We start from the raw sequence: 141,636 nt of genomic DNA, 5'->3' as shown, positions 1-141,636 counted from the left end.
TCTCTCTCTCTCTCTCTCAATGGTTACATCCTGAATCCGCGCCACTCTCGCAAGCATCGCGCCGGCAAAAGTTGTTAGCGACGGAGCTTTGTCGTGTTGACTTTCTGCCGCGCGCGACTTTCTGTTACGCTCGAAGTATCTTAACCGATATAAATTCCTCCTTTGATCGTCGCAGTCGTTGGCAAAATGGAAATCCCACGAATAAAACTTTGCATCGCGCTAAACGCGATTAAGTGCCATCCTCAGATTTATATATTTATTGCAAGCGATCCTCTCGGAGTTAGATAATCGGAAGATACGCATCGCAAAGGTTCACTCGCATCCCGCCGCGTCCTTATATATCCTCTCAATCCTTGCGGTCGCAACGTGATGCGCGAGCAATCGGTTCCAACTCCGAATTTAACACCTTCAGATTTGTTTTCCTTACGGCCCGGGTAGTATATTAAAGAAGAGTTGCCGCAGATGTACCGGATCCCCGAGGTGCTCGGACGGTCAGTTGTGGCAATAACTCTGCAGTCGTTGGCAGATGCGAAAGGCAGGGTGCCACTTAATCAATATTAGTAAATGGATCGTTAGGTACCGTGACATTCTCCTTCTATTTCCGAGATGCAGAATAATGTAGATTGTAGAATAATAATTATAATTGGTCTATCACGATATTAACATGCGGATAAGATCTTATCCGTCGCGTAATATACTTAGAAATGATTGAAATATTAACGGTAGGGAAAGATTGCGTGTCAAGGCATCGTCGAGCTTCTCTGCTTCCTGGGCCAAGGTCTCCTCGTGTATTTTTCCCGGATGACCGGCGTTTTCGAGAAGCAGTTTCTCCTCTGCGTATTTCGCAAGAGCACATGTGAGAGTTTCTTCCACAAACACTCGCGTGCGGGTTCGACAAATAACTCGCGCGCTGACTCACATCACGGTCGGATCCCCGAGCTTTAAACTGAATTTATCCGTCTAAAATTTCATTTCACGATCCAAACCGCAAAGATCCAATTGAGATGTGTATGTCATAACGAACTTTCAGTTGCAGTATCACGGAATGCGTTATTTTAAGATAGGACATGTTGCGGACAGTCCAGGATGAAACACAGATTTAGTAACTCCGTCGTGAATTATTCGAAGATCGGCCGTTCGCGATTTCTCTTTTTTACGCGTTAATCACTTTGTGTACATACTTATTATAAGAGGCATTTAAAGGTTTCGTAAAGCAGGCCGAAGACATATTATTAGTACTTTATACATCAGTTGGTATTTAACCTTTTGTTGCATATAAATTTTTCTGTTGAACATATTTTGTTGAATTTTAGTATATGGGGGTTTTTGAAATTGCTAATTGTAAATCTAGAATCGAAATTTAATAAATCAAAATAACGGATTCAATATGGCAGCCGAATTGAAAAAAAAATAACACATGGCTTATTTACATATAAATTTTATATGTAAGGGTTATTGAAGTTTTTCTGATTTTAGAAATACAAAATGAGGGATTCAATATCGAGAACATTTTTGTTACTTTTTAACGAAAAAGTCTCACTCTTTTCAAAAATTTCAAATATAAATATACCGCAAATATAAGTTAATTATAAAAAGTAATTTATCAAAATTCTTACAAGAGAATCTTACAAAGTGTCAAATTCCGATTGTAATAAAATTTTATTTTAGAAGTCATAGATGAATTTAATAATTATCAATGGTAGGGCCAAAAAACGAATAAATAATTACATATTTATGTTATTCATGTACACATACAGGTCTTAGGGCCGATATCACAGTCTCCGATTAACGTGATCCTCCGATTAAACTCACTCTTCGTCTCTTTCTAGGGGGACAGTTAGAAAGAGATGCAGAGTGAGTTTAATCGGAGGATCACGTTAATCGGAGACTGTGATATCGGCCCTTAGGAACATAACAATACCAAATATGTTACACAAATCAATTATAAAATACTAGAAATCATAGAAAAAATTGCGAAGAAGTAGGTGTTTCTATATAGGGATACTATGCAACAAGAAGTTAAATAGTTATTATATTAAACATTTATGTCTTCACGCATTTAACATTCGTCTGTAAAATGTATTAAACGAAATCCTGAAGAAACGTTCCGAGACAATCTCGCGCCGTTATTATCAGGTCGATGCGTGCCACGAAGAAATCGTGGCGATACGTCGATGCACCTTGGAGGAAGCGTGCCAAGGGCATCGATGGTCGGTGCACGTGGGAAATGCTTTCCGGAGTCGCGTATCGTTCGGCCGTTTCCACTGGAATCCCTTCGATCTACCGAATTGTTTCCTACAATGTACTGTGGAATTCCTTCTTCCCCCGACCAATTGGAAACTTGAGTGAAGTCCATTGAGTGCGACCGCTCGGGATAAACGACGTAAAAGGGTGGAAAAGAGCACGAAGGCGACGTATCCTTTACGGCTGACTTGACGAAACTAGGACATGCCGTGGAATCGATATGTCAGTTGTCCCGTCCAGTTTCAATTCGGTATTCCGGATCAATACCGTCGGTTAGGTTGCGCAAACCGAAGCTCATCGTCATTTAAAGAGACAGAATGAGAAAGTGCGAGAGGAGGAGAGGGAAGATGCGAAGAATTCCTAAAGAAATCAGAGATTGTGAATTACTAGAGGATCCAATCTTCGTGAATCACTAGAAAATCGCTTCTTGTATATCTTAAAACGCAACTGTCCCTTATCTGATTGTGAGACTTTCGCCCGACAAAGATCGACACGAGGAATGCTTCATAACAAAGTGCGTCAGGACTTTAATTTTGTCTTAGCAGTATACGTCATGTTGGAAAATTACAAAGTGAAATTACGAAGGAACGAGAGACGATTAAATTTCGATTAAATTTCGCTAAGGATACGTCCGGACATTTCGATTTCAATGCACTTTGTGAATGAATTGGTCAATGAATTGGTTGCCCAAAGTTAAATTGCCATTGCTAAGTCTATATAAAGACCGTCTGCTGCCACTAGAAACCGGCAAAAGTCATCGATGTTGTCTGTCTTACTTGGTTCAAAATGAAAGTATTTCGGGCGGACAGAAAGTACCGCCTAAATCTTAACGAATTTAATTCAATTTAACTTAATTGCCTATGACCGCATCATCATAATCCTCCTTAGACAAACACTTTTTTATTCCTCTTTCCGTTACTTACGCGTAATAGTATATCCGTTATAAAGCCGTGCAAAAGTTAAATAGTACGCGTCAATTTAATATATATCAGGACAAACACAATTATTGCAAATAGATGGAAACTGAAAATTGGAATTTCGAGAAGGTCCCCCTAATCCCTCGAGCACCTGCGATGCGGGAATCCGGCACCTGTGCAAACGGGTGGTAACGTTTTCGACTATACGAAATACGAAATGGAAACGGATATGCGGAGCATTACGCGAGCGGTACCTACTTTGTAATTGCGATATTTCTCCGACCCTTGCAAGGCACGAATGCCGCATTCACGTAGAACGAAATATACATTATCGATCGTCCGATAATCCGTCCAACCCGAATACATTAGGATGTTCGTGGATTGACACGAACACGTGGCGATTTTTTTTATTATTCAACGAAACATCTGATTTCTTCACGGAGAGAGAACCGCCATCAAATGACGAGCCAATATACGTAGCTGTCCGTATAATTCACGAGCGATTGCAATCTAATGATTACTTGAGACATATCCTGCAATTACAATAGCGAAATGATGATCGAAACGCATGAAGGCAATCATGTGAGGACGCAGCATTCGTAGAAAATAGCTCTCTCTCATATCCATTTCTACCAATATAAAATTAACTTAAAACTCACTTTACTTTTTATCTTTTTCTAATGGTTAGAATTAGAAAAAGATGAAAAGTGAGTTAAACTGATTGTGAGATTAAAGTTAATCTACATTGACAGAAATGGACATCAGTCGTAGAAAATAAGAACGTCGTTTCGTAATCGTCAGCCTAAATATTTGATTCTCCAACCTCCTTCTTATTTTTCGTATAAGCTTCAACGCGATTAACTGCGAGAAAAAATTTTGTGGGATTTTACAAATGCAAAAAAAAATGGAAATGCGAGTGAAATCCTTGAAATTTCATATGTTATTAAACTTTTGTGTTTTATTAGAACGCAGCCAGAGTTTGATGTCACGATGTCACTTGGTGGAAGGAGAATTCATGCGTTATTCCTCGGGTATCCCTCTGTATCTCGTTCATTTTATTCGCCACATTTCTATTCCCCTCGCTTGCTCGAGCACCGTGGCGTGGCTCATCCACGATGTCAGCTAGGAGCATTCGCTATCATTGCATAACATTACAAAAAACCAGACGGCGTTACGGGCAACAGTGGGTGGACGCGAAACCGCTTTTGCAACGAAAATATGATAAAAACTTGAGACGGATCCATTCGCAAGAAGGCGCGGAATCTCGGGATGACATTTCTGTCCTCTCCCCCTCTTTCATTTCTCTCCCGTTACTCCCCGGGGACTCGTCTCAAGGAAATTCTTCAAGCGATCATCCATCTCGCCTTTAACTGCCTCTGACATATCGTAAATTTTAATGATATTTCTTTCAGCGATATATGGGCTATAAATATACTATTAAATCCTTTTCTTCGAAAACGAGACCTTATTAAAGAAAAATGTATTCTATTATTTCGACTTAATTATTTTCAGCCGTATTATCTTAATTGTCCCCTTCCCGATTAGGCCATGTATTTCGGCCTATTCTGTATTTGTGTATATGTCGCACAGATTTCGTGTAATTTGTTCTTCTTTTTTTTTGCAAAAATTCCTAGAGAATCCGGGATAAACAAAAGTCCGAGATAATATAGAATGAATAAAAATTACAGTCTTACTAGTGACCTTGCAAAATCCTAGATTCTATCAGTAAAATTGTGAGTTGAAATTTTTATTAATTTATATTTATAAATATAAATATAATTATATAAAGGAGGCATTTTAGGCATTTTGGGGAGCACGCAGGGATTGTTGGATTCATTTTTTTTCATTCAGTATCACTTTGAATCCGAGAAAAATAGCCAAAAAAATCATAATAGGGTAACTGGGGGGGAATATGTCAGTGTGGAGAATATGCCACTCGTTATGTTTAACAAAGCTACGGCTAAAAACGCTCTTATAAATATTATGAAATTGTTCATAGTTCACTATTATATCTGATATTTTGCATAAGTTCTGTTCATTTCCTGGAGTATTATAGTTTTTATGAGGTAAGTACATTTGACCACGTGCTTTTTAGAACTTTCTTAATGCATCATGTAAGTTATTCTTCAACCGTTACACTATTTTTAACTCGATTAGCTTGTCGTTCTATTAGTATTATTGGTTAGGATGAAAGTATTCATCGCTGGTTCGTTTTACTGACAGTCGTATTGTACAGGCTCATTGCAATATAAAACTGCGTCTTGGGGAAATATGCAACTACATAATAGGGAGGGATAAAAATGCCAGTACTGTTTATAGTTTTCTAACGTAATACCAGTAGATTAGGAAGTTGTAAGCAGTATAAACAAATATTTTCCCGTATAAATTTTGAAAATGAATAAACCTAAATATTTATTTCATGCGCTATGAATAAGCTACGTACTTTAATATTTTACAAGATTGTATCCCGGACAATTTGGACTACTTGTTGCAGTACATAACACTATTGAAATAAAGGAATAAAAACCTTTTTTTGTATGTTTTAAGCAAGGATGCCTCAAATGTATTACGAAGAAGACTAAAAAGAAAAGAAATATAGCTGAAAAAAGTATGTATACTGACACAAAGTTATAAGGTTTAAAGTTTTAAGATTTAAGGTTCATAAGGTTTGAAAATTTACAAGGTTTATAAGGTTTTAAAGTTTTTAAGATTTATGAAAGTTGGTACGGATCACTCAAGTTTCGGAGTTCTTCATTGGAAAATCGAGGAAAAATAAGAATGTCCTCTTTTTTTTAATTTTTCAAACTGACATCTTTGTCAGTTTAAACCACATTTTTCTGCTAATAATTGCTTCATAATGATGATTTGTAGAGTAGCTGTAACATTGCTTGCTAAAATGAATTTACCGAATGTTCTGCAATTATTAGCAGAAAAATGTGATAAACCGACAAAGACGTCAGTTTGAAAAATTGAAAAAAGAAGACATTCTTATTTTTCCTCGATTTTCCAATGAAGAACTCCGAAACTTGAGTGGTCCGTACCAACTTTCATTGGCAAAATCCTACATAGGAGATCATTTGTTTGACGGTGATTACGAGTTCGAGATGATAAATAATTAAAGAATCTCACCCGGATTATCAAGATTATCAAAATATATTTATCCAGAAACCCTTAATCGTAAGAATGAGGTCTCGTCACATTGCTCGTAAACAATACATATATACATATATAGCCTAAGGTAACTTTACCATTGCAGGACCCAAGCTCTGATGAGAAAGGAAAAAAGCTTAGGTTATTTTAAAACATAAAAAAACATATAAAAGCATATAATTAGTTACAACTATATGACTTCAAAGTCAGATCCATAATCTCTGTACAGAACTACAAGAAACATTTATTTGTAGGCTCTATTATTCCGATCCATAATATTTCATTTTATAGGTACTCTACAATAATAGCCTTTCATCACAAAATCTTATCTCAGTACAATTAAAGTCACAATTTTAATAAAAATATAATAAGAGAAATTTGCTGAGATAGCTCGAGAAAGTGATAAAATCAACTGTTGCTTTCTTCGGTATAAAATGTGTTTAAAAACTTTTCCTGGATAGTATGATTTTTTTAGCCATTTTTCTCGGATTCAGCAAGTGATACTGATGATGAGTGAAAAAAAAATGAATCCAACGATCCCTGCGTGCTCCCTAAAATGCCTAAAATGTATACCGTCCTTTATATTTCTAATTTTTATTCATTCCACAATATCCCAGTTTTTTGTGGATTCCCTAGGAATTTTGCAAAAGAACGAATTACACGAAATCTCTGCGACATATAATACATGGAGCTTAGAAACTCCTCTCCGTTTTAAAGGCACGCCCGTTAAACACATTCTAAATTGTTTTATTTAAACGCGAAAACATTTTGAACGGAGAATATTTCACAGCGATTAGATGTTTCGCGAATCCGAGACTACCAACGTAAATCAGATATCGCTTGACAGAAACAAGCAGCGTATAACTCGCTTCTCCCTCGGATGAATCCGCACATGGGATACGATATATCGTGACGTTTACTCGCTCCGATACGAATTAAGGTGGTTCTTGCAGTACTTTGAAGTCACAAAAACAACTATTGTTACTAGTGACAAATATGAATGATTTAGTATGTAAAAATCAGCATACATTAAAATTAATTATTCCTTAAGGTTTTTTCTCATTTAACCGTTGCTATAAACTGAAAATATCAGAGCAAAGTCACAAATTTGACTAGAGTTGGTGATATAACCATAAATATGATCACGCCGGTAAAGAATAAAATATACTAAAATAGAAAAAATATACGTCACAATTTCTACAATTCCGCGATAGTGAATATATTCATACAACTGCCGAAAAAGATATGTTATCCTTATAACCTCCATTCAACGGTGGGAGAATGGTTAGGACACGCGTCTTGTACGTCAGCTGACGCGTGCGACGTTGCCAAGCAGCCACTCAAGACGGCCGCCATGACTCTCCTGTCGTGTCGAAACGTCGAAATTTGCCGAAAGTTTGTCGAAAGTTTAGCTTTATTTATATACGGTACGGTCAATCAGTTTGGTGTCGCGTCAGTATCTTTAGAAATGTTTATTGCATCGATTAAACAGTTTTTTATTCGTTTATCTATTCGAGAAGTATGAACGTATTCCATAAATGTGCGATTTGACTCTCCTTTCCCTATTATCACCATGTAAAATTGGCAAAGTTTACGGACATATATCTCCGGAACCAAGCGGTAAAAAAATTCGAAATTTTTCAGACACACTCTAGGAACGTTAACCTTTCATTTAATATCATATTTTCCGGGCTATCTAAATTTGACCTAAATGCAAGAACCACCTTAAGCTGCGAACGTTTCTGTCGACGCACGTAGAACCACAGTAGAACTTGTTAAAATAGACACGCGAACGAGACGAGGCTTTCCCCGTCCGGGGGTGGGAGGGGGAGCGCTCGCGGTCGCCATCCGTCTCCGTCGCAGTCTCGTTAAGGGTCGGTCGATCCGTCATTTTCAGATCGATCCAGCTGATAAAAAGAGCAGAGGTTAGAGGGATGGCGGAAAGCGCGAGAGGGAGAGGGTGCGCAAAACCGGGTGTGAGACAAACGCGTAATTTGTCGCCGGGGCTATCCCCGTTGCCGCTGGATCTCCGTTCGATTTTCTCATTATCACGCTCCGAAGGGGAGAATCCGGCGAGTGCGACAGCGAGCACGTCTCGCGTCTGCTGAAGATCTCGCCGACATCTAATAGCCTGAGATATAATAAACTGCATCGCAGTTACATCGCAGAATATTAAAGTGACACTGGCAAATAATGATTGTCCGCTCCAGATTAGAACGCACTGGTTGCAAAGAGCGTAATGCAACGAAAAACATTACTTTCTTTTCGCTAAATTACGCTCAATCGCGTGACGGAAGTATCCTCCCAATCGGTTTCTGTAGACGATACGAAGGCGAGCGATTAATTAACGCGCGGGGAACAATGCCCACAAGCGCCCATCAAACGAGCCGCCGTTTACCTAATCGCGTGTAAAATGCAGAATCCGCAAACTACAGCTGTCAATTAAAGCAGCGTTAACACCGTCGTTCGGTGAAATCACGACGGTAGAAATCGATTATCGACAGCCTCTTCGTCTCGCGGACAAAAAGGTATTTCAATATCCTGATGTCTCCCATTCAATACCCATCGGCTTTCGGCTTCGTAATAATGACAAAATTTCCCTATCGCTATTTGCGAGATCTGACGCGTTGAATTAATTTCTTATCACAGCCAAGCCATTCAGCAGCTTGCTAAGTGTCAGTAAAATTAAGATCACGGCCGATTAGGCTTAAGGTTTACGCTATATTTCGCGAGAATTAATTGCGCTTCATAAAGTCGAAGGCACGAAAGTGTGCTCGCATTAGCATTTTGAAGCGTTCGAGCCAATGGCGAGACGAGGAACAGATCGAAAACAGCGAGTCAATACGCGTGTACAAAGACAATAAACTATAAAGAATCGGATTTCGTATCGTTTGCGAACTGTGCTACGACTGCTCTTAAAAGCTAACGCCAATTTTTACGAGCGAACAAACGCGGGAAATTCTCGAACGATACAAAAGAAAAAGAAGAAACCGAACAAACCATCAGACTATTATCCTCGCCACTTTACAAACTGGCACTAGATCAGGAAGTTTTCTGGGTCGTAACGATCATTTTTAACAGGACGAAAGTTGTCCAAGTATCCGGACGATACTTCTACCTGCAATCTCTGAATTTATAACACATTATATCAGTATCTTCGATTCGTTACTAAAACAAGGACCTCAAGTGTCGTGCCGTCGATAGAGCGAAAATAACGACACAATTCCAATTTATGGTAACGAATCGGAGGATATCCATACCGAATGTCAGAAATTCAAGATAAGCATCTCTTGTACGCAATAATTAGAAATGATCACGCATTTCTCTCTCTCCAAAAATTTCTGGCATTTATGATCGTTCAGTTTAACATTTAGGCTCCTCCTCGTTGGCGAAGATATGGCGAAATGGCGAGCGAATCTTGTGGAAATTTCAAACAGTTTTAGCATTCATAATCCTCTGTGCGATCGTCCATCACGCCGAGAAGGTAGTAAAGGGATGATCGTGATAACGGTCTTCGTAGCGATTTAGTTTTTCAAGCTCTCGATGCAACACAAGCTTAAATCCACCCCCTTTAAAATTTTAATCTGGCTTAAACGCGAGCTTAATGAGGCATTATGCACAAAATTTGATATGTAAGACCTCGTAATACGTGGTGATACTAACCGCAAATGGCGGCTTCGGCTCGAGATTTCAGCTCTTCCAGATCATAATCCCTTTATCTCTTATCAAACTCCGGGCGGAATTTGCATAATTTTGAAATAATCCCTCGACATGGCGAGGTGAGCGAGTGGCCGCGCGCTTCGCAAACATAATGGTCCCACATTGACTCGGGATCTTCCTCGGTTATCCAAGCAAATCAGTGCGCTCGTTTGCACTGTTGAGCATTATCTGGACACGTACGCTTGCGAGCACGTGCGTACTCGAAACCGATAAGTGTGTGCGATAAGACGCGCCGGCCGCAGACGAAGAGACACCAATCTTCATAACCCTCCTCTCCGTGTCCTTCCTGCAAGGGCGTCTATTTTTACAAGGACCCACCCTACGTCCCCTCCTGTCTATTCAGCCGGGTTCTAAGGTGATTTCAGAAACTACTTACTCCGTCGGAAGTAGAGGCGATTTCCTGTCGCCGTTTCCGGCGGGCGATTCCGGAGATTTCTATTTTAAATTCAAATCTCGTCAATCTTTTGGATTGCTCCGGCGACCTGCGGAAACCTTTGCGGTCAACCTTTAACTGGGTTTTTCCATGCGAATCTGACACTCTTCTCGTCAATTGATCGCCTGATCCGAGTTTTATGGAATATTACTCTCGTTTTTCCCTCGCGATATCGTTTATCACCGAATTATCCTAAAGGGTCGATCGCTGCATTTAAAGCCCTGGACTGAGGAAACGAGAGGGTTTCTCTCTTTCTCTCTTTCTCTCTCAAGCAAAGTGCGTGGCCTTCTTTCAAGGACAAGCGTACGCTCCGTTCCATATATCGGTCGTGTGTTTCGCGGACGTAAATGTCGGACAACCGCAATTCCAATCTTCGCCAATCTTGAGGCTGAAATTACAATTCCTTTGAGAAACAGAAAAAATCCCATCCTTCCATAGAAACCAGCTATCACCTTCAAGGTTTCGATCGCTTTAATCTTTAATCTAAAAAGATTTCTTTTTCCTCGTCGAGTTTTTCTTCCTGCCGCACTTTCTTCACCGATTCCTTCCGACATATCGCTTTTATATAAAAGATTAGCGCCAACGATTGAACCGTTATGCCGTATTTATGGAGATTTATTTGTATCACGCTTTCTGAATAATTCCACGCGCTTTTGAAGGTCGATTGTCGATCGAGCGTTTTCGCGTCCAAGGACTCGTTTTATTATTTACGGAACACTCGTGGGGCCAGCAGGGCCAATGGAGCCTCTTGTTATTAGGCGCAGACAAGAGGAACGTTCGCGCAGCTGCTCGGCAAACGATATTAATTAAAATCCATTAACGAACCCGGCTGACGCTAACTGACGCGCGATATATTATGATGTCACTCGCGGCCGAGATATATGCCGAAACCGGAGAAGGTATAGCGATCCCGTCCTCTAATTTATCCCGTAGGACATGAAAGAGGCGAGAAATTAGTTCCGAGTGGCGGCTTATCGTTCTCTCTCTCTCTCTCTCTCTCTCTCTCTCTCTCTCTCTCTCTCTCTCTCTCTCTCTCTCTCTCTCTCTCTCTCTCTCTCTCTCTCTCTCTCTCTCTCTCTCTCTCTCTCTCTCTTTCAGCGCACGCTTCTTCCGTGACAAACTTGAATTTGCGAAGGCGTAGTACGTGATAGATCGTATAGTGTGTGTGGCTCATCCGTAAAAGGGGTACCGTGCCTACAGGATATTTACCCCAAGTTTCACGTGCTCCTCATTATCGTTCTTGGTCCGGCCGTTTCCCGATCCGCTATCTTGGGGACACGATAAGGAAAATGAAGAATCGACCTCGCTAAAATAATCATCGCGTAGGGTGAACGAGAACGTCCCCTTCGTGTTCGACGAACTCTCTTGCGATTATTTCAGTTATTCGACATGAAATAATAATGCAGCGAGATTTATATCCGGATAAGCATTTCACGGCGTTTCCGTGCTGTATAAAAAATAAAATATTAAACCACATCAGATGTGAGTTTCATTTACAGGGTCAATTTATATATATAAATATGTACTTATTTTATCATTATCAGGTCAAATCGACGTGTAACTTTTATGATAACACATGTCCGTCCACTGTGGTTTATTGGTGCGCGCCCTTCGGTATCTTAATCTCCATCTTTTCGCTATCACGCTCCTCGCGGAGCGTAAAATAGAACAAAATGAAGAACGCGCACACAACTGCGCCACAAAGTACTCCACTTCAGTGAAGTAATAGTTTGCCACAAAGGTCGGAAGGAAAAGCACTTCCAAAGAAGAAAAGAGGCACAAGGAGGCATAGATATATAGAAGATCGATTGACAAACGGTGAACGCCTATTTGCAGTAGGATAATACTGGCAGTCACTGAGGGATATATCATCCTTTATTTCCTCCTCGCTACCGCACTCGTATTTTGTAACCTGTTTGACTATTATCGGGATTTATTTTTGCTTCCACGCTTTAAGAGATTTCCACGTAATCCAAATCGCATGATACGTAATACAGAAGCTAACGCCCACATATCTTTAAATATTTGTTAGGAACGATTTATTCCCGAACACGAAGGGATGACGGTAGAATCGTGAGTCATATGTGCATCACGAAAGTCCTGTATAGCCTTATAGCCGTATAGTGAAAAAGTTGCGTATGTGCGCGGGTAAAAGGGGTCACCGCTTCTTTTCAAGTCATACCAATATAGCGCACCGAGTAAATTGCTCTCGCGAACAGCCACCGTCGGTGAACACAGGAAGATATGACCACTCTGGACAAAATTAAATATAAAGCAACAGTTGTCGCTGGATACGAAATAGAAAGTTTACAGCTTCATACAGAAACAGAAATATCATACGCTGCTATGCCAGAAACAAGTAAAAATAAGTTTAGATACCTCGAGAAAATCTCTACTAAAATAATATAAATATATATAAAAATCTTTTTACATAGAAACTTTCCACTTTATTTCGTCCCACATGCATTCGCTTAGAAATAATCGACGCATCTCGCGCTGAAGATAATTAATACCGCCCGTATAATTATAGCTCCTTCCTTTTAACAAGTTCAACTGAAATTTGATCTAAAGAGCGATAAACTATAATTTCCTGTTATCGTCACCGCTGAATTAGCAAAACTGGCAAGGTGTAAAAAAAAACGGCTAATTGTTCTCCTGGAGAATTCTGCTCGCGCGGCGAAACCGCATCTTTCACGAATGAGAAAAATTTCCGCGCACGTTTCACATTCGTCTAGAATTCTAAGATAACAAAATTCTTTCCGACGTCTAGCTGTTGCTCCTATTTTCGAGAATTCGAAAGAGACTCGGTCGATTGAAGTAACGAGCTTACGAATTAGGAGAAAGGTATTTTGCCATATTTTGTCATCCTTAGCACTCACACACTGAGAGAAAAATTTTTGGTATTTACGACTATAATTGCATAGTAAAATAATTATGGTAGGGATTACCATTTTATTATTATTATTGCTATAATATTAGTAAATATAACCTTACAATAGTTGCAGTTATCACAATTTCACTATAATTTTCAGTTGTCCCCACTATAATTTGTAGTTGCTCCCATTGGGGACAACTACAAATTATAGTAAGGACAACTGAAAATTCCCCCATTGGGGACAACTACAAATTATAGTGAAACTGTGATAACTGCAACTATTGTAAGGTTATATTTACTAATATTATAGCAATAATAACTATAAAATGGTAACCCCTACCATAATTATTTTACTATGCAATTATAGTCGCAAATACCAAAAATTTTTCTCTCAGCGCATGTACATCACTTCATTGAGCAATTAAACAGTAATTAATAACATTGGACACACTATTCGTGATATTTTTACGAAAAAATAAGTGCTCAAATAAACGAAATTCTTTATTCGTATGTGCCTTTTCATTGTAAGATTTCAATGTTAATAAAGCAACTTGTAATAATTTTACTACCAATAATTACAGCAATATGTATAAATTATGTACAAAGAATAACAAATATCAACCAGAGAAAATATTATTTTGACGTCAAATACATAAATTATTTTATTCGTTCGTTTTATCCCCAAAAAAGGAAGAAACAAGGAACTGTCTAATAACAAAGACTATGCTATTATCAGTAATAGTAGCAAACAAAGCTGCTGTTTGTAAGCCTATTTAGTAAACTAGAACTTGGCTCGTTTCTCTATCCTAATGAGGCTTCGCTTATGTCACAATATCGAGTCTGTACCCACTGTCTGTGTTACATCGATATCCCACCGACACTCTTGCCCGACAGAAGTTTCCGCTTTCGAGAGCGGGGTAGAACACAGTTTCTCGGATATAACGAACCCGATGCCGAGCCCCTGTCCGTGCATTGTGTGACACGTTCCTGTCGAGCGCGGCGGTTTACCATCTTCCACCGCGGGAAACACGTATCTATCAAGCCAAACGGTCGTCAACTGAATTGGGACACGCTCGGTACTCCGCACGTCCACACACGTGCTCGTTATCGGCGAATCATTAAGCCTCTGTAACTATGATTAAATTTGAATAACGTGAAACCGCTATAACGTGAAACCGCCCGGGCTTAATCCGATAAATAAATATCATGAATCGTGCCATGCGTTATATCGTCAGATTGGGCCAGGACGTTGATTCTATTTTCTGTTATTTGATAATGGAGGACAGATGGATATCGTCGCCACGCGTTTTCTTCCATGTTTCACGAAAATTGAACCGCGGACGACAAAACGAACCGTTTCGCCTACGGGGAATACCAGATGCGCGAGCGCTCTGGAGTTATCGATCGCGCGGTCGTGGGATCCTTCCGAGGACTCATTCCGTCGGCGCGACGTGCGAAACGTATCGTGCAACAAGTACCTAGCGATAAGTGATAGCTCCCTGAGAGCTCTGCAGTTCGGAGCCTCGCTAGAAACGGTCCCTCGAGACCATATCCGTGTCTCGTTTGTGCGAGCCACTAGCGCAACAAGTTACCCGAAACCACCACTCCATACAACTGACTTCACCAATCGGCAAACTTAATACTTACTCGGCGAAACCGATCCAGTCTTGAAATACGGGAGAACGGGGGAATTGGCACCAGTTAAGAATAAAATATAATAAATATATTATAATCACCGTATATTTATTTGAACTTTTAGTAATTAAATTCGAAAAACATTGAGCTTCAATTTGGTATAACATGAATATTTAAATTTCTAATAAAATCAACAAAAAAATAAACATTTTTTAAAAATAAATTTCGATTCCCCCGTCCTCCCCTAAATCAGGAAAGTCTTGCATGCGCATCGAACGGAAGACAAGTTCCGGCCTTCATAAAAGTCTCCGTAATCAAGTATAAGAAATGCAAATGAAGGTAAAAATGTTATCATCATTCCCCGCCGCATAAATACAACGACGGACGAAGTGGCGGGTTAATTTATCATGAAACGACAGGCTCAGGATTAATGGCAGTGTGGCGAATCCACGGCAGCGTCGCGTGCGCATGAATTATGGGAGATTCTCGTACAAAATTCGCGGTCAGTGGGGCACGAAAAAAAGAAATAGGAGGAAGGTCGAACGGTAATGTTGATGCACGTGTACCTGCGGCTATCGCGTGATAGCGGAGTACAGGTGGTTTCACAGGGGCAATCGAGCGAAAACCGACAAAAGAGACGGAGGGTCTCGATTTCTTCGGCATATCCATATCGTAAGGAGAAACGTTCTTCAATCCTATTCAAATCCTTTACAAATTTCCTGTGAAACGTGATTATCTGCTGCGATAGGTCTGTCGTTTCTGAATACGAATCACTGTCTCCATTTCGCAAAGTACCCTCGCGTTCATTTATCCGCATAAACAAACATGCGACGAATTGCGTTTTATATACCTAACCGAAAAACGCGGGGAAGAGCCGCACTCGGTAATAAAATTGCAAGAGACCAGAATCGATCACTAAACAACACACGCGATTATGCATTCGCGAAGATTTATTATTCCGTCGCGCATACCCTCGCCCTCACGTATTATCCTCCTCGCTCATCCGCGCCCATTAATCATCAAACGGGAGAAACTTCCGGATTGTTCCGCGTTAGATTGACCGACAAATTAAAACTCAGTCACTAGTTTAGAATTTAGGACGTGTATCGATACACGTGTATCGCTGCACGCGCACATTTATTAATAACATACATTTCAGTTTTTAACGATGTTCCTAAATTTTCAACTTTGTGGTTAATTACGTGCGGACTTAACGGTCTTGCGACAATGGGAGATTTCTTAATAAAATGGTCCTAAAACGATACTAAAAGAATCGTTTTATGCCATGTTACACGACGATAGTTCTTTTTTAGATGACACCTTAAACGTCTAAGAACATTATATAAACTAAAATTACTGATGGTAAATAAAGGCGTGGGGAAAAAAGTAGCACGGAACACGGATTAAAAATTGAAACAGGCTTCTCTATAAAGATATAAGATCTGCAATCTCAGCTTAGCAATTTATTAAAAAATCGATATAGAACTTTTTAAAGGTAAGAATCCTATATAATCTCGTCTCTTGACTCGGTATAATCTATTAAGAAGCCATCTAAAACGGGAGAAAATGTTCTCTTACCATCGCGTTTTCCGAATAAGATTATCATTTCGACTTTTATGCCTTATTGAAACGCCGCGCCTGCTCTGACTTACCTCGAACTTATTATCTCTATATTTAGCTCGAAGCATTTGTAATTTATATTAGAAACGTGAGGTAATAACGTACCGGAAATACAATCGCTAGCGAGTATCCAATAAATTCTTGTAAATACCTATGTAACGCGTGCAATCACGTATATGGGAGCGAGTGGAGGAATTCTGAATGAAATTCCCCGTTCACCATATTTGCGGAATCGATGTGTGTTGTGTTCGAAAGGACGGCGGTTTATGAAGACGAGATTTTATCGGAATTTAGGGTTTTAATGGGAATTACTTGCATTCCGCTGCAGCTAGTTATGCGGTAACCTACAAATTACTGCATAACTATTTCGAAACAAGTAGGACTATAATATCAGCAGTTGTCGAAAGGTGAAGTTTATAAATGTCAATTACTGAATTTTAATATTATCCGTAGCATAATATCAACGCAAGAGGCTTATTTGATTGGATCAACAGTCAAAATTATCGTTGTTAATTTTAGAGAGTTTAGAAATGTTTAAGAAAGTCTAAGCTGATTCAACGCTTAGCCTGGACAATTTCGTCAATGTGTACCATGATGTTTTATGGTTTGGATCCCGAATTTAAATTGTAGGCTAGCGACTATTAATAGTCGACGCTGTAAAATTCAACAACGGCGAACGAGGTCGCCTTTTCCCTTCGTCGCGAGACGAAGGCAGACTATGCTAGGCGATTGAAGCAGCCACGTCTCGGCAAATCGTATCGACGTAGTCATCTACTGGGAGATACGCTAATGGTCGATAATGGAACTGCCGTGGCACCGTCAAAATCAAATTATGCCACCCGGCAACTGCTTGTTGCTGGTGATCCACGAAACAATATGTGGCGGAAAATACGCGTTTTCCGGCGTCGCTGAATGCCAGATGGTGCGAGTCAACGAGAGCATTCCTTGTATTTTATATCAAAAAGAGTGTTATTATATTATATAAATACGCAATACCCCCTTCCCAAGCTTATAATTTTATCTATATTATCTATGCAGCTTATAATATTATCTATATTATCTATGCAGAAAAATAGTTCTCCAACTCGCTTAAAAGATCGTGCGACAGTGTGTAAGTTTCTTACATTGAAAGATTTAAGATTCAGATATTTGTTCAACCATTCACCCCGAAAATATCAAATTCCAAATGCATAAAATCGTAAGATTGTCCTTGCGCGTAAGAAATCCGGCCTATGTCTATTTCACTGAAGCTGAAAGATTACTATCAACGTCACCGCAACCGCATACGAGTCGTTCAACATTCAAGCAGGATATGTGACCTTTTGCGTGTTCACGATGTCCTTGACTATCTAATTTAACTTATGTTACATGTCGATATTTATATGATATTACAATGCTAATGCTAATGACAGGTGAGCTGAAGCGTACCGCTGAAGATAATATCGTTCACACTACGTGCTTGATGTAAATACGAGATTTGCTTGGTATCGTTTCACACGATATGCAAGTCATGTTTCCGATGGAACTGTAGAATAAAGTGACTAAAATAATGATCAAGCAGCATAAGCAACTTTACAGCAGGCAATTATGTTTGAAAAAGATTTAGATAAATTATATTTATTATCGAAAAGATTATGTTTATTAAATATATACAGCTATTCGCATTAAAATCCTAACATCATGATACTTTAAAAATTATTACTCTCTACACTTACTTTTTATTGGAATAAGTTCAGTTTTTTTTTTAACACTTATTAAATTGTCAGAAGCATAAAATAGAAATTTATGTAATTAATACAAGTGTTGAGTATATTATAGTAGATAAGATAATGCTTAACTCTTTGAAGCATATATTTTTTCTTTCAGCGGACTTTTATGAAACTTAATGCTCAAGGGTTTTTTGAATCGCTAATTACGAATCTGGAGTCAGAATTACAAAATTGAAAATGGCGGATAAAATTACAAAAGCAATCAATTTCTATGCGCCATTGGATCCGCCATTTTGAAGAATTTTGTAATTCTGCCCTCATATTTGTAATCAGCGACCTGAAAAACTCCTGAGTACCAAGTTTCTCGTAAATCGGATACATTTTTTGCAATTTGGATATTGATTCCGCCATTTTGGATTTCAAAATATTCAAATTTTGACTTTACATTCAAAATCAGCAATCTCAAAAACCCCCGAATACCTGGTTTCGGAATGTTATTTATAGGAAAAATTTTTTGACTGCAGAACATTTTTTACAGAAAGCAAACAAGTTTTTTATTAAAACTTTAGCATTGAGCTGCCATCCTAAGTTAACTGTCGTTTTGTACCCCAAGATATATGATGTCAAGGGAGTTGGGATTAAAGAAAATAAGAATAGGGTGGGGATAAGGGCTATGAGATATGAAGAAAAAATTAGAGCAGCTGATGATAATAGATGGATTAAAATGTGCTGGATAGATAAAAAAGGAAATGATTGGAAAGATAGATATGGTAGAGAAAGATCAAAATATTTTAGTAGGAATGGTTGGAGTATTGTGGCTGTAGATGCTTTAAGAAGGGAGGGAAGAGATTTAGTTGAGGAAATGAGTAAAGGAGATGAAGATGTACAAAGACAAATTGAGGAAAGTAGTATTTTAAATTCTAGGTATAATAAGAAATATAAGAATTTAAGTAGAGGAATAGTTGGCCCTAAATATTTAAGGAAGGAATATATGGATAAATATGATAAAGGTGAAATTATTAGAGCTCTGGTGAACTTAAGATGTGGTAATTTGGAGGGCGCGAATATGTATTGGTTAAAAGAGGAAAGCGGTATTTGTATGTTTTGTAAACAAGGTAGGGATAACACGAATCATTATGTGTCGGAATGCGAAGCGATAAAAAATTGGTTTATAGAATTAGGTAAGAATAATAAAGAAAGCTTAGAGAGGCTTTGGAATGATGACATGGACACCATCAAAGAGAAGATATTGTTAAGATTATAAAGAGAACGGTCAAAGTTAGAGAAAGAAGAGCGAAAAAGAAGGTTGGAATAAAAACATAGAAGGTCATTGTGTAACAATATGTGCAATAGTTAGTTGTAAATTAGGATAGTAGTGTATGAATGGTAGGATGAATGATTAAGGTTATTTGTAAACCAAGTCCACTTCTTGGCTATGTAGCTGAAGTTAATAAATATATAAGTTAACTGTTGAGAATTTTCGAATTTCGACTTCAGATTCAGAATTAGCGACCCAAAAGACTACTACTAGATATGGAGTAAAAACGGAGTGAAAGATCGGAGTGAAAGAAATGTTGTTTCTTTTAATTTTGAGACGTGTGACATATATGGCACGCTGTGCTTCAAAGGGTTTAATTCTGATATTGCAAAAATATTCAAATACTTAACAAGATATAATAATACATACCAATAATAATACATATATTTAGTAAAGAATGTAAGTTACAGAAGAAGATCTTAACTGGCCGACGGATGAACGAGAATAATTCTCTGGAGCCGTGCTCGGTTCGCCGATCTTATTTTGAATTTTCGCTATCATTTAGCACGTCTCTCAAATCGAGGGTCATCTGTTGTTTGCAATTGTGTGACCTGTCGTTAATGTTTCGAAACGTGACTAATGTTTTGAAACTCGATCCAACGTCCAAACGTGCACGATCTTGTAAATATCTCGCGCTTGTAATATTTCACTTCTACAATATATACATTATTAATAAAATGATAATATAAGCTTATTGTTAGTAATTTGTTGAGTAACCTTTTTGTTTAATAATATATATGCTGCAAACGTTTCGGCATGTTAGAGATAATTTTTGTTGAAACAATCCGGTGTAACACACCTTCACTTCTCTTTTAATCGTAATTTTAGTTTCTCTCGATCTTAGAGATGCAGTCCAAATGTTACGATCCAATAAATCTCATAAATTTTCTAGATTTAAATCTGGTGACTGTAGTAGATATGATACTTTTGAGCAATTATATAATAAATATTCTTACACTATTTGCGATTTATATTTTGGATCATTATCTTGATAAAGTTTGAAACTGTCTCGTATATTCTTACTATTAGCACTTTTTATTGTCTTTTAGAATAGTTAAATATTTAATTTTATCCAAAATTCCATTGCGATGAAAATTAATTTGTCTGCTCTTACAGTTGAAATACAACTCCAAGCCATTAAACTTCCGCCATCGTGTTTCATGGTTAGCCTCAAATTTTTTACGTTCTTTGTTTATTTTACGTCATGTTCATTTTCCGTCCATCCGAAAATGTTAAATTTACTCTCATCAGCGAATATAGTATCATTCTACTCTATGCTTGCTCTTCAGAAATAAATTTCTTAGCAAAAATTAATCTTTTTTCTTCCGATTCACCTTATTTACGAATGGCTTTTTACGAGCAATTCTATTGTTGTAACCAACTTTTTTCAACGCTCGGCGAACTGTATCAGTGTGTACCTTTTTGTCAGTCTCTTCATATAATTCTGTAGTCAACTTAATTCAGAATTTTCTCTTTTATTTTTCTAACAATTTTACTCCCATATAAGTCAAGCAATTTTAGACGTTCTTTCTGAGGTATCGATTCAATACGATTATTTTTTCATAATGTGATACTCTTATTCAAATTTAATAAATTTAATAATTTACCGATTTCTCGATACGATTTGTCTTTTTCGTAATGATAAATAACAAGGCGTTTATCAAATAAACGATTTTTGCCTTGCGTTCCATTCTCATCGTTAATTCGTGTGAATACTCAAGTAAAACGTAATAAGTTACACATCTTGTGTTTATAAACAAGTATATAAAAAATTATCTAATCGATTTCTCAAAATCACTAAACGAGTATGAGTGAATATTTTTGCGACCCCAGAATTAAGCATTATAGCTTATTTACTATTTTTTACATTAAAAACAACTATATTAGTTAAATAAATCAAATTAATGTTTTCAAAAAACTATAATATAGTAAACGTTTTCAGTTAGTAAAAAATTGTAAACTCCTTAATCCAACAAAAACTATTTAGAGGATGATGATTTAGATCACGATTTTTTTCATGATGTCCAAATATTAATGCAAATATATAACTGTATATGGCCTTTAGATTTTTCAGTCAGAACCACCATTATGACATTGCAAAAGGGAATCCGGAAACCCAACGAAGTCGACAAATTCACTTGAACTGGATTTTTCTCTTCGCCTAAGAAGAAATCCCGAACGAAAGAAAGAAAATAAAGCACACGGGAGGAAGAAGAGGAATGGGCCCTTGGCCCTTTGGCGTATTTCTCATCCTCGTATCAACTCTGGGTCTTCTCCTGAATGGCTACGTTCTCCTTGTCGTTCTCGGTCTTAATAAACAGGTGAATAATAACGACCAGATATCTATAACAACTACGAAATACTGTTTCTCCTACCTCTTTCTATTTTTCTACTATCATATGTTTTCTGATCGTGTCTTTGACGCTCTCTCCGTGAATCAGTCCATAGTTTACAATCAAATGCGACATGTTCTAAATATTTTCAAAAAAATCTGTCGCAAATTTGCACGATTTATTTGAGCAATTATCTCAATCACTCACGTCAGAGACTTCGACAGACCGCTTTTTCGAATGTAATAAAGCGTGAACTTTCCTGACATTTTTTTCGATTAAAGAGTTCGTGATGTTAACAGATATTCATTAAAAGCGTATCTGGGTTGTTTGCTACGAGTTGCAAAAAGAGAAAGAGAAGAAAAAAATAAACTCTTCGAAAAATACGTATACACGCATAGTATGCTCGATTATTTACTCAAATTTATTTATCAGGATAAAGATGCAAATTATGATCTCGTTTTACAACAAACAGTAGCGCGGATTTACTTATTTCCCTCTACTCGTTTCCAACTTTCCGAGATACCGTCGAATACTCTCTTTCGAGCGCATAAAAGAGAGAGAGAGAGAGAGAGAGAGAGAGAGAGAGAGAGAGAGAGAGAGGGGGGGGGAGAGAGGGGGGGGAGAGGAAGGCAGAGAGAACAAAACTCTTAAATAATTCAGAATCTTAAATAGTAAAGCCGAGGTATGCAATCCCTCGCAGACCTGTTAAAAGTTTAAATTACAAAATTCCGCCGAGTATTGAGACTCGTGCCGCGAAAAGTCATGATAACGCAGAGCCGAATTGGGCGAATCAACAAATCACACAATGCCCGCAGACGCAGCAGCAGCAGACGTCGAATACTTTACTGCTGATCCACTTGGGCGCCGTGGAAACAGCGGTGTGCCTGATACTGCTGATTTTCGCAACCGGCCCGTGGCCGGTCGCAGGTACGTGGTGCGTCCTTCACGGATTTCTACTGGCGTTGTTACACCCGGTTGCTCTGTGGACCGTCACCGGATTAAACTGCGACAGGTGAGTCTCACATACTGTCTTCTTAGGCTACTGCGTTCGCTTTGGACGCTTCTGTGCTAAGAGCATTATTTTATCTTTATTGCTCATTAAATGTTAAGGCTCCTGGGTACTCGTCGCGGCCATGTTGGAATGTGACGTCAGAAGCGAGAAATGACACGTTGAAAATTCTTGCATGGCATTTCTAAATAAAAAGATATTTTTTTTAAATAACACTACAGATTACTTCAGCACATTTCAAAAATACTCCGAGTTGCATCCCTTTCCCTTGACAGTTATTAAACATCCGTAAAACGAATGTGATACGATGCAGGCTTATGCGCAGGCGCATGACTAGGTTTCGTATTACATTCATTTTACGGCTGTTTAGGGACTGTGTTCATTAACTGTCAAGGGAAAGGGGTAGACTTAACTTAAACTCGGAGTATTTTCGAAGTGTGCTGAAGTGATCTGTAGTGTTATTTTAAGCAAATATCTTTTTATTTGGAAATAATATGCAAGAATTCTCAACGTGTCAATTCTCAACATTTCTCGCGTCTGACGTCTGACATCTCACGAGATGTCGGGAAAGAGCCCAGGAGCCTTAAAGAAAAATAGAATGATACTTTCAGCACGAAAGAGTCTAAAGTGAACGCAGTTCTAATATCGTTATTTAATATTCGGATACAAAGACGTATTGAGCACGATTTGAAGACTTCTGGACGAATGAAGATCAGTATCGGCTTTCCGTTTAATTCGTTGCTCACAGCGAAGCGTACAACACAGCTGACTATGCAATAAATGGTAATCGATACATCAGGACTTGTAAATGCATGAGATGCATGCAAAGGATGTCTGTTAATCATTATGCTCCGGTCAATCGCGCGTAATATCACGTTTTATACGATGCGCATTTGAAATACTTGCTTTCGAACGTGTTTCCGATCGAAATACTTAGCATCACGATTATTCTCGCGATACCACTTAGGTACTGGTAATTACTCCTAGAGAATTTTTTTATATTATTGAAAATATAGACAACATGCACATGTCCAATTACGGTGCGTCCAACATAAAATACCATTAAACAGAATTGCCGAGGAAAGGAAGAACGTCATTGTTGCTTGAGTAAACTGAGAATGAAGAGCCTGAGAGACTCGAAGGAGTTCCTCCTACGGAAAATCTTTCGATAAAAATCTCGATATATGGCGAGTAATATGAACGAGGCATCGGTTTCATCCGATACAAAAGACAACGAGATATCCAATGTAGGATGTCAAATAAGAATTTCACAGGCTCAAACAGTATCACCGTAGCTGTCAGATGATATGATACGCTCGTTCGATACAGTCTGTATTTCAGAATCGCCTAGTCGTTCCGTTTCTACTTGTTGCTTATCCTCTCGCCACAAACTCGTATTAACTGTCACGCGATTTTTTAAATACACGGCGAATCTATAGATTGCGTCGAATAATTTTACCCGATAATTTTATTTGATGTAATATTGTACTCGAGTACATCGTTTGAGAGGGCGGTTTTTGAAAATTCTGTTGAAATTTCGTATTCTTTCTTCTGTACGCGAATCTCCGTGAATTTCATCGCATTGCGCGAAACCTTTTAAGAAAATAGTGAAAATACGGAACACACACCCGAGAATGTAGAAAACTTCTTTCCTTCTTCTCCTCCACAAAAGGCACTGCCAGGCCCTGTGGATCGATCAACCACAGAATATTTTATTCAGCGATTTAAAGAGATTTAACTTCCTCGAGGCTCACATCTGGATTTCCTCGGCCCGGAAAGCGTTGCATTTTCGTCAGTTTTTTTCATCCAGCGATGACGTGATACACATCTCGCGTGTATCGCCGAGCATATCATTTAACCCGATTAAGTGACAAGCCGGGACTAATGAGTCCGTTCGTGGAATCGTTAGAGTTAAACGCTCGGCCGTGGGTGAAACTCATCCCGCGCCAGCATATTAAATTGTGTCTCGCAGATTTCCATCAACCATGCCTCGCTATTACTCTGTGCAGGTATTACGCGATCGCCGCACCGCTGCACTACGCCGCCTTGGTCTCTCCGCGCCGCGTGATCGTCGGGTTGGCTGCCTCTTGGACGGGCGCTCTACTCCTGTGCTTGCCGCCGTTCTCGGGCCTGGTGCCACCTTATAAGTTTGTATATACGTGTTACCATTAATGTACCATTAACCACCACACCAACACTGATGAATCGACCGTCGCATTCCGTAACTTTGCTCGCACGTTCTACAACATTGCCTCGCAATTGCTGCATTTCCTCGCACAATGAACGAGATTCGATTTACTCTGTGTTCTGTCTCTTTGTCAAAGTAAGTTGTTTCGCGTTGCATAAAGGCACGCGATCTGCGAGACAATTTCCGCGCTAGCTTCTCGCGACGCGCGCTTGAAAGAATTCTCATTCCGAGCGAAGCTTTTGTCGGCGGCAAGTTAGTTAAGTTAAACAGAACGAATTGTAACAATACGACCGCGAACTGTTTCAATGAACCCTTGTCTTGTTTTATTTACTTTCAATCGTGTGCTTGATACGAACGCAGCAAAAATCGCCGCGTGTCACGACGAGATCACGCTCATTAAATCGATTCTTTCTTTTTCTCTCTTTTCCAATATCCTATCTATATCGATCAGGTATAGCCCAGGGTTGGGTTGCTGCGCTCCGGATTTCGGGAACGGATCCGCCGCGGCGCTCTACGGTGCCGTTTACGCCATCCTGGGCCTGGGACTGCCGGCCGTTCTCGTGACGGTCTGCAATTTACGCGTGCTGGGTATAGCGCGGTACCATCGGCACCGTATCGCCAGCGCGATCTACGAGGTCACTCTGAGCGCCCAGGTGACCATCACCCATCAGCGAAATCCATTTTTCGTGCCAACTGTCACCGCACCCTCCGCCGGCGGGCCGCCGCGTTTTCACAGTGCCGCCAGCACGGTTCGTACAGACGTTTTTGTAGAATTTACAAAATCGCAACACTAAACACGGCAAACTGACCAACTCTTTCAGGACGGGTGACCCCTATAAGGACCAGACCTTTTATTTAAGAAACTATTAATCTGATTTTGGTAAATATTTAAGTATTAGGGAAATAATAAACAGCTATACGAGTCAGGCGCGGTACGTGGTGCGCAAGTAAAGAAATTAATAGTTACAGAAGTGTTACGTCCTGTTGACTCCACGATTTCTTTCTTTCGCGGAATCACTCATTTCATCACACGAAATAGACGGAAACCATAAAATAGCGGTTATCAATTGACGAAGCGGATGCACTCCAACTGTCATCGCTCATTAAAGAGTAAAATGACGAAACCTTCCAGAAGATTCGAGCCTAATAAAATAGGCAAATTATAGACTTGTTTGTCGCATTCCATGAAATTCCACGAAATAAAGCACGAAATTTCAATTATCTCGAAATTTCGTGGCATAGGTCGCAATAAATTAAAAACGCCATAAGGATCTAGGTGACCTCTCGGGTCACGGGCGAATTGATCTCACGCTTTTCCGTGAAACGCGGATTTGACCTAAGACCCACGCCTCGCGGCGATTGATAAAGTTAAGCTTCTGGAAGGGATTGTCAAAGGGCAAGGTGATAACGTACTCGCCAATGAATAACCGCTAATTAGAAATTGCTCATAGGCAATGACGATTTTTGGGGAAACTCGCCAGGGGATAGGCGGAAAATCGAAACCTACGTCGCGATCGGAAGAGAACTCCACCAATCAAATCAGAATAAAAAGTAATCCCGCCTCTTTAATTTTGTATAAAAATTGCGACTTTGCGCACTTAGAGTCACTTCTGATCCAGCTCGAAACAGTCTACCTTTGAAGCCGTATTTATCAATCAATTCATCAGTCAGCCGTACTCCTTACTTAAACTAAAAGAACAGATTTCTGTTGCGTCGCGGCTTAAGAATCGCGAGTCAATTCTGTGCGCGCTAAGTGCCACGAATCACCCCTCACTACCTCTCTAAATCGCACAAGGTCCGATTCCCGGTAATAGGGATATTATATCCTTGACCGAAAACAGGACCGCGAACGCACGAAACTCTCAGTAGGCGTAATAGCGTCCCTTCTGGACGTTGACCCACGACTGGAGTTTTCCCGAAAAGTGCATTCGACTCGAGGCACGCGCCCTTCTAGCGTGAACCCGAAATAACATAAGATCTCGTTACGTCTTCCCATACCCCCTCCCTTGGATGGCCTTTCGCTATCCTTCAAACCAATATTCGTAAATTCCGGGGTTCTGACGTAACGGAAGTAACGAATTACATTGTATATAATATTAAATTATTTGTCGGACTTGAAACACAGCTATCGTTGGAACATTAATACGCTTCCCTCCCCGGAATTAGATCAACGCAATTTAATTATTTTAAAAAACTGTAAAGAATTTATTGCGAAAAATATTACCTCAGCCAGGATTCGAACCTGGAACCTCCCTCATTCCGTGAAGGGCGTCGTACCAATTCGACTACCGAGGCATGTGGTAATATTTATCGCAATAACCGGTTAATAATAGTTAAAAACGCATGTTTCAGCCTACGTATAGCTGACCGCGCCTGACTCGTATAGCTGTTTATTAATTTGTAGACATTTTCACGAGTCTAATGACATATTTAAGTATTAGGGATTTTCGCAAACGGATTGGTCAACTGTAAGTGCTTCCTATTTAAAAATTATTATAGCCTCAACATTTTCGCATAAGAAGTTTCGTCTTAAAATGTTCTACAGAATCTATTAGTAAAACGATGTCTGGTTATTTTGGGATACCCTGTATATAAGCATCCTATTTAAATAATTTAATTTATTTATGCGAAAACATAATAATTAAATAATAATTTAATTTGTGCAAAAAATATTATCTCAGCCAGGGTTAATTTTTTTAAGCGGACTTAAATTTTTAAATAATGCAGTTTACATGAAACTCACTTTATATAGGTTAATTCTTTTAACGAGCCGAAGATCCGAGGTTAGAATCGAACTTAACGACCTCAAAAACCTATATAAAGTGAGTTTCATATAAATTACATTATTTAAAAATTCAAGCACGCCATATTGATTTTGTGGTGCAAAGGCACCACGATCGCCAGAATAGAAAAACCATTTTGCTATTAATTCATGTCATTAACTCGAATATACATATAACAAGTTAAACCTATTCCGTTCTGAATAGATCTGTTATTTCGAATTTTGTAATTTTAAGGTTATATTCGAATTTAACAAACTCAAAAATTTATATAAAGTGAGTTTCACGCAAATTGCGTCACTATTTGAATATTAATTAGGTCCGCCTTATTAGATGTTAAAAGTTTAGAATTGCGAGACCAGAATCGTAAAGACCTCGGTAATCTTTAAGAAAACTATAGTTTTGATATTTTATTCTCGTTAGAAAGCCCCTGTCCTGAAAGGATTAAAAAAATCACACTCTATTTTAGCGTACCAAAACGTCTTCACGATTCCGCGGTCAAAACCAATTCTTCCTTAAAAAGAATATAAGCAACTTAGCTTTTGTCGAGTCACTTAATTTAAGCTAATCAGGCTAATGAAAAGCACCTAGTTAAAGACTAATCTGTAATTTAATTTTCTTCCCCGGAGTTAGCAAGTCAAATCGATAGACGCCACGCTGGGAGGCATCGGCGAAGTGCATACATACCGAAACTTCCTCTCGCTCGCAGCGTCTCGTGATTATATGGACCACCGTTTAATTTCTATTCGAGGACCCGTTCCAGCAACTTTCGAATATAATTAGTTGAACTTTGATATATTGGCAGATGTATCCGTCCGCGCGCGTTTATCGCTAAATGGAGATAAATAGCCTCGCGTCATCAAACGGCTGCTGTCGATTCTCGTCTCAGTTTCGCAAACGAAACTTTTCAGGTGATGCAACTGGTCGGCTCTCTGTATCTGCTCTACTTTCCGTATTGCGGACTCATCCTCTGGGAAGCTTGCGGCGCCGGTAATCAGCACCGTCTTCACGCGTATCCTAAGCTCGTCTCTTTAGCATCGCTCCTCCTCGCGTGCTCGCCACCCATCAACGGCTTGCTCTACGGCCTGAAATCGCAGACCCTGCGACGATCCGTGCAGAACTACTGGCGGAAAAAGGCAACTAAGTCGGAATTGCAGCAGGTACGAAACGCGAGAAAAGTGAATGCTCGTGAAAAGACGCTCGAGCGCCGAGCGAAGGGCAATAGTAATTTTCGCAGTTTACGGTTATTATTGCTATGTCCAATTATGTTCGTATATGGTAGCGTATGGGAGCAACTGTGTAAATCGTGTTCCAGGAGATACAGGCGAGAACGCCGAGCGTCGCGGGCTCGAGAAGACCTTCCGGCAGCGGAAACGCTTCCTTCTTCCCATTCCCGCCTCTACAACGGAGGCTCAGCGAGGCGTTATTGGCCCTCGGCTCGTGCAGGACCGGGGCTGGTTTCGAAAGCAATAATCTGGGGTTCCAGCGTGGCAGATTGCAACCTGCCGCCTCGTGTAATACTCTCAGAGTGCCGACCGCTGAATCAGGTACGCGATCCGTGCCCGCTGATACCATTTTATCGAGATACAATCCGTGCTTCCGTCATATTCAAATAGTTCTTAATTCGTCATAATTCGCAACCGAGAACCGACAGTTCCCTTACACTTTAATGTAACACGCGAATATATCTTTATGAAAAAGAAAAAAGATCTCTAGTAAAATGAATCAAAAGATCCTTGACGGATAAACTCTTTGATCCTTAATGGATAAACGTTCCGACACTGATATGAGCGTCATGTCCTTTCATCATGGCGCGCGAAGGTGAGCCGAGCAAATTGGTGAGGGCGAGCGCGAGTGCCGCCAGTCTGATGGGTCCCCGTTATCGGAGCGACTTTATCGGGGCGGATTCGGGCGCGGAATGCTCCATAGCTATGTGCGAGACCCCGAGGAGAAGCCCGAGGATCCTCATAACGCGCGCGTACAGCGAGGAGAGCCAAGAAGGAGGCAGCCCCCTTCTGAGCAAACCCCTCAATTCCAATACTAATCCACCGCCGTGCGAAAGTACGTCGCATGCTAACATTTGTAGATAGTGTTTGCTTCAATCGCATTTGCAATTCTAAAATAAAATCGCGACTTATAAAAATTATCACGCCTCTTGTTCCAGTTTCTCCGACGCGGATATTTTTTCTTTTTTTTTTTCCTTCCATCGAAAATCTCGCAGTTTTGCATAATATTATTCTCTCTATAAGCAAGAAGGAATCAAGTAAGTTTTCAACGTAACGTCGCTGAACATGTTCGCCAGTAGTTTCATATGGAGATTTGCAAATGAATGGATCGTCCAAGTAACTGAGTTACTTCTAACTGGATTAGCGTCTGACCTTATTTAAGAGAGCTCTCGTTTTATCGCGCGTGCATAGAACGCCGATGGCGACACTGCAGCACCGGAAGTGAGAGCAGCACGGGAAGTAGCGACGCGAGCGTATGGACCACCGGCGTGACACCGAAGTACGGCAAGGGTAACGCGAAGAACTCGGACGGCTGGTCGTCACATACGCGTCACGTACGTGGCAAAAATCTAGAAGAAGGCGCCCTGTCAACCGCGATCAGGCCGAACAATAACAGCGAGAGCAGCGATACCACGGACACGACTACAGCCACGACAACAACTACTACGCTGCTTAAATCTCTCGCCATGATGGTAAGTGATAAAGTAAATTCGAAATTTTATACAGTTGCACAATTATCTTAAATAATTATATAATTATTAAAAATAATTTATATATTTTTTTTGACTCAACAAAGTCAAATAGTCTTTTAAGGATTATAAATTATCGACACGTAACGACAGTTTTAATGGCGATCGTAATGAAAGAGTCAAATAATTATCTTTTTGTATATAATCTCTTCAGTATATAATTCAATTCACAATTCAATTCTACTTTAAACACAATTAATTACTCGAATGTAGGAGACTGGCGAACAGAATGAAAAAGAGAAGGAAAGGGTGAATGGTAACATGAAGAAAAGAGAGTTCAGCGAGAGCGAGAGCAGTTGGAGTAGCGTCGAAGAAATCGAAACCAAGGCAGAGAGGAACGACGAAGACGACAATCTTGAGAGATCGAAGGAGGGTCCGCAAACGAGACCACCGAGGCGAAAGTTGAAAAGCAGCAATCGCGAACCCGAAGTTTCCGCGGAGGATCATGAAGAGGCTGCGCAGCTGAGGCCACTTCTAACTCCCTCCTCTTAAGCCTACCCTCTTAAATGTATTTTCCTTTGAATAATCCGTTCGTGTATGCGTGTGGTGTGCGCGTGTATGTGAATATATATGTGTGCGTGTGTGTTGCGAACAAAATAAAATTTCACCGCGTGTATTTAAGCGACACTGATTCACATGGCGTTCACAGGAAGTTTCTAAATAAATGAACATCCAATCGCGTGACACGTTTATTTCATGAATTTACAAAAATAAAGTTAGCCGGTGAAGAGTTGCGGTAAAGAGTTTTATAACTTGCATTTACAATATTCGTGTTTGCGACACGAGAGCGAGGAGGAGGTATTCGACAAATAATTTGTCCAAAAATGTACGTTTCGTAAGCTGATCTCTTACGTGTCTTAACGCACTGTAAAAAGTTTGAAGGAAATATGGATTTGTTCTTTGCAGATCCTTATATTCGACATTAATATATATACATCGACATATCCTGAAATTATATTTTTGTACTTTCACTCTGCAACGTTATGTGACGCGACAATGACGTGAGACCAATTTTTGCAACAAAAACCGAAGAACTGATTAATACACCGTTGGCAAACTCGTTTTCGAGAAATTTGTTCGCTCGTCCTGAAGAATTAATCAATGATCGTTTCCGATCAAATACCGATAAAAAGTTTGCGTCAGCGATGAATTCGCGAAAACTCGTTATCTACGAAAGTTCCGGTCCAATTTATCTTTAATTTTCCGAAGTAAGTCATACAGACTCGCAGTGGAGAGTGGAGAACAACGGATGGAAGTCGGACACCCGAGAAAGTTCTTTTGACAGAAAGTGGCAACAAAGTCAGAATCAAAGATGTGAATTCCGAGGAATGTTCGAACGGTAAGTTTATCGAGCGCCGAGTTACGCTATTTAAGAAAAAAAAAACAAATTAAAAAATGTGTGTGTCTTTTGTAAATGTCAAGTTTCGCTCGATAGTTACAATCGTAGACGTGAATTCCACAACTGTTTTGTGACTGACGTCTACGCGATAATTATTTTTATTAGCAACGTAGATAAAGCTAAAATTAGCCGATAGTGTAAGTAGCCATTGGAATTGATCCAAAAAAACTACTTAGAGCATATGTGTACGTACAATTCTATGTATACAAATATCTTCGACGTTCTCTCTGGACGTTTGATGACGTGACAAGAACATTTTCGTTCAGGCGAGAGATTGTTATAAACGTGCAAGAGTCGGTGCGTATTCGCGTATTATGTTTACAATTGATACCTACAAGCTAGATATCTCTCATTCCAATCGTATATATTTAATTTATACATGATTCCACCGATATACAATATAATATTTAGGGATAATATTAATATAATTTATATTACATCTATACTATTATCTATATCTATACTATTATATAAAATTCTTACGGGTGGTGTGTTTGAACGTTATTAACTTGAAAACTATTGGACCGAATTTTTACCACAAGTATATGAAATAGGGGTAGAATTTTCCGGGGAGTGCTATAGAGTGTGTAGTTTTTCGTTACCGATTTTCTGTAAACCGATTTTTTTAATTTTTATAATTCTTATGGGTAAAAAAATTTTAAAAATCAGTTTCCAGAAAATAGATAACGAAAAACTATACACTCTATAGCACTCCCCGGAAAATTCTACCCCTATTTTATATGGTTTTAATACAAATTCGGTCCAATAGTTTTTAAGTTAAAAACGTTCCAACATACACCACCCGTAAGAATTAGAAAAATTAAAAAAAAACGTTATTATAACTTAAAAACTATTGGACCGAATTTGTATTAGAACCATATAAAATAGGGGTAGAATTTTCCGGCGAGTGCTATAGAGTGTATAGTTTTTCGTTATCTATTTTCTGGAAACCGATTTTTTTAATTTTTTTAATTCTTACGGGTGGTGTATGTTTGTACGTTTTTAACTTAAAAACTATTGGACCGAATTTGTATTAGAACCATATAAAATAGGGGTAGAATTTTCCGGGGAGTGCTATAGAGTGTATAGTTTTTTGTTATCGATCTTTTTTGGAACCGGTATCCGAAATTTTTCCAATTTTTCGGGAAATAATTGACCGAATCTTAAAGAATTGTATATAAAACGGGTAGAATTTCCCGGGGAGTGCTATAAAGTGTATAATTTTTCGTTACCGATCTTTTTGGAAACCGATATTAGGAATTTTTCCAATTTTTCGGGAATTAATTGACCGAATCTTAAAGAATTATATACAAAGTAGGGGTAAAATTTTCTGGGGATTGTCATAATGTGTATAATTTTTCGTTTTTACTGATCTTTTTGGAAACCGGTTACGAAATTTTTCAAATTTCTCGGGAAATAATTGACCGAATCTCAAAGAATTGTATATGAAGTAGGGCTAGAATTTTCTGGGGATTGCCATGATATAAAGTGTACTATTTTTTGATACCGATCTTTTTGGAAACTGGTTCCGAATGACCGATATACTTTTGGTAAAAATTCGGTCCACTAACGAATGAGTAGTTCGTGGACAGACGGGCAGACAGACAGACAAACAGTCGGGTTTTATATAATAGTATGATTAGAAATAGATCGATATCTAAAAATTTGCGGAAGTTAGAGCAACCACAAACATTTCTACAAAAAGTACAAATTTTCTTAAAAAAGAACCGCTTTAACGAACATCGCCAAATTCAATCTCAACTTCATTTACATAATACTCGAAATAAATAGGTGTGTATGTATGTTTGCTTTTATATTTCGAAAAGTATTGGATCGATTTTGAAAAAACTTATACCAATATGTTCCTTGAAATCTTAAGAGTCTATTTGCGCGTCTTTTTACATATGTCCTCCGGGGCGAAGCCCGGGTAACCAGCTAGTTATATATACAGGGTGTCACCTAATTCGCGCCCACTATTTACACAGCGATATTTCTTATCAAAAATTGAGTTGAAAAGTCCTGAGCCATTTTTTTTCTATAATGCTCAGTAAAACAGTAATTATTAAGTAAAGTCAATCCAATCAGTACTGTCTTTTAGCCGGGTGTACATCAGTGAGCCGCGCGCCTGGTAGTGTGCGCTCACTCATACTATCTACTCAGGCGCGCGGGTCACTGACGTACGGCCGGCTAAAAGGCGGCACTGATTGTGAGTGGATTGACTTTACTCAATACTGTTTTACTATTAAGCATTATAGGAAAAAAATGGTTCAGGACTTTTCGACTAAATTTTTGATAAAAAATATCGCTGTGTAAATAGTGGGCGCGAATTAGGTGACACTCGGTATATATAAGTTGATGGCTGTAATGAAGAATTAATAAAGAGCGCACGCTTAACATGGCGTGAATACGGATCACCTTCTGATCGGTGTCTACTTAATTTACATAATATTGTTGCTAAATATATACAGTGTTATAGCAACACTTTATTACGTACGCACGAGGCTCGATCGTTTCCACGCGTATATGTTACGACGTCCATGCAATCTCGAATTTGCTAGAATTGCAAATCTTATCTATATACGAGCAGCCGAGCTGCTTGCTGATCCAAGATCCTCAGTTAAAATCGCGGCTTGGATAATTGCCGTTTTATCGTTGTCAATGATAAAATTTCAGGAACTTTGTCGGGTGTGAATGTTGTATCGATGTTAACATTACAAAAAGTTGCGACATAAACGATGTCTGAGTGTATAAAAAGTTAATGCAAATAAAAAGAATAATTGAAAGTTGTCGAATTCGTAATTTTACTGAATCTTATATAACGTTTGCTTCACCTTTGCAAAAGGATAAATGACATGATTATATTTTTTCCTAATACATGCGTTAGTAACAATGTACGACCCGTAACACGAAAAAAAATAATTTGTTTAATTCAGTAAATCTGTAGCTTATTGGAAAAAATTAAACGTTATAAATAATAAGCAGATTTGCTAATGTAGCAAAGAAGTTATGTATGAAAGCAATCGTCAACTTGTTCATAAAGCAAACCTACTTTTGTTGAAATTATCTTTGTTACTGCAAATTATTTTAGCTAAGTGCGGAGCGTAGCTAGTCATCACAATGCCTCACTTCCGCCCACAGTTAGGGTAATATTTCATTTGTCGTACGACAAATTTTTTAAGCGTTTTGATTGGCTACAAAATAAAAAATTTCTAGAAACTCGAAAACTTTTCTATTTCAACCAATCAACACGTTTGAGAAATTTGTCGACTTAGTGTGGAGCGTCGAAGGTTGAAGGCCTTTATAGGCACTATTCCTACGCAGTAACGCAGTAAGAGTGAGCAATAGACGTTTGACGATCGCGTTGATGCGGGACATCATTCCGTTTCTATTTAACACCCAGTGAGGAACAAGAACAGAATGACGTTCGCGGTCCACGCGATCGACAAGTGGAACTTGACTCTTGTGCACAGCACGCGGAGACGCTTACCACGCACCAAGAAGTGTCACGATAGCCAATCAACGTGCAGTTTCTCCGTAAGAGGGAAGTAAATAATTAGTAATACTAGTAAGTAATTAGTAATTTAAGTTTTTCTCATTATTAAGTACTCAGTAAAAAATTCAGTAAAAAATTTTGTATTAAATTTAACACATCTCACATGTCCCAATTTATCCACTCTAATTTTTATGTTAATTTAACAGAAGGCAAATATGTAAATAAATAACACAGGTAATACATGAAAAATCAACACAAAATTGTAATACATGGACGCTGTAATATCTGGAAGCAAAGTTTATGTTAAATTAACATATTAAGACCCGGTCCCACCAACATCGTTAAGGGGGACAGGTTATGGCCTTATAATGTTAAATGTAATTAAAATAAAATATTGTTCTCACATTAAATGTTATTTTTTCTTCTCTTTTTCTTGCAAAAAAACAGAAGACAGCGATATCTATTTATAATGAATAACATAAGAAAATGTTGATTTAACAGATAGTAACTCTTATAGAGAGGAAAGTAATTTAGGTGTTCATTTTAACATATAAAATATGTCACCAAGAATTCATGCATTTACATATAAATTGTGTTATTTTTACTCTTAGAAAACGTTGAATAATAACTTAACGCAGAAAAAAGTCAAAATAACACAATGACAATTATGTTACGTTAACACCAATGTATGTCAAAAATATAACACAAAAATTTCTACACGAATAGAAATATACTCAAATACAAAATGTTTTCTTATCGTGTACTTATATTAATATGTAAATATTTATGTATTTATATTTACATTAGTAATATTTTATCATACTATTTGAGTATATGGTTGCGAGTAAATATTCCAGATGTTTTAATGTGCATTGTTGCTTTACCTAACTTCTGTTGCTGGAGTAATTAATAATTTAGCTATAATGAAATCCGTTAATAAACCAAATTTCCTTTGCTGACACAGCAGCAAAAAGATTAGTTACATATTTTGCTACACATACGGACAAATTAGTAGATCAGACAAATATCACTCGAAAGCATGCGACTCTTGCGTTTATATTAGTTACCCTTAAATAAGGAATCTTATGAATATTGAGACTTGCAAACAATGTGCTGTTTGCAAAGCCAAGTTCTTGCGGACACAAATGGAACTTTCTTTTTTGTAGGAAGGAGAATACGACACAATAGTTGCTTTCCATTTACATCAAAACTCAGATAATTCTCACTTGTGACGTCATAACTCAGTTAAATGCACGTTCTTTTTGCATACTGGCAAGTGAGATTCAACTGAGTTTTTATCCACAATCGAGACCATGTGCTTTAATAAATCTAATAAACTCACATTAAAAGTAAGGCTATGGACCTCTGTATTATTATGCGATAGCTCTGTCACCAAAATAAGCAGGTAAATACAATAAATGACATATCTTACCTGAGTATAAAATACTCACATAACTGAGTGACTCAGATCACTTATTGAGTGTAAATGGAAAGCAACTAATATTCATAGAATACAACACTCGTTCACTTATAGACCACACGTGCTTATGGACACAGCGTGCACATATGCGGCCATAGAGCATGAATACAAGGAATCTGCGCGATAAATATTAATTATCTCATAAGGCCAGTCTACAATGAGTCGTTAGTCGTTAGTCAGATGTCGGAAGAGAGTCAGAAGAAATAGTCATAAGCGTATCGTAAGGCAATCGGAAGTCTGTATAATCGGTGATCGTAAGAGATGGCATTTGGCCAATCGCTTATGATCGCCGATTGTAGACTTCCGATCGCCTTACGATACGCTTATGACTTTTTCCGATTCTCTTCCGACATCTGACTAACGACTAACGACCATTGTAGACTGGCCAATAAGGAAACGTTTAAAACTGTCTCTCATCGATTTTGATGGGCTTTGGATATACATATTGTAAAGCAGAGAAAAATAACAAACGTATTTTTTTTTATCGGCTTCGAAGTATGTTCATATTTTACAAAAATAACATTAAAGAGTGGGGGCATGTTAAAAAATATGACATTAAAAAAATCTAAATACACAGTTACAGAGATCACTTAATACCGTACTTTTTGTCTAAAACATTTTTTCATATACGGTTTCAGAGATATTCACTCATAATCAAATATATGGAATTTCTTTCAAGGAGTTATTTCAAACCCCTAAACATGCTTCGAAGCCGATAAAAAAATACGTGTGTTATTTTTCGTTACTCTGCAACATATCCAAAGCCCATCAAAAATGTGAGGGACAGTTCCAAACATTTCCTTGTGTGTATCATCCTCTTTTGTTTTCTCTCTTTGATCAGTGAGGCGACAAAGGCTATTGAGTAGTGATTTTGCTCCGATAGCAAATGTATCTGCTAAGAATACATTATTTTGCTTCAATAGCAAATTAACAATAGCAAATTAACGTGATTCTAAAAACAAATGCACTCAGAAATTTTTTTCTCGCAATACAACAGATTTTGTCCTAATGACGAATAATTCGTAAAATTAGTTGTGTCAACTACATTGTTGTTGCTGTCGCTATAAATAACAATGCAGTAGCAATGACGATTTTGCTACAATAGCAGAATTATTTTTTTCCGTGTATATGAGCAGCCAAACTGCTTGCTGATCCAAGATCGTCAGTTAAAATCGCATAGTTTGGATAATTGCCGTTTTATCGTTATCAATGATAAAATTTTAGGAACTTTGTCAGGTGTGAATCATTGATGTTAACATTACAAAAAGTTGCGACATAAACGATGTCCAAATGCATAAAAAAATTAATGCAAATAAAAAAATAACTGGAAGTTATTGAATTCGTAATTTCACTGAATCTTATATGACGTTGGCTTTATCTTTGCAGAAAAATAAACAACGACATTTTGTTTCTTCCTAATGAACGCGTTCGTAACAATGTACACGTAAGAAATGCAAACCAGTTTGAATCTCATTTCAATGTTCGACCGCTCAACGTTTGGAATTCAGATAAAGATCAACTTCATCTCTGTCGATCCTGTTTCCAAAACGTGTTTCCACCACGGATCTTCTTATACAGTCATTCCGTTACCACATCGCGATGTGCGTTCACCGGTAGAGCACGTGTGCATCACCTCGTAACGAGTGATCTCCAACTTCGCCTTTCATCGTTCTTCATAAAATTCGTTCTTCATAAATAAATCGTGTCCATCGCGTTTCCCGCGCAACCTAGCATCGTCCGCGAATTTTTTCGCGCTTGACGGACTCATCAAAAAATTTCAGTGCGTTCGTCCGGAAGTGCAAAATAGCTCGTTGATTCAATTAAACTTAAGCGCCAGTGGGGAATTCGCTGGAACACGGCTGAGCGGAAAGTGCGGCCGTGCGTTAAGCGTGTAGAATATTCGCGTTCTGCATTTGAAGTCTCGTACACTTCATTCAGAAAAATGACAGAGAAAAACACTTTCATGTGTACATTCGAATCGCAGGAGGAACGGAGGTACGACATATTGCATGCTTATTGAAGATTTTCAAAGCTTCACATAAATTATTTGTGTCTTTGACATGAAAATCAATCCCATCGTTCGAAAACTTGAATCGCACAATACATTCGTTGGTTTATTCCGTAGCTACAGACCTGTCTCGTGTGGATACGCTTGTTGCGCAGGCTCGTATCGATTGCTTGCTCAGCTGATACATCTGCTGCTGCATTTCACAGTTCTGCTCCGCTTAAAGCGCGTTAGAAACACGTAACACAAGCATATTTTTTGACATCCAAGTGTAGCTATTTTTTTATGGCTCTGCAGTGTGCAAGCATTATCTCATTATCGGTGCGTACATTAGCTCGTTATCAGTGGACTCTGTACTTATATCGGTAATACCCGATAATTACATCCACGTGGAAAATTTTTTTTCACGCATGCGTTTTTCAACTTGTGTCAAGGAAACTGAAACAAGTACTCGACATCTCCTTTATAATTGCAACAGTGCTCCACATTGCACAGGATATAGCCAACGATGCCGATATGGCATGGAATTTCTCGACGCACGCAGGTCAAGAGGTATACGAAGAAGTGCAGTTGTAGATGGTGAGAAACGGACGGCATGTTTTCCAAGTGAGTCGATGTTCAATTAATCGAGCACGGAGTACAGATGCAACTCCATTTATTGTACTAATAAGTGAGGCTTTTCGCAGAGAAAAGTCATGAGAGCTTCCTCGCCCTCGTCGGACACGAGTTCCGTATACACCAGCGCCGACGATGCACGCCGGTGCACCGACTATGAGAGGAGCCAGTTCCTCGACTTAGAGGATATCGGGACTGCCTGGCTCCTCGGCTCGCATTCTTCGCACGATAGAACGAAACGAGTACTCGAGAGATTTAAAATAGACAAGTGAGTGACAGCATGCATCCGTTATCATAAACACGGAGCTCGTTCTTCCACAACACAGCCTTTCCATTCCTCCCACAGTGGAAGGAGTTTCCTTAGAGTTCAGATATTACATTTTAGTTTCAATTAGAAAGTATTTCATTCAATTAGAAAAGCGAAAGTAGCTACCGTTCATTATCCCGAAGTTCTTAAATCAGCAACGTCCATGATAGACCGACTTCTATCACATCATCTGCCACGTAACCGCATTGCCCTTTATTGCCCTTCGTACAATACGCGGCTATTGTACAAAGAAAAGCTTGAGAGCTACTTCAAATTGCCGAGGAATAATGCACATATTAAAATAAATAAAATTCTTATTCCCAGCATCATAAAGCAGTAACTTTGACCCTTTACTGGTGATACAATAAAGATCGACACAACTGACAACGAGGAGTCTCTCATAAAAGGAAACTTTATTACTAGACATCGAATTTTTTATATGCAGATTGGTGGACAAAAGCAATTAATAACTAAAATTATGTTATTTATAATATCCAACATATTCATACTGCAACATATGTTATATAGGTATAAATATAGGTATAAATATGGATATTATAAATAACATAATCTTAGTTATTAATTGCTTTTAATTGCCATAAAAAATCCGATGTCTATTTATTATATTTTTCTTAATATCTTATAGAATATAATTATTAATTTAATTGGTTATCTAAAACTAGATTCAAACCAAGCAGACAAAACTAATACAAATAAACAATTTTCTTCAATATAAGAAGATCAATGCGGTCACAATACGAACAATAAGGAAATTATGGAAATTATCTATCCAGTACCCCTATTCTGTAACGACAGTGTCGTTATCGTTATGATGCGCAGGTATATTATATGGAAAAAAAACTGCGCAACGACGATATAACGATACCGATACTGTCGTTAGAGTTACAGAATAGGGCTATAGAGGTATATATAGTGTCTCGCGCTAAGTGTACGCGCAGTGAGATAGATCGTGTATCTTAAAGCGAGCTACACACAGAGATATGTATCAATAAACGATATCGTATACCATTTCATGAGACATGTCTCATCGTGTGTAAGTACGTCTCCGAAAGTTTCATGCAGTGTCAATAAGTATCGATACATGAATCTAGTCTCCCGCTGTCGATGGAATACAAAAAGACCGAAATAATGATACTGAGATATGTTTTAGCTTGTTTTCGCGTGTGTAATAGACCGAGAGCTGGCTACGAAAATACCAACGTCATTTGTTTAAGGAAATTTTCAACCTCAAACGATTGTGGCAATGTTGCAAATCAAGAAAGCGCAAGTCTGGCTGCTGGCCGGTGGTGCGTTTAGCGGGGGCGTACGCCCTTAGCTGTAAAATATCGAGGATGAAAAACGTCATATGTGTACGGCTAAAAATTTTTTTGCGTGTACTATATAATATTGTAAAGTACTTGCAAATGTTGCCAGACCTGTAGGTGGGGTCTAAAGTATTGCCAGATCAGGGTATAACTGCTTAAGGGGGTATACCACCTTTGAGCATGAAATTTAACCTCTTTTTCACGATTTTTTTTAACATATAAGGAATAGAGCAATCGAAAATCGGCTTTAAGGGGTCTTTTTATTATACATTGAAGATGTAAAAAAAATTTTTTTGTATATAAAATTATTCGTATATAAAATATACACCCTGTCAAAAGAGGCCGTGTGCGTCCAGCTGGTGTACACGATTTCGGCTGACTGGTATGACCTAGAACAGAAATCTAAAAAAATTCTTAATCTGTGATAGATTGGCTATGGAGGTACGTAGCCGTTTTTAAATTGGATTGTTAGTTTTTTTTTGGGAACCTATTTTATACACGATTTTTCAGTGTAAATTTGGACACTTTTGTTCAAATTAGTGTCAATTTCGCAAAAATCAGTATTTTTCAAAAATCCTACGTACCTCCATAACCAATCTATCACAGATTAAGAATTTTTTTGGATTTCTGTTCTAGGTCATACCAGTCAGCCGAAATCGTGTACACCAGCTGGACGCACACGGCCTCTTTTGACAGGGTGTATATTTTATATACGAATAATTTTATATACAAAAAAATTTTTTTTTACATCTTCAATGTATAATAAAAAGACCCCTTAAAGCCGATTTTCGATTGCTCTATTCCTTATATGTAAAAAAAATCGTGAAAAAGAGGTTAAATTTCATGCTCAAAGGTGGTATACCCCCTTAAGCAGTTATACCCTGATCTGGCAATACTTTAGACCCCACCTACAGGTCTGGCAACATTTGCAAGTACTTTACAATATTATATAGTACACGCAAAAAAATTTTTAGCCGTACACATATGACGTTTTTCATCCTTGATATTTTACAGCTAAGGGCGTACGCCCCCGCTAAACGCACCACCGGCCAGCAGCCAGACTTGCGCTTTCTTGATTTGCAACATTGCCACAATCGTTTGAGGTTGAAAATTTCCTTAAACAAATGACGTTGGTATTTTCGTAGCCAGCTCTCGGTCTATAAGGTAATCTCGCGACAGATCCCCGCTAACCGCCACTATAAAAAGTTGGCACTTTACTTCCAAAAATCACGCACTCAGTACTAGAGACATGTGATATCTGTTATATATCGCAGTGTGTGTATAGTACACATGTCTTAGATCAGTGACGGTATCACGATACCGTTTCTTGATATATATCTCTGTGTGTAGCCCGCTTTATACGCAAACTGTCATGTTGAGAGACCCTTAGATTATCGGATCTCATAAATGGCTGAACCGACCAAGTTTTAGGCTTAATCGATAGCTTGTGTTTGAATTATATAATAAGTGTTTTTATTTTTCGTCTACGTGTCCTACGAACGGAGATATATTGCGATGCAAAGTCCGAAATGTAAATATTTCGCATTAAGGAGGTTGTAAGGAAAATGCAAAATGTTAAGAGAACGGCATGAATATAATTTTCTTTACAAATAATGGTTGCATGTAAATTTTTTTATATTTTTTCACCGGCCCATTTTTGCATAAATTAATTAATATCAAAATAATATCAAAATTCCATATTTTTATAATGAACTCTTATGAGAAACTCGATTCTCCATATCTATTTTCAACAAAAACAGATATTTAAAATATTAAGAAGCGAATAAAATTGTGTAATATGTAAAGTATAGCATATTGAAATTGTTTCAAAGTTCAAGCCATTTCACTGCATAGTTTATTTGCAATACTAAAAAATAAGTCAATATGTAATACTTCTGTCCAAGCTGTGTGATGAAGAAAACTTGACAACGCTGTTGAAAACGCAAAAAAGATTCTCACCCAGTGTAATTGGGTAGTAAAATGTAACCCAGTGCCGTAACTAAGACAGTGCCGTCGGTGCCCTCGCACCGGGTGCAAGCTTCAAGGAGGCGCAGGCAAAACTATAAAATAAAAAAGGTTGAAAAAAGGAGACATAAACAATTCTCCTTCCAGACTCAAAGGCTCGAACCCCTCGAGGGCGCACCACCAGGTGACCAGATCTTGACTTCTCGAAAGTCTACTGTATATAGGTTCGCCGGGCAGCAGAAACTGACAAAGGACATTTTGTCCATAAAGAACTCGATTGCAAGGCAACTTAATCATGAAAATATTATTCACGAGTTTGCATCACATGAGGCTCGTAAGTTGTCAGATAATTGATATTTTTTAAATATTTATTGTTCTTTTTTATTAAAAGTATTTGGAAGGGGGAGGGGGGCTCAAAATGTTGAGCTCGTACCGGATGCAGGCTAGTTACGGCACAGATGTGACCTAACACTTTTGTATTACTTGTGTTCATATCGTACTCGTCACACGACTCACACGTACTAATCTCCATGGTACTCATTCTCACGGATTAGACTTCTTGAACTTTTGGCACCCAAATCGAGAATCTATATTCTGCCAATCGATGGTAGTTCTAACAACTTCGATTTTTCATTTCTACTCTGTTGCCAAGTCATTATTTGTAGTAATAATAAAATTTGTTTAAAAAATATAAATTTATATGTGAGACTTTCACATAAATTAAACATTTATATTCTTTGCATTTTAACTGCATTACATCCTATATATTTTTCAAAATTTTAAATCGATATTATTTTAAATATCAATATTTCAGATTGGCAGCGCTCATCCATATTTCCTTTGTATGAAAACGCCCCCCACTGCACTTGAGCCTTACAACCTCCTTAAGATACGTCGTTATCGCCCAAGAAATTATTCTCCTTTTCATTTCTTTGATAATTTATTCTTCGGTAGTTAAAGAAACAATGTAAACATTTCGACTGTACTAAGTCTTCTGTAGCACAAAAATAAAGTTAATCACATAAAAATGAGTTAAAAGCAAAAAATAAAGAATAAAAAGCTATCAATTAAACTTTATTAAACGGAAAGGCGAGTTAGTAGTCAACTTGTTAGACGCTGGATTCACGTTCCAGAGATTCGGGTTCAATCCTAAGCAGGTATTCCAAATCCTGCAGGGGTTTTTCTCAGGAATTTGGAGCGGGGGTCTGACAAAAGACGACAGTAGCTACGGAGTGCGCGTGTCCCCGGAATTTTCGGGGGGCGTCACCCAGTCGCCCCACAGTCGAATCTTCTCCCTAACGGGGGATTCGCCCTCTACGACCACCATTTTTCTAGGTGGAAGCGTAGAGAAAGAGAGCGCCTACCGAGAATTTACATAATATACAGAAGAACAGAAAACATAAATTAAAAAACTGAAATAAACAAACGAATATAAGGTAATTGCCTCGATAAGAGGCAATGACAAAGGTCAGAAACATTATTGTCACGTGTACTTATAAAAAATATCAACAAATTAATAAACAGCTATACGAGTCAAGCGCGGTACGTGGTGTGCAAGTAAAGAAATTAATAGTTACAGAAGTAACGCGCAAATTACCTACAACGTATATAATATACATATACATATATTCTAACTTAATAAACTGCGCGCCGATTATTTGTCGGACTTGAAACACAGCTATCGTTGGAATACCCTTCCCCCCCCCGGAATTAAATCAACGCGATTTAATTATTTTAAAAAACTGTAAAGAATTTATTGCGAAAAATATTACCTCATCCAGGATTCGAACCTGGAACCTCCCTCATTCCGTGAAGGGTGTCGTACCAATTCGACTACCGAGGCATGTGGTAATATTTATCGCAAGAACCGCAATTTTCGCAATAAATTCTTTAGTTTTTTAAAATAATTAAATCGCGTTGATTTAATTCCGGGGAGGGAAGGGTATTAATGTTCCAACGATAGCTGTGTTTCAAGTCCGACAAATAATCGGCGCGCAGTTTATTAAGTTGGAATATATGTATATATGTATATTATATACATTGTAATTCGCGTTACTTCTGTAACTATTAATTTCTTTACTTGCGCACCACGTACCGCGCTTGACTCGTATAGCTGTTTATTAATTTGTTGACATTTTCACGAGTTTAATGACATACTTGAATTTACGCAGGCTGAAACATGCGTTTTAACTATTATTAACCGATTATTGCGATAAATATTACCACATGCCTCGGTAGTCGAATTGGTACGACGCCTTTCACGGAATGAGGGAGGTTCCAGGTTCGAATCCTGGCTGAGGTAATATTTTTTGCAATAAATTCTTTACAATTTTTTAAAATAATTAAATCGCGTTGATTTAATTCCGGGGAAGGAAGGGTATTAATATTCCAATGATAGCTGTGTTTCAAGTCCGACAAATAATCGGCGCGCAGTTTATTAAGTTGGAATATATGTAGGTATATGTATATTATATACATTGTAATTCGCGCGTTACTTCTGTAACTATTAATTTCTTTACTTGCGCACCACATACCGCGCTTGACTCGTATAGCTGTTTATTAATTTGTTGACATTTTCACGTGTCTAATGACATATATAAAAAATATTGAAATATTTAAACGTAGGACTTTAAGTCACAAATAGAAAAATGTAGTAAATTAAGTCGAATGGTTAAAAAAGATGTTTATAACTTATTTTTTCGTTTGAAGGCGAGAATACGTTGTAAAAACGTATAGTCCAGATCAATGTAAAGTCTAGTGTGTAGAAGACAGACTGGGAAATAAAGTGATTAGAAATATAGATGCAGGAATAAATTAAAATATATGTGTCTAGAATTTAACATCTTATTGTTAGATTCTTATTCATATCAAGTCGGTTTTATTACAGAACTTGTTTTCAAACATCAATAAGTACGGTCATAATCGCAAAATGATGTTTGCTCTCATTAAAGCAACTAAGCAAGTGATTCATTCGTATTTGTTCGGTAGCATATCTTGGTCGTAATCCGGTTCGAGACATCTATAAATATAGCGGAGAAAATTCGACTTACTAAATATTTATTATAAAACTTCAATATCTTCAATAACTTATTCTTTAGCTCTCACGTATAAAAAGCACAATTAAATATTTCTAATCTTTACGTATTCTTTGTCAAAGATTAAAGATTTCAAATCTCAAGCCTGGCGAACTCGAAGAAAACAATGACTTAGCATTTCAGCAATGATTTAACATCTTGAGAGATACTGTGGACTTGTCAATAAATATCGATAAGAGATAATGGTAATCTGCATAATGATAATTTTAATATTATACCGGTTTAACGTACATTTCAATGATTTAGCATCTTGAGAGATACTGTGGACTTGTCAATAAATATCGATAAGAGATAATGGTAATCTGCATAATGATAATTTTAATATTATACCGGTTTAACGTACATTTTAACAGCAAAATAAATAAAAATGCCAATTGTTCTGTGAATTACATTAAAATATATAGTTAAATCCTATATTTTTGTCGGACACTACACATCGGATAATCTATATATACAGAGTGAGTCATTTTAATTTACCACCCCCAAAAACTTTTTTATTTTTAATTTAAGAGAAAAAAAGCATTTTTTTTATAACGCAAGCTCAATTAACGACAAAAATCTTTTAAAAAATTTCTAAAAATCTGATAAACTATCTGAAAAATGCAGTGAACTATTTTATCGATAGAACAATACGTTCATCGCTTTCTCCTACCTTAACCTTTACAATGTTGCTTCAATCTTCAATGTAGCTGAAACACAGATTGCTCTGTCGACGAGTCTTAAAACCAATTTCACCTAATTGCTAATTTATTGCAATTCTGAAGAAAAGTTTTCCGAACGTGCCAGATGCAACCGACTCACGCGATGCACCGTAATCACTCGTTAGACAGCGTTAAGTAGTTGTTACTGTTACAATGAGTAAGACTTCCGTGCAAAGATCTGTCTGCTCGCGGTTGCACTCGTTGACTGACAGTCGGCAATCGTTAGATCCTCTAGAACTTATACTCGTTATCTAATATGGCCGCGCGTGTATAAGTGATATGACGCAGATATCAAGCGCGAAATTAATAAATCTTTGAACTTAATATTAAGATTGTCATGCCTTGAATTCATATCTCGAAAAACAATGAGTGTTTTACACACCTATAAATTACATTGTGTGCGTATGTTAATGTTTGAATAATTAAAACATTAAACTATTCTTGCGCGCGCGCGCACACACACACACACGCACACACATGCAAAAGCATTCCTAATATATATATCTCCAATAGATGATTCATGAGAATACATTCTCACTTAGAATTTTTGTAGAAACAGATTTGTCTAGAAACAGAACAAAATACGTTTTATTCCTCTGTACAAAATTAGAATGCAATAAAATGCACTTCTGACGTGACGTTATTTGTTCCTGATTCACACATATGGACAATTCTATGTCATTTCAGACAAAAAATTACCTCATATTTTTTTTAATCTATCAAAACTTTTTTTTACGTGAAATATAAATAAAAAAGAAAATCCTACGCATTTTTTTGTTTGTCCGATTTTTTTTGCAGAAGTTATAAGCAATACAATTTTCGTAAAAAATGAAAAAGCCATCAACTTTAATAGTATATTATGTCACACGTGCATGGAAAGTGACACATTCCGCACGCGACGCGTGCGGGATGGACCACTTTCCACGCACTTGCAACATAAAATAGGGTGTGCAACACGTGCGTGAAGTTGAAAATTCCCGGGTGCGGTGACCGCATTCGCCTTCGGCTCGTGCGTCAACTCCGCACCCGTGAATTTTCATCTTCCAGCACTTGTTGCACAAATAACTATTGTGCACCAAGGGGCGAAAGTAGCGTTTTTCAGACGAGTGTGAAGTTTGCCGCCCGAGCCTTCGGCTCGGGCGGCAAATCACACGAGTCTGAAAAAGCTTTCGCCCCGAGGTGCACACGATATTTTTCACAAAACCTTTACGGAAAGTTCGACTTCCATGCCTAGAGAGAGGCGAGAGTGGTCAATTTCACGCCAAGGCGGCAGAGCGGGCGGAAAGTAACCACTTTCCTCCCTGTTTAGCGGGTGGAAAGTGGTCACTTTCCGCCCTATGGAGGAAAGTGGTTACTTTCCGCCCGCTATGCCGCCTTGGCGTGAAATTGACCGCTTTCGCCCCTCTCTACAGGCATGGAAAGTCGAACTTTCCGTGGAGGTTTTGTGAAAAAATTAATATCTCTAGTTATATTTATCGTAGTTATATTTATCGTAGAGAAATCTCCAATAATGCATTTTAAAGCTAAGGAGACGATTTTTTTTAACAAAATTTTTTCACTAAAGTACACTTAAACATTTTTTAAATAATGCTTTTTTATTTTTTATTTTATTCTAAAAGTATATATATATTTTTTATTTTATAGAGAAACGATGGATTTTATTTTTTATATATTTTTAATGACTAAGACGCCGCTCCATGCTCGTGTCACTCTGGCTCGATCAAGTAGCGCAGCGCATCGATTTCTTCGGAAATCTTTTGTAGGAAGAATGTACAGTATGAATGACATAATTTATAATGTTGTTTATAATCAACATTATAAATTATGTCATTCATGTTGTTTATAATCAACATTATACAATCACATTTCCATTATAAATATTGCATTTTAAAAATTATGCAATATTTCTGATGAAGTAAATCGTTACTGTATAATTTGACCGTTAATTTTTCTTTCTATTCCGAATTGCTGCACTGAGAAAAAAATGTTCTGGATTTTAGTAAATATTAGTTTTGCGTACAACACCACAATTGTTAGCATACAATTGTGACTCCATTTACTCACGGAGAAAAAGTTACGGTTGCTACAACAGAATAATAATGTTAATTTTCGCCCATCCATACAAAAGGGTTATGGAAACCATAGTACTCTGGAAGTGACCTATATGGTTGCCCTAACCTTAGTGAGGGTAGCTACTATATGGATGTTGCAACCATAATATATGGATGTTACAACCATAATGAACAAATATTCACCCGACAAAAAAAATTATTTATTTCGAAATTTTATTACTATTTTTTAACTAAATTTGTTTCTTAAGATGCAGTCTATGATTATAAATATTTTCTCGTATTTGAAAAAAACACTTACCTTGGTGGGATTCGAACTCGGGACCTCTGGATCGTGAGCCAACTGCCTTACGTGGTAGACTACTTCTTAATTTAATGTGAGTGTTATATATAGTCTACATATGTCATAACCAGCGCAAATATATAATTTTTCAAAAATCATCTTAAGAAACAAATTCAGTTTAAAAAGAGTAATAAAATTTTGAATTGGATGATATATGATGTAATATTTCTTAATGTCGGGTGAATGTCAGAAACCAGTGTCGGCTCATTACGAACTTTTGTGTTCATAAATATATTTATGAAAAAAGTATATTTATAAAGTTAAAACATCCTTATCAAATCCACTTTATTCTATGCAGAAATTCTTTTGCGCGCGCAATGGAACTAAACTCTCAATCATGCAGTGATTCAGTGCTGTACCGTGCAGCTATATCTTATGGATCTCTCAACCATAATATTTGTGCTGTAGACCACATAAGAGAGATAGCAATAATTCTTTGGTTGAGGCAACCATATACGAGGGTATTGTAACCGAATGTCACGTATCGTAAGAACTACGGTTATGAAAACTGTATAAATGAGCATATCTTAACAGCTACATTCAATGTAATATCAATTTAACTTGAATTCACATACATTTCTTTTTCAATCATAGAGAATGTTGTTGTAACAACCGTAGCAATTTTCTCCGTGCTATATAAAATAAAGAAAATTTTCCTTTTATTAGTATATGCACAGTAAAAAATAAAATGTATTTATAACATTTTTTACATGTCCCAGAAAGTCCACTCTAAATTTTAAGTTAAAATGACTCATTCATCGTGTGTTACTTGTTGACAAATTAGAAATGTTAATTAATTGACACTATACTTTACATTTATATTTGTTCTTTTGACTTTAAGTATAATGTAATAATAACAGACAAGCTAAGTGCGAGGTTCACGCTCCTAGCGGTTTCTGCTGATTGGCTAGCATTCGAATAAACGATAGTTATTTCAATTTAAGAGAAATGTTGTTTTGAATATTTTACTTGTTAATATTATAGTTTCTTGTGTAATACATTTAGTGTAACTCTTACGAAGTGTATATTAATACATTTTATTTTGAGTTGTATCAAATTTCAATAATTAAAATAAACGCTTATTTTTCAAGTTATATTAACACATGATATTAATTATTTTAACTTGAATTATGTGTAATTGCAACATTTGATTTTAGTAAATTTAATTATTTTGTATGTCAAAGTTTACGATTATTTGAAGATTTACTTTCACTTTTGTTTATGTTAAAATAACTTTAAGACGTGTTGATTTTTTTAAATAATTGTATTAAAAGAACTCAAAATAATATTTAATTTTTAAATAACATACATAAAGTGTTAAGTTATCACGTTGACATAAATGTAACACATGAAAATGTTAAGAAAATAATAACATAGCTGTTGTATGTTAATTTTATATTAAAATAATAATCAAATCTCGGTAACACAAGAAAATTTTAACATATGGACCGCTATGTACACACGATTTTTTATTGTGTGTATTCACTGAGAAAAAATATACTAATAAAAAGAAAAATTTTTTTCATTTAAATAAATGGAGTCACAGTTGTATACAAACTAATATTTACTAAAATTCAGAACATTTTTTTCTCAACGTGGGATTTTCCATAACGGATATTATGATCTAATCTTTCTTATCGGGGAAATTCCTATAGGCCTAGATTGGCTCTACGGCAAGTATCTCGATCTTTAAGCCTGTAACTGACCTCATCTCTGTTTGTAAGATTGTGTCTTTCTCAGTATACTTTTGCACTTGAAGCAAGTAACACGTCTGTCACGTTATTGCCTTTTCATCTTCTGTGTGGAGTTCAACTTACAGGCTTAAAGATCGAGAGACTTGTCGTAAAGCACCAAAAGTCTGGGTCTGTAGGAATTTTCCGATAAGAAGGATTAGAGCATATAATATCCGTTACGGAAAATTCCAACAATTCAAAATGAAAAGGAAAATTAACGATCAAATTATACAGTACAGTAACGATTTACTTTACCAGAAATATTACACAATTATTAAAATGTAATATTTATAATAAATGTGATTGTATAATGTTGATTATATTCAACATTATAAATTATGTCATTCATACTGTACATTCTTCCTACAAAAAATTTCCAAAGAAATCGCTGCAGTATTTGATTAAGCCAGACAACGCGAGCATGGCGCGGCGCATCAGTCATTAAAAATAAGTATCAAAAATAGAATTCATCCATAATATAAAAAATATATGTACTTTCAGAATGAAGTAAAGAATAAAATAGCATTATTTTAAAATTTTTGAAAGTGAACTTTTTGATGAAAAAAATAATTAAACACTTCAATTGCTTGTAACAATTGGAATTTGCAATTTCTTGTAACTTAAACTATTTTTTTTAATCTCTCAGCTTTAAAATGCATTTTTCTACGACAAATATAACCGGAGATATTAATTTTTAAAGTTGACAACTTTTTCACAAAAATGTATAATACAATTATATTGCTTATAACTTCTGCACAAAAAATATTTCGAACAAACAAAAAAAATGCGTATTTTCTTATTTTATGTATATTTCACATAAAGAAATGAAGAGAAGCTGAAGAAATAAAGTTGGGTCAGAGATTCTTTTCAATTAAGGCTAGCACACTGTCAAGCGGTAGAAGGAAGGTAATTCGAATCAAGCTACCTCCATGCGGTACACCTTGGATAATCCTATAATGCCGGCGGTACTTGAAATTTGTCAACTCATATCTCGAAAAGTACTTAACTAAAAGGAGTTTCATTGTAGTGTTTTGAAAAGCGTTCGATGTCAGCCACAAGAATATTAAATAAAAAGTTAAATAAAAGATTTCTATTTAAAATTTTGAAGTTGACCTTGAGAGCTCCTCCATACTTACGCTCAAGGTCAAATAAGTATCGCCGTTTGATGCATTTGTTGAATACAAACTTTTGAGCGCAATCAACAATCTTGATTTTTAGTCATATTTGTAGTCAAATTATGAAGATTTGTTTGACAAACTTGCGGCCCAAGTTAACTCCAAAGCATCTGACGGGTATAATATTCGCGCGAGTATTCTCGTCCAAAGCAAAACGGATTAAACTAAATAATTTCTTTAATTAAAAGTTTTTTACTCTATTATTTAAAGAAATAACTGAGTGTATACACTTAAACTGAACACACCGTATATTTTTAGTTGCGCGTGAAAATTAATATTACAAATTTTAATACGAAAATATCAAAGTTCTAATAGTCTCATATAGTTCTAATCTAAGCGATTAATTAACGCTATTTTTAACGCATTAGCATTTGAAGTTACACAGAACAAAGTTTATATCCTTCAATATGTAAATGGTACGCGTGTATGCATACCGATCGTTCTATCGATCATTAATTTTTACAGCTCTTAGTATTAAGGCTGGAAATAGCTAAGAGAATAAATTAACATAAAATATTAATCTATATCTTGACAAATCATGCACTACTTAAAACATTGAAACCTGATTCTATTTGCAAGAAGAAAGGTAGTTAATCCAGTGCATGTACTGTTAAATCAATATCAATAACATCAAATTATCATAAAATTATTCACGTATACGTATATATTATTCACGTATACGAGAAAGGGGCAACGATAAAATCGATTTAACGTCGAAAAGCCTCTCTTAAGCTTTGATATATTAAAATCGCTACGCTGCGCGCTGGCAAAATAACAAAGTTGTTGTAAAAAACATTATCACGGCGATAACTCCGTGTTAAAAAAATAACCGCTTTGATATGTTTCAAGTATTGTCTTTATCAATGTGTTGTTATTCTTTTCCAGATCTCGATTTCGCGTACAACATGTAATCATAATTGGCGCCGTCGTAGCCGCGTTGATAATTGCCATAATCATCGGTCTGTGCGCATACGCACGTAACATTACGTCGGACCCGCGAAATGATGAATATCTAGTGCCGCCCGATCCAGAAAGCTTCCAGCCACCATCGTGGAGCAAGTTGAGAACTTTCAAACGCGGTGCCGTTTGCGCGGACGGAGCACCATGCGCCGTTATCGGCAAGTATGTGTGCCAATTTCACAAAAATGTAAAACTTTTTTTTTTAATTTGCAAGAATATTCGACATAGTCGATAAATACCCTTAATTGATTCGCCGGGTCTTTTCAGATCAATCCTGGAACGCAATGGATCGGCGGTGGATGCTGCGTTGGCCGCGCTAATATGCAACGGACTCGTGAACATGCAAAGTCTAGGTCTCGGCGGTGGATTTATAATGACGATTTATCAAAGATCCACGCGTCGGGCCTTCGTTCTCAATGCAAGAGACCGCGCACCTTTGGCCTCAAATTCTACGATGTACGATGGCAAATCCGCAAATGCATCTTCGCTCGGTAAATCTCGACAAATTTTATGATAAACAATGTTTCAATCGTCTTCTCCGATGAAAGACCTTGATGGAAAAATGTCGCGAAATTTTTCAAATTATTAATCAGAATTTCTACGAAAATTTTAAAACTTTCTCAGAATTTTAAGATTTTCTCAGATTTTGTAAATAAATTGGAACATCCTTCAGAAAAACTCAGACAAAATAATAATAAAATATTTCCAATTTTTCCCGTCAACATATCTTTGTAGAAATCTGAATAAATATGAGAAAATCTGCGCAAATTATCAAAAATTTTCATACTATCAAAAAATGTTCCGAAAATCCTCATTCAATTATTTCTGAAAGTATCTGAGAAATTTAACATATTTTTCAGAATTTTTCATAAATCTAAAATATGAGAAAATTTCTGAGAAAGTGAGAAATTTTTTCACCAGGGTAGCAATTATGTATAACTTTATCCCTAGAACGGAAAGGTGAAAAGTGACAATTTCCGCCATTAACTTCAATGGTGAAACTTTTCACTTTTCACGTTTTCGCCCTAGGGGGAAAGATACATGATCAATCCTCAGGGGAGTATTTAATGCCAACGGATTTTAATCGACAGGTGCACTGGCGGTTGCCGTGCCCGGCGAACTGGCCGGTTACTGGGAAGCTCATCAACAATTCGGTAGATTGCCATGGGTGGATTTGTTCAAACCGAGCATCGAGCTCTGCGAAAAGGGCTACGTCCTGACATTAGTGCAATATGACGGCCTTGCGTATAATAAGAAAAGCATTTATAATGATCCAACTTTAAGGTACGAATTTGTCAAATGTAAAAAGAACCACGCATAATGAATGATGAGATATTTACAGTGGCGTGTATACGAAATATATCATCCCGTCATCAATCTTTTAGAGAACTATTTGTCGATCCCGCAACTAACAAATTCCGTAAACCAGGTTCCGTTATTAAACCCTACGCGCTTTGTGAAACGCTGCGGATTATCGCCGAAAGAAATGCGACTGAATTTTATAACGGTACGATCGGACGACTTCTCGTTAATGATTTGCAGGAACAAGGAGGAATCATAACGATGAAAGATCTTAACGAGTACAGGTAATTAATTAAAAGTGTCAATTGCGTCACGAAGAGAACTCGTTCTTAAGTATATATACCTATATTCTTTGAGAGTATACAATGCGATTAACAGTGCGTAAGTTGTCGTTCAAGTTCTGATTGTCCTTTTCTGTTTCGATCATATTACAAACTATGATTATTAGCCAAATTCCACTTGAATTTTCTCGCGAAAAATTACACTATTTTTAAACCACCCAACCTAGAAGTACTCACCTATTGCAAGAATAGAGATGTGCGAACTATTCAAATTTGAATTTCTATGATTCGAATCCAAACTATTCAAAAATTTCGAATCTAGATAGTTCGAATACGAATCATATATATTATCAATTTTATAAAATTATATTTCCCGTTAATAAGCAAAAGTCATTAATAGACGCATTCAGTAAGTGCATTCAATATTACAACCGTTCACTAAGTGGCTAAGTAGCAGTCAAAAAGTTCATTTCTAATCTTTGACACAGGTGAGACCGGGGCGGAGTCGTCACTACAATTATCTCGAAATCTGTATGTTGTGTGAACTCGCCATTAATATTGTAAACACTACTTATGCTGCTCATGTGACCAACGGAGTTTAGTGAGATTATATGCCATGTTGTTATTTTCATTAAGGCAAACGTGTTTTCGGAGATAAAAAGTAAAATTTTTTGCGCGTCAAAAATTTTAAATATTTTAAATATTATTGTCTCTCCGAATCTCGAAATAAGTGATTCTGAAGAGTAATGCATGCTGAACATAAATCCAGTGAAATTTTGTTATTTTCGTTGATTTCTAATATTTGATGAACGATTAAACTTGAAATTTGTGTCCGGGGCGAAGTAGTCACCAAGCCATATCATGGAGGCTTCGGGCGAAAATCAAAGTCAAAGAAGCAGCAGGGGTCGGATTCCGGCGAGGACTTAGATAATATGTGCTGCGTGTGCTCAGCGATGACAGAATAGAGCTGACGAGAAACAGTGCGTTTCGTGCGAGCGTAGGGCACATAAGTGTGTGCGCTTTTCTTGTAATTATTTTCCGCCATCGTGTTTTTAATTAATGTTTCCATTTTTCTATTAAAAAATAATTAATAAAATGTATCCTATTATTTTTCATGATCGGAATTATGAATTTTTATTTAAAATCCAGTCCAAGAATGGAGTGACGACTCGGCCCCGGCAATTTTGACATTTCAATTTGCATCTTTGTCGTTTTCACTCTATACCAGTTGAACAAAGCGACGTAGACCAAAAATGTCTTTATAAATTTTGTAGCCAAGGGGTCACTCTTTACAACACCCACATGTGATATATCACATTTTACTAAAATTATTTGTTTTGTTGTTAAAAATCGGCACCGAAAAAATAGTGACGACTTCGCCCCGGTCTCCCCTACCCTGTAACCCTATCAAATTATAGTAAAAGTTTGAATACGCGTAAAAAAATAGTAAGCTATGAGTATTGATAATAAAATAAACTATATCATTTTATTTTAATTTCTATGTATGTAATTGGATGTTATTGGATACTATATTAAAGTATTTTAATAATTTATCTATGATTTTTTCGTCTAATTGTTTCAGTTACTGCGACGTTAAATAAAATATATTTCATTAGTTTTCTATTAAATATATTTTTTTGTACGTGTGCTTTAAAAAGAATTTATAGATATTATATAATCAATATTATTTTTTCACATTAAAATATTCTCTTATTATCTACGTGGTAAAATTCAATCTAATAATTATTATATTGTTAATTAAAAATTATATTTTAACAATTCGATTCGAAATCATTCGATTCGCTTCGATTCAAACAAAATTTTGTCGATTTGATTCGATTCGACGTCAAAAATCCTTGATTCGTAGTATTCGTACATCTCTATGCCGCGCCGGAGAACATGAAATTATTTTGAATTACCGCATTGCTGATGATAGCTCAAAGCAGAGACGAAACATCCGATTTATAATTATCTTATTAAGAATTAAAAATTGTTATAACGCGTTAACTTACGCATTGTTATCTGCGTTGTACTCCCAAAGCCCACCTTTTACTTGTTACTTGTTAATTTCATTATCGCGAGAGAATCCTTAGTTATTTATTTATTTATACTATATCTTTGTTATCTTTATCCAGAGTTTCATGGGATCAACCGATACAGACAAATCTTTCGAGCGGAATAAAACTCTTGACTACAGGAATACTCGGTGGTGGAGCTATTCTCTCGTTTATTCTCAACGTCTTCGACGACTACGGCTTCACGCCGGCCAGCATAGCTGATTTTAACGCGACAATCCTCACGTATCATAGAATGATAGAGACGTTCAAATATGCGTTCGCGTTAAGGACGAATCTGGGCGACGGAGCTTTCATCGATATGACCGAGGTAAATACATTATATCGAATTCTTCTTTTTTAATCTTGTGCTGGGTTTGTTTCAATCATAATTGTGCAGTATTTTAATCCTTTTGAAGATAACCAGAAACTTGACGTCGAAAAGTTTCGCGCGCGCGATACGAAAGAAAATAGATGATACAAAGACGTGGCAGGATCCACGGCACTATGGTTCTTCTAACTATGCTAATGTTGAAGATCACGGTACCGCGCACGTGTCAGTGCTGGCACCGAATGGCGATGCAGTATCGGCTACCAGCACCATTAACTTTTAGTAAGCGGATTTTCACCTAAAGTTGCATCGTTTGCGAATCGTTAAAATATTCTTTCCGATTCTGATGATTTTGCAGTTTTGGAAGCGGAATAGTCAGCAGAAGAACCGGCATTTTGTTAAACAACGGCATGGACGACTTCAGCATTCCGTCGCAGTTCAATTATTTCGGTATGCCGCCAAGCCCCAACAATTATATCGCACCTAAAAAGCAGCCATTGTCCTCGATGGTGCCGTCCGTTCTGATCGATCGGCACGGTGACGTCAAGATGGTCATGGGTGCCGCCGGTGGTACGAGAATTACCACGGCAGTGTCACAAGTCAGTATAGCACCTTAAATATCTAATAGTCCGCCTTCAGGTTTCTATTTAGCCGAGATTAATAAATCAACGGACAATTCTCACGAATAAAGGCCTCCTACGCTTTCAGGTGACTGCGAAGATACTTTGGATGGGGCAAACAGTCAAGGAGGCGGTGGACTCGGCAAGAATACATCACCAGCTATTTCCGTCAAAGCTGTCTTACGAGTATGGGATCCCTAAGCAGGTGGTCGACGGTCTGAAACGTTTGGGACACGTCGCGGAACGTTACAGGGTCCGCGGCAGTGTAGCCTGCTTCGTACTGTACGAAAATTCCACAATTTTTGCCAACGCCGATTACCGCAAAGGCGGCGACGTCTACGGAATCGATTGATTCACGTGTGTGAGTCACCTTGTCGATCCAGCCGTCACCTTGCGGCACAAATCTTTCGCGAAGAAGGATAACCGACTTTTTTTTGTTCAAACAGCGCCGAACATTTCTTCGTGATTATCATAAACACCGACATACGCGATCGATCTTGTTATCATACGCATCAATATTATCGTCCAATATAACTTTTACGTCTTCTCGCTCACTAATCGCATTTTATCCATGCATCGCTCTTCCTTCCAACAATATCCACGTTATCTCGGATTTATTATCCTCCCTTGAACCTTCATGATATTTATTTATGCAAAACAGATAACAATGTAAGTACATGGAAACTGACGAGTTTCTTTTTCACAATTATAATATTCGATTCGAATTTTCAGCGCAGCTGTTCGATATTTCGTGGACGTGACACTACTTATTGAAAACCTCTAGCCTTGCTATGCTTTTTATAGGCATAGAGCTTTTATGAAATGCCAATGCCGCGATTTATTTCACGTTTTAAATTACTCCACGTCAGATGTTTCACCTCAATTGCCATCGTCGCACATCCCGAATGAGTCTTTGCAAAATTTCCTAAAAAATTTTTCTGTTATAATTTTTGTACCAGTAATCTTTTTACTCAATAAAAATGAATTTTAATAATACACCTTGTGACACACTGTCTTGTGACGACGGCTAGAAGGAATTTATTTCTCGTATTCTTGGTACGTCACTGCGTATCCCTCCTTCTTCTAGTCTTCTTGCTTCGGGGTCATGGAGCTTTCTACAACGTCAAGGCGGCGCGGCGCGCGGCGCTCTGGAAGCGTCATACAAATATAAAGCTGGATACACAATGCTAGACGATAGCGATAGCGCGACAAAATATAACCTGAATATATGGTAGAAAACATAATTTATCAAACATTAATTTATTAAAATTAACATTAAAACTGGAAACGCGCATCTCAGCAAAAATCTGAACGCTGATTGGTTAGATACGAGGCAATAGATATAAAATTACAACTCGTCGGAAATTTTGTCGCTGTTGCTGTCGCTATCGCTATCGTCTAGCATTGTGCATCCAGCTTAAGGCATTGCATTAGCGATTCCCCTACTACAGCTCGATGAAACCTGTTCCCGCAAAAGTCCAGGAGGATTCTCGGCTAGTCGCGCCAGTTTGAGAGCAGACTGAGGACCGATTTAATGCCAACTATCAGGATCAAATCGATTAACGGCACCACGTATCCGCGTTCAATTTTCTTTCGTCTGATCATCGCTGTCCTTCGAATTTGATCGACGATTTCCTTCGCACGGCATTTTTATAAATGCCGAAAGTAAGAAGGAGAAAGAGAAAAGGAACCGTGGACGGACTTTGTCATATCTGCTGATTTAGCGAAGATAGCGCGTTCTACAAGCTATAATTAAACGTCACCTTGTGTGGCGAGAGGAGTGCGTATGAGAACGAGCACGTATTTCGCGCCTAGTTGAGATAATCTGTCGTCCGTATCAATACTCGGCCTTGAAAATAAAACTGCGCCGTGAACGAAAGAGGAATTCGATTATTTGAGTATACAAACGATATGCCAGATTCGCAGGCGCGACATTTAATAACACCTGATAAACCTGAAAAATGACGCGACGCTATATAAGAATGTCGGATAATCGAATATAAACATTCGAATATAAAACATCTGTTTTTGTATAGTTAATTAATAGCAGTGATATCATCTTGAATAAACATATTATACATTCTCTCGCTGCAAAAACATACACTGCCGCAAATTACGGACTTCGCAACGTGTCAAATTTTCCCGTAAATAGCAACACTGACAATGAGAGAAAATGTTTGGTATTTGCGACTATAATTGCATAGTAAAATAATTATGATTGGGTTCTTATTTTTATAGTTATTATTGCTACAATATTAGTAAAAATAACTTTATATGCATAAATCTTGCAATACGGTCATATTGTTATCGTACGATTATTATAGTACTTACTATACACAAATCCCAAGTTAGAGTGTATAAAACTATTTATATGGTTAAATAAATGCATCTTAAAGCTATGACAACAATAATGGCTGCTTTCCAGTTAACGACACAAGTCAAGCGTCACTCTATCTTTGTTGTTCACTAGACATTGAAAAAGGACAGAATAACGCTTGTGTCGACTTGTGTCACTAAATGAAAAGCACCCATGTAGAATTGAGTCAATTATAATTCGCATTGTTAAAATAACAATAAAAATATAGTTAGTACCAAAAATAACTAAAAATTATAATAAAATTGTGATAATTGCAACTATTATTTTTTTTCTCAGTGAAATATTAGAATACGATATTATTTATCTTTACTGCCCTCATCGTGACGTTTTTCACGATTCGTATTGTTATCGACTCGCCAACGTCGAGGGGAAATTTCCGTAAATTTCTGCCAAATAAAACTCAGCTGTAAAACAAAGTTACAGGACTCGTTACTGCGATCGCGCGATCAAGAGCAAGGTGATTAAAAAATACGGAACTATGTAATATAGAAATGTCGTCGGTGGCGTGACGTCGTCTGTCTTTCACGCTTCGGTAGCTTCGCTTCGCGTCGACATCGTACGACATAGAAGCTCGATTGATTGCGCGTGTGTTAATGCGTGATATCAGTTTTCCTCCGCAACAGCACCGAGTCGGTGATATCCATAACCCGGCTCGGTGAATGTAACAACAAAATATTTCCCAAGTTGTTTACGTCCCCGTTACGAGCGGGCACCTCCGCAAGATAGATTGCAAGTGTCACGTACGTCTTACTCGCAAACGATTAGAATACAACGTGACACGCACTTTCCTATCGGCAATGCACACGTTGATTCTTTAACGCTAGAACTACCAAGGGGATCAAAATGATTTGTTTGAATTTTTTTTAAATTATTATTCATTTTTAAAACATCACAATTTTTGAAATTTTCTCTGACTTTTATTGAAATATACAAATATAAAAAAATTTATAAATTTATAAATTTGTAGTTCTAGCGTTAAATACTCGTATACAACTAGTCGTTTTTATTCCTTTCATTTTGTTCTTTTCTCTATCCTCTCTCATTCTCGCGAATTTTTCGAATTTGCAACAGCGTGGCTGCGCGATTCCTGAATGTTTCCTTGAATAACCGGCAAGATAAGAGGAAATATATCACTTTGAGTATAAACTGCTCTCGGAAACCACAAACGCGCTCTGCTAAAAACAGCGCACTATTGTGCGGTCGCACCGACGCTGGAAATATACGCTCTATAGAACTCGCGGGGGGGGGGGGGAGGCAATGCACTTGAGTGTCGGGTGGGCTTACGTGTTGGAATTTTCTAGGTCGCATCGAACGTATAGATTAGCCACGTGAGTAAGGACTACTGGGTGCAACGGGAACGAAGATCTGCGTACGAAGAAAACCGTAGGAAGACTTGCGATAACATTATTAAATTATATTCCGCTATGTCGCTGAATATCCGATCATGCTGCAAACGGCAACGTTGTGTCCGACAACTTCTCGCTCACGTTAAACTATTTCATCTAAATTAATCTTCAATATATGGTTCATACAGATAACAATATCTATAGAAATTATCGGACTCGTATTGCTCGTATAAGCTGGCTAATGGAATACGCGAAATAAGTTAAGATTAAGGGTGATTTCGACCAAGCTCCGAATGTCGTAATTGATTAATTCAACCGGCAGAGTTGCTTAAAGCAAAATCATATACAATAATTTTAGTTATATCTTGAGAGAGCGTTTTTCTTGCCTCTATTAATTTGATTCTATTCATATCAACAAAATAGGTAATAAGTTAATAAATAGATATTTCTCGATAAGTTAGTCGCCAAGTTAATGGAGGTTTAATCAGAGTCACTCTCTAAAATTTTTAAGAAATTACGACTAAATACGTACATTCGCAGGCTTCAACGACGCTTCCAGAATGACTGCTCAATGATGCGGCGCGTATCCTTATTTTGTTGCCGTTTTATCTGTCCGGTTATTTCGTCCTTGAAAATATTTTAACACTTCTAAAAATAAAAATAAAAACATATTAATTCTTATCGATGTTTCCACGAGCGAGCGATATGCCTATAATAGGGGAGACCGGGGCTAGTTGGTACACTTTTTTTAAAAGATTTTTTTACACGTAACTAATAAATAGAATACAAGCCGCAAAAGAATTTTTCAATAGGCGCATGCTTATACAACATAAAAATTATTTTTTTAACTAAATAGTATAATTAATTTTGTTGCACCAATAACAATTATTAGGCGACGACATTTGTAACAACCAGCCCCACATACGGGGTAAGTTATTACAGTACTGGATTAAGTTGCGAAAGACCCAGTTTTCAAAGTATAATATATTTAATAAAGAGAAATAACAACATATATGTAACAATATGGGTTATATTACACTTACATTGTTGAGTGCAAAATTATAATATAAATGTAATTTAACTGATGTTCTGTATTGACTGGTTCTGATACGTACGTAATAAGAAACGTTAACGATGAAATCTTACATAAGATTAAAATATCTGCCGCTGTTATGCCGAAATTATGTGTTACATCGACGGAGTTGGTCGAAATTATAAGTAGAACAGCAGAGTAACAACCTGCCCCGTCACAACCAGCCCCCGACCTGCCATATTTAGATATTTTGATTATTGTTTAAGGGGATGCTAAAGCCGTCTGTAATCCCGACACTTGTTTTAACCTCAACTTGCGAAAACATTCGCTTTATATAAAAATTCTACAAAAAAATTTACTGTGAAAAAGCATTATTGCAAACTTACACTGTGTGTGTGTACACAAAGTGTAAGTTTGCAATAATGCTTTTTCACAGTAAATTTTTTTGTTTAGAGTCTAAACCTAATTCTGACAACGGTATCGTATTTTTGAATGTAATCCGCAGGGCATGCCACAGTCTTTTTATAACAATACATTGTAGAATTTTTATATAAAGCGAATGTTTTCGCAAGTTGAGGTTAAAACAAGTGTCGGGATTACAGACGGCTTTAGCATCCCCTTAAACAAAAAAATGTTTTAAGACATTAACATAACTGGACGTTATTACGTTTAAAGTAGAGATTTTAAAGACACAGTTAAAATTATGATATAATAACCAGATTTATAAATATAACATTTAATACATCACTGATATATTTTACTTTTGGCTATACAAAATCAGAAATATTTTCTGTTTGTGAAAATACGGTACTCAGCCTAAAATAACTAATTGAAATATTATCGCAATGTTTTTGCGGAAATACTATATTTTTTATGCAATATTATCTTTTGTAACTTTTGCAATAATTGCCGTGTACCTACCTGTACCATGTACCAATTAGCCCCGGTCTCCCCTACGTAACATTGTTGTAACGTTACGCCGCGTACGAACTTTGTATGCCTCGCGATTTGTTTATTTCTTCCTTTGCGGCTGATATAGATAATCCAAGTCCGCAGTTGCATAATTTTTTACGAAAAAGCCAGGTCGAAATGAGACACTTCTTGATACGTTATCGGCGTCGTGAAGGCCACGCATCTCGACACGCAGATACTACGCAGTTGCGCGAACTTGCGCGAGGGAAGACAATTTCCTTTCTTTTTTTTCTACGCGTAATTAATTAAAGAAAAATATTAAATATTAAATTTGTACCGTGCCATCGAGGGACCGTGTCGCCGGCGAAGAAGCAACCGGGCCTGGTACGCCGGCAACGTCGCGCGAAGTGCGCATGTACGGCCCGCGCGAACGGGTCGCCGTATATAAACCCGGGTCGGCGAACGCCGCGCGACCAGTGTCGAATCGATCCTGCCGGTCGAGTCGTTACACGAGCGTACCATTTCGCGCAATCTGCGTCGCGCCGCGACTTTCCTTTCTTACAAGCATCCCCGAGAAATCGAATCTCGTGAACTATGTCCGAGGCGCAGGTCGACGAGTACGAGCACTTCAACTACGACTACGACAAGCACATCTTCACCGCACACGGCGGCAAGCAGAGGAGCAAACGCGAGGCCGTCGCGCATACGAATCACTTCGACCCGAGCGGCCATTCTAGAAAGATCCTCACCAAGCTGATGAACACCGAGCACAACAAACGGCAGACGAGCAAGAGCAAGGCGTAGAGGTGAGGCCTCGCGTCGAGTCGATTTTACTTGAATGCTCGTGCTCGAATTGTCGATACATGATCCGGTGTAATCAATTCGCGATCGCTTTTATTCCCGAGCAAGAATTACTCGATTCACTTACCTTCAGCTCGCAGCGAGATTCGAGCACATTCGTTCACTTCACGCCGAAGGCCGAAGTTAGTTGAATATCTTGAACGCAAGTATCGCGATATTCATATGTAGCAACCTTCAAGGCGGTACAGAAATTACAAATAATTAGTAATTTTCGTCTCCGATTTATTTCGATAAGTTAAAATTTGTTAACTTAACAGAAATTATTTTTAATCGTTCTACAGTATTTTATCAATTTTTAAATATTTCAGTGTGTATTCAAAAAGATAAAAGGATAGAACAATGGAAAAATCAGAGCAACACGGTCGCGTTTAGCCCATTTTCTTTCTTACCGCGTTCGCTTGCTTTCATTCCCAAGTGAAAATGACGCGATTTGTTTTTATCTCGCAGCGAGACTTGCTCCTTCACGCTGAAGGCTGCTATGCGTGAAGTCAGTTGAATATCTTAAACACAAGATATTTCATGCGTCATACGTCGTACTGATTGACTACAAGATAGAGAATTTCTAGAAACTCGATAATTTCTCTATCCTGCAGCCAATCAACATGCTTAATAAATTTGTCATACGACACATGAAATATCAGCCTATCTCGATCGTATTCATGTGTAGCAACCTTCAGGATGATACACAAATTACAAATAATTATAATGTTTATCTCCGCTATATTAAAATTCGTTAACTTCGCAGAAATTATTCCCAATCGTTCGACAGTATTTTATTATAGTTTTTAAATATGTTCAATTATATATTCGAAAAAATAGATAACAATGGAAAAATCAAAGCGCTCGCGCTTGGTCACGCTCATTTGCGTCAGTTCATCTTCTTACCACACTCGGTCAGCTTCCAAATCTGCTTCGTGAGTCGAATCAGACGACGCCCTGTCTTTCCGTTGCGAATTATCGTGAAAAGCAAACGCGCGCCAGCGTATTGCGTCTTACTTTCGCTATCGGCGTCGACTATCTTTACGCGCGGTGACTCAGAGACGACGCCACACGCGCGTGTTTATTTATCTTTCTCTCGGTTGCGTAATGCGCAGTATTCCCATTTCGCGATATTCCATGACGATACCTTGGGAAATATATCAGAACGATGCGCCTTATGTACTCTCTCCGACGATCGTCTCCTACATTGCTTCAATTTTCGTTTCAGATTACGGACGTTTCTATAGCCTCACAGCCGGCGTTATCAAGTTGGATCTCATCTCACTGGACTCACCTCCCACCTAAGGCGACCGGAATAAAAAATATATATATTCTTTTTTTTTACTATCGAGAATGCATTTACAATTAGCCGTAGATTCTCACCCAACGATCGGTATATAGGATCGGCACGATAGCTCGTGCTCCATCGTCGTCATTTATGTCGAAAGCACGCTGATCACGTTATTTATGATAGTACAAAATAACGTATGTCGCACTTCGGCTACTGCTTACTTCGCGTGAACCTGGAGTTCGGATAACATTCTTTTTTTGTCCTTTTTTCTCTTTACTTAGGATAATATGGTGATACTATATTAATTTTTGCGTGTGCTATTGCAAATTTATTAATAAGCTATGATCGATTGAACTTCTGTTTCTGTACGATCGTGAAAAATTTATGATCTAATAAACGAAATAGATGAATCGTTAATTGAAGCCTTTTTTTATGTGTATGGCAATGATGAGCGATCGTTGTTGAATAAACCAGCGATCGAACGATAAATTTCCGCTATCGGTTGCTCATCACAACGAGCGATACGTGTATCGCGGCATATTACAAAAACATGCCTATAAAGAAGGCTAAACTGATCGATTCGAATTAACTTGAGAATATATACGATGTTGTCGATGTTCAATCGAAACGGATTGCTCGCGTATTGTGATCGATGATAATATTATTGGTTTAGAATTGCATGATATATTCCTCAAGTTCTCTACGTGAGAAAATAATACATTATCTTGTATTGACGTAAACGTCATGCTATCGAAAGAAATACTGTGAAATAAAGATTTCTAGTTAACGAAAATATACTTTTGCTTAAGCCCGTTTTACAACAAGTCATATGTCGCTTGTTGTCGGATTTTAATACGGAGCTATTCTACAATTGAATATACGTTGGGCATAAATAATGTAACTTTAGTACTTTGTATTGCAATTTATTATTAATTTGAACTCAAATTATACACGAATTAGATTACTTTCACGAAGATGTCAACAACAATATTCATGATGCAAATTTAATAAAGTCTAATACGAAAGTTGTAAATTCTTGTCGTTAGTCTTAAGTCATCAAACATGAGTTGACTATCTTTTGTTGCGATAATCAACTTGCGACATTTTATACGACAAGCGACAACGCAGTACGTAGTATGCGCCCACATCTGACTCCGACATACGACACATTGTAGAACGGACCTTAATGCTTATTCCGTTTCCTTCCTTTCTTTATCTCTTATCCTCCTTGTATATACCACCTTACAATTAGTTCGATCACCTGTTTTATATTATCCATATCTAGATAAATAAGATTATGTAGCGATAAACTAACTAAGCTTAAATTAATGCAGTATGTGTTTCAAAATTATAATGTGGCATATAAAATCGAATGCTACTTTTAAAAATAGTTAAAAATAGTTAAACATAGTTAAAAATCTTTATGTCGACACTGTATCGCTCATTTGCTACAACAATATAACTCAAAAATTGTCTTTTTTGAGTCGTTTGCAAAAGAATGGTGATAATTAAATATACTAAACAACTGAATAAAGAGCTAATATAGCTAGATGGTTTTATTCCTCTACAATCAGTTATTATACCAAAATCGCACTTAAAAATAATATTACAAAATTTTAATGATTCGAAACATTCTAACTCATTTTTTGTTTTTTGAGTTATGTTATTATTGCAGCAAAAGAGCTATATGTTGACATATAGTGTTACATCATTAAGCTCCGTCTTATTAAAGAATTTCGCAGACATGCATTGCTCCCTGACCACTAACTTTTGATTTCTAAATGTATTTTTGATGCTGAAAATAAATTCGAACCGTTACAAATATTTTCTCTGCTGAATATTTAATATTAGATGATCCTTCTATTGATCTGCTAATATATATAGGTACAGAATGTCTTAGGGCCTTGGAACATAGAAAAACTTAAGCAGTAAAAAGATCAACAGTTTGGATTTGCTACCGCTTACGTTATGTCTTAAGTTCTTGACTATGATTAACTGATTTGCTTACTGCTTAAGTTTTTGGTGTGGCATACCCTTAGACCGTGGCAGTAGTTACCGACATTTTTTTATTTTAAAAAATCTTTGAATTGGCTTTACAGAATTGCAAAATCCTTTTACAGAATTAAAGTACGCACAAAAATCTACCCCGCGACATACGATTTCATATCGGGAACGAAAAAAAATTAAAAATTTTACTAATTTGGGCACAAACAGCTGTCATCTGACGACAATAACAAAAATACTGCAGTTTATATATTATAAAATAACACCCAGGCGGGGTAGGGACAACATGTAGGAACAATATTGTGTAAATAGAACTAAAAGATTCAACGCCTAGAAAAAAAGATTTTCTCTAATAAAGTTTTATTAAGCAAAAGCACATTCAGGTAGACAGGATAAGCAGTATTGCGTGTAGCGAGAGATGGCGCAGCAATCGAACAAGGACAGATGCCTCTCGTTAGACAAGGACAGATATAGATATATAACATAGAAAATAGGATTAGAAATGTTGACATTACCGACGTCGAGGAAGTTCGGCCTTCACTATAGAAGGGGGCACGCTTACCTGGTCATTCATTTGTAGATTATTTTGTGGAAAAAATAGTAAACTTTATTTGATAAATGTTGATGAAGTAAGAATTTTTTAATAAAAAATTATTTTTTATCAAAAATTTATCAACGATGAATATAAAATAAGAGATGTAGTCTGTTTTTTAGAGGCATTTTGCGAATATATAAATATATCTAGTCTTTATCATAAGATTTTTTTCTTTCGATGCCTATCTTTTTATTTTTGAAATAAAATATAACCAATTTTTCGGCCAAGCATCACTTAAAATTTCAGCTGACGCCATTTTGTTTAAAATTAATTTTTTCAAAACGGCCTAAATTAAGATTAGATAGGGGAGACCGGGGCTAAGCCGACAACGGGGCAAACTTGACACTAGGCTTTTTGCCAATTTAAATCTATCGTAGAAACTTGCCTTTCCTACTGTAAATGCGTCTTTATGTGCCAGTATTATCAACGGAATTTGGTAACATTCTGAGTTATACTGTAATTTTTAACGCGACATAAGCGTTTTTGATAGTGAAAAGTAATTTTTCTGATCTCTCGAAAATGTCTACTCTTTCATCGAGCTTTACTCTTGCGAATCTACCGGTAAGTGATTTTGATGGGAAATTTGATGCTCTATATGAATCCGATAATCGTTTTTGCATATTTTCAAAATTTTCATGTTTTTGAAGTGACAAAAGTGAAAAACGACGTCCGGGGCAAAGTCAACACCACGCCGTTTCGTCGGCTTCCAGTAACAAACGATGCTTGTCATGCAGCCGTATGGCTCATGACAAATGTATGCGCACGTCCGATCGCGAGTTTACCTGCATTAATTGTTTTTCAGACATGAGTTTAGATGAAGATAATTGAAAGTTCAACAATTTTTGTTTTCATTATTTTAAATGATTGTTCTAGCTACTTTATTCCGAATTTTTGTACTTTTTAAATACACAATAAACAATGTATTTTCATTTTCAGACAGTAAAAAATAAGTTCCAGATCAAATTGTGTCGATCAGACAAAGTGTTGAGTTTGCCCCGGCGGGGTGTCGAGTTTGCCCCGGCATTTTTCAATTCGAAAATTTGTCTTCGCGTCACTTTTCCTTTCCTGGCGGCAAAACAAAGCGACGTACAGCAAAACTTCCTGAATCAATTTTGTACCTGAAGAAACACTCTTTAAATATGTACCATTGAATTTGCCTAAAAATTTTAATTAAATATTAAAAATTGCCTTTGAAAAAATAGTGTCGGCTTAGCCCCGGTCTCCCCTATAGGTATTTATACATTTTTCTAAAAATCGTCTTCTTTTTTATTTTAGGTAATTCAGCTCCACATAACAGCGATCACCACAAAATATTTCTAAAAAAAGTGCTTACGGAAGATTGACTACTTACATTTTTTATATTTTTTTATTATTCTTTGATCAAAAAATTCTCACTATTAAAAAAATGTATTCTTTGAAACAAGAAAACATCAAATAAAGTTTACAATTTTTTCACAAAAAATCCCAGAAATTTTCATGGAAATATTTTACTAAAAATATAATGAATTTTTACTGAAATTCTCTCTCAAATAATCCCATTTCATTGCTATTCCATCAATATTTCAGTAAAAATTCAGTTTTTTCAGTTAAATTCAGTAAATTTCATGATACCTAACATAAAGAAATTTTGTTATTACTTTTCAATATAATTTAACTTTCTTTATAATTCACAATATTACATTTCATAAGAAAAATTATTATTTATTTTGAAATATATTTAATATCTAGCTGGTTACCCGGGCTTCGCCCGGGAGTCGTTTTTCTTAAAACGACTTCATTTATATTTAAATATCCTTATTGTGGACAAACATAAGGAGTGTTCATGGATTAAACATGTCGTAACCAATCTTTTTCTACTCGGTCAATTATTTCCAGAAAAATTGGAAAAATTTCTGATACCGGTTTCCAAAAAGATCGATAACAAAAAATTATACACTTTATGGCACTCCCCGGGAAATTCTACTCCTGTTTTATATACAATTCTTTAAGATTCGGTCAATTATTTCCCGAAAAATTGAAAAAATTTCGGATACCGGTTCCAAAAAAGATCGGTAACGAAAAACTATACAATGTATAGCACTTCCCGGGAAATTCTACACCTGTTTCATATACAATTCTTTAAGATTCGGTTAATTATTTCCCGACAATTTGGAAAAATTTCTGATACCGGTTTCCCAAAAGATCGGTAACGAAAAATTATACACTTTATGGCACTCCCCAGGAAATTCTACCCCTGTTTTATATACAATTCTTTAAAATTCGGTCAATTATTTCCCGAAAAATTGGAAAAATTTCGGATACCGATTCCCAAAAAGATCGGTAATGAAAAACTATACACTCTATAACACTCTCCGGGAAATTCTACCTCTATTTTATATACTTTTGGTAAAAATTCAGTCGAATAGTTTAAGAGTGTATAAAGAACATACATACAGACATTCTCTCTATTTTATATATATAGATTTTTCGATAACTTTTATTTTACTTTTCATCGATTTCATAATATTTTCAGCGAGTAATGGCTGTGATGAAAATAGGTATTTTCTGAAAGTAGGGGAGACCGGGGCTAAGCCGACACTATTTTTTCAAAGGCAATTTTTAATATTTAATTAAAATTTTTAGGCAAATTCAATGGTACATATTTAAAGAGTGTTTCTTCAGGTACAAAATTGATTCAGGAAGTTTTGCTGTACGTCGCTTTGTTTTGCCGCCAGGAAAGGAAAAGTGACGCGAAGACAAATTTTCGAATTGAAAAATGCCGGGGCAAACTCGACACTCCGCCGGGGCAAACTCAACACTTTGTCTGATCGACACAATTTGATCTGGAACTTATTTTTTACTGTCTGAAAATGAAAATACATTGTTTATTGTGTATTTAAAAAGTACAAAAATTCGGAATAAAGTAGCTAAAACAATCATTTGAAATAATGAGAACAAAAATTGTTGAACTTTCAATTATCTTCATCTAAACTCATGTCTGAAAAACAATTAATGCAGGTAAACTCGCGATCGGACGTGCGCATACATTTGTCATGAGCTATACGGCTGCATGACAAGCATCGTTTGTTACTGGGAGCCGACGAAACGGCGTGGTGTTGACTTTGCCCCGGACGTCGTTTTTCACTTTTGTCACTTCAAAAACATGAAAATTTTGAAAATATCCAAAAACGATTATCGGATTCATATAGAGCATCAAATTTCCCATCAAAATCACTTACCGGTAGATTCGCAAGAGTAAAGCTCGATGAAAGAGTAGACATTTTCGAGAGATCAGAAAAATTACTTTTCACTATCAAAAACGCTTATGTCGCGTTAAAAATTACACTATAACTCAGAATGTTACCAAATTCCGTTGATAATACTGGCACATAAAGACGCATTTACAGTAGGAAAGGCAAGTTTCTACGATAGATTTAAATTGGCAAAAAGCCTAGTGTCAAGTTTGCCCCGTTGTCGGCTTAGCCCCGGTCTCCCCTACTATGAAATCGATGAAAAGTGAAATAAAAGTTATTGAAAAATTACTGAATATATTTTAAAATAAATAATAATTTTCCTTATGAAATGTAATATAATACTGTGAAATATAAGGAAAGTAAATTATATTATTAAAAAGTAATAACAACGATCTTTTATGTTAGGTATCATAAAACGTATGTACGGAATAATAATGAAATGGGGTCAATTGAAAGAGAATTTCAGCAAAATATTTCTATCAGGGAATGCATGTTTTCTTAACGCTTCCAGGTAGGCGTGCCTCCTTTAGGAATACTCAATATATATATGATAACCCTGAAAAAGAACGCGGCGCAAAAACTGTGGATACGATAATGGATCAATATAAGATTTATCTTATCGTTACTTGATAACAAAACAAACAATTACGCATATGCAGAAAATGCATATAGAATAATATATTATAATAATATTTTCGAATAAAATTGCGCTTCTTGTTTAAAATATATTTTACAAGATATTTTAATATGAGAAATTGAACTCATCTTCACTTTAAAAGATAAGACTAAACTTTCTATTCTCACATTCTCTCCTATTCATTCAGATAGATAAAAATTCAAGAAAAAACGTCCATTCTCTTAGACTACGAATTATTATATGTTTTCTGTTACTAATCGGCTTTTCTCGAAATACAGCTGGGACGTTCCACGTCAACCGGATCAGTGTTGCGGCCAAAATTTAAAGCGACGAAAAAATACGTATGAGGTCTCAATTTAAAGCTTGAACAAATAGCTACAAAAAGCCATATGCGCTTTAGCAAAAATCAAGATGGCGACGTCAATATGGCGGCCATAAACTCAAAATTTTTGATCAATCAACCGGCTCAGTGCTGCCGCCAAAATGTTCAGCGACAAATAAATTCGTATAAGGGCTTATTTTGAAGCTCGAACTGAAAACTTTTAAAAGCCGTATGCACATTTGCAAAAATCAAGATGCCGGGTCCAAGATGGCCGACTTTTCGTCAAAATTTGATGTCAATGCCTTTAAAAACACCAGATTTGTTTGAAAATTTATCGACAGGGATTTTGAACGTCATTTCTCTCAAATCTGGTGTGATAGATTCTAAATCACAAAATGGCGGATCCAAGATGGCCGACTTTTCGTCAAAATTTGATGTAAAAGCCTTAAAAAACACCAGATTTGTTTGAAAATGGATCGACAGGGATTTTTAAGGTCACTTATCTCAAATCTGGTGTGATAGGTTGCAATTCACGTAATGGCGATCCAAGATGGCCGACTTATGACTAAAATTTGTATCTATTGCCTCTAAGAACACCGAATCTCGTTGCAAAAGGATTTATGGAGGTTTCTAATATTGGGATTTTTACTCGTGACGTAGCCGTGACGTCACAAGGCCAAGATGGCTGGCCTATTCCTGAAAATTGTACGCAAACATATGATCTGAGGTGGTTTATCGTGCCTTTTAAACGCGTGTGATAAAAATATGTATATACTTAAATATAAAAGAAATATGTGCATTTGCACGGTGCACCCTTTCCTCAAGGAATTTCATGGAAGGAGAAAATTTTGTTGTGCTTTGTACATTTATTAACATGCGGGATAACCTCTCAAGATGATGACAAATGGCATTTAACTGCATATTGCCTTCAAATGTCAAATGTTAAAGGTGCACCTCACGAAATAAACATAGTGATATTGAAAACAGGAAAAATATCATCCGCAAAATGTAGTTGCAAAGCAGGGATGAGTGCAAAATGCAAACACACGGTTGCAGTTTTGCTATATTGTAATCGGTAAGTACATATAAAAGTTATTAATATATGTTAACAATAACACATGTAGTAGTATGCTGTTTCTAATCAATGTAAACTTTTAGACATGATGTCGATAAATTTGAGAATATTTCCTGCACCGATAAAAAATGCATCTGGAACGTACAACACAGCGCGGCTGTAGATGGGTATAAATCTGCACCTCTGGAAGATCATAAGTGTTTCAATATTTGTGAGAAGAAATCAACTTTTCTCACATGTGTTATTGTTAACATACATTAATAACTTTTATATGTACTTACCTTTAACTGCACCTTTAACATCTGACATTTGAAGGCAATATGCAGTTAAATGCCATTTGTCATCATCTTGAGAGGTTATCCCGCATGTTAATAAATGTCCAAAGCACAACAAAATTTTCTCCTTCCACGAAATTCCTTGAGGAAGGGGTGCACTGTGCAAATGCACATATTTCTTTTATATTTAAGTACATATTTTTATCACACGCGTTTAAAAGGCACGATAAACCACCTTAGATCATATGTTTGCGTACAATTTTCAGGAATAGGCCAGCCATCTTGGCCTTGTGACGTCACGGCTACGTCACGAGTAAAAATTCCAATATTAGAAACCTCCATAAATCCTTTTGCAACGAGATTCGGTGTTCTTAGAGGCAATAGATACAAATTTTAGTCATAAGTCGGCCATCTTGGATCGCCATTACGTGAATTGCAACTTATCACACCAGATTTGAGATAAGTGACCTTAAAAATCCCTGTCGATCCATTTTCAAACAAATCTGGTGTTTTTTAAGGCTTTTACATCAAATTTTGACGAAAAGTTGGCCATCTTGGATCCGCCATTTTGTGATTTGGAATCTATCACACCAGATTTGAGAGAAGTGACGTTCAAAATCCCTGTCGATAAATTTTCAAACAAATCTGGTGTTTTTAAAGGCATTGACATCAAATTTTGACGAAAAGTCGGCCATCTTGGACCCGGCATCTTGATTTTTGCAAATGTGCATACGGCTTTTAAAAGTTTTCAGTTCGAGCTTCAAAATAAGCCCTTATACAAATTTATTTGTCGCTGAACATTTTGGCGGCAGCACTGAGCCGGTTGATTGATCAAAAATTTTGAGTTTATGGCCGCCATATTGACGTCGCCATCTTGATTTTTGCTAAGGCGCATATGGCTTTTTGTAGCTCTTTGTTCAAGCTTTAAATTGAGACCTCATACGTATTTTTTCGTCGCTTTAAATTTTGGCCGCAGCACTGATCCGGTTGACGTGGAACGTCCCAGCTATATTTAAGGCTCCTCGATGATCACCGCGGCCATATTGGATTCTTACTATCGAGGCGAGGAAAACACCCAATTTTGTTGTGCATGCCATTTTCAAATAAAAAGACATTTCAATAAAACATCACTATATAGATCGTTTCAGAACACTTCCGAAATTGGCCGAAAACTACCCTTTTCCCTCGACAATAAACAAACAGCCATAAAACGAAGCCTAAATAACATACGGGGAAAACAGCCGTTTAACGATTATCGAAAGGAGGTGAAAACGTTCCTTCCGCATGCAAATCTTACTTTTCGGTCAATTTTACGACTTTCACGAATACGTTAAACGTTAGAGCACAAACACAGAGCGAATAATAAAGAAATGGCATGCACAACAAAATAGGTTGTCAACATGTCATAAAGGACAGAATTCTCCATTGGAGAGGGTTCTGATTTCTGCCGCGACGGTACGTCGCCACCGTCAACACAGAGTTCTCGGCTGACCATCCAGGAGTCTTAGTGTCTGAGCAGAATAGCTGACTTATAATTTCAAGACAGTGTTTTATGCTTTAAATCTTTGTTTCTAGCAACGCACAATACTGTCTTGTGTCTCAAGTCTTAAACGAGTGTACAAAGTGTCAACATTGTAAGACTTGAGACACAAGACAGTATTGTGCGTTGCTAAAAACAAAGATTTAAAGCATAAAACACTGTCTTAAAATTATAAGTCAGCTATTCTGCTCAGGCCCTTAAACTAATAAAAATAAGTGAATAACATAAACATGAGATGATAATACGCACAAATGTTATTAAGCCTATATCAGACTACGGATTGGGATTGAAATTAGATTGAAATTTAATCAATCAGAACAGAGAAAACTGATCTCAAGTTTAGTAAACTTAGCTATGATTGGTCAAATTGGCATAATGCCCGTATCAGACTACGGATTGGGATTGAGATTGGACTGAAATTTGACCAATCAGAGCAAAGTTTACTAAACTTGAGATCAGTTTTCTCTGTTCTGATTGATTAAATTTCAATCCAATCTCAATCCCAATCCGTAGTCTGATATAGGCTTTACGTACGTGGTACGTGTTATCAGATTTGAGATAAACATTTTGCTCTAAAGAGATTTCTATCTGTGTATTAATGTGTGTGCATGCGCAAAAAACGTGAGTGCATTCCGTTTCACGCATGATGCGCATAATGCATAATTTATTCTTATTTAACATTCGGGGAACAACAAGGATAAATGATAAATTACGCGCATCATGCGTAAAACAGAATGCACCCTATTTATTAATATATAAAAAAATGTTTTGCTGATATAAGTAGATTTCTAAGTGTCACAACAAGAAATTATCACTATTTTTCGTATCTGCTAGAATATTGTTTGCCACATGTAGAATTTATAGCAGCAACATTCTAGTAATATCTTCTGGAAAATATCTTATTGCCAAATTTTAATCACTGCGTTGGATAAATGATAAATATGAGTTTCGATACTACAGCTAGAACAATTTTTGTGAAAAATATAGCTGCCGATTATAAATTTTAGTTGCAAGGTCTATTTTAATTAGCTGAAAGTTTATAACTGCAACACACAGATATTTAGCTACGACAACATATGTTGCAACAATTAGTCATTTAGCTATAAGAGATTTGTTTTGCTGTCTTTGCAAAACTTATATATACAGAAAAAGGGAACATTCTTATATAGAGAATATCTTTATTCTTGATATGTAAATTGAAACTGAATCTACTTTTCGCCTCGCAGGGGGGTTTGCTTTTATACACGGCTGGATGTATTTTAAATGCAAGAAAGCTCTTCTCGCCATGCGTCGCCTAGCGACGTTGTTGCAAACTACCGTCGGCTGAGTAAAACATATTTTAAAAGAGCTAAGCGTATTGGGCGCATTATACAAATTATGTTAGGTATGAGGATCATATATAGTCTTTCGCCGCTAACCTTTTCTGTGTACCACAGTCAAACTTTTATAACAAGTATGATTATTATACAGTGGCTTTAACATAGATAGGTGCTACAGTCCTCAGTTGAATCGAATAATGGCCGATGCTATCCGAGAAGGAAATATGTGAGCCATAAATAAGACGAAGAAGACGAAGACAATTACGCATACGCACATACATATACACATCCCCAAGTTCGAAAAATAATTAAATCGCATCAGTTCCTATCACATTACACAAGTTGAAGTCCTCAGTTGAATTGAATAATGGCCGATGCTATCCGAGAAGGAAATATGTGAGCCATAAATAAGACGAAGAAGAAGAAGATTCAAGACGTACTCTGGGTTACGGGAATAATGAGCGAAGAAGGCTTCTATCTCGTAGCTGGTAAGATAATGCGCAGAATAATAAGAAAATTTTGTCCTTTTAATAAATATGCAGATAATCATGAGTTATATATAGTAATTTATCGCATAGCTTATCGTCGAGGATCAAAATTTGAAAGAACTGAACGACAATTGGGATATTCTTGGGCCGCACTTCCTTGGTTTTAACTATATACTATCTCCAAAAAGAAACATGTCAAAATTGCTCGTCTCATCAAGACACATTACTTTGGTACAAAACCGATCAATCTATAGAATGTGAAGGAACTGGTACAAATGTCTGGTGATCGCTTTCTTCGTGGCCGACAGCGAGAAGGCAGCGCGAATGCAAGCCGAAGTAAATAGGAATCTAGTCTGGTAGCACTATTTCAGTTACAAAGCAGCGCAAAACGATTCTTTCAGAAGGGGAGAGTTGGCAATTACCGAGCCCCTAAGAACCGAAGCGTATATCTAAGCTCAGAAATGCTTCAAAAAAACAAACTGTGCAGTTTTAGATAGGTCATTTATTTGGCTATCCATATATCATACCAATAATGTTGAAAGTTAAACACAAACTAAAATATTAATAATTTTCCAAAAAATGAGAAAACGCGGTATTATCAAACTGGTCTGATAATATCGTGACCAGGTCTGATAAAATCGTGCCCAGTTTAATAAAGCCGTACCTATAAAAATTACTCTGGCTTCAGCCAGTGACATGAAGTAGAACACAATAACAAAATGTTTTTTTTATATTTATGCATTAATATCGTCTAGTAGGTACCTACATATAAAAATAAGTGAATGCGTTAACAAATAACGAACATTATAAATTTAAATCAAAACTTAAGCAACGATCTTTTCTGTAAGCACCTTACATTGTAAACTAAACAGTCTTGGTAACTCTTAACACACAGTTATCGTTATACCTATGAGTATTATACCTTGGGCGCGAAATTATCAAACTCAATCATTTCACTTTACAACCTTAAAATATATAGGAAAGAAACGCGTGTTTCTAAAATCACTTTGCAACCTAATTTTATAGTGTTTTAGCCTATCAAATCCGTCAAATTTATTTCTCTAATGTAAATATTATATTACTCACCTCTTATCGAAACTACCAGCAAAATTGCAACGAATAAGCAGAAAAGCTTCCAGAGCGCAGTGTCTTTACATGGACGGCCGGAACGAATTGACGGCGCATGCGGGTGGGGTATTTCGTGTTACTCTATGATATTAAGATCATTGTAGGCGCGTAATATAAATAGTTATTGAGTTAAACAGTGGCGCGGAATTGTCAACCGCGCGGTAATATCCAACTCTCCCCTACCACCGTAAATTATGGTAATTAAGTCTGTGAAATATCAATGTTTAGAACACAATACAGATATACTTATATTCTAAAAAACATTTATTAAATAATAATAAGAGAATTTATTAAAGAGACATTTATTAAAGATGTATTTATTTATTTTATTAGGAGTCTTTCAAGGCGTATTAAGTAATTCCAAGTTAAACCCAACAACAACGCAAAGAGACCGTGATATGCAGATACAGTTAATTGACTTTTGAGTATTGTTTGCCGCAGAAGGGTAAGTATGAAATATTGGCATACTGTACATAAAATTGAACGTAAAATCATATAACGCAAAAACGCTAATTCTTTAAATTTTTTTCAGAATTCCAAATGTAAGTAGCCAATGTGAAATGGCCAAAATTAGATTCTTCGAGGAAAGAACTTCACTATTTGCATATAGCTGGTCCTGATCAAATTAACATGGACAGCAATGCTAATCTTGGAGAGAAGAAATTCTGGAATTCGATTAATTTCAACGAGAATTTATTAAAGCATACAGGTGAAATCAATAAAAAAGGGCTTTAAATAGTATTGGAACAATAGATGAACGTTTTTTTTAACTAGAGAGATTTAACTTAAGATTTAAATTTAATATTACTCAATTTTATACATAATTTTATTATCATGTTTGTAGATATATGTTCCATTAGTGATCTCAGGGCGAAAGGAGATACGAGTTAGTCTCATAGTTATTCAGTAGATGGCGCTTGTATTTTTAGTTAGTCTGCTCTCTCTGTTGGTATGTAGTCAGTCCGCACATGGTATAAATACAAGGGTATGCTCTTGCGCATATTTCCAAAACCAGCCAATCAGTGACTTGTCCAAACTTACGTCACACTGAGCAGCACATTTAAGCAGCGAATCTGTAATAGTCATTTATAAAAGCATTTTGAGCGGACAATATGTGAATACAAAATAATGTTGATCATTTATGTGAGAGAAAATTCTGTTTTATAAATAAATAAATATATATGGACGAAAATATATAAATATAAAAAACGCACGTGACATACGGATAAACGCTCATCGTTTCCCGAATTTGTCTCTCATTGTAGATGTTAGAAACGTTATTGTTATTTGACGAATTTTATAATTATTTTATGTGGGTTTGTCTAAATATATAATATTACAGAAAATATTATTAGTATTATTAAGAAAAAAAGAATTGTGTGCATTGAATGAAAGTCATCGCGACGTACGGAAAAATTTCACACAAAACGAGATTTTAATTTCCAGTCATTTGTTATTAAAATTCTGCGAATTATTAGTTTTAATCAAAACTGGTTGAAAAACGATTGGAAAAGAATTGTCAGCTGAGACGCAAAACAAAAATATATTGTGGCGTACGACATAAAGAACTAGGTACCTGTTCGCGAAATCGCTGATTAATCCCGGCGATGGTAGCGGGATGAGAAGGACGCGCGTGGAGGGTGTTAACAAATTATGCCTTTATTTGTTGTGTAACTCAGACCACAGTCTGAGCCGTCTTTAATGAAATATGTACAGTCTGACCTGAGAAACGATGAGCGGTGTATAATGAGAAGTCTTTTGATGCGCGAGGCAATTGTATAAATTGCCTCGCTCGTGGTGATTCGCCCGTGAGCCGTTGAGACACGTGGCGGTCGGCACTCGCGCACGTGTGAGCCTGAGTCGTCGTGTTGATGTACCAGAGCTGGCTGGGGTGAGCGGTCTCTTTACACTTTACAGTCTCTTGGCAGCTTCAATCACTGCGAGCGGCACGGTATGCAGTTCTACGAACAGAACTCACAGAGCACACGTCGTACGTACGATCACAACGCGGACATGTTTCTCTCTGAGGCGAGGGAGAAGCTCGCGATGAGCGCGCCCGTGCTTGCGCAAGCTGCCGCGTCGATCCGGCCTGTCGATACCCGATCGATGCTGCCATCTGATGAGATGGCGCAACGCGAGCGTAATCTCGAACATTCCGCCCGCCATCAGCAACCTTGTTGATGATTCCTTACTCGTGATCCTTTATCCTGATGAAATGGGTAATACGGCAAGCTTGGCAATTGGCCGGGTGAGCATCGTGGTGGCCGTCTTGAGGGTAACCACCCTAGTAAGTCCATCCTTTCCGGGGTGCAAAGCCGTTACTCTTGCGAGTGGCCATTTGCACGGTGGAGAGCGTTCGTCGGTGAGCAGCACGATAGAACCCACCTTGATGTTGTTGTTAGGATGATGCCACTTGGATATCGCCTGCTGGCGTTGCAGATAATGCGCCGACCATTGCGCCCAAAATTGTTGAACATGCTGCTGGATGAGCTGCCACCGAGATAGTCGCGAGGTTGCCAGGTCGATCAGAGATGGCTCGGGTATGGTAGTGAGTGGACCTCCAATGAGAAAATGACCTGGGGTGAGCGCTGAGACGTCTTCAGGGTCGTCGCTCAACGGTTCCAACGGCCTTGAGTTGAGAATGGCCTCTATTTGCGTAAGCAACGTTGTTAGTTCTTCCGTCGTGAGTAGAGTCTCCCCGATGGTCCGTCTCAAATGAAACTTCACGGACTTTACAACCGCCTCCCACTTGCCCCCCATGTGTGGAGCACCTGGTGGGTTGAACTCCCATCTTATGCCGTCAAGTTGCAACACTTGAGCAATCCGTTGATGTTCTTGAGCGTCTTGGACGAACATTTTCTTGAGCGCGGCGTCTGCTCCAATGAAAGTTGTCCCGCAGTCCGAGTACATGGTCTGAGCAATTCCCCTTCTCGCTGCAAATCTTCGGAAGGCTGCTATGAATCCTTCTGATGAGTAGTCACTGACTACTTCGAGGTGAATTGCGGAGGTGGAAAAGCAGACGAACACACAGATCCATCCCTTGTATGTTTTCGCACCTCGTCCCTTCCATGTCTTGATGGTGAGCGGTCCGGCATAGTCGACTCCTGTATGAGCAAACGGACGTGACGGCGTAACCCGAGAGAGAGGTAGTTGGCCCATCAGTTGATGAGCACGGATCCCCCTCTGCCGAGCACACACGACACACCGTAAGATATGAGACTTCACCGGAGCCCGTCCGCCGATGATCCAATATTGTTGCCTGACATGAGCCAATGTCAGCTGTGTTCCTCCATGTAAAGTACGCAAATGGGCGTGGGCGATGATTAAAGTTGAGAACCGTGAGTGGCGAGGTAAAATCGCCTGATGTTTGTTGTCTTGAGCTAGTGCTGATTGGTTGAGGCGGCCGCCAACTCGGATAACCCCTTGAGCGTCTATGTACGCAGTCAATCGACTGAATGCGTGAGTAGGTGGTAGTCTCGAATTGGCCGTGAGCATCTTGATCTCATGCGTGAAGTATGCCGCTTGAGTAGCCTTGATCCAGAATAGTCTGGCCTTCTCCAAAGCTGAGTGCAAGTCCAGTGACTTGGCTCGGCGCTTTCTCAAGAGAGAGATAAACCTGAAACAGAGAGCTGTTACTTTCAATAATTTATTGAGGGTTGAGTACCTATAAATGAGGTCCCAGTGGTATTCCGACTGAGATGCCGCTGCATGTAGCGCAATGCCAGGACGGGCCTCACTGCAGCTCAACTCGTCCGACAGCGCGGGTTGTGATGGCCATGCTTCAGGTGTGAGTATCCACGGTGGTCCCGTCCACCATAATGAGTGGCTTTGAAGTTGAGAAGTAGTCAATCCTCGTGATGCGCAATCGGCTGGATTGGATGTACCAGGTACGTATCTCCAGTGTGCCTTTGCAGTGAGATCTTGAATCTGAGAAACTCGGTTTTTCACAAAATCCTTCCAGCGCGATGCATGAGATTTGATCCACGTGAGTGTCACAACAGAGTCCGTCCACAGGTGAATTGCTGTAACGTTCAACTTCAAGGTGGCTTGAACGTATTGCATGAGCCTTGAGAGCAGCAGTGCTGCGGAGAGTTCAAGTCTCGGGATGGTGAGCCGTTTGAGCGGTGCTCCCTTAGTTTTGGAGCACACCAATGAAATCGTGGCGCCGTTTGAGCTGCGGACGGTGATATATACGACTGCAGCCATTGCTAGTTGAGAAGCATCAGAAAAACCGTGAAATTCCACTGACGAGGTACTCCATGTGTTATACCATCGAGGTATTGAGATTCTGCTTAAGCTGGTGAGTTCTTTTCTGATAGTGAGCCACCGTGATGAGAGCTGGGATGACAGTGGTTCATCCCATCGGAGCTTATGAAGCCATAGCTCCTGCAAGAGCATCTTCGCCTTGATCACTACTGGTGATGCAAAGCCTAGTGGATCGAATATCTGAGCCACTTCAGACAAAACGAGGCGTTTGGTGAACTGAGTGGTGTGCGATGAGATCCTTGTTGAGAATGTGAATGAATCTTCGTGAGGAAGCCAGTTTAATCCGAGGATTTTGGTTGTGCAATCGTCAAATGCAATTTGCGAGCCCTGTTCCTTTTCTGCTTGAACCGCAGTGAGCACATCTTGATGAGTCGCGTGCCACTTTGATAATGGAAAACCGCCCGCCATGCACAAATTCTTCAGTTGCACTGCAATTTCCTTTACCTGCTGAACTGTGTCGGCGCCTCCAAAGGTGTCGTCAACATATCGACCCTCAGTGAGTGGCGGCACTGCAAGGGGAAACTTATGGCCTTCATCCTTCACCAGTTGCAGCAGTGTTCGCACTGCTAAGAACGGGGCACCCTTGGTACCATACGTGACCGTTGTTAGATAATTTTCCACTTCCTTGAGTTGTTTGTCGATCCAGAGAACCCGTTGTAAATTCCAGTCATCCTTATGTACGTTGATTTGCCTGTACATTTTGGTGATGTCAGTTGCCACTAAATGCCGAAACTGTCGAATCCAGAGCAAAACGTCTGTGACGTCTAAATGCAACTTGGCTCCCGTATACATGATATCATTGAGTGAGCGGCCGGATGTAGATGCACTCGAGCCATTAAACACCACACGTAATTTTGTGGTTGCACTGTCTGGTTTGAGCACGCCGTGATGTGGCAAGTAATATTGCGCGTGCTGGCTGGAAACGGGTGAAGCCTCCGTCATGTGATTGAGCTCTCGATATTCTGTCATGAACTGATGATACAGGCGTCGATAGTTGTCATCTCGTGCGAACCTTCTTAGTAAGCCCTGCAGGCATCGATGCGCAGTGTGATACGAATCCCCAAGAGTATCAGGTGATGATTTTAACGGAAGTCGAACCGTGTAGCGACCTGTTGAGTCCCGCGAAACAGTGCTCTTGTAATATTCTTCACATCTTTGCTCGTCAGGCGTAAGATCATGAGTATTACTTGCAGGCACTTCTTCTTGTGTCCAGAATTTCGCCAGCAACTCGTCGAGAGCATCTTCTCTCTCCTGAATCGAGGCATGGTGCACTGCAGCAGATGCCGATGATGATGTGTCGACAGGTCCGAGAACGAGCCATCCAAAAATTGAGAGCTGCGCAATTGGCATCAATGGATCTTGTTTGATGATGTTGGGCTTGATGATCTGCCCATATGAGTCAGCTCCAATGATGATATCCACTGGCCGTGGTGTGAAAAAGTCTGGATCGGCCAAGATTAACTTGGTGAGATGCGGCCATTCCTGTGGTGCAGCGTTGAATGATGGCAAGATGTTGGTTAACGTCTGCAGAATGTGAGCTTGAATGATGACGTCTGATCTTGAGTAAAGTGAGCGGAGCTGGAGTGAGGCAACTCCTCGAGTTTGAGTTGACTTTTCGCCCCCAATTCCAGTAATGATGATGACAGAATGATGACGAGGAATGTTGAGCTGACGAATGAGTGATTCAGAGACGAAGGTGAGTTCTGAACCTGAATCGATGAGAAGCCGTACGCGCTGAGTAGTCACAAATGAATTTATCTGAGCCAGGGCCGTAGCTAATAAGGTTGAGTGTGATGAGCGGGCCAAAGAGGAGTGAGCGACGATTGCACCATCTTCCTATTGAGCTGCCGCAGCTGAGCTGGTGCTCGGCTTCGCTGATAAGTTCGCCTGATGAGCTTCATGCAGCATCGTGTGGTGTCGGTTGGTGCACTTCTTGCACCCCCGTGAGCTCTTACATGAGCGGACGTTGTGGCGGCCGAGGCAATTGAAGCAGAGCCTCCGTGAGATGACAAGTTTCTGTCGTTCGACCGGTGAGAGATCCCTAAATTTTGTGCACGTCACAACGAAATGCGTGCCGTTGCAGCAGTCACACGGGTACACCGTGGAGCCGTCTGATGATTCCGTGCGGGCCGGTTGAACTGCCGCATGGTGAGCTGTCGAACGCCTGGATGTTGAGGCGACCGTGCTCCCTGAGCTGACCGTGGACTCTATCCTCTCGAGTGCTCGAGCTCGAGAGGTGAGAAACTGCTCGAGCTGCTCGAATCGCGGATACTCGCGTTTTGCTCCTAGGGACGTCTCCCACTGCTCCTTCGTCTGGCGATCCAGCTGCCTGGACAGCTGGTACACCAGGATGCTGTCTCCCAGATCCTGTGAGACGCCCAAGGCTTGCAGGCCCTTTATTCCTTCCTTGAAGGTGTTGAGCAACTTGTCCAGTGATGCGGCGTTTCTCTGCACTGGTGTTGAGCTGGCAAAGAGTTGGTCCAGATACGACTGAATGAGCAGGCGTTTGTTTTCGTATCGCTCGACGAGCATCTCCCATGACGGGTTGAGAGAATCTCCGGTGAAAGGCAGTCCGGAGATGAGCTGAGAAGGTGTGCCTTCAAGCGAGAGTCGCAGATAGTGAAGTTTTTCCACGTCAGTGATTTGTCGGCTATCAAGGATGACGGCCCTGAATAGGTCGCGGTACGTGGGCCAAGTAGCGTAATCGCCCTTGAAGGACGGGATGTTTATGTCCGGCAGTCTCTGTTGAGACTGCGAGGGCTGCACCGTTTCAAGCGCCGCCTTCGGAGCAAGCCTCTCCGCTAATGCGCCCTTGAGCTTCGCCAGAGAGCGACGAGCCGCCATGCACTCCTGCGCCTCCACCACGAAGGCGTTCTTCGAGAAGTACTCATGAGTGATGAGCGCCGCCGGCCATGAGGCTTCGAAATAGGTGTGTTCCTTAAGGAACGCCTTGTGCACTTCCTCGAGCTGGATCGAGATCTGGAGAATTTCATCCACCGACGTGTCATCTGCGGTAGATGGCAACGTCTGGTTGATGGCCCGCACCGTTGCGATGCGATTCATCTGCGTCTGCACCTTCAGCGTGAGCTCCGCGGACAGCCGCACCGGTGAGGCCTGACGCTCTGAAGTGCGCTTGTCGGTCGGCAGCTCGAGTAATGGAGAGGTCTTCCCTCCCGTCCCGGTTTTGGCGGGATCCGTCATGATGAGCCGCCCCTGAGCTGTTCACGATGAGAAACCTGAGAAACGTCGAGACACGTGTAAGAAAATGCTGCACGAATCGAGAACGTTCGAGGAACGCGAGAGAAAGCGCTATGCGAAGCGAGAGTCATGTATTGAGCACGTAATACTGTTTATGTGACACTCGCGAGGGCGCGTGAACACTCGTGTAACACTCGCGAGCGCGCGTGAGAATGTCTGTCTTTCACTCGCGACAGCGCTATAATGTCTACGTGGCACATCGCGGAGGGCATGCCCCTTTCACGTGATCTGTGTCTGAGTTACACCATAAGTTCCACGCATCCGGCTCGAAGGACCAAATGTTCGCAAAATCGCTGATTAATCCCGGCGATGGTAGCGGGATGAGAAGGACGCGCGTGGAGGGTGTTAACAAATTATGCCTTTATTTGTTGTGTAACTCAGACCACAGTCTGAGCCGTCTTTAATGAAATATGTACAGTCTGACCTGAGAAACGATGAGCGGTGTATAATGAGAAGTCTTTTGATGCGCGAGGCAATTGTATAAATTGCCTCGCTCGTGGTGATTCGCCCGTGAGCCGTTGAGACACGTGGCGGTCGGCACTCGCGCACGTGTGAGCCTGAGTCGTCGTGTTGATGTACCAGAGCTGGCTGGGGTGAGCGGTCTCTTTACACTTTACAGTCTCTTGGCAGCTTCAATCACTGCGAGCGGCACGGTATGCAGTTCTACGAACAGAACTCACAGAGCACACGTCGTACGTACGATCACAACGCGGACATGTTTCTCTCTGAGGCGAGGGAGAAGCTCGCGATGAGCGCGCCCGTGCTTGCGCAAGCTGCCGCGTCGATCCGGCCTGTCGATACCCGATCGATGCTGCCATCTGATGAGATGGCGCAACGCGAGCGTAATCTCGAACAGTACCTATGCAGAGGAAAGATGCAGATAAAAGATCAAATAACAATAAATGCAGATATTTAATATACAGGTTTTTTATTAGTGAATTTTGACATCTTTTTCTTTTTCCTGTGATTTGCGATTGCAATCGCTCGGTTTATTTCGCGCAGCCTAATATATGTCCTAGTCCTAATGAGGCATAGTAATGCCTCTCTCGGTATTTTAATTTTCAATTGTGGTTCTATTATTTTTGCTAAGTTTTGAAATATAAGGTTTTCTTTATTCAAACTGGATCCGTGATATTTAGCAAACTCAATATTCATTATATGAGCACATTGTAATAATTTGTCACTCGGATACATACATTTTCCTCGCGAAATAACTTGCAGCCAATCTTGGTCACCCGTTGTTTCCAATTGGCGCGTTTCAATACCTAATGTTTTATCTTTGCTTTTAAATCTAAATGCTACGTATCCGGCTATATATTTTAAACCCTCTTCTTCGATAGCCTCGCTAATATTAAAATCTTCTAATTTCTGTAACAACTGTTCTTCCTCATAACTTGGAATAATTGCGCACGGATCCAGCGCAGAAGCTTCATATGCTTCATCAAAACATATCTCTTCTTCTTCATAACTACCCACATAGCACATAATATTTCAGTAATATTGCAGCAATATTATTTTTCCATTGCAATATTACAATGAAATATAACAGAAATATTGCAGTAATATTACTGAGATATCTCGGTAATATTAAAATGTCCGCGCAAATGAATATCAGTAATATTACTGTAATATATATCAGTAATATTACGGTAATATTACTGTAATATTTGCGTGATATTTATACAATATTGCTAGGAATTAAACCATTTTAATAATTTTTATTAAATTTTATTAAATTATTTTTAATAGTATTGTTACATAAAATATTAAAATAATATTGATATTGTTAACGCAATAATATTATTTGTGTAATATTAGACAATATTTATTTAATATTGCTAAAAATTAAACCATTTTAATAAATTTTATTAAATTTTATCAAATTGTTATTTTTAATAATAGTATTACATATAATATTAAGAAAATAATATTGATATTATCTTTCTATCTCTTTCTTCTTCAAAACTGCTCCATGCTCTGCACTGCTCTGCTCTGCACTGTATGAATTTCCACTGATAAAGAGTTACGTAACACTATAACATAATACAATAACTGTAATTATTATTTATATCTGATTATACAAGGTGAGTTTTATTTTGTGTGCCAATTATCTCCTAAAGTATTGGTTTATTGGAAAAATGTTTCAGATAAAAGTTGGAGGGTTCATAGAGGAATAATGGATGATCTTAGATTTTGAGTCTGGAACCCATGTTGAGCCCAGTAGGGTCCAAGTCAAATTTTTTAAATAAAAATTCCCATTTTTTATTACATCATCTTTTTCTACTAATTAATATAAACAACTTTTGTCTGAAACATTTTTTATTTGCCTTATACTTTTTGAGATATTCAAGAAAAATTTGGTAATTTTTTTAATATTTAGCTTATGATATCTTGATAAATGCTTGTCGGAGGGAAAAATGATACAAGACTTTTTGACTTAATATGGTCTCAAGAATATGCTATTGCAATAATACCCCAATTTCTTTAAATATTTGTGTTTACATTTCCTTGAAACTTTCATGTGTACACAATTATTTAAAGAAATTAGAATACTATTGCAACAGTATATTCTTGAAACCAAGTTTTCCTTGAATATCTCAAAAAGTATAAGGCAAATAAAAAAATGTTTCAGACAAAAGTTGTTCATATTAATTAGTAGAAAAAGATGATACAATAAAAAAAGGATTTATATTTAAATAATTTGACTTGGATCCTATTAGGCTTAACACAGATCCCGGACTCAAAATCTAATAAAATTGTCTATTGATCCTCCTTGAACCCTCCAACTTTTATCCGAAACATTTTTCCAATAAATCAATACTTTCTGAGATAATTAGAGCGGAGATGATTGGCACACGAAATAAATCACCCTGTTTATTTCATACATAATTACATGTTACGTCCTGCAGACTCCACGATTCCCCTTTTTCGCGAGAATTCTTAGGTACCTAAGATAGCCCTAGGTTTAAGATAAGTAAACTAAGCGCAGACGGTTATCGATCGGCAAGCGAGGTTTGATCTCCTCGCATTCCTTTTTTTTACGATCAAACTGCCTATTTGCTTGAGGAACTAAAAGCGACCTCCCAGACGAATTCTATCAGTTGTCTGGCCCACCCGGCGACATGACGCGCGAAAAGAGCCTTAGTCGCAGATAAAATTGGTAAAAATCTTTATTGCATCGAGCGAGGTTTGCTCGTACGATGTTTCCGACAAACAGAAACAAAGCCTAACACGTGTTCTAAAATACACATGGTGGAAGTTTCTGTTTGCACTTAAGATCGAGAGGTATGGATCGTCTGTTAACATAGGAACAGGGTCGCGAGATAAATAAGGACCCCTAATAAAAGGAAAATCGGCAATAGTCGAAAACAAATGCGTCATGCGACACTGGGAGAAGCGATGAGTTGCACCCCCGATAGGACGGTGGGGGTCTTACGAGGGGACTCACCAATGGAAAACCGGAAAAATCGATAACCGTCTCTAGCTTTCTAGGATAGGCGAAAACTTAAGATCTGGGTCTTGGTTGAGAAACGTCTCGCCCAATAGAAAACCCTCTAGATAAAAATTAGAAGAATCCCACCAACCAAAAGTCCCAAAACGAAGACCAGACACCTCCCACAAGGAAATCCACCCTTTCCACCCTTGGAAATTTCCTATAAAAATCGCGACTTTAAGCACTTACTGTCACTTCCGATCCGGCACGAGACAATTCACTTCTGAGTTCATATACTCTGTGACGTGACATTAGTCACGTCCCCGGCCCGGATGGTAGCTCGGCCGAAGTGGGCGTCAAGGGTGGTGCCTCCACCCGAGCGGGCGAGGCGTAGAGCTATCGATAGGCTAAGTTTTTGTAAGAATTGCAGGTTAGGAGCGAGGGTGCGGAGCAGATGGCCAGGAGGAGCAATGTAACGGCGTGAAGCCGCACCGCGGGATTATGCAGGTGGCCAGCCAGAAACTCACCCAGGAAGGTCGGCCGACGGTCGGGCCGCGCTGGGGCCCATAGCCGGGGTAGCGAGCGCCTAGCACGAGGGGCGCGTAGCCCGCAACAACAGATGACGGCCCGGGACACGGAGGGACCGAGGAGGGGGACGCCCCGACGAAGGTCCCCGTCCCACGAGGAAACCACTACCGGAATTCCGCCACCGGTCGACAGGCCATGGCCCGTCCAGCCTGGTCGTCGACGGACCGGTCCTCGAGTCGCGGCCTGGACAGCCGGACTCGATGCGAATTTAAAACACCCGCCGGTAGGTGGAGGCGCCTGCGAGAGGCGCCCGGGAGGGCGCAGCAGGAGTCGGGCGCGGCAGGCGCACGAGGCGGCGATTGGGCAAGGCGCCGGAAGTCGGGCGCGGCGATCGCGCGATCGGCGGTGGTGCACCCCCGGCGCGCAGGCGCGGGCCCAGCGTGGTCCCGCCGGAACGAGGAGAAACGAGAGAAATTACTGTCGTGCGGACCGAGCTGGAGAACGGTGCCACCCAGCCCCTACGAGCGATCCGGAAGAAGGCTGCCGGCGAAAAGATTGTAAGGCCACTGCTCACGCATCCAAGTAAGATCGCTGCGATACCGAGGCCCTCCCGGGAGTCGCGTTGTGCCGCGAGAATGTATCCGTATTAGCGTATCGAGAGAAATACCGCGGGAGGGCCCGGCCGAGAGGACGAGAGTGTACAGCCCGTCTCGGGGATTCGGAAGTGCGGCCGCCGACAGTCAGCGTTTCGTAATTTCCGTGTAATTTGAGTCGTCTCGTTTCGTGTGATTTGTGACGCGTTTAGTTTCGTGATATCGTTGTGAGACCGGGAGCGTTTAAGGTGTCGTGAGATTTTCGTGAGATAGTTGTGAGGATTCGGGGGAGTTTCGCGAACGGGAAGATGCGCCGGGCGTAATCGAGCCGTTCTAGGCGGGGTGCTCATCGCGCGACCGGGCACCGTATCATCGCGGGGCCGGAGCGTGGCCTCCGCGTGATCGCGTCGCGGCGTGCGGGGCACCGTGTTTGTCGTATTGCGGACCTCGCGAGGCTTCGTGCGTGAAGGCCGAGGTCAATCGCGGGGTCAATCGGGGACTCGCGTAATCCGAAGGGATTCGCGGTCATTTTGTATAAAGTATCGCTCGCGTTATCGTGTCGTGTGTCGTTGCGTTGTTCACGTATCGTTCTGTGTAAAGTATCGCTCGCGTTATCGTGTCGTGTGTCGTTGCGTTGTTCACGTATCGTTCCGTGTAGAGTATCGTCCGCGTGTTAATGTATTGTTTGAGTAAACTGTATCGCCCGTAGGAGCGTATCCTTCTCGCGTCAATGTGCCGTCTCGCGCAAAGTATCGTGTCGCGTTAGAATATTGCAGAGTAGTGTGTCGCGTGAGGGTATCGTCGCGTAAGGTCGCGTTAATGTACCGTCCCGCATAAGAAATCCTGCGGAAGACCATACTTCTTTGCCTATTAAATATATTTGTTAATTAATTGGTTTATTTTTTTGTGTGTCGATTGCGCTGCGCTCCCTCTCCTCCCTTCACCCGAGACCCACTCGCGGTCTCGCGTATGGACCACACGCCTGAGATATTTCGCGTTTATTAGAGTCGGAATTCGAGTAACGTGGTGCGCGTATTCGCACCTGGCGCCCATTACCGTAATAGAGAGAATTGTCTGGTCGAGCTACCATCTTGCTGACTTTCGGGAAATAATATATATAATATTTTGGAGCAAGCGACGGCGCGCTCCTCCACGGCCGGCGAGACCGTGAGGACATCGTCGTCGTCGTTATAACTCATCCCAGTTTTCGTTAAATATTAAAGACGATTTTTGTTGTTCGGCATCCTAAAAGAATTGCGAGTAAATTCTGTGCGCGCTAAGTGTCACGAACCACCCTCACTAGCGACTAGGCGAGACCTGCGGTCAGCACCAGCCCCGACAGAGATCCATATATACCCATACACCTGTTTCATCAAAAAGTAAGTCCTGTACACACACACACGTATATATATCGGCTCCCCTTCGTTTATATATTCACGGGTTAGGGAAGTTTCTCATTTAAAACCTTCAACTATTTTTAACCCTATTACTTCCGAATTAGCCGATTTATCGGTAGATCCGCCATAGTCTTTCTCTATTACTTTGAGTTAGCTGACCCGTCGGTGGACCGAGGTATATTGCTTTGAGTTAGCTGACCCGTCGGTGGACCAAGGTATGTTGCTTTGAGTTAGCTGACCCGTCGGTGGACCAAGGTATGTTGCTTTGAGTTAGCTGACTCGTCGGTGGACCGAGGTATATTGCTTTGAGTTAGCTGACTCGTCGGTGGACCGAGGTATATTGCTTTGAGTTAGCTGACTCGTCGGTGGACTCGAGGTATATTGGTTGAGTTAGTTGACTCGTTGGTAGACTCGAGCCACTCCTTGGATCTCCAAAACCTGAGGTGACTTCCCCCCAGTTGGCGGATTTTAATAATTAACAATCCGCTAACTTGTAGTGGATTCGGCCGGTCCCACCCATGAGAAGTCGCGAAACGCCGCGAGACACGAAAGACGTCGTCAACATAAGCGGGCGCGAAAGGAGGTCGAAACCCAAGGATCGGAATTTCCCCAGGAACAAGATAACCCCGGTCCTCCGCATCTCGCCATTCCACCGCTTCCACCAGCGTTTACGGAGGAGCCCTGTTGTTCATCACGGGAGAATCGCCCCGTTGCCGCACCCCGTCGCGTTGTCCTACCCTCTCGCCTCGTTCCCGCACCTTATCGCCCCGTTTGCCGCGTCCGCCCTTTCCGCATACTCCCCGTTAGACCCAATCCCCCTCCTCCGGTCGAACACAAGGTACCATCCCCGACCCCCTCGACCGCCTCCACCATCGACATCGATGAACCTAACCCTCCCGAAATAGTCACCCTAGATTAACAATCATTTCTTTTTTTAATCCATAAAATTCTTGTCCCTCTGTTTTCACTCCCCAAACTTTTCTTTATATTTAGTTCTTAATGTCGACTTAAATTTCAAGTACTCATATACACCACACACACACCTAATCAAATCATTATGCTATTCAATCCCGATCTCGATGTAATAATAGCGGGCAGGATGTCCACTTCCAAATAGATTCCCCCTCAAAAGGTTCTGCCCGATCACCCCCGCACTTATGTAACACCCGCGAGAAGTACACACATGTACCTTAAACATACACTTCCATTGTAAAATGCTTTCAATCTACCGTTTAATTTGCCTAGTTTTCACCTATTGTAATATCGACAGATTACTTAACTTAAATTTATAATAAATATTTTATTTATGTTAAATACAAATTTCCATTTATTTATAATCTAAGACCTAACTCACTACTCATCTCCCTCTCGAAATTGCACGAGGTCCGATCCCGAGTTAAAGGGATTAAATTCCTTGACTCGAAAGAGGACCGACGATCGCACCGCTCACGGAAGGCGTCTTAGCGTCCCTACAAACGTTGACCCTTCCTGAGTCATAAAAGTGCGTTCGGGCTCGCGCCACGCGCCGCAGAGCGCGTACCTGCGAGCAGTATTGTTAAGCTTCGAGTTACGTCCTTCCTTACCCCGACCCCACTGGTTAGCCTTTCCTTCGCTTCCCAGATTTTCTTATCCTAATCCCGGGGTTGGACGTAACATACATATTCAAACATAAGAGTACGGGGTTAAGTATGACGTGTTCCAATATTCACTGTCTATACTGAAAATCTATGGTTAATGTTATACATACACTTTAGATTTTCAGTACTGGATATTAAAATATTGGAACGCAGTTTATACCAAGTTTAAATTTTTCTTACTTATGTATCTAATAAATAAAGCTGTCGCTCAGAAGAGTTTGATAGAAATCAAACTGCTTGGTACTGCTCTGCGTGAACTTCTACTGATGGAAAGCAACGTAACACTGCAACATAATACAAAAACAGTAATTATTATTTACATCTAATTATATATTTTAAACATAAAAGTAGGTTAAGTATGAATCTGTATTCCGATATTCACTATCTATGTATACTGAAAATCTGTAGTTATAAATGTTACACGTATACTTTGGATTTTCAGTATTGACGATTTTAATATTGGAAAGCATGGTTTATATCAAATTTTACTTTTTCTTACTTACGTATCTAATAAATAAATCTTTTGCTCTTCTATCAAACTACTTGATGCTGCTCTGGACTGCATGAACATCCACTAATGGAAAGCAATACTGTAATATATAGTATAAGAACAATAATTATTATAAAATCACGTAAATAGTTAAATAATCATGGTTAAATCACTTAATTAATAATTAAACTGCTTTTTAGAAGATTTGGGATCGGCATATTTCTATCACGTATCTGCAACTGAGGGCTCCAGTTGGATTAAACTGTTAAAAATTTTGAGGTTAAGTTAGCATCAAGATTTAAGAATAAAGCCGTTAATAAATAATTTCATTAGAGACTCGTTCAATAAGGTTACAAAGGCAAATATATGTATTTTAAGATGGTCATTGAAATGATTTTTATGATATAAACGTGGTTTTTGGTTTTTGCAGACCATGCCACGTAATCTCTATTTTTGGATTTAACGACAAATCGCCAAATATATATGTACAATGTACATATTAGTAATAATTATACGAAAATACTTTTAAAAATATTTGTGTGAACAATATTTATTAAATAAAGAAAAATTACCTGAAATTAAAACGATTGTTTCTGTGCGGTGTCGTACTACGTGATTGCGTGGTCCCACGGAGCCATGCAAGAGACAGCTTCTTCTTCCTATGTAATGATGGCCTTCAAGCAGTAGTGCTGCTCTAAAAACGGCCAGGGCGAACCACTAGTCTTATAAGCCGCAAGCGGCGTAATTACAAAGGTTGTAGGCCTCGAAAGGCGCCGATACAAGGTACTGATAGTTAAACAATGCAGACAGTAACAGTCGCAATACTTTGAAAAAAATTTGCTTTCGGACAAAACACGTCCGAACACGATCGAGCTCGCCAACCGACTCCTGCAAGAGACAGCGAGAGAAGACCGGGAATGGTGGGGGTCGGTGCTGCGACCAAGCGCATAGCCACACACACTAGCGTTCTTCCCTCCACTTACGCACACAGAAACGTTCTGTTTATCCATGTGACAAACTCGTAATTTGAAAAGTTTAATATTGATTATATAAGAAATATGAATTTTAAATTTTATCCATTTATTTTATTATCAATTTACTTACTGGCTCTTAATTAAAAATTAATTGTATATATAATTACCTTTTATTATTACAAAACAAATAACAAGTTATAAAATTAAATACCACTTATAAAATTTGTCTTAATCACTTTTATTCCCCGAAAGTACAAGTCAGTCTTTTGATTCCATCACATTTTTTGATTCAGATTTTTCTTTCTTTCAGTCCAAAATTCTTTAACTGGTATATATTATCTGTGCAATACGTACGTATGATTGTGTGATACCTTAATAACGTCTTAATGACGTCAATAAGATGTCATTAAAATGTCATTTGACATTATTTTGCTACTTAAAGTATTATATTTCAACAATATATTGCAGCAATATTACTGTAATATTTCAATATTATTTAAAAACGTATAATACATCAGTAATATTTCTGAAATATTTCATTGTAATACGTAATATTTCTACTATATTGCAATATTACTGCAATATTTCTGTAATATTACGTGCTATGTGGGTAGTTATAGTAGTAACTTGTTCGTCAACATAGGACGCAAGCATATCCGTTAACACAGACTCTTCGACATCACAGCTAAGAGGAGATACAAAGATCGATTCGTTCGATTTGCTTTCTTGAACATTACATTTATTTGACAACACATTACTAGAATGTTTGCCCAATATATAACGCTTTAATCGGTACTTGAAATCTAATGGTGTTGGATGATCGTACGCACACCCCATTGAACGTATAAACGAAAAAAAATTTTCTAACAGATCTTGATTAAGACGGTAAGTTATCAAATACGTAATAGGAAAATCAGAAGTACCATATTGCTCTTGTAAGTACGGTAGCAGTTGTTGTAAAGAGGTGTTACTGAGTATAATACCTTTTTGAAAGGGCAGCAAAGTTATATGCTTTCCTATCCTAGTTTCCTTGATGAAAGTCGTCATGTTATTCAAAATTATATTCTGTTCTTCAACATTTATACCATACGCATTTTTTCCTGTATGTTTACCGTACATACATTTCGAGTTAAACACATCGAACCAGTCATTACATAGTCTGATAACATACGCAGTTTCTTGCCATGAAAAGTTCGAAAAGTAACCTTTATGACCGCACCATTCTATCGCAGATGCTGTTGTGTTTGATAACACTTGCGCAGCAGGAAGAACTTTCTGTCTCTCGGAATCTTGTACTTGTACATGATACGCAGTGATTTTATAGCTAATTTTTAAATTTCCTGCATTAATAGAAAGCAATTTAAGCAATATTTCCTTAACATTAGTTTTACCATTCCAAATAAACCCTTGGTCCAGCAAATGATTCCTTATCAGCTTGAGAAGATGCGGTGCATCTGCGAAAACAAATACTTTTAAACTATCGCATGCAGGATGTTGAAAATAGGACTTTTTGGGGTGCATGCCTATTTCTAATTGTGACCATAGTTTAAGATTGCCCGGGCCCATATCACTACCCACATAGCACGTAATATTACAGAAATATTGCAGTAATATTGCAATATAGTAGAAATATTACGTATTACAATGAAATATTTCAGAAATATTACTGATGTATTGTACGTTTTTAAATAATATTGAAATATTACAGTAATATTGCTGCAATATATTGTTGAAATATAATACTTTAAGTAGCAAAATAATGTCAAATGACATTTTAATGACATCTTATTGACGTCATTAAGACGTTATTAAGGTATCACACAATCATACGTACGTATTGCACAGATAATATATACTAGTTAAAGAATTTTGGACTGAAAGAAAGAAAAATCTGAATCAAAAAATGTGATGGAATCAAAAGACTGACTTGTACTTTCGGGGAATAAAAGTGATTAAGACAAATTTTATAAGTGGTATTTAATTTTATAACTTGTTATTTGTTTTGTAATAATAAAAGGTAATTATATATACAATTAATTTTTAATTAAGAGCCAGTAAGTAAATTGATAATAAAATAAATGGATAAAATTTAAAATTCATATTTCTTATATAATCAATATTAAACTTTTCAAATTACGAGTTTGTCACACGGATAAACAGAACGTTTCTGTGTGCGTAAGTGGAGGGAAGAACGCTAGTGTGTGTGGCTATGCGCTTGGTCGCAGCACCGACCCCCACCATTCCCGGTCTTCTCTCGCTGTCTCTTGCAGGAGTCGGTTGGCGAGCTCGATCGTGTTCGGACGTGTTTTGTCCGAAAGCAAATTTTTTTCAAAGTATTGCGACTGTTACTGTCTGCATTGTTTAACTATCAGTACCTTGTATCGGCGCCTTTCGAGGCCTACAACCTTTGTAATTACGCCGCTTGCGGCTTATAAGACTAGTGGTTCGCCCTGGCCGTTTTTAGAGCAGCACTACTGCTTGAAGGCCATCATTACATAGGAAGAAGAAGCTGTCTCTTGCATGGCTCCGTGGGACCACGCAATCACGTAGTACGACACCGCACAGAAACAATCGTTTTAATTTCAGGTAATTTTTCTTTATTTAATAAATATTGTTCACACAAATATTTTTAAAAGTATTTTCGTATAATTATTACTAATATGTACATTGTACATATATATTTGGCGATTTGTCGTTAAATCCAAAAATAGAGATTACGTGGCATGGTCTGCAAAAACCAAAAACCACGTTTATATCATAAAAATCATTTCAATGACCATCTTAAAATACATATATTTGCCTTTGTAACCTTATTGAACGAGTCTCTAATGAAATTATTTATTAACGGCTTTATTCTTAAATCTTGATGCTAACTTAACTTCAAAATTTTTAACAGTTTAATCCAACTGGAGCCCTCATAGTACAGTCATTTGGTTGTAAAAGAAGAGGTTACCTGGAAAGTTTTCCGGGAGTTTTGAAAATTGGTAATTTTATATATTTCGATGTGCTCTTTCCGAATTTCAACTTTGCCACCTCGTATCTTTGCCGCTCGCGCCGCCGTATTGGAAAAATGGCGCCTGAAAGCAGTTTTTTGACAATATCTCCTTTCCGACTTATTCCACGATAAAAACATTTATATACAAAATAAAACTAGAGAAAATTTCCTACAATTTATGTAATAACCTTTTTTTCCGTAAAATTAATAGTTTTGGCGTACGAGCGCCGCAAAGTGTAGTTCAACACGCGTTTTGGCCTAAAAACTCATTTCCACACCACCTTGAGGTAGAGTAAGCGGCGCGTTTTTTTTACCGTGGTATCCCCAGTAGGCCTAATCCACATGCAATTTACTATTCTAAAATTTAGCGCATTCTTCTTTGCTTCGCTGTTCTTGATGGACCAGGTGTTGCGAGTTCATCCCAGCCTTTCTGCATCCACAGGCTTTCTGACATCTTTTTTTGCATTTGCAAGAAATAAGTTTTAACAAGCTTTCCGGAGCTGGGGGCTCGAGTGTGGTGACAGGAATTAGCCCGTTCCAAATCATTAACATGCTCGAGACGCTCAACAATCGCTCGACCCCAATTATCATTACGAGCTCGAGCAAGTTCTGAAATACTGTTTCTCATCGATAATCGCAAATGCAAAAAAAGATGTCAGAAAGCCTGTGGATGCAGAAAGGCTGGGTTAAAGTGCTCCGTTATATGCACGAATTGTAGTGGTACCTGTGATAACTCGCAAGTTCCATCACAAGATAGCGACGAAGTTTTGAGCAAACGTATGATGAAATCGAGAACGAAGAGGATTGCGATGAAACTGATAATCCCATCGCGGATGATGTGGAAGAAATTTCGGTCTGTGACGTTTCGATCAGTACTAATGACGATGAACTCGCAACACCTGGTCCATCAAGAACAGCGAAGCGAAGAAGAATGCGCTAAATTTTAGAATAGTGAATTGCATGTGGAATAGGCCTACTGGGGATACCACGGTAAAAAAAACGCGCCGCTTACTCTACCTCAAGGTGGTGTGGAAATAAGTTTTTAGGCCAAAACGCGTGTTGAACTACACTTTGCGGCGCTCGTACGCCAAAACTATTAATTTTACGAAAAAAAAAAGGTTATTACATAAATTGTAGGAAAGTTTCTCTAGTTTTATTTTGTATATAAATGTTTTTATCGTGGAATGAGTCGGAAAGGAGATATTGTCAAAAAACTGCTTTTAGGCGCCATTTTTCCAATACGGCGGCGCGAGCGGCAAAGATACGAGGTGGCAAAGTTGAAATTCGGAAAGAGCACATCGAAATATATAAAATTATCCATTTTCAAAACTCCCGGAAAACTTTCCAGGTAAAACTACCAAATGACTGTACTATCAGTTGCAGATACGTGATAGAAATATGCCGATCCCAAATCTTCTAAAAAGCAGTTTAATCATTAATTAAGTGATTTAACCATGATTATTTAACCATTTACGTGATTTTATAATAATTATTGTTCTTATACTATATATTACAGTATTGCTTTCCATCAGTGGATGTTCATGCAGTCCAGAGCAGCACCAAGTAGTTTGATAGAAGCGCAAAAGATTTATTTATTAGATACGTAAGTAAGAAAAAGTTAAATTTGATATAAACCATGCTTTCCAATATTAAAATCGTCAATACTGAAAATCCAAAGTATACGTGTAACATTAACTACAGATTTTCAGTATACATAGATAGTGAATATCGGAATACAGATTCATACTTAACCTACTTTTATGTTTAAAATATATAATTAGATGTAAATAATAATTACTGTTTTTGTATTATGTTGCAGTGTTACATTGCTTTCCATCAGTAGAAGTTCACGCAGAGCAGCACCAAGCAGTTTGATTTCTATCAAACTCTTCTGAGCGACAGCTTTATTTATTAAATACATAAGTAAGAAAAATTTAAACTTGGTATAAACTGCGTTCCATTTTTTAATATCCAGTACTGAAAATCTAAAGTGTATGTATAACATTAACCATAGATTTTCAGTATAAGCAGTGAATATTGGAACACGTCATACTTAATCCCGTACTCTTATGTTTGAATATGTAATTATGTATGAAATAAACAGGGTGATTTATTTCGTGTGCCAATCATCTCCGCTCTAATTATCTCAGAAAGTATTGATTTATTGGAAAAATGTTTCGGATAAAAGTTGGAGGGTTCAAGGAGGATCAATAGACAATTTTATTAGATTTTGAGTCCGGGATCTGTGTTAAGCCTAATAGGATCCAAGTCAAATTATTTAAATATAAATCCTTTTTTTATTGTATCATCTTTTTCTACTAATTAATATGAACAACTTTTGTCTGAAACATTTTTTTATTTGCCTTATACTTTTTGAGATATTCAAGGAAAACTTGGTTTCAAGAATATACTGTTGCAATAGTATTCTAATTTCTTTAAATAATTGTGTACACATGAAAGCTTCAAGGAAATGTAAACACAAATATTTAAAGAAATTGGGGTATTATTGCAATAGCATATTCTTGAGACCATATTAAGTCAAAAAGTCTTGTATCATTTTTCCCTCCGACAAGCATTTATCAAGATATCATAAGCTAAATATTTAAAAAATTACCAAATTTTTCTTGAATATCTCAAAAAGTATAAGGCAAATAAAAAATGTTTCAGACAAAAGTTGTTTATATTAATTAGTAGAAAAAGATGATGTAATAAAAAATGGGAGTTTTTATTTAAAAAATTTGACTTGGACCCTACTGGGCTCAACATGGGTTCCAGACTCAAAATCTAAGATCATCCATTATTCCTCTATGAACCCTCCAACTTTTATCTGAAACATTTTTCCAATAAACCAATACTTTAGGAGATAATTGGCACACAAAATAAAACTCACCTTGTATAATCAGATATAAATAATAATTACAGTTATTGTATTATGTTATAGTGTTACGTCACTCTTTATCAGTGGAAATTCATACAGTGCAGAGCAGAGCAGTGCAGAGCATGGAGCAGTTTTGAAGAAGAAAGAGATAGAAAGATAATATCAATATTATTTTCTTAATATTATATGTAATACTATTATTGAAAATAACAATTTGATAAAATTTAATAAAATTCATTAAAATGGTTTAATTTTTAGCAATATTAAATAAATATTGTCTAATATTACACAAATAATATTATTGCGTTAACAATATCAATATTATTTTAATATTGTATGTAACAATACTATTAAAAATAATTTAATAAAATTTAATAAAAATTATTAAAATGGTTTAATTCCTAGCAATATTGTATAAATATCACGCAAATATTACAGTAATATTACCGTAATATTACTGATATATATTACAGTAATATTACTGATATTCATTTGCACGGACATTTTAATATTACCGAGATATCTCAGTAATATTACTGCAATATTTCTGTTATATTTCATTGTAATATTGCAATGGAAAAATAATATTGCTGCAATATTACTGAAATATTATGTGCTATGTGGGTAGTAATTGCAACGACTGTATAACCTGCATCATGCAATTGTGATATAATATTATTGAGAGTTCTTACATCCATTGCTTCGTCGTACTGGTAATAAACAGGTTGTTTCCAAGAGGCAAAAAGGCTTCTTACCATCACATACTGACAAGTTTTATGTGGACCGATAACTTTTTCTACTTTACGATCTATCGCAACTTTGTTGTTTATATAAATCTCGTCAAACGTTAACACAACCAATCTTTCAATATCTGGCATGCATTTTCGTTTTGCAATCATGCAATAAAGTGCGGAGGATAATATACCAGGCTCGACATTGACTGTACTTGCCCACCTTCTTAGTGTTGAAAGGCCTGGAAGTGGCATTTGCAAAACATTCTTCATATAACGATATGCCTTTGGGCTGACACATCGCAAGGATATAGCGCGAGCGATATCTTCAGAAGACCACTTTATTTTCTGCAATGAAGGATTCAATATCATCCGTATTTGTCCTGGACTAAACATTTTTCCCAATAACTCGGTCATTTTTTTTCCATGAGTTCTTTATCGTCTTTTATCGTCTTTTATCGTCTTTTGGTTTTGTTTGTGTTTTGTCTATTGTCTTCTTCAGTGCGGCTAGCTGGGCTTCTAGACAACGTCTGAAAGCATAAAACTATATAGTGCTACTTTTAAAACTACACCCAGCAAACCAGAACCATATTTATGTATCAGAGCTGACATTACATATCGATGTTATATTACTGACACATATACGGTTCTTGTTTGCTGGATATACTTTGTGCTTGCTGGGAACAGTAATTTATAACTTACATTTGTGACAACATGATAACTTCTGTACTGGACGATGCTGGTGTCTGTTCTTCTGTACTGGACGATGCTGGTGTCTGTTCTTCTATACTGGACGATGCTGGTGTCTGTTCAACATCCATCGAAGCTTTATTTGATACAGGCAAAGGCATTGTTTCAGCTAACACATTTTCGTTTGATGTTAGTGGAGGTACTGCATGGAGATGTAACATCGGGATAGCATCAGGACGTATCTTCCTAGTTCGTGTAGGTGAATAACCTAGCAGTTGTTCTTGTAAGGGCTTCGTAAAAGCTTTATCAGCAAAATGCTTCGAACATATCCTAGCTGAAGCAAACAAAGTTTATTCTTAAATATATGCTTATAATAATAAACAAGAGAAATCTGTGGTACAATATTACTATACAAAAGTACATACCATATTTTGGTGAAATATTTTCTTTTCCGCATGCTTGACGCCACTTATTACACAGTGCTGGATCCTTTGGGAAGGAAAAATATTTTATTTTATTTCCTTCGATCTTTCTGGTCTTTACCAGATAGTTCCCACACTCTTTCACATTACACGTCATTGCGCACACTTTAATAACCTCAAACGAATTACTCGACATAAATAGCGAACGCAGCCATTGCGAATCACCGAGTACATCCGATTCATTTCGATGCTACACGAGTATGACGTAAGCTTAAACAAAAGTGGTGGGAATGCGCAGTGGTCTGACACGGTATGAGCATACCCTTGTATTTATACCATGAGTCCGCATAGCGCTCTTGCTGAGTCAACACTGTTTTGTAGACGCACGTATATAATAAAATATTAAGTGTTCTTATAATACGATAATACTATTCTACTATTTTCTACCCGGTCAGACACATTCCTCTGTAAAGCCAACATATGGTTATGGGCCCAGTTTTGGCCTGCACCGCGGGGAAATAATGAAAAGTGAGCTTATTAGCTCGGTTCTGGATTGTGATTGAGATTCCGGAAAGTTCCTTCCGAAACGAAGATGGCGGACATCACGCACCTCCCTCCCATCACCAAGCTCAAAGGAAGAGAAAATTATTCTACTTGGAAGATAGCGATGGAAAACTGTCTGCAGTTGGATGGGCTCTGAAAGGCGGTATTAGGAACTGAAACGTGCGAACAGAAGAAAATGAAGGCAAAGGCTAAGATAATTCTCAGCGTAGACGAGACGATCTATATACATGTAGCCGACGTGCCCACAGCAAAAGAAGCGTGGGATAATCTCAGAAGAGCATTTGAAGACAGCGGACTCACAAGAAAAGTCGGGCTTCTTCGAAAGATAACAACGACTAGATTGGATCATTGTAATTCAATGGAGCGATATGTTAATGAAATTATGTCAGCCGCGCATCAACTCTCATCGATTGGCTTCGAGATAAATCAAGAATGGCTAGGCACCGTGCTATTGGCTGGCCTCCCCGAGCGCTACCAACCGATGATTATGGCTCTAGAGAATTCCGGCATGGTAATCACCGGTGATTCAGTGAAGACAAAGCTCCTTCAAGAATCGAGTTGTAGCGATAAATCGAAATCGCAAGTCGATGGTAATTCAGCATATCACGTAAGGCGGCAGGCCGAGCGTGTGAAGGGCCAGAAGCAGAAATCGCAGAAAACAAAATGCTGGTCCTGCGGCAAGATCGGTCATTACGCAAATGAGTGCGATGACAAGAAGAAAGAAGATAAAGAAAAGAAGCGAACTGATCAACCGAAGAAGAAAGGTGAGAGCGGTAGCAAGGTTGCGTTCCTCGCCAATAACATCGTGAGTGAAGAAACGAATGCCTGGATCGTGGATTCGGCGGCTTCCGCTCACATGTCACCGAATAAAGACATTTTTGATACGTTCGAAGAGATTCGTGAATCGAAAGTGATTGTCGCGGATAACACAAGATTGCATGTAAAAGGTAAAGGCACAGTAAATATACCGATGCTTGTGTAAGAAATCGAAGGGCGCCTACCCCGATAGGTGGCTCCACGTGGCGCATGCGAGCGTTACGACAGTTACGCTGACTAGGGGCGCTAGCGGCACCGTCGCCAACGAGCGATCGGAGAGTGTGTGTGATTGGTCGGGTCGGCGATGACGCAAGATGTTTACGCGGCGCGCCTAACGGTCGTGCAAGTTCGAACGTGTTTCAGCGAGTTCAAGACAAGAAGCGTGCGAAAGAGGTTCGAGAGAGTTCGAGGTGAATCTCCGAAGAGATCGGTCGCGCGGCGGAGGGCCCACGTAATCGTGTCCCGATATATCGATCCGTGATTAATGTAAAAGTGGAATACAGTTCAAGTAAACATTATTTATCCTTGTCTTCTTTCCCCTCATCACTACTCTCGTCTCTCTACGTAATGAGCGCGATGTCGTACAATACCCGTGGCTCGTAGTCGAGGCCGTCCTGCATATTCCTTCGAGAATACCGGTGAAACAACAATTAACTTTCAGTACACATTATATTACAGTTCAGAAGTGGGATTTGTATAACCGTGAGTGTGGTCATTCGTGCTCGCGTTGCAATAGACAGTACGAGACTTGGCGTTCGCCGCGGCATCCCTGTGTCTTCTGCCCTCGAAGTATCCTGACGATACTTTCGTACTTTATACCGAGAGATCTGTGCGTACAATACTCTCGGTCCCGTTTCACCGTCGCAGAGATAAGTGTTGTATGAAGATAAGGACATTCGTGCGTGCGTGACCTTCGACTACGTAGTTGCGCTCGCGTCACGACCTCGTTACGCTCTCGTCACGTGATCTCGGTGTGACAAGCGCACGTAAAAAACCGAACGATGGATACGGTGAACATCCGATCCCGATTGGAAGGACTCTCGTTGGAGGAGCTCCAAGAAGAACCCCGGACGTACGGCTTAATGCCAATGGAGGATCGGCGGCTCTGCCTCCAGGTGATAATATCACACTTAGAAAAGAATGGCCCGCTTCGCGATTTCGAGAATCGACCGAATTAAAAAGGACCTGCTCCTGCTGCAGCAGGGGACGTTCCGGCGGGACCTTCCGATTTTTCGCAGTTCTGCTCCTTGATGTTTCAACAGATGAGGCTGGATCGAGAGGAACAGTCGAGGCAGAACCGAGAAATGATGGAACAAATGATGTCCGTGATAAATACAACTCCGAGAAGCCCCGCTCAAGAACCATCGTCAACATCGGTCCGCACGAATCGCTCGGTCGTGTCGTCAGTAGCACCGGCACAGGCGGTTACACTGTTAGCGTCTCAGCTATCAAGGTTTAACGGCACTGAGGACGAGGACGTTACTCTATGACTCAACAAAGTAGAAAATGTGGCGCGGATTCACGGCGTCACGCATGAGATTGCGCTCTTGGCTGCCACAAGCAAATTAGGCGGCAACGCGCAACGGTGGTTTGAAGACAACACGGGGACCAGCAATCAATCTTACACGATTTTCAAGGAAGCCATCACCCGTAGGTTCAAAAGAAGAACGCTGATGTACGTACAGATGAGAAAAATTGAAGAACGACAATGAAATTTTCCGAAGAAATCCTTCATGGATTATGCGATGGATAAAATCGACCTGATGCAGAGTGTGGCGATACCGGATGCCGACAAGATCCAGTTAATAATAGACGGCATTGCGAACATGGCAGTGAGAGGGATGGCGACAGCGTTGGATTCGACGGATATCGATCAATTCCTGGACCAAATGCATCGCATCACGTCGTCGTGCATGCCGAAGAGAAATATGACGAGTAAGCCGCAGAAGGGGAAGGACTTCGCGGTGAAAAAAGAAAGTAAAGTGTCAGTGAGCCCCAGTTTAGTGCCGGTAAATAAAGACAAGTTTTGCGTTTACTGCAAAACTAAGGGGCACGTACGAGAGGAGTGCTTCAAGCTAAAACGCAAGGAATAGTCGCAGACGGCCGCACCGGCCGCCCCTCCTACTACGGTTTCAGCAGTCGACATTGCCGACACGACGGCGCCGTCCACAGCAGCGGCACAGTCCAAGGAACCAACGACGGTGGCCTGCGTAGCGGAACAGGACCGGCAGCTCGAGCTCGACGATTTCCGGATTAAGGTTATTGCGTTGAACAATGTGAAATCCGATTTGATAGCTCTCGTGGATACGGGTAGCCCGATTTCTTTCATCCGACCGTCCGTTTATAAAAAGTATTTTGAATCGTCCGATAGCGCGGAAAATTCTTGTCATTCGTACAAAGCGTTAAATAACACGCCAATACAAAAAAGCGGTACCGTTTCCTCCGAGTTGATTTTGTCTCCGTTGCCGGAATTCTCAGCTCCGATAGAATTGAATGTTCTGCTTAACGATTATTTATCAATAGATTTGATAATTGGTATGGATTTTATAAAGAAGCACAGAATAAAAATAGCGTATAATCCGTCTTCCGATAATCCAGAAAGTAAGTTGCGGTTATTTAACGAAATAGCGTTTGCGGATGTAATCCCTGAACCGCCCGAGAAGTTAGAGGAAAAAATATCTTCTATCGAGACGGATTTCGATGACGGGGTTAAACAACGGTTAATTTCGGTATTCAAGGAAGTAGAGTCGGCAGAGGTAACCCCTTCTGGGGAAAAGTATTTAGTCAGGGTTGCGCTCAAGGATGAATCGGTATACGCGTACTCGCCCAGGCGCATGTCGTGGAAGGAGAGAGAGCAAACGAGAGAAATAACCGACGACCTTCTGCGAAGGGGCATAATCAAACCCAGTTCTTCTCCCTACTGCGCGAGAACCGTGCTAGTGAGAAAAAAAAATAGTAAATGGCGTTTGTGCGTAGATTTCCGGCCGCTAAACGCTCGAATGCACAAGCGAAAGTACCCGTTCCCCGTAATCGAGAATTGTTTGGTAGATATCGGAAAAAAATCTGTGTACACGACGATAGATCTGAAAGATGGTTACCACCAAGTGGAAATCCATCCGGAAGACACGAAGTATTTTTCATTTGCGACATATGACGGTCAGTATGAATACGTACGTTTGCCCTTCGGGTTTAGCGAATCGGGGGCTAAGTTTAACGAACAATTAAAAAATCTCCCCGACTTGGCAACGTTGATTCGGTTACGGAAAATTATACTGTACATGGATGACATCCTTATAGCTACCGACACTGTCGACGAAAACTTAGAAATTATTAAACGAGTGCTCACGGAGCTTAAACGTTACCATTTCGAAATCAACATTGATAAATGTCAGTTTTTGAAATTAAAGGTTGAATTCTTAGGATATATTGTGTCGGCTAACGGAATAACAATTAGCGAAAGGCATACGGACGTGATTCACAAGTTTCCCGTTCCAAGGAAAGTGTTGGACGTTCAACGATTTTTGGGTTTGACGAATTACTTTAGAAGATTCATTCAGAACTATGCGAGTAAGGCGAAGCCTCTAACCAATTTGTTGCGCAAATCGAGTAAATTCATTTTTGGTGAAGACTGTAGGCAGGCTTTTGAATCTTTGAAAAAAGATTTAGTCTCCTACCCGGTTTTAAGACTTTACGTATTCAGGATTATAATTTTAAGATCGTCCATCGCGCAGGGGGAAAGATGGCGCATGTAGATGCCCTTAGCCGTGCCGTGGCGTACGTCGATTCGATGCCCATAGAAAGGGAGCTTGAATACAAGCAATTGACGGATGCCAAGTTAAAGAGTATCGCCGAAGAATTAGAGTTTAAAGAGAACGATAAGTTTGAGCTCGTCGAAGGGCTAATTTATAGGAAGGGTGAAGACAAACCCCGATTCGTAGTCCCAGATTCCATGGTCTGCAATGTTATACGGGTATATCACGATAACATGGCGCACTGCGGGATGGAAAAAACCGTCCAAGGTATTATGGCGAATTATTGGTTCCCGTCCATGCGTAAAAAGGTTCACGATTATATAGAAGACTGCCTAGTATGTTTAATGTCGAACATGTCGGTAAATTCACGCGAAGGTGAGATGCAGATTACGGATTCTCCTTCAGCCTCTTTTCAAATATTGCATACCGACCATTATGGTCCTTTAGTGGAATCGGTTGGCGGCTTTAAGCATGTCCTGTTGGTCGTTGACGCGTACACGCGATTCACTTGGCTGTTCCCGGTTAAAACCACCAATTCGAAGGAGGCAATCAAGCAATTTAATAGTCTGTTTTATATATTCGGTAATCCGAACGAAATAGTATCTGATAGAGGAACTGCTTTTACTTCGCACGAATTTACCGAGTTCTTGAATTCCAATAATATTAAGCATCGCAAAGTAGCGGTAGCGGCCCCCTGGGCGAACGGTATAGTTGAGAGGGTGAACAGGTTTCTAAAATCTTCCTTGAGAAAACTGGTTGAAGAGCCACGTAAGTGGAAGGATTATTTAAGCACAGTCCAATATGTGATAAATAACACATTTCATTCTTCTCTAAAGAGTTCCCCCTCAAAGCTACTTTTAGGGTATGACCAGCGTGGTCACGTGGATGATAAGTTAGTAGAGCGTCTCAACCAATTGGCGAAGATTGAGTTTAATTTCGAAGCTTACCGTGATTCAGTTCGCAAGGCGGCGGTAGACTCTGCTGAAAGCATCAAGAATTATAATAAAGCGTATTATGACAAGCTACACAAAAAGCCGACGGAATATAACGCAGGCGATCTGGTGATGATTCGCGATACGGTTGTTAAGCCTGGAGAGGATAAAAAGTTAAAACCTTCTTATAAAGGCCCTTATAGAATTGCAAAGGCTCTGAACAAGAATCGGTATGTGGTGGAGAGTATTCCCGGTTTCAACATAACCTCCCGTCCTCATAATTCGATCTTGTCACCAGACCGCCTGAAACCGTGGATTAAAACGGGTAAACCTGTCAGTCCGTCGAATGTTGAAAACGACCCTATTAGTGTATAAGTATAGAATTAGTTCATGCTGTGAAATGGCCGAATGTGCTTGTAATGTTCTGTGTTACTAATACTAAAAACAGCGAGTAAGATTATTTTATTGAAGTTCGAATTATATGTTTTAGTTAAGTTCGAGTTGCGTGAAGATTATGGTACAGCGTTGTTCAGAATATTACGATATCAATAAATAAGTTATGGTTAAGTTTCTTTGAAAAGCCCGGTTACATTCGGGTCGAATGTCGTCTCAGGCTGGCCGATCTGTAAGAAATCGAAGGGCGCCTACCCCGATAGGTGGCTCCACGTGGCGCATGCGAGTGTCACGACAGTTACGCTGACTAGGGGCGCTAGCGGCACCGTCGCCAACGAGCGATCGGAGAGTGTGTGTGATTGGTCGGGTCGGCGATGACGCAAGATGTTTACGCGGCGCGCCTAACGGTCGTGCAAGTCCGAACGTGTTTCAGCGAGTTCAAGACAAGAAGCGTGCGAAAGAGGTTCGAGAGGGTTCGAGGTGAATCTCCGAAGAGATCGGTCGCGCGGCGGAGGGCCCACGTAATCGCGTCCCGATATATCGATCCGTGATTAATGTAAAAGTGGAATACAGTTCAAGTAAACATTATTTATCCTTGTCTTCTTTCCCCTCATCACTACTCTCGTCTCTCTACGTAATGAGCGCGATGTCGTACAATACCCGTGGCTCGTAGTCGAGGCCGTCCTGCATATTCCTTCGAGAATACCGGTGAAACAACAATTAACTTTCAGTACACATTATATTACACTTGTAAATGGTGAAACGCGTGTAATAGCGGCAGAAGAAGTTCTTTACGTTCCTAACCTTAGTGTAAATTTGTTGTCAGTCAGAAAAATCACCGAAAAAGGTTTTACTGTAAAGTTTAACGAAAGAATCTGTGAAATAGTAAACGGTAATCGTTTGATCGCGACCGCGAAACCGATAAATGATATATATAAGCTTTCACAACCGTTAAATGTAGCGTACGCTTGTAAAGTAAATACAAATTCGGACGTATGGCATAGAAGATTAGGCCATTTAAATAGGCTGAGCATGAAAATGTTGCGCGATAAACACGCTGACGGCTTAGCTTTGATCTGGAGCATTCCAAAGGCTATCGGATGTTCGATACGAAGACTGAAAAAGTGTTCAAGAGTAAAGATGTCGTCTTTTATGAAGATAAGCCTGAAAACGCCACGGAAGATATCATCTTACAAGAAGTTACGGATGAATCTGAAGACATTGAAGATTCAGTGGGGGCTGAGTCTAATAGTTCGGATGAAAACTTCGAAAGTATAGAAGATCCTGATTTAAAGAGTTCTGATGAAGAGGATGATAATAATGATGCGGATCGTACACAATCGCGCCAAAAAAACGAAGAATCATTAGTTCGTCGTAGTAGTCGTGTACGGAAACCCAAGGAGTTTCAAGATTATATTACGTACAGCGTATTGGAAGAATCTGAACCAATGAGCGCAGATGAAGCACTGAAAGGTTCTCATGGAAGAGAATGGAAGCAAGCCATGAAGGAAGAATATGATGCACTTATTCAGAATCAGACATGGGAATTATGTGATCCGCCTAAAGACAAAAAGATACTGAAAACGCGCTGGGTTTTTAAAATCAAACAAGGTGAAGGTAACTCACAAAGATATAGAGCGAGGTTGGTAATCAAAGGATACGAACAAATCCCGGGTGTTGATTATCATGAAACCTATTGCCCTGTAGTTAGATTTAGTACTCTCAGATGTCTTTTTGCAGTGGCTGCTAAACTCAACTATGATATAGACCATCTGGATGTAGTGACAGCGTTCCTCAACGGCGATTTGGAGGAAGATATATATATATAGAACTGCCGAAAGAGTTTGGACACGGGAAGAAAGTAGGCAAGCTCAAGAAAGCGATAAATGGACTCAAGCAAGGAGCCAACGCGTGGAACAAAAAGCTACATAAGGTATTAAAGAAGATGGGTTTTGAGCGTTCTAAAGAGGATCCGAGTTTATATATTCGTAAAGAAAGTGACGGAAGCGTAACGTACCTAGCCACATACGTAGATGATTTTTTATTATTTACAAAGAATCGAAACTTGAAACAGACGATTACAAAGAAACTGGAGGAGAAATTTAAGTTAAGAAATCTGGGACCGGTTTCGAAGGTCTTGGGAATCAACGTGCGAAGAAATCGACAAGCTGGAGAGATACTCCTCGACCAGGAAGATTATATAGAAGAAATCTTGCATCAATTTAACTTGGAGAACTGCAATCCGGCGAAGACGCCACTGGATACGAATCAGACCTTGACCAAGAATATGTTGCCAAAGACTGCAGTAGAGAAGAAGGAAATGGAAAACGTTCCATACAGAGAGGCACTGGGCTGCCTGATGTACGCGTATCAAGGCACGCGACCTGACCTGGGCAGTGCGATTACGACTCTTGGCTCATTCGCTGAGAACCTTGGAAAAGCGCATTGGAACGCGCTTAAACGCACGCTGCGTTATTTGAAGGGGACCAAGGATCTCCGACTGAAGATAGACTGTTCTAAACCTACGGAGCTGATAGGATATTGCGATGCTAATTGGGCCGGCGATACGGATAGCCGACGTTCTACTAGTGGATACGTGTTCCTGTTGGGCAGCTGTGCAGTATCCTGGTGTTCAAGAAGGCAGCAATCCGTTTCATTATCGACTACCGAGTCGGAGTACATCGCGATGTCGTTAGCTACTCAGGAACTCTTGTGGCTTAAAAGACTAATGGAAGACATTGATAAATCTTGTATTCGCGAGCCGATTTGTTTATATTCAGATAATCAAAGTGCTATAAAATTAGCGAGTTCGGATAACTATCATCCGAGGTCGAAGCATATAGATACGAGGTATAAATTTATAAAAGAAAAGATCTCCGGTAGTGTTAAAACTTGATTTTATTTCTAGTAAGGAAATGTTAGCGGATGCATTTACTAAAGCAGTAACTTCCGAAAAGAATAATTTTTGCAATAAGGGTATGAATTTAATTTCATTAGATTAAAGTTTTTTCGCCTCGAGCTCAAGTGGGGGAATGTAGATATATGTTCCATTAGTGATCTCAGGGCAAAAGGAGATACGAGTTAGTCTCATAGTTATTCAGTAGATGGCGCTTGTATTTTTAGTTAGTCTGCTCTCTCTCTCTCTGTTGGTATGTAGTCAGTCCGCATAGCGCTCTTGCTGAGTTAACACTGTTTTGTAGACGCACGTATATAATAAAATATTAAGTGTTCTTATAATAGGATAATACTATTCTACTATTTTCTACCCGGTCAGACACATTCCTCTGTAAAGCCAACAATGTTTTTAAAACTCAGAGGAGCATTTTTCTTTATTCCTAAAAAAATTATAAAAATAATCAACTTTTTTTCTTTATTTCCAACTTATAAAAATAATCCATTTCTTGTACAAAAAGTAAAAAATGTGCTAAAACTTCCTATATATATCGTTATCGCAGCTACCAATTTCTTAGTGTAGTCCCTTTCTTAGAAACATACATACATATGTCTTATTGCGAATGGTATTGAATTATTCGAAATAGACATAATCTTGTGCATTCTAGAGAAAACATTGAAAAGATATGAATAAGAGATGTTAATAAGAGACGTGATTTATGTACTTGTATTTAGCCTTGAAGAAGCACTATTAACGAATTTGCGAATTTTTATTCAACTGCATCTTTTCTGTTTAATACTTGTTGCTTTCAGTCTTGAAAATCTAGAACGTGTCGAAGCGTCACTTTCCATACATCTAGGTCTTGACTAGCTTCGCTAATCATATTTTCCAGAGAAATCAAAAATCAACTTTGTAGAATTCCAATGCGAGTAGAATTCTTAAAGTTTGCTCCTTTTTTTAGACTTGTGCTTTTGTCACCAGAGAGACGGAACTTTTGCCAGATCTTCCGCGTTTAGCTTCGTATTAAAGCATAAGATTGTCAAATTTTATGTTATTAAAGTCTCTTATCTTAGGTGGTATACTCATCAGTTGGCGCGACATCTGATATCACTACCTTTGTAACAAAAATACATTAAGACAACATCGTTTCGCGCAATAACTATTTTGACGGGCGCGAACAGTTGGCACTCTCTTTTATCTTTTTTCAAAAATATATTTTTATGGTATTGAATATAGGGGAGACCGGGGCAAATCGTGACATTTATTGGTTTTGAATTTTTTCTTAGATAAGTATTTGAGATAAAAATACGTTTTAGCCGGTTTTTTTATCGTGCAACCTTCTAGTTTTCAAAAAATATTTATTTGTGTCTTTTCATCACATTACTTTTAAAGTAGAACACGAAATGCCTCACTCTGTCTCGTGTCACGAATTGCCCCAATACCGGGGTAAATCGTGACAAGGCACGGGGCAATTCGTGACAATTCTTCTTTCAACGGGTTTCAATATCCGAATTCGTCCTATTTTCATGATTTATATCAAAACGTACACTTACTCACTCAAAAAAGGTTTTTATTAATCAAATTGTACATTAAATGGAATAGGAAGGGCAAAAAATCGTTAGGCTTCGCTTTCGTCGTCTTCCGAACTGCGAGTAACGACCTTTCTCGGGCGTCCACGTCCTCTGCAAGCTGGCTGTTTCTTGGGGAGCTTGATCCTTATATTCTTTTTTTTATTTTGTACTCTTTCGTCATTTTCGTCAACAAGTGCATCGAGTTCATTAGCGTCAGTCAAAATTGCACTTCTCTTTCGTTTTCGTCCTCTTGTCGTGACTTTCCTTTTGCCCGCTTTTGGAAACGATCGAAGGGATTGTTTGAGGCCCTTGACACATCATTTTCAGTTGAGGTACCTGGCTGTGGTTGGTCATCTCCATTCCATCCTCGATCAGTGACTTGACCGGGTAAAAAATCGATTTCACCAAAAACGTCAGGATTAAAAGGAAAGATTTCTGCTGCTTTGAATCCGGCCCTGATGTTTGTACTTGTTGTGGCTAAAGGCAAAGAATCGGTGACGATCGAAGGGATGTCATATATCGTCATCGTTTTCCCAGGATTGTTCACGCAATGTGTCACGAATTACCCCAGGCGATCATGTCACGAAATGCCCCAGCGTCATTTTTTATCTTTCGTGGTCCGAAAAACCCAGACAAGAAATAAATGCATGCAACCTGCGTTACACATGTGTGTGTAAATGCCAGGTGAACAAGTAAAACTTACCGTTTCAAATCTGGAAGCAATTGCTTCGTATTGAACACAAAATATCCGTGGATTCAAAAATTTACTTTTACACGAGGTAAACACTTTTTCCGCCACTGACAACGAAACATTGTAGATACGCACACCGAATTTTGTTCTAATATAGAGGACCATTAGACCCATCTATGGTCTGTAATACAGGTTTCTACCAGCAAATGCATAGAAGTTATCCGCGTGGGAAATTTTTCGTATTGTCACGAATTGCCCCGGTCTCCCCTACATTGAATAAATAATGTAAATAATAATAAGAGAAATAAAACCGTTACGATATCCAATCAAATTAGAAAATAAATGCCATACAGTCCAAGCTTAGATCTTTGACAGCCTAATATTAATTTCTGCGTGTGTATATATATATATATATACATATATTTTTCCAACTTATTTAACTGCGCGCCGATTTTTTGCCGGACTTGAAATACAGTTATTGTTGGAACATTAAAACCTTTCCCAGGTAGCAAACACAAGTCATTTTGACGTCAAATACTAGTCATGTTTGTACAAATGACGTCAAATGACCAAAAAGCGACTATGTCTTTAAAAATGACATTATACTGACGTTATTCCATAACGTCATTATGACGTCTATTTTTAGTCATTTTTGGTTAGGTTAACCTATGACATCGGCGACTAATAATGGACGTTTATAAAACGTCATTTCTTAGACCATCTAAAGACGTCTTAAAGTCGTCCAAATAATGTCTTTTTGTAATATAACTATTTTTACTTCTTAATATTGTTTAATAAAGTAATAATAAAATAAAAACCACAAAATTAACTACAATGTGTTTGTTTCGCAACTTTATGATTGAAGTGGCGAATTTATGGTATAAGTGGATGTAGTTGCGTGTGATTATAGTTTTATGATAACTATTTCACGCAGTGTTATAGCTATCAAGAAGATTATCATTACAAGAATTTTGAACACTTTAAAGATGTACCTGTTATAGACAAGTACAGTTAATAAGGAAGCATCAGGGTGAGAAGATCGTCACTGTCCACTAGATCATCGAAGTCAAGCGACTCGGACGCGGTACTGTACTAGGATGGGTGACCGCCTTGAGAGCGGCTATACGCACATGGCATGTAAACAAAACAGTTAAAAAAGTTTTTTTTTCTTAGATAATGAAAAAGAACATTTTTTTATAAACGTTTATCAAGTAGACATTTTAATATTTTAATTTCATCAAAAACATTTCTAGAAACCGGTATGTCGTACAATGGAACTATTTTTGCCGTCAATAAGACGTCAGAAAATGACGTCAATTGTCTGTGACATTAGACCGTCATTTTAACGTCATTATGCCGCCAGTTAGTGACGTCAGGAATGGTCAGTAAAGGACCAAAATTTGACGTCAAAATGACTTGTGTTTGCTACCTGGGATGTTTAGAGCCAAAAGAAGAACAAAAATTAAAAGATTACGATCTATTACTCTATAGGTATAAAATAATCAGTTGTAAAACTAACGCGTTTTTCTCGAAACTACAATTTTGTAGCTGGGCGCTCGCGTATCTCGGCCAATTTTTATCCGAATGACTTGAAATTTGGACAGAATAAATGTTTATAACAAAATTGTCTTCAGTTAAGCGTACGATTTTTTTATTGGACAATTAGTTTTTGAAAAACAATTAAAAAAGTGAAAAAATTTTCGGTTGAATTTCGAACTTTTTTTTTAAAACTGCGCCATTTTGTTAAAGATTAATATTTCAAAAAATCCGTACGTTTAACTGAAACTACATTCGTATAGTTTAAAATGACACTAAATTTTTTTATTTTAGACATCCCGTTTTGACGGAACATGAGCGCCCGCACACCCATAATTTTTTTGCGGAGGTACACGGTACCACACGCTAAAGGCGCAAATATTAATATTTTTCATGAAATGTATATATTTGAGCGACCCAACTGGCCAAAATTTTTTCTCCTTTTTTTCAACAATTTTTTTTGCAATATATTCAATATATGTATTTTAAAGAAATAAAAAACCAATTACATTAAATTTATTATTTCTCGCGAAAAAAAATTCACGAAAATAGCATTATTTTTCCGGCCGTCACAGTGGTTTCCCCCCTTAAGTCTCCTCAGGTCCCCTTCTAGAATAGGGGTCCAAGGGGCTCCCAACTATATGTCAGGATACAATAAATGCAATAACTATTTACTTCTATTTTTAGTTATTAATAACTTACCTAATTGTTTAAATAAGACGTATAAGGTCTCAAACGGTGCAGAAAAGCAAGGCACACATGTTAAATAAAAAAGAAAAGTCCTCTAGGCCGATTTTTGTGGAAAATACACTTTAAAAATCAATGTTAATTGTGTAAACAGTTTAATACAAGGGAATTCAAATATTTAAAGAGCCGGGGGCACGGGTTTCCGTTATCCGATCAAGCTGAACTTTGGCAGGGATTATTTTCTTTTAATTGGAAACATTTTGGGGGGTGCCGTAAAAAAATTTTAAAAAATTTTTTTTGTTGAATAAATATATAAGAACCACCCTAATATATATATATATATAAATAAAAGATATTATTTCTGAAGATTTTTGCTTGCTGAAAATGAGCGTTAAGCGTCAACGTGAAAAGGCATCTTAAAGGTGCGATTTCACGATGACGCTCGACGCTGGATTCGAGCGTCAAATCTGGTCACGTGATAGATTCAGAGGGACGCGAAATATAACCTAACCACTGGATTGGCTGAATCTAATCACGTGACCAGATTTGACGCTCGAATCCAGCGTCGAGCGTCATCGTGAAATCGCACCTTAAGGGGATCCTGCAGTGACAAGCGAACTTCCTCGATGTCGATAATGTCAACCTTTCTAATTTTGTTTTCCCTATATCTGTCTTTGTCTAACGAAATGACATCTGTCCTTTTTTCGATTGCTCGCCATCTCTCGCAAGATCCGGCAACTACTGTTGCTGCTCTTCTTGTCATTCTGCATCCGTATTTGCAGTACTAAAATAAAATTCACATTTTTCTTTTATTGTACGCATTGAATCTTACTTCTACTTGCACGATATTATTCCTACATGTTTTCCTAAGGATAGGAGACAAACATTATGTATGTATAAACTGCAGAATTTTTGTTTTAACCAAATATTGTCGTCAGGTGACAGCTGTATGTGCCCAAATAAGTAACATTTTTAATTTTTTGGTGTTTTTTATATAAAATCGCGTTTGTTAGCCTAGATTTTTGTGCGTACTTTAATTCTGTAAAAGATTTTTGCAATTCTATAAAGCCAATTAAGGTAGATACTGCATCAGCGAAAACAAAGATTTTTGATTGGCATGAAACTATGTTATTCTATAGGGCATTATACGTGATCAGGAATTAATTCACGATTTTTTACCACGTAATTACGGAAATATAAGCATTCAAAGTTGGTCAGTTTTACATTAGGGTATGTGTGAACGACGTGCAAAATCGTAATTCACGAGATTTTACGAGTATTTTAAAAAAAGATTGAGGTTTGGAAAACAGAAGATCTTATCAATTAAACTATTACGAATGATTTAAAAAAAAAAACGTTAGTTCACCATTGCAATAAAAAGATATTCAATATTACAGCAAACAAAATGTAGCTAACAGAGAAGCTCTGGCTAGGCTGCGTCATCGGAAGCGTCACTCGGGTGTTCTCCCTTCTCCTTCTAACTTGCTAAGATAGAAGAAGAGGGGAGTGTGCTCGTGTGCGCTCGGGTCCTCGGGTGACGTTTCCGAACGCAGTCAGTGGGCTGGCAACTGGCAACAGCGCGGACCGCACCTAACCTCACTGTCGACGCCAATGTCAAAATAATCAGAATTAATGACCCAAAACTTCCAGAAAGTCATTTTTTATCATTATTTTGATAGTTGAGAAACTTACGATTATATTGCACCCAATTTTCTAGATTTTTGTTACAGTCGTTTTGACAAATGTGAAGTTGGTACCCCTGTGTAAGACACTTCGTTTTTAATTAATTACCTGTATCTGGGATTAATTATATGGTGTTATTATATATTTCTGGAGACTAGAAGTTGCACGGAACAAGGTGATACCAAATATACATTTTTTAATACATTAATAAAAATTTTTTTTCGAGTGCTCTATTTTGACTCACGACAACGCAGTATCTACCTTAAAAGATTTATGTGAAAACGATAATGTCGGTAAATCATACGGCTGCAGGATCCCCTTAAAGGTGCCAATTCATGAGACGCTGAAAATGAACGTTAACAAGGTGAACGTGGGTTTTGCTTTGACGCTAGCGTCAAAGAAATGAAGTTGAATTTGTTTAAGGTGGTTCTTGCATTTAGGTCAAATTTAGATAGCTCGGAAAATATGATATTGAATGAAAGGTTAACGTTCCTAGAGTGTGTCTGAAAAATTTTGAATTTTTTTACCGCTTGGTTCCGGAGATATATGTCCGTAAACTTTGCCAATTTTACATGGTGATAATAGGGAAAAGAGGGTCAGATCGCACATTTATGGAATACGTTCATACTTCTCGAGTAGATGAACGAATAAAAAACTGCCCTAAGAGCACAGTTGACGGAAAGTCGACGGCAAGTCGACTTTTATAAGTCGACTTCTAGTCGACTTCTAAAAATGGCGGAAAGTCGACTAAAAGTCGACTTCTAAATAGTCGACTTCTAAAAATGGCGGAAAGTCGACTAAAAGTCGACTTCTAAATAGTCGACTTATAAAAAGACGGAAAACAGTCAAGCGGCGCGTCATGCATCATCAATATGGCGGCGAATCTCGAGGAGGCTGGAGGACCAGATGAGTGGACCAGAGTTTACGCGAGTGCGAGGAATACGTGCCGCGAGACAGGACACGATAAGACGCCAGATAGTTCTTGCAGGTATGGCGGATCAAGTCGCGAGAAAGGTTTTGCCCGACGAGGTAAAAGAGGATCAGGATAAGGCCAAGTGGAAACATGCTTACAGGTTAGGTATGGTGTGTTATTAATTATCATCGATAATTAAGACCTATTGAATGCGACCTCTCCATTCTGTATCATCTTTCAGAACACCAGAAATGAAGGAACCTGTGTTCATGCATTCTTCGTGCGTTCTACGGAAAATCAGTCCGGAATAGGTGGATTATAAAGAGGTGTACGAAACAAATAAGATGTACATGCGAGGTGTCACGGTGATAGAACCCGAATGATTGCCGAAATTCGCCCATGCTATGCCATCTTAGTGAACCATTGGTTGATCCACCGCCAAGGTATTTTTATCACAATTGTTGCTTTATAATGTTTTTCCTACTTATTTATAAAGATATTTATAGATATAATCAATGAACCGGGAAGATCATTTGCCGCGTGTCTGGTACATTCGGAAAGGCCGAATGGGCACTACCATCGATGGATATAGAGCATCCGTGGACGGTGTCAAGTGGTTAGCGTATTTCTTCTTGGAGGGTCAAGTGTGCCCTAAGCTGAAACGTTTTGTCCCGTCGCTGCTGACGACACCTGGGAGCATCACCAAGTCATGGGCCAGGTAAATCGTTATTCTATCTCCTTTTGATTTCACGTTGATTCATCAAATAGATTACATCAATTCAATACGATTTTTTCAGGTTGATACCACGCACTCAAGCAATAGTACAAACGCTGCAGTCGCAGGGAGTCGTGTCCAAACACAAACTGCTAGAAATCTGGGGTTCGGATAAAAAATGTGAGATTTTAATTTATAAAATAATATTTAGATATTATCATAGACTTCTATACAATACTAGACCGCTGACAGACATCTCGGCCGTGATGCTTGCCGCCATGTTGATTTTAGTCAAGATATGCTATACTACTATTCTATACAAGTGGTTTTATACAAGATTTCTATACAATAGTCTGGCATATACAGAATGTCCAAAAGAAAGGTTTTAATACTACAGGAGTAGTGGTTCAATTTTGGCATCCAAGTACGCTACACGTCGAAGGCATGACTTACAAACTTATTGATAACATGTACCAATATTTAACACAAAAACATTCGCCTGCTTCGTTATGTACTGTAATAACAAATGCAGATAAACGCACATCATGAGCAACTGAACACCCGATAGTGACTTATTGTTAATTCAATATGGCCGCACCCTTCACTAACACCTGCACCTTGCACTCGCATCAGCTTTTCGGCAGTGCGTCCATAGATGTTAGTGGTCTAGTATAAAAGTCTGTGGATATTATATATTTATAATAATATATATATATATAAAACAATATTATTATATATTTACAACATTATGATGATAATATGATATATATTTATATAGCTAATTTTGCATATTGTTTCGCGATTAACGCTGGAATGTTTTAATTTTAGTTCTGTTATTGTCAGCTTACCAGAAGTGGCTGCCGGAATCCGCGCACGCAGAAGTGGCACAGATATGGCCGCCTTTGTAATTAAGAATAAAACATTAGGATTGTAATTATACAGTTTTTTAGATAATTAAATTATTTTATATATGAAAAAAAATCGAAATGCATCAGTTTTAGCCCTCCAGCAAGGAGTCGATTGTGTATCTTGAAATAATGAGGTAAAAATTACAAAAGTGAGAAAATTCATTAGCGCATCTACGATTTTATTTATCAAAATCTAATAAAATCTGTTAACTTTTGTTATTTTTACCTCGTTTCAAGATACACAATCGACCTCCAGACGTACGCGGCGGTTTATTTTATCGACTTTAAAAGTTGGCGGGAAGTCGACTTTTCGTCATGACGGGAAGTCGACTTTTCATCATGACGGGAAGTCGACTTTAAGTCGGTGGTTTTTGCGACATTCGCCGACTTCAAGTCGACTTCAAGTCGACTTTCGTCCTTAAAAATGTCGACTTCTCTGCCAAGTCAGTTTCGGTAGAAGTCGACTTCAAGTCGACTTAAAGTCGACTTTTTGCTCTTAGGGTGTTTAATAGTAGTAAGTGGCTAGGTATGGGGCGTCAAAACAAACCCCCACCACCGACCCCGCCGGCGCCAGGAGCGTGGCCAGACGGTCTGCCCACGTGACCTCGGAGCGCTCTGATTGGCTGTCGTGAGAGGGGTGGGGGTAACGAGGTAATTAAATGGAGCGTTTTGATTGGATACCCCATACCTAGCCAGCGTTTTGATTGGATACCCCATACCTAGCCAGCGTCTGATTGGCCCTCCCCCCTGAGGTGTCTGGTTGCATTGAGGGGGTAGCACGTGGTGGAAGAGTAGGAGTAAAAAATGGCGGCTTCAAATGGAGCGTTTTGATTGGCTACCCCATACCTAGCCAGCGTCTGATTGGCTCTCCCGCGCCTAGGGTGTCTAGTGACTAGTGACTTTTTCGAGAATGCACGTGGCGTGGACGACAACGAAACAAAAATGTCGGATTCAAAATAGTAACTAAATAGCGCGTTTTGATTGGATACCCCATACCTAGCCAGCGTCTGATTGGCTCTTTCGCCTAAAGCTCTCCGGCGTCTTTTTGGGCCCGCACGTGGTGGACGACACTGAAGACACGCGGAAAAATAGCGGAAGAGCCGACCAGCGCCATTTTGGTGGGAGCACGTGGTAGACGACGCTAAGCTCAAATAAGGATATGACGCTAAGATGCCGAAAACGGAAAGTGGAATTTTTATGTTTTCAGAGAATAGTTTTCATGATTTATGACCGTGTTCTTTTAGGACTTGGTTCTGGACAAAGAGTTTTCGAAACAATGAAATACGTGAAACTTATTTTCTGGAGAAAGGAGAGGGTAAAACAGGAACGGACAGGTTCGCTTTGTGACGTGACAAAATTATTTCGTTTTAAATAAAAGTTTTTATTATTGAACGCATTCGAAAAATATTTACGAGCTAGACTTCAACTAATTCTGAAAAAATAAGAGAAAAGGAATTTGTTGCGGAGAACGTGAGGATTGAAAAAAATAGAAGAAAGTAGAAGTTACAAAAAATGTTTATTACTACAAATTCTTCTTCATAGGAAAAAATATAATTTAATCGCTTATAAAGTAAGGTTGTAGATAAATTGTTCAAACAATAATGTTATAAAATTTACAATCCGCGATTCGACAAAATTATACGACGGATTTCGGTGAAGCGCAGCAAAATAAGTTCTAAAAATACTATATTAAAATACATATCGAGGAAAGTCAAATCGGTTATTTGCGTACGTACATTACGCTCGATGTCGTTGTAATTTCCTCTGAGAGTTCCCAGGTAGCAAGACTCGTCATTTTGACGTCAATTGACGTCAAAAGTCTGTCATTTTGACGTCTTTTGACGTCATTTGACGTCAAAATGACGAGTGCTTGCTACCTGGGTTAATTTCACAATATTTTCATCTATATAATTGTTAGGAAGATTTAACTCTATTTCTTTAATAAGATAACGCGCGCAATTGTTAACATTTTCAGCCACTGATTTTAATTGTGATAAATGTGCATCGATACATTTCGCAATATTTTTCAGTCCGATAAATGTAGGCTTCTGCATCACAATTGCCACTGCGAAAGTTTTTCGTTTCTTCGTTGGTGGACAATTTTCCTAGTCTGTTCGTTGATCCATCCCGGTGGAAGTACTCTCCTCGTTTTCCTTGTACGCCAGCAATATGGATCTTGCTCCGTAGGCCGATGTAAAATTGACGGAGATATTGTTAATGGAGATAGAATTCGGCTTCAATTTGGTTTCTCCATTTAAATATTCGCTCACGAGTCCCATGTTCTCTTGAAACTGCTGCCACGATTTCTCGACGAAATAAACGCCGTCCGCACAGTTGCCGGTTAATTTGACCAGCGGCACGAAAACCCCCTCGGATGTTGCTTGCAAACCCACGTGAATTCTTTTCGTATGGGAGCTGTTGAGTCCATATGTTGTCGATAGCAGCATATGTAATTGCTCGTTTCTTCCCTCGAAGTCGCGTCCCTTATCGGAAATCCCTTTATCAGGAATAACGCGTGTGAACATCCGCTTCTCAGAATTATTAGCGTTTTCTCTGTGATTAGCCATTGTTCTTATTTCTTTGTAATATCGGCAGACACACACACTAATTGAAAAGTCAGATGTGAGAGTTATACTTTTTCACTGGTGTACGACTTGTCGCTTCGAACGATGGGACTCGAATGATTTTGTCTTCGTAACGTTAGTCAAAACGTTAACTTCGCTTGCGTCGTTTTAGAAAAATTAGTCTGCGCGCGCAGAAAAAAATTAGAAAACTCTAGATTTTTCTAGACTTTTCTAGATTTTGTTAGTTTAAACTATAAATTCTGATGTATAGGAAGCTAAGAAAATTTGTTAATAAAAAGATCGGCTAAAAATTTTATACAAAAAGTGTAATAGTTAAAAAATTTTTAAATAAAAATATTTTTAAGAAATAAAGGAACAACAAAAATCTATCCAAGCTCTTCTTCTGCCGGAAGCAATAAATCAATAAATTTTCCGAGTTGTAGTAGTAATAAATCTTTCTATGTTGGTGATGTAACATTAGTAGAAAAATTCAATAGAGGAACTTTTGTAAGTTTTTAGAAAAAAATGTTTTGTGTAAAATTTAACCGATCTCTTTTGTGTTGGAAACAATAAAACAATAAATTTTCCGGTTGTAGTAATAAATCCTTCTAGTTAATGGGGCATATAACATTAGTAGAAAAATTCAATGGAGAATTCTTTGTAAGTTTTTAGATAAAAATGTGTTTTTGTGTAAACCGATTGTGTGTTTAACCGAACTCTTTTTGTGTTGGGAACAATAAATCAATAAATTTTCTGGGTTGTAGTAAAAAATCCTACTAAATGTATGTTGGAACAAAGCATTACTATAGAAATTTCTAATAAAGAATTCTTTGTAAGCCCTTAGATAAAAGAATTTGTTTTCGAGAATGGAAGAGTAAAGGCATAGATAAGCTTTCACCGAAAATTTTCTCCCTTCCACCGGTAAGGAAGGGCGGAGGAAAGCCTCGAATTTGCTAACCAATGCCTTAGACAATTTTTGTCACGCCATTATTTTAGAAGTTTTTTTTGGAAATATTTTCAACTATAAATAGCCTGTAATACTATAGCTGAGAGTTAGCCCTTAGGAAAATTTACTTAAAGTTCTTTAAAGTTACTTAAAGTATTTTAAAGTATTATAAAGTATACTAGCCGTAATAATAGTATAATAGTACTAATAGTATAATAGTATAAAAGTACTAATAGTATAATAGTAGACTACCCAGGTAGCAAACACAAGTCATTTTGACGTCAAATACTAGTCATGTTTGTACAAATGACGTCAAATGACCAAAAAGCGACTATGTCTTTAAAAATGACATTATACTGACGTTATTCCATAACATCATTATGACGTCTATTTTTAGTCATTTTTGGTTAGGTTAGTCTATGACATCGGCGACTAATAATGGACGTTTATAAGACGTCATTTCTTAGACCATCTAAAGACGTCATTTTAAAGACGTCTTAAAGTCGTCCAAATAAGGTCTTTTTGTAATATAACTATTTTTACTTCTTAATATTGTTTAATAAAGTAATAATAAAATAAAAACCACAAAATTAACTGCAATATGTTTGTTTAGCAACTTTATGATTGAAGTGGCGAATTTATGGTATAAGTGGATGTAGTTGCGTGTGATTATAGTTTTATGATAACTATTTCACGCAGTGTTATAGCTATCAAGAAGATTATCATTACAAGATTTTTGAACACTTTAAAGATGTACCTGTTATAGACAAGTACAGTTAATAAGGAAGCATCAGGGTGAGAAGATCGTCACTGTCCACTAGATCATCGAAGTCAAGCGACTCGGACGCGGTACTGTACTAGGATGGGTGACCGCCTTGAGAGCGGCTATACGCACATGGCATGTAACGAAACAGTTAAAAAAGTTTTTTTTTCTTAGATAAAGAAAAAAAACATTTTTTTATAAACGTTTATCAAGTAGACATTTTAACATTTTAATTTCATAAAAAACATTTCTAGAAACCGGTATGTCGTACAATGGACCTATTTTTGCCGTCAATAAGACGTCAGAAAATGACGTCAATTGTCTGTGACATTAGACCGTCATTTTAACGTCATTATGCCGCCAGTTAGTGACGTCAGGAATGGTCAGTAAAGGACCAAAATTTGACGTCAAAATGACTTGTGTTTGCTACCTGGGTAATAGTATGCTGACAGCCGAACGTAAAGTTTTCTTTAAGTTATTAACCTCAATAAAAACTTTATAAGCAAGTCGCAAATATACTTTAAATTTACTTTTAACAAACGTAATACTTATAAATATACTTTAACTTTACTTTTTATACAGGTAATACTTAAAGCTGATTTTAACTTATGCGTGTTGTTTCAACAGTATACTTAAAAAGACAAGTTCCCTTTTTCACCACACTTGCACCACACGAGACATTAAGAAATATTATACCATATATCCAATTCAAAATTTTATTACTCTTTTTAAACTGAATTTGTTTCTTAAGGTGATTTTTGAAAAATTATATATTTGCGCTGGTTATGACATATGTAGACTATATATAACACTTACATCAAATTAAGAAGTAGTCTACCACGTAAGGCAGTTGGCTCACGATCCAGAGGTCCCGAGTTCGAATCCCACCAAGGTAAGTGTGTTTTTCAAATACGAGAAAATATTTATAATCATAGACTGCATCTTAAGAAACAAATTTAGTTATAAAATAGTAATAAAATTTCGAAATAAATAATTTTTTTTTATTCCGGGTGAATATCGGAAATCAGTGTCCTCTAGTATTAAGAGGACTGCAATCTTAAGTCTAGTGTCTCATGGTTAGAGGATATTCCTCTAGATTTTAAAATATCTTCTTGAGACCGTATTTCAGAGGAAAATCCTCTAAAATCAAGCGGGAGCCACTAAATGACAGAATATTTTTTTGGGGTGATTAATAGTAATTGCATGAGTTAACTTAAAGTAACCTTTAAAGTATATTATAGAAATACTTAAAGTTTGGTTCGAAATCACTTCTAGTTTATCAATAGTTTATCAATAGTAATTTCTTTGGTAAACTTTCTAGTTTATTTTAAGTTTTTTTAAGTAAATTTTCCTAAGGGAGTCCTTACTTGTCCGATCGTACTGGAGTCGTCTTGCACGCTCTTAGTTAGTCAGTCAAGTGAAGTGCTTTAAAAATGTCTCTTCGTATAATTTTGGTGGAATTTTTTAAAGTGAGTTGCAATTTGGGCAAACACTTTAATGGGCAAGTGTTAGTAGAAGTGTTTAATGAGCGGAAGTTTGTAGAAGCAGTGACAAACGACGAAGAGGCGAATTACAAACTTTTCACACGTTTCGCGGGTGAGTGCTCCAGTACCCTGTTATGCGTTATGCATGAACTGGGTTACTGCAGGAGAAACGAAAGATTGGTGAACATCATTTCGAGCATATTAGAAGCGCGTGAAACTTTTGGTCACGAAGAAGAAGACGCAGGAAGAGGCCATATAGCGCGATTCATGCGTCGTAACAAAGGAACAGGTAAGTGTTAGAAATAAAAATTGTACCTTAAAACTTTTAATATAGTGGGGGTTTATTACTAAAATTTAAATTAATTTAATAGAGGAGAACCGCATTGCCGCTGTCCAACCGGTCTGACGAGGACAGAGACGTCGAGCGGAAGAGGACATTGCTGAGGAGGCAGTACCAGCACGTAAGTTGGAAATAATAAAATTAATTAATTATTAAAAATAACGATTATTATAAATATTAAATTTTATAGGAAGAGCTAGAATCGTGGCACCACCACCCGCAGACATCCCCGTCATCGATTTATCTTCTGGTAAGAGACTAATAATAACACGTAAAAGCTAACTCTTGCAATATTAGTATAATAAAAAAATATAATTTATACTGTTTTAGATGATGATGATGATGAAGAAGAAGAAGCAGAACAAGAAGAAGAGGAGGTGAGAATCGTGAGCTCACCCGATTCGGCCGTGTTTACGCCACGTAAGTTTCAAAAAATAAGTTAAGATAAAAATTTAGCAGCGAATAAAAGAAATAACCAAAATGTTACATTTTACCAGGAAGGGAAGAATCGCAATTAGATGATGTTTTCACTCCGGGCATCGACGAGGCGATCGACAGAATATTGATGGAATCCGAGGAGGAGGAGGAGGAGGAGGAGGAGGAAGAGGAAGAGGAAGAGGAAGAGGAAGAGGAAGAACATGAACAAGAACAAGAACAAGAAGTTCGAAACGCAGAAGAGTCGCAGGAGGTGATGGACGAGGTGGTGGAGGAGGAGGAGGAGGAGGAGGAGGAGGAGAGTGATGCTAATATCGATAATATTGACGATGATATTATTAGTGAAACCGATGACGATGACAACGACGACGACGACGACGACGAGAGATACGCACCCAACAATTATGAAGGTAATAATATTTGTCTATTATATTTTTAATTCCGTAATTTATCGTTCTAATCACAAGTATTTATTTCTGATTAGATGTTTCTTACTCACCGGTCCGACCCTTGTCTTCGGAAAATTAATAAGAGACAAAGATTTAAAAAAAAAAGAACGTCGACCTACGCTAGTGATAAAAGCAACTAATGGTGAGTTACCTTAGTATGCTCTATCGCGGCCGTGAAAAAAAAATTTAACACTTTAAACGTAATATAAATCAATATTATACAAGTCTAAGTTTTTTTAATTTTTTCAGTACAGTCGGGTGGAGGTGGTGCGGACCGTCCTACCGTTGCTGTTACTCCGAACACTGACGAAGATGATTCGCAAACGCAGAGTGCTAGTGGGGAGGAGGAGGGGGAAAATACTGCTGCTGCTACCGACGCTGACGGATCTCAGTCGCAGAGAGACGGACAGGCGGAGGAGGGGGAAAATATCCCCGTGGAGAGGGAACAAGAGGAACATCTGGTACAGGCACGTCAACAGGATCGCCAGGTCGGACAATTTAATTTTATAGATTTAGTGGCAGAAAACGCACGTCAATTTAGAAATTTCCGGATACTCGGTAGGGAGGCCAGTTTTCGAGTACGTCCGATACCCGAAGGCGAGGATACCGTGCGTTGGCTAGAAAACGCGTTCCGCGAGATTCACGCGTATGCGTTACGCTCGACTGGGCCGGGAGATTACGTCGGTCTATCGTTCGAGTCGGCGGAACTAACGCACGGTCCGGCGGGACTATCGTTTCGCCCGGCGCGAGACTTAACTCCCGAGAATATATGGGATCTCGTGAGCTCGATCGCGCAAAGTAACGGGGGAATAGATATCGCGCAAAATTTCGACGTGCGCGTTTTCAACGTTGCGATGCCAGTGGGGCGTGGGGGTGCGACAAACAGGCTAACCGCCATCGCTAAGCGGTCAATTTTAGATCTCGGTAACAATGATAACTTGTGCCTCCCTCGTTCCCTCGTACTGGCACGAATTTATCGCGAGCGCGGAAATCTACGCACGGGGGTGTTGCACGACAGGTGGAATACCGTAAGATGCCGGACTTCCGCGCTTCAGCGTGAATTAGCGTTGGAGCTGGTGAGGAACGCCGGTGTTACGATACCCGAAGACGGGTGCGGAATTCCGGAGATCGCGCGTTTTCAACGTTTTCTCGCAAATGAAAATATAGCTATAATTGTATATAATTCCATCAATTTTGGTAGCGGCAAAAATCCTTTGTACGACGGTAGCGAATTACTCGCTTCGTTAGAACGCGAACCTACGTTCCGTTTAAATATAATGTATTACGAGCGTTCACACCATTACAACCCGATTTTAAATTTGAATGCCGCCGCCGGTACTCAACAAGATTTTTGCGTGTCGTGCCACACTGCGTATCGTAGGAACAGAGGACATCGCTGTTCCAAAAAATGTCCGCGTTGTTACGCCACACCCTCGTGCGAGAATCCCGAAGTAGAAATTGTTAGGTGCGCGGCGTGTAATCGTGCGTTTTTCGGAAATTCGTGTTTCGAACGTCATCTCGCGCAAAAATCTTACGACGGTAAATCGCTCGCGAGCGTCTGCAGTTCCGTGAAGATTTGCGATAATTGCGGACGATTCGTCAAGAGAGGTTCGCGACACGAATGCGGCGTTTCGTATTGCAAGACGTGTTGTTCGTTGCAGTCCGCTAATCATTTATGTTTTATGCGACATCTTCACCGTAATGCCGAAGTAAACGAAGACCCGGGCGAGGGTACGAGTACTACGTTGGCACGGGGAGAGCGGGTAGCGCCTGGTAACGAAAATGTCGGTACGGAAGCAACGAACAAACGTAGCAAAAAAGAACGCGTCGCATTCGTGTTTTATGATTTCGAAACGCGTCAAGACGAGACGCTCGAAGGTACGGACAACGTCAAAGTTCACGTACCGACTCTCTGCGTTGCGCAACAGATTTGCGAAACGTGTGCCGCGATAGGCGACATGTCGATGCAATGCCGTTGGTGCGGAGTGCGCGAATTTGTATTTCGTCGTGATCCGGTAAAAGAGTTCGTCGACTTTGCAACGCGACCAACGAAATGTTACAAAAAAATTATTTGCATCGCGCATAATGCGAAAGCGTTCGACGCGCAATTTATTCTAAAGTATTTAGTCGAAAATATGGAAAAGACTGAAGAGCCACAAGTAATTTTAAACGGGACGAAAATTGTCGTGATGACGGTCGGACATACAACCCAGTAAACAATTTGTCAGCAAATTGTAACCAATTTGACACCAAATACGCGCAAAACTTGTCGACAAATTCGGTGCAATCTGTGTCTGCAATACGCTTGTGTTTTGCTAGCAAAGCTTGTGTACATGACTTGACACCAAATTGACGCCAAATATCGAGCAAAACAGGACAGCAAAAGGTCAACGGCAAATTTGCGCCATATTGTGAACAAGGCTTGCCAACAAAAGCTCGACAGCAAATTTGTGCCAAATTGCGAGCAAACCTTGACAAAAGAACTTGACGCCAAATTGACACCAAATACCGAGCAAAGCTTGCCAGCAATCTAACAGCAAATTGTTGACAAATTGCTATCAAAGTTTGTTGACAAAACCCGACGCCAAATTGATATCAAATATCAAACAAGATTTGAGAACAATACTTAACAGCAAATTGGCACCAAATACAGAGCAAATCTTGATGACACAGCTTGACGCCAAATTGCAGCAAGCCTTGTTACGTAGCCATTAATAAATACTAAAATATATTTTTTTAGGGAAAATTAAAAGCATTAAATTATAAAAAGCATATAATTTTTTATTGATTTACAATAAATTATTTTATACATATGTTAAAAGAAATCTTTATATTTATAAAACATTATAAGACATTTATAAAATCTAACGGTGGCAATAAAATAATTAATTATATATTAATTACAGTAAATGTTATACAATGTGAATTTACTGACATATGCAAACATTTAACTTTGTCAACAGCACATACAATATTTGTAAACACTCGAGAATCTTATATAATGCCTGGAACACATACTCCGTGCGCAGATAATGCATTGGCCGGTATAAGAAGGATTTATAGAATCTTACTGAAAACACGAGTATAATTTCTATGAAAATGCATCTAAAACAATATTCTTATAAGCCTAATACTACTAACTTTCCTTTCTTTAATCATACAATAATAACTACCGTGCATATTTAAACAACTAGTTCAAACTTGAAACACGATTTATTATTTGCAAGAATGCAAAATTGAAATAAACAAATGTTCACAATGTGCATAGTTCGTCGATTACGATGGAATAATGCAGTACTGTTGTCAGAAAGAAATAACAAAAGAATAATATACATCATTTAGGTGCAAGCAACCGAAGTGAATTTTGTAGTGTTTGATGTAATAGAAATTAATATACAGCAGAAAAAAACTGTTCAAACAAAACTTTTAAACCGTTCAAACAAAACTTTTAAACTATTCAAACAAAACTTTAAACTTTTACAGATAAAAAAATACACGATATTTCATCAACAGTTCCAAGATTATTTTGAGAAATATTTTAATCAAAGAAAGAATATGTAAAATTTTTAATATTGCAAGAATATGATAGTTATAAAACTAAAGCATTTCCCTTGTATTTTAAATTGTTTTAAATTGTTTCTATTTCAAACTAATATTACAATTTTGCCTTAATCAGATTCAAACGGCAAGTAGAATGAAACATTTTATTACATAATATTACATATTCTTTATACTCTTATAACTCTTCTTTAAGACTATAAGAGTATAACTCTTTATACTCTTATAACTCTTCTTTATAACTCTTGTTTTCACGAAACATTTCGAATATTTTTTATTCTCATCACTATTCTCGCAGTTTTCAGAATTATCATCGTTGTCATCTGAATGAGCCTCGTTATTGTTGCCGGTGTGTCTGTTAATGTTAAATATATCTCTATAATTATCGTTATTTTCGAAATCAAAGTGTTCAGAGTACTCAAAATGATCAGAATTATTAGAAAATTCAGAATGGTGAGGAAGTTCAGAATTATGAAAAAGTTAAGAATAATGAGAAAGTTCAGATTCTTTTTGATTATGAAGAAAATCTGGTATTACGGAACTTTGGCTTTTAACGGAAGCATCTGCTTGCTGAATATGCGACTGATCGAATTCAATTAAAGAATCTGTTGAATTGAGTTCTTCTACAACTTCAACATTCACTTTCTGTCTTTTAACTTTCTTAGAAAGCTTATGAAACGGTGTTTTTTGGCATGTTCTAAAATAAACTGCAAATAAATTTAAATGTTATGTTTACATAAAATACATAGATTTCAAAATATATATTATCTTTACTTTTTAAAAACATTTATTTTTTCAGATTTTCTACTGCACAATCACTATAACAAATGGAATGTTAATGGAAAAAAATATAACTAAATTAATTAAACTAACAGTACAAAATAAACTTATAGGATGGAAGGCTGGCTGATTTTCTCGAGTTATAAAAAGGTCATCAATTTAAATTTAAAAACAAAATCTCGTTTAATTAAACAAATTTTAAATACAATTAACGTTTTACGTTTCGACTTTATATACTTAGTCTTCTTCAGAAACCTGATACATAAGAGATAATACATAAAAAATAATTAAAAAATAAAAAGAAATAAAATTGCTACAGATAAAAAGGATAGAGAACAAAGCCGCATACTTTGGACTGACTTGCCAGAAATGTAGCTAAGATCTACACTATGACATAGTATAGACCTTAGCCACAATTAATGTATATACGAGTTGTCAAAAATAGAATGAAATAAGTCAAGTAATAAAATTGTTACTATTATCTATACTGTTGTTATTATTATCAAACGATATTATTTATTATTTGACAGTGTAAAATTGTAATGCATATATTAAAATTACATTAGGGCTAGAATATAAACCAGACCCACAAGAATGAGAGCAATTCCAAGATCTCAAGACGAGAATTAACCAGATCTTACAGGGCGGAATTAAGGAGTCTGGATTACTGATTGAAATCAAAGTAAGAAAAGAAAAGAAAAAAAAGAAAAGAAAAGAGAGGGGGGCATCTGCTTTTGTCTACGAGATCAATTCTAGGGCTAGAATATAAACCAGAGCCACAAGAATGAGAGCAATTCCAGATCTTAAGACGAGAATTAACCTTGCAGAGCCCCTTGTACTACCACGATCAATGTCGATCTTCCAATATGGCGTCCCAAATGAGAATATCGGAAGGGCCCTGCTCGCTGGACCGGACTCCTTGCCTCAATCCTCCCTCAAAAGCTCTCCTTTTCCTGGCGGTGAGCTCTCCTTGGGAAGTCGAATCTTGCTCGGTTGGTCTCCAGAATACGTGCCGCTTAGCTCAATCAGTTACGAAAGAAGGAAAACGTACTCGTCTCGTCCGAAGAAACGCAGCAAGAGCGGCCATGACACTGAACAAGAGCGAGGAAGGAGGTGGGGGCGCGTTGAAAGTGGCGACTCACGTGTCGCGCCATCTGAATGAAACGCCCTAAACATCGCTTGGTATTTGGCGTCAATTTGTTCTTAAGTTTTGTTACCAAAATTTGCTCAATATTTGGCATCAATTTGGCGTTAGGTTTAGTCAACAAACTTTAACAGCAATTTGGTGCCAATTTGTTATCAGGTACTACTAAGCTTTGCTCGATATTTGGTATCAATTTGGCGTCAATTGTGTACGCATGTTTTGATACGTATTTGCTAGCAGTTTGTCGACAACATTTGATAAAACAAATTTTGATGCAAATTTGTACCATTTCTGAAACCAAAATTTGTAGCAAGTATTTGGCATTATTTGTTCGAACAGATTTGGCTATCTGGGAAAATTTATCGATAGTTTAAATTATATGCTGATGAAATTATCCGAATTACCTAAAGCTTTCGGGCTGCAGGATACATCGGGTAAAGGCATTTTTCCACATTTGTTTAACACCCGCGAAAATCAAAATTATATCGGTCCGATACCCGACACACGATATTTTTCTCCCGAGCATATGAAACCGGAAGAACGCGAACAGTTTCTTTCGTGGCACGCGGAGATGACGCGTAACAACTTCATTTTTAACTTCCAAAATGAAATTATTAAATATTGCCGTAACGACGTGGATATTCTTCAACGCGCGTGTATGGCTTTCAGAAAAATTTTTTTGGAATGCGGGAACGTGTGTCCGTTCGAGGAATGCACGACTATCGCCTCCACGTGCATGAGAGTTTTTCGCAAAAACTTTCTGCGCAAGGAGGAGATAGGAGTCATTCCGGCGGGAGGATATAGATTCGCCGATAATCACTCGCGCAAATCTCTACAGTGGTTAGTGTGGATGGAGCACGTGCTCGGACATCCCATAATTCACGCAGGACGAAGGCGCGAGCATAAAATCGACGGCACGCGCGTTGACGGATATTTCGAGACACCGACTAATGACGACGACAACGACGACGAGACGCAACGTTACGTACTACAATTTCACGGTTGCTTTTGGCACGGATGTCCATCATGTTTTCAGGTAAATCGCGATAAAACGCCTTCGACCGCAAATCGCGAGGACACGATCGACGCGCGCTACGAACGAACACAAGCGATGACATGACGTCTCCGAAGGAGGGGGTACCACGTGACGGAGATGTGGGAGTGCGCTTTGGACCGCGAGTTGCGCGAAAATCAGGTGATGAAAGATTTTCTGGAAAATCATCCGTTACTAAAACACGCGCCTCTCGATCCTCGCGACGCGTTTTACGGAGGACGCACGGGGAACATCGCCACCCGTCGTGAAATTCAGGGTACGGAGAAAATACGCTACGTGGACGTATGCTCTCTGTATCCGTACGTACTGAAAACCGGTGCTTTTCCGATCGGTCACTCCGAAATTTTTATCGGTGAAGAATGCCAAGCGATAATCGGAACTGCACCGAATTATAATTTTGTTTCGCTCGAAGGTCTCATCCGATGTCGAGTACTTCCACCGCGCGATCTTTTTCACCCGGTACTCCCATATCGCGTACGCGGAAAATTATTGTTCGCGTTATGCCGTAGTTGCTGCGAAACGTTCTCGCAGGCCGCGTGCACTCACAATAACCCCGCCGATCGTGAATTCGAGGGTACTTGGGTATCCGTCGAATTGCGCAAAGCCGTCGAGAAGGGATATCGCGTGACAAATGTGAGCGAAATATGGCAATATAAAGTTGCGCGATATGACTCCGGTACTCGGCAGGGCGGTTTGTTCGCCGAATACATAAATACGTTTTTAAAGTTAAAACAGGAAGCTAGTGGGTGGCCGAGCGATTGCCATGATGACGAGGCGAAAGAACGATACCTGCGGGAATACGCGGAAACCGAGGGTGTTGTTCTCGATAAGGACAATATCGTCCGGAATCCTGGCCTGCGCTCGGTCGCGAAACTCTGTTTAAATTCTTTCTGGGGAAAATTCGGCCAACGAACCAATTTGCCTCAGACCGAGGTCGTGAAATCTTGTCAGCGTTTTATGACTTTGCTCACGAGTCCCGAGCACGAGATAATCGACATATTACCCGTCAACGACGAGGTGATATATGCTTCGTGGCGGCTACGAGAAAAGGCCGTCGTGGCTTCCCCGTTGACAAATGTCGTGATCGCGGCGTACACGACGGCACAAGCACGACTAAAACTTTACGAGTATTTGGAAGCATTAGGTAGGCGCGTTTTATATTACGATACCGACTCGTGTATATATTTAAGTACAGGCGATCCGAACGAGTACGAACCGCGTACCGGAAACTTCCTCGGCGACATGACGGACGAACTCGAGAGCTACGGCCGCGGCAGCTATATCGAGAAGTTCGTGTCCGGCGGGCCAAAATTCTACGCTTATGTCGTTCGTACGCCGGACGGTCGTACTGTAGAGTCGTGTAAAGTGAAAGGTATTACTTTAAATTATAGGAATTCCTTAGTTATAAATTTCAATAGTATTAAAAACTTACTAATACAAAGAGATAGAGAGCGTAGAGGCGAGGAAGAGGGAGGAGGAGAGGGAACGTCGTCGTCGTCGGCGGGGACGTCAATAAATCTGCGTTTTAGTGCAATTCGACGCACCGCGTTTCACGAAATTATAACTCGCGAAGAAACGAAAACGTGCGCACCGGTATTGGTAAAACGTAGATTTATCAATAGTCGTTATTCACTTCCGTACGGTTACGTGGAGTGAATAACTTTTTCTCCTTTTTCTTCTACTTTATTGTTAAGCTAGGCTAACGAGTTTTCTGCCACATTAGGGTAAAAAAAAATGTTCTCATATTATTTTGTAAATAGTTTTTTAATTTTGTAAAAATAGTTGTAAGTGTAAAAGGATTTTTGTATATATGTAACCAAAAAATATAATGTAGTAATATGTAAATATATTATGTGTGTTTAAACATAAAATTTTTTAAAAATTTATGTTTTTTCTTCAAAAAATTTCTAAAAAATAAAATATTTTTACATTTAAAGCGTAAATTGTTGTGTACCATATAATTTTTCCCCACTTTTTCTTTATTTTTTCGTCACATTTTTTTTTTATCCGCCGCTCGGAGCATCGCGTACAAGCTCGTCGATCGCGATGCTCTCGCTGCGGAATCGTAATAAGCTCAGACATGCGGGATAAGCTTATGCCCACCGCGGCGCGCAAATCAGCTGATCGACGGCCGCGGTGATGTTCGCTCGCGCGAGCGTTTGCGGGGACACGCTGGTGCGCGCGTTCGCCGCCGCCGCCGCCGCCGCCGTTGATTAGCTTATTCCCCCCTCCCGCTCCCCTCTCCTCCACAAATTATTCTTTTTGAAGTCACGCACGGAATTCGAGTCGATCATATCGCAAAATGGACGTGCGCTGGAAACATCCCTGGACGTCGATCGTGTGTGGACCCACCGGTTGCGGGAAGACGATCTTCGTGAAAACCTTTCTCCGACAATTATCTCACATGTCCGACGTACGTTTCGAGAGAGTTTTGTTTTATTACGCGGAGTGGCAGGAGGCTTATCGTCAATTACAATACGACGCGCGCGAGGAAGCAGTGCCAAAGAAAAAATATATAATTGAATTTCGCGAGGGATTGCCACGTCCGGAAGATTATTCAGCCGATCCGCTTTCCCCAAAATTGGTGATAATCGACGATCTTATGAGAGAATCGTCATCGAGCGACGCGATCGTGGATCTCTTTACCAAAGGCAGTCATCATAAGAATCTCAGCGTAATTCTCATCTCGCAAAATATTTTTCATCAGGGACGCGGGCAACGCGATATATCGCTCAATGCAAATTACATCGTAGTTTTCAAGAATCCTCGCGATCGTGCGCAAATTCGTCATTTAGCGCGTCAAGTCTTTCCCAATGATCCAAAGTTTCTAGAAGAGGCATACTACGACGCCACGTCGAGGCCGCACGGGTATCTACTACTCGATCTGAAACAATCAACTCCGGACGAATATCGTTTTCGAACGTGCATCTTTCCCGACGATACGGCACATTTCGTCTACGTACCGCGTAGATCATTTTCCAACGGTTACGTATAAAAGGCGCGCACTAGCGCTCGCGCTGGTCAGTCGTGTCAGTTTTCTCGCGATGGAAAAGAAGGAAAATAACGCGAAATCAGACAGAGCGACGAAAAACGCCAGACGTTCGATCGGAAAGAAAAATATCTGTCTTCTCGAGGCGTTGCTGTATTTGAACAAAAATCAACGCGCGACCTTCTTACGGACCGCAGACGATAAATTAATACGGTGTATCGGCGAATGCGTGTTCAACACGCTCAAAGGTAACGTGCCGCTCGAGCGACGTGAAAAAAATCGATTGAGCAAATACAAAGCGACACTGCGTCGCATCGCGTCAAAATGCTGTAATTTGAAGGATAAAAGAAAGCTGTTGGTACAACGAGGCGGATTCTTATCCTATATTATCGGACCTATATTAACCGCCTTACTGTCGCGGATTATCGGCGGTAGAGATTAAAAGGGCGCGTTATGGAAAGGGCAAAGAAGATGGTTTTGATCGCTACGGAAAATCTCGAAAGAATGCAGCGTCAATTATCGCAACAAAACGCTCCCCCCGCTGCGTTTGCCGTCGTCGGTAGCGAACGAACGATGGAAAACAGCGAAAATTCGGAGAACGCAAATATTACCGTGCGTACACCCGGGACACCTCTATCGCGACTCGATGAGGAGATGGGTCGCATTCTTAATTCACCCTTGCCACTCGACGTCGGGGAGAAATGGAAAAAATATAAAGAGGCACTTTGGCGATATCTTCACTTTGTTCGCGTAGCGCGAAAGCGAAATCGGGACGCGCGCAACGATGAAAAAGACGAAAATGTGGATAGCGATATTCGCGTGGTCCGTGACGACAACGACGACGACGACGGTGACTACGAAACGACGACAACGCGCGATCTCGAATCGACTTTACACTCTAACGGTATTATGGCGAAAAATGACGTCGCGGCAGCCGCCGCCGCCACTGCCGTCGCGTCGAACGATCGTAATTTTGATATATCGAAAAGCACTAAAAGAATACTGGATAGCGTGCCGAAAACTTATCGTCCGAATGCTCGTTTGCTGTTAAAGTATTTGTTCGATAAAGCAGTTCCGAGTAGAATTAGCTGGAACGAAGATGGAGTCGTTACTATAGGCGGCAGCGTTATAAAAGATTCGAATATCGACGACCTGATAAACGAGGCTATGCGCGAAAGAAAAACCGTGAAAGCAACGGGGAGACTTCAGTTCGCACGTTTACTTCGCGTCTTAAACGTCCCCGCGGTACTGGTGAGAAATAAGGTATTATTAACCGCTACTTCTTCGAATATCTCGACATTTCAACCTCCCAGGAGTTCCACACCGATAGAGACACCGAAAAGTAGCGTTGATTCGCAGCAGGCGAAGAAAAAACGCTTACTCGATTGGAGTAAACAGAAATGACGGAACTTGAAAAATTCTACTACGATCCGCGACATTACGCTGGCTATTCGGCAACGGATAATCTGACTCGCGCCGCTAAACCGAATTTCTCCCGTAACGAAGTCACGCGCTGGCTCGAAACGCAAGACGCTTACACGTTGCATCGTCCATCGCGCAGAAAATTTCCACGGTTGCATTACACCGTGACGAATATCGACGATCTGTGGGAGGCCGATTTGATCGAGCTCCGAAATCTCAAAAGTTACAACGACGGATATTCGTATCTTCTGGTGATTATAGACGTGCTTAGTAAATATGCCTGGGTAGAACCGCTACGAGACAAAACGAGTAATCACGTGACGACGGCTTTCCAGCGCGTGCTCTCGAAAAGTGACGGGCGCGTACCGTTATACCTACAAACGGACAAAGGTAAAGAATTTATCGGGCGTCCGTTGCAAAAGTTTCTGGAAGAAAACGACATTCGTTTTCGCGTAGCCCGTAATCCGGATATCAAAGCTGCCGTCGTCGAGCGCTTCAACAGAACGTTGAAGGAACGAATGTGGCGCTATTTTACGCATAAAAATACGCGGCGCTACATCGATGTTTTGCAGGATATCGTAAGCGCTTACAATCACACACGTCATTCCTCCATTAGAATGCAGCCGGCTGTCGTTACGAGAGAAAACGCTCGTGTCGCGCGCGAAAATATAATTCGACGATGGAAGACGAGCGAAAAGATGAAACGCGCACGAAAAACTAAATACAGTGTCGGAGACCTCGTTCGCGTCAGTAGAACAAAAGCTACCTTCGAGAAAGGATACGAAGCGAGGTGGAGTGAAGAGATATTTCGAATTCACCGCGTTCTCGAGTGGCGAAAACCACGCGTGTACGAATTGAACGATTTAGCGGATGAAGTCATAGACGGTATTTTTTACGAGCAGGAATTAGCTAGGGTAGAGAAAAACTTGCAGGAAGAAAAGTTTATCGTCGATCGCGTGATAAAGACCAGAGGACACGGCGCTAATAAACAGGTGTTAGTTAGCTGGCGCGGTTATCCCAGCAAGTTCGACTCTTGGATCCCCGCTTCGAATTTAACTTCTCTTCTTCAAGATGAGGGACGACCAATTTCTCATGGTTCTTCCGAGCAATAGCAGCATGCGCTATTTCCCAGAAAATAGAACCTCGTCATTCGTTACGGAATTACCTCAAACTGTACACTTACACGGTGAATGGGAAGTGGCGCTTAGCGAGATTCAATTTCCCAGTACTTTTTTACACTTGCGCTATAAGGAAAATGAAATCCTCTTCTACGATACTAAACCGGAAGAAGAAAAAGAGAAAGTACAGGTGGCGAAAAAAAGCACATTTTGGTTCGGACTTTACAAAAATACCAGAGAACTTATCTCGGCGATTAATGAAGCATGCAAACAAGCTGACTCGCACTTTTATTTAGATCAACAAGAGAAGACTGGAGGAAAAACCCACATCAGCATTACTTGTAACGCAAGTGAATGCAATATAATACATCATATGTGCCTTTCCGATACTCTTCTACAAATACTCGGTTTAGGTCATGTTCTTCTCGATAATCCCGAATACTATGGCGAATTTTCAGTCAGACGCTACGCAATTTATCCTTTTTCCAACCAAGCGTTTACTGCAAAATATATTAAACTTGGCCATATTAGCGAAAATAGAGGTGCGCGCGAAACAGCTTTCTATAGTCGTGAACCTTGTAGTTTGCAGCGCGGTATTCCAGATAAAATGTTCGTTTATTACGATATTTGCGAGCCTTATGTAACAGGTGACGCGCAAACACCTCTTCTCCGAATAGTGCCGGTCGAGACATACCGCTATAATCACGTGGACGCTTACGGAACGAATCAGGTGAAACATTTCTCCCCGCTGCATTATATTCCATTACGCAAAACAAATTTCCGCACGATTGAAATAGATATAAAAGATCAACTCGGAAAAAATATACCATTCGAATCCGGGACGCTGACGGTGACATTGCACTTTAGACGTTTCCAGTAACAACGCGGTGTGTTGTCGTCGAAAAAAAATAAAAACTAAATTCAGAGCCATGGACTACGAATATTACGATTCACATCAGAGTGGACGAGGCGGAGGAATTCCACGAGTTTTCGTCGGAGCATCCTATCAACGAGGTCATGGAATCGGTAGTTTTCTCGGAGGATTATTTAGAAAGGTGCTGCCTTACCTAAGTAGAGGCGCGCGAGCGGTCGGTAAAGAAGCTTTACGCGCGGGTATCAATGTGATGCAAGATGTCGAAAATGATACGCCGTTGAAGGAGGCGCTCAAAACTCGCCTCAAGGAATCGAGTGGAAATCTTAAAAGAAAAGCCCAGGAGAAGATAAGCAGCATGATGAAGGGATCGGGATATAAAGTATCCGCAAGAAATCCAGCGTTTCAGTTTCCCTTTGGCAACCACGTCAGTCGCGTCGCAGTTCGTAAACGTCGTCGTCCTCAAACGGACAAAAGAAAATCGTCAAAGAGCAAGCAGAGGAAGAGAATAACGATCAAAAAATCATCGAAGAAGAAGAAGAAGACTCGTGCTGTAAACAGAAAGTCATCTACCGCTACGAGACAGCGTCATCGTCGAGTTAGCGTCAAGAAACGCAGCGTATCCGACATATTCTCTTAATCGTCGCGCGCGCACAAACCAAGAATTCAAGGAGCGGAGGAGGAGGATAAGCATGTCTTCTGCACACGCACTCGAGTGAGTGTTTAAAGAGCGAACTCGATTTCTTCTCATTACCGCCCACTCAAACTAGTATCGAGAGCTCGCAATGGATCTATTACAAGCCCATAACTTCCCTCGGGGACGACGCGCCTATAGAATTCGTCATACCCGGTCACGGGGAAGACTACCTGGACCTCACGCACACCATGTTGAGTCTTCGCATACGCGTAGAAACTTCTCCCCTAGCAGGCGGCGGTGGCGACGGCCAAACAAGTACACCAGGCGGACCTGCGTTCAAAGTAGGCCCTGTAAATCATTTACTGCATTCCATGTTCAATCA

General features: G+C 38.8%; 10 protein-coding genes, 5 long non-coding RNA genes and 1 pseudogene across 24 annotated transcripts; 8 read left to right on the top strand and 8 right to left on the bottom strand.

The window, feature by feature from the left end:
• Positions 1-21,589: 21,589 nt before the first annotated feature.
• LOC139781111 (uncharacterized) lies at positions 21,590-34,868 on the top strand. 2 transcript variants are annotated; one of them, XM_071719928.1, is made up of 9 exons: positions 21,590-21,942; positions 22,770-22,966; positions 24,973-25,110; positions 25,603-25,900; positions 28,843-29,091; positions 29,247-29,478; positions 29,753-29,992; positions 30,349-30,629; positions 30,900-34,868. In XM_071719928.1, exons 1-9 carry the CDS (start codon positions 21,841-21,843, stop codon positions 31,176-31,178), a joined length of 2,016 nt encoding a protein of 671 aa, XP_071576029.1. In that variant the 5' UTR covers positions 21,590-21,840; the 3' UTR covers positions 31,179-34,868. The 2 variants fall into 2 exon arrangements, with proteins under 2 accessions (XP_071576029.1, XP_071576030.1); XM_071719929.1 differs by lacking the exon at positions 29,753-29,992.
• Positions 34,869-39,116: 4,248 nt separating this feature from the next.
• Positions 39,117-58,935, top strand: LOC139781112 (scoloptoxin SSD14). Of its 4 annotated transcripts, none has more exons than XM_071719933.1 (11): positions 39,119-39,384; positions 39,542-39,669; positions 39,750-39,946; positions 53,277-53,513; positions 53,619-53,842; positions 54,443-54,635; positions 54,737-54,937; positions 57,070-57,319; positions 57,408-57,601; positions 57,678-57,918; positions 58,028-58,935. In XM_071719933.1, the coding sequence occupies exons 2-11, from the start codon at positions 39,640-39,642 to the stop codon at positions 58,289-58,291; spliced, it is 2,031 nt and encodes a 676-aa protein (XP_071576034.1). In that variant the 5' UTR covers positions 39,119-39,384; positions 39,542-39,639; the 3' UTR covers positions 58,292-58,935. The 4 variants fall into 4 exon arrangements, with proteins under 4 accessions (XP_071576035.1, XP_071576034.1, XP_071576032.1 ...); XM_071719931.1 differs by having other exon boundaries at positions 39,498-39,669; XM_071719934.1 differs by having other exon boundaries at positions 39,117-39,669; positions 39,735-39,946.
• Positions 58,567-65,676, bottom strand: LOC139781114 (uncharacterized). Its single transcript, XR_011720433.1, has 4 exons — positions 64,858-65,676; positions 63,617-64,640; positions 62,195-62,310; positions 58,567-59,893 (listed from the first exon to the last, which is right to left on the bottom strand). It is a non-coding gene; the product is annotated as an uncharacterized lncRNA (long non-coding RNA).
• LOC139781113 (nuclear protein 1) lies at positions 64,202-66,155 on the top strand. The gene is made up of 2 exons (XM_071719935.1): positions 64,202-64,413; positions 65,676-66,155. Exon 1 carries the CDS (start codon positions 64,202-64,204, stop codon positions 64,409-64,411), a length of 210 nt encoding a protein of 69 aa, XP_071576036.1. The 3' UTR covers positions 64,412-64,413; positions 65,676-66,155.
• A 12,875-nt stretch (positions 66,156-79,030) lies between these two features.
• Positions 79,031-83,974, bottom strand: LOC139781102 (uncharacterized). 4 transcript variants are annotated; one of them, XM_071719920.1, is made up of 2 exons: positions 79,569-83,974; positions 79,031-79,427 (listed from the first exon to the last, which is right to left on the bottom strand). In XM_071719920.1, the coding sequence occupies exon 1, from the start codon at positions 83,968-83,970 to the stop codon at positions 80,557-80,559; it is 3,414 nt and encodes a 1,137-aa protein (XP_071576021.1). In that variant the 5' UTR covers positions 83,971-83,974; the 3' UTR covers positions 79,031-79,427; positions 79,569-80,556. The 4 variants fall into 4 exon arrangements, with proteins under 4 accessions (XP_071576021.1, XP_071576020.1, XP_071576024.1 ...); XM_071719919.1 differs by having other exon boundaries at positions 79,931-83,974; XM_071719923.1 differs by having other exon boundaries at positions 80,077-83,974.
• Positions 83,975-84,456: 482 nt separating this feature from the next.
• On the bottom strand, positions 84,457-86,726 carry LOC139781103 (uncharacterized). Its single transcript, XM_071719924.1, has 2 exons — positions 86,303-86,726; positions 84,457-85,856 (listed from the first exon to the last, which is right to left on the bottom strand). The coding sequence occupies exon 2, from the start codon at positions 85,819-85,821 to the stop codon at positions 84,457-84,459; it is 1,365 nt and encodes a 454-aa protein (XP_071576025.1). The 5' UTR covers positions 85,822-85,856; positions 86,303-86,726.
• A 997-nt stretch (positions 86,727-87,723) lies between these two features.
• LOC139781108 (uncharacterized) lies at positions 87,724-94,878 on the bottom strand. Its single transcript, XR_011720432.1, has 4 exons — positions 94,529-94,878; positions 93,970-94,056; positions 93,647-93,750; positions 87,724-87,911 (listed from the first exon to the last, which is right to left on the bottom strand). It is a non-coding gene; the product is annotated as an uncharacterized lncRNA (long non-coding RNA).
• A 2,283-nt stretch (positions 94,879-97,161) lies between these two features.
• On the top strand, positions 97,162-99,835 carry LOC139781105 (uncharacterized). The gene is made up of 3 exons (XR_011720430.1): positions 97,162-97,516; positions 99,442-99,528; positions 99,745-99,835. It is a non-coding gene; the product is annotated as an uncharacterized lncRNA (long non-coding RNA).
• A 2,090-nt stretch (positions 99,836-101,925) lies between these two features.
• LOC139781122 (uncharacterized) lies at positions 101,926-102,803 on the bottom strand. The gene is made up of 3 exons (XM_071719945.1): positions 102,650-102,803; positions 102,237-102,558; positions 101,926-102,064 (listed from the first exon to the last, which is right to left on the bottom strand). Exons 1-3 carry the CDS (start codon positions 102,801-102,803, stop codon positions 101,980-101,982), a joined length of 561 nt encoding a protein of 186 aa, XP_071576046.1. The 3' UTR covers positions 101,926-101,979.
• A 10,936-nt stretch (positions 102,804-113,739) lies between these two features.
• On the bottom strand, positions 113,740-114,465 carry LOC139781104 (uncharacterized). Its single transcript, XR_011720429.1, has 2 exons — positions 114,271-114,465; positions 113,740-114,176 (listed from the first exon to the last, which is right to left on the bottom strand). It is a non-coding gene; the product is annotated as an uncharacterized lncRNA (long non-coding RNA).
• A 4,396-nt stretch (positions 114,466-118,861) lies between these two features.
• Positions 118,862-120,721, top strand: LOC139781106 (probable ATP-dependent RNA helicase DHX37). 3 transcript variants are annotated; one of them, XM_071719925.1, is made up of 5 exons: positions 118,862-119,242; positions 119,319-119,520; positions 119,584-119,795; positions 119,875-119,972; positions 120,621-120,721. In XM_071719925.1, the coding sequence occupies exons 3-5, from the start codon at positions 119,593-119,595 to the stop codon at positions 120,698-120,700; spliced, it is 381 nt and encodes a 126-aa protein (XP_071576026.1). In that variant the 5' UTR covers positions 118,862-119,242; positions 119,319-119,520; positions 119,584-119,592; the 3' UTR covers positions 120,701-120,721. The 3 variants fall into 3 exon arrangements, with proteins under 3 accessions (XP_071576026.1, XP_071576027.1, XP_071576028.1); XM_071719926.1 differs by having other exon boundaries at positions 120,636-120,713; XM_071719927.1 differs by lacking the exon at positions 120,621-120,721 and adding an exon at positions 120,034-120,354 and having other exon boundaries at positions 118,864-119,242.
• Positions 120,722-122,313: 1,592 nt separating this feature from the next.
• Positions 122,314-123,267, bottom strand: LOC139781121 (uncharacterized; annotated as a pseudogene).
• Positions 123,268-130,441: 7,174 nt separating this feature from the next.
• On the bottom strand, positions 130,442-133,954 carry LOC139781107 (uncharacterized). Its single transcript, XR_011720431.1, has 2 exons — positions 132,840-133,954; positions 130,442-131,594 (listed from the first exon to the last, which is right to left on the bottom strand). It is a non-coding gene; the product is annotated as an uncharacterized lncRNA (long non-coding RNA).
• Positions 133,955-134,316: 362 nt separating this feature from the next.
• LOC139781120 (uncharacterized) lies at positions 134,317-135,873 on the top strand. Its single transcript, XM_071719944.1, has one exon. The coding sequence runs from the start codon at positions 134,317-134,319 to the stop codon at positions 135,871-135,873; it is 1,557 nt and encodes a 518-aa protein (XP_071576045.1).
• A 309-nt stretch (positions 135,874-136,182) lies between these two features.
• LOC139781118 (uncharacterized) lies at positions 136,183-137,365 on the top strand. Its single transcript, XM_071719941.1, has one exon. The coding sequence runs from the start codon at positions 136,520-136,522 to the stop codon at positions 137,210-137,212; it is 693 nt and encodes a 230-aa protein (XP_071576042.1). The 5' UTR covers positions 136,183-136,519; the 3' UTR covers positions 137,213-137,365.
• A 1,241-nt stretch (positions 137,366-138,606) lies between these two features.
• On the top strand, positions 138,607-139,740 carry LOC139781119 (uncharacterized). Its single transcript, XM_071719942.1, has one exon. The coding sequence runs from the start codon at positions 138,607-138,609 to the stop codon at positions 139,738-139,740; it is 1,134 nt and encodes a 377-aa protein (XP_071576043.1).
• The last annotated feature ends 1,896 nt before the right edge of the window (positions 139,741-141,636 follow it).

This window comes from Temnothorax nylanderi, unplaced genomic scaffold, assembly GCF_030848795.1.
Source record: "Temnothorax nylanderi isolate EJ_2023f unplaced genomic scaffold, tnyl_v1.0 TNYL_tig0316_pilon, whole genome shotgun sequence".
Lineage (NCBI taxonomy): Eukaryota > Metazoa > Arthropoda > Insecta > Hymenoptera > Formicidae > Temnothorax > Temnothorax nylanderi.
Note: the sequence above shows the minus strand (reverse complement) of the source record. Positions and strands in the feature narration are given on the sequence as shown.

Bases quoted from the DNA above. Each gene is read 5' to 3' on its own strand.
- LOC139781120 (XM_071719944.1), top strand. From the start codon at position 134,317: ATGTGGGAGTGCGCTTTGGACCGCGAGTTGCGCGAAAATCAGGTGATG.
- LOC139781106 (XM_071719925.1), top strand. From the start codon at position 119,593: ATGAACCGGGAAGATCATTTGCCGCGTGTCTGGTACATTCGGAAAGGC. The intron at 119,796-119,874 runs GTAAATCGTTAT...CGATTTTTTCAG, and splicing joins ATCACCAAGTCATGGGCCAG to GTTGATACCACGCACTCAAG. The intron at 119,973-120,620 runs GTGAGATTTTAA...TTTTAATTTTAG, and splicing joins CTGGGGTTCGGATAAAAAAT to TTCTGTTATTGTCAGCTTAC.
- LOC139781103 (XM_071719924.1), bottom strand. From the start codon at position 85,821: ATGACGGATCCCGCCAAAACCGGGACGGGAGGGAAGACCTCTCCATTA.
- LOC139781112 (XM_071719933.1), top strand. From the start codon at position 39,640: ATGGTGAGAAACGGACGGCATGTTTTCCAA. The intron at 53,514-53,618 runs GTATGTGTGCCA...GGGTCTTTTCAG, and splicing joins CCATGCGCCGTTATCGGCAA to ATCAATCCTGGAACGCAATG. The intron at 57,919-58,027 runs GTCAGTATAGCA...CTACGCTTTCAG, and splicing joins TTACCACGGCAGTGTCACAA to GTGACTGCGAAGATACTTTG.
- LOC139781102 (XM_071719920.1), bottom strand. From the start codon at position 83,970: ATGCCAATTGCGCAGCTCTCAATTTTTGGATGGCTCGTTCTCGGACCT.
- LOC139781118 (XM_071719941.1), top strand. From the start codon at position 136,520: ATGGACGTGCGCTGGAAACATCCCTGGACGTCGATCGTGTGTGGACCC.
- LOC139781119 (XM_071719942.1), top strand. From the start codon at position 138,607: ATGACGGAACTTGAAAAATTCTACTACGATCCGCGACATTACGCTGGC.
- LOC139781113 (XM_071719935.1), top strand. From the start codon at position 64,202: ATGTCCGAGGCGCAGGTCGACGAGTACGAGCACTTCAACTACGACTAC.
- LOC139781111 (XM_071719928.1), top strand. From the start codon at position 21,841: ATGGGCCCTTGGCCCTTTGGCGTATTTCTCATCCTCGTATCAACTCTG. The intron at 22,967-24,972 runs GTGAGTCTCACA...TACTCTGTGCAG, and splicing joins ACCGGATTAAACTGCGACAG to GTATTACGCGATCGCCGCAC. The intron at 29,092-29,246 runs GTACGAAACGCG...ATCGTGTTCCAG, and splicing joins CTAAGTCGGAATTGCAGCAG to GAGATACAGGCGAGAACGCC.
- LOC139781122 (XM_071719945.1), bottom strand. From the start codon at position 102,803: ATGACGTGTAATGTGAAAGAGTGTGGGAACTATCTGGTAAAGACCAGA. The intron at 102,559-102,649 runs GTATGTACTTTT...TGTTTGCTTCAG, and splicing joins AAATATTTCACCAAAATATG to CTAGGATATGTTCGAAGCAT. The intron at 102,065-102,236 runs GTAAGTTATAAA...TTATGCTTTCAG, and splicing joins GTTATCATGTTGTCACAAAT to ACGTTGTCTAGAAGCCCAGC.